This window comes from Dermacentor silvarum, chromosome 4 (genome assembly GCF_013339745.2).
Source record: "Dermacentor silvarum isolate Dsil-2018 chromosome 4, BIME_Dsil_1.4, whole genome shotgun sequence".
NCBI lineage: Eukaryota > Metazoa > Arthropoda > Arachnida > Ixodida > Ixodidae > Dermacentor > Dermacentor silvarum.
In genome coordinates this window covers 129,702,897-129,847,075 of record NC_051157.2, presented here as the reverse complement: position 1 = coordinate 129,847,075, position 144,179 = coordinate 129,702,897, and the positions used below count along the sequence as shown (strand labels likewise).

Below are 144,179 nucleotides of genomic sequence, written 5' to 3'. Positions count from 1 at the left end.
AGCTCTACCTATTCCTTTCAATGGAAACTGAGAAATCCCGACAGCGTTCCGTCGCTCTGATTTCGTGCATAATCGAGGTGCGGTGCCTGTAATGCCCTCGCTGGCATTCCTTATTGAGTGAGCTTTGTGACAGGTCTAGTACCTGCCAAGGTGGCTGCGCAGTAGCAGTTTTTTCGCGTGCTATGTTGCGCCAGACCCCACCTGCTCATTAGAACAACAAGTAAGGAGCTCAATCGCAACGCTAAACCTTCTTAAAGCTTCAATCTTTTGACTTTGGGTAAAACTGCCTATTCCTTTCTTATTTACGAATTATGGGGCACCACATTCGTGTTGGTTATATGCTTATCGCCAAAACTCGTTTTCTGAAAATGCCGTGAGGTCGAAGAAAAGAACAGAAAAAGAAAATTACGGCAGAGCTCATCTCACGATGACTGTCGATGCTAATGCGATTAGCATTTGAGTAACGTAGCGCCACGCCGTATTTCTTAAGTAAGTTGGCTCAGCATCTGTAATTGCCACTGTCAGGCTTCTGTGGAGAAATCCGGTATCCTACCATGTTGCTGTGGCACTCGTTTGTCATTGTAACGCTTGAGCCTGATGGCGTGACGACTGCTGTATGACGACGACGCAATAACAACTATGGAATGGCAAAAAAGTAATGACGTCGACGGAACGACAAAGACGGTATGACGACAACGGCACGATGACAGTGAGATGGCCATTCTTTTAAGTGATGACGTTCGCATAATGACGACGGCGTGACGGCACCGACATGAGGGCAATTGGATGACGACGAGTAGATGCCGACGATGGCATGACGACGACTCCATGACGAGAGGCGATTGACGAAGCTGGATAGGCAATGTTTCAACCACGACGACAACTTCACTACGAGCACGTACCTAGTGGCCCAAGCTATTGGACAACTTGGCCAACACTGGTTCGGCGGAGAAGGCAGGACGACGTCTGCATGAAGAGAGTCAGATGACACGGCTAGAAGGACGACGACGGAAGGACCATGACGGCATCACAACCATGAGCTCATACCTAGTGGCCCAAGCTGGTGGACAACTTGGGCCACTGCGTCGGCGTAAGAGGCTAGATTGATAGATGGGCTAAAGATGCCGGAAGTAGGTAAAGGATGCTAACCGCCTTAAAATATTGCCACTCCTTCTCGTCTCGAGAAAGTTACTAGGTGCCTGTTGACTCTGCAACAAGTGAAAAATAGTTTTTGCTAGCCCAAATTATCAGCTTGTCGGGAGGTACTGCCCGTTAAGCATAACTCCGAAATGTCCTTAACTTACAATAACAACTGAAATTTGTTCACGTATCGCAAATTTCAGGAAAACGCCAGTGGATTCTTTAGTCGCCTATTTTGTTGAGATGGCAACTATACCACAAAACTATATAGCTGACGCAGGTGCAAAATACTATAGGAAAGCCTTCATAGCACTAAAGTATTTGTGGCTTTCCAAAGAATGCCTACTAAGACTGACCTACGTGATTCGTCATTCCATGCAAGGTTCCAGCAGTACTCTGTAATCCAGAGGCAGTCAACTCTACCTTTGCTGCCGTTTTTCTGAAGATAGGGTTATATATCGGACGGGCCCCTAGATCGCGATGCGGGAAGGCAAAGGTAGGTCGAAGGCACAGAAAGGATACATTCGACTCTTTTTTTTTGTCTCTCGCGTGCGCATTGTCCAGAGATAATACAGAAAAGAAGACAGATAAACTAAAGCGAAGCAGGCGCCCTGCATCGTGTCAGCGCCGAGAGAGCGGGGACAAAGTAGGGCGAAAACATTGCTTCCTCGCTACGTGACGAGCAATCTCGCACTTGTTGGTCTCAAGGGATCAATGGAGACGACACGCTCGACGCTCGTTCCCTCCCGTAACCCACTTTCATCGCGCCACACTTCGTAACCCAGTGTTCCCAGGGCCGATGATTCGTTCCATTTAATGTTCGCTGCCATCCTGACCACCGTAGCTACACCCTTTGTTTTGTCGTGTTCCTCTTTGTAGCGCTATAACACTCGTTGTTTCGCGCGTTTTTGTTGCCTCCGTCAATATATAGTCACCCTGAACGACGCAGAGCTAAGGGGAGAACGTGTGATGAGTCGTGCTTTATGACTGCCGCGTTGCTTCGTGCGTGCTCTGTCTTTTATTTATTTTTATTTATTTTTTTGTTGGGGCAGTCGCGATTTTCCCCGCCAGAGTCTGCGCGCGACGACAAGCAATGGACGCTCCGTGACCCGTGCGATCGGCGCCGGGAGGCGAAGACGGAACGAGAGCATTAATTCTTTTTCCGGCCAGCAGAGTGTCGTTGTTTCCTCGTGTAACGTAGGATACTTTGTTTGTTTTCTTTTTGCAAGTGATGTAATGGACTGAAAACAAAGAAGAAAAAAATGGCTGCTAGCGTCTATTCGGGTGTGTAGAAAAAATAAACAGAAACGCGTAACCTAAGCTCCGGCGACTGGACCATGGCTTTTCCTCTTTCTGCCGATGCCTACATATCGCTACGGAATAGCAGGACGGGTAATTTAAGACCGCGTTGATACGCGTTTCATAACAGAGGAAAGGGTGATAATCTCCAATGAAACTCGGCATGGAATCAGACAAGCGTTCTGACGCAAGATAGGCTTTGTGAGCGCGAGCTATGGCTAATCAGAACAGTGACTGAAATGATCAGAACGGGAGCAATGACTAGCGGGTGCTTCTGACGAACAGGATAGCAGGCTATCTGTGTTAACGAATTAGAAAATCTGACAAAATAGTAGAGTTGGACAAAATTCACAGCAGTGGCCGACGTCGCAAAATGGCTGATAATCGCCAACGAATACGTTGATGTACAAAACGCAGCGCATAGCGCGAAGTCTCATATATATATATATATATATATATATATATATATATATACGCTTTTGCTTTTCTGACGCTAAGTCACTGCAGCGCTCTTCCTTTCGTCGGTCTTTCGTTTCATGTGATACTCAAACAGTTAAACTTATTGCGGTGTTGTCATATGCGAACATTCGACTGGTCAGACAGCCCAACGACAGATTAAAAATGATTCATGATATTACATTCTCGCGACTAGAGCATATGAGCTTGAAAGCTAGTACGCCAAGCGCGCCAAACGCGCCACTTTGTGGAGGCTAGTATTGCCTCCTTAATAACGACAAATGCTCTCTATATAAGGTATCTGTATTAGCATAAAGGAACCAAGTTATTTCTTTCCTGCGTGCATTTATTTCCTTCCTCCATACATGATTTCTTTTGAGTTCTTTGATTGGTGGGCGTTGCTCCAACCATGGCGCGGGCTCCTCCTCACAAGACCTTCGATACTTCTACCGCGTCACTCCCTACCTCCTCGGTGGAAGGACAAACTCCCTGTACAGTTTTTCTCCTCTTCTTGGCTTGCGCAAAATCCTTCTCACGTTTGGTGCTTCTAGGCGGCTGACAGAAAGGCTGGTGATGGTATTGTATAGTACTAACGCTTCAACGCTGTTGATTATAAGGCTTGGTGAACAGGCTATTGAACACTAGGTTATCAACATTATTCCAAAAGAATTCCGGAGAGCGTCTCAGAAAACCATGGCGCTGCTTAGGGCGGGTAAACACCATGAATGAAGCAGCAGCTGATCTCAAGGAAAAACCATTAGGTGATTATGCGGCTTTTGCAAAAGGAAGAAAAACCAACACCCTCAATACAGTGTCTGTCTCCTTGAAGGAACGGCATCCAAGGTAGCTAAGGTATAATGTTAGTTTCCTCTGCTGGTTCCTTTGACGCAGCCGAGACGGAAGCAAACAGTGCTATCGCAGCTGGCGAATGTTAGACGAGAACGGTAAGTGCATAGCTGCACACCATACACTAGAGCTCAACTAGTTGATGATCCACGTAACTAGCATTCTAAACGCGAGCAACACTCGACTGTAATTGACTCACGCTGCACGTTCCTACATGTCCGCGTAAGAATGGGCATGACTGCGGAAATGACTTCGTCGAATAGGACGGAAAACAAATAATGCTGGAGGAAGAGTAGGGTACGAGTCCGTGCATTTCGTTTCTCATGCTTTTCATGCACAAAGGAAAGAGGTTCGCATGAACACCTGAACATAATCAAGCTGTCGCCAAGAAAAATCGCTTTCCTCGTGGCGTTAAACTTTCATTCACAAAGAATTAAGCATTAGACTTCCCTTCGATATTCGCCGTTATCGAATGTTCCTCATTAACGAAGTCTTGGGGAGGTTCCCACGTACTTCCACCGTACAAACATGATATGACGTCTATAATGTAGTTATCGGCGCGCTATATAGTATATTGCGAAGTGGGAACGAGCACGACGAGACAGATACACGCTTCTACGCTTCACGCTGCCCATCTCTGCAACAAGACCCAATTACCGGTTAGCCCAACCTACCACGTATGCCAAGGATTATCAAGCAACAATAACCGTCTCATGGTACTAGCGTCAGCCACACTGTCTGCTTTCGCCATGATTTATAAGAAGGCTTTTGCCATCATGCACGCGTTCCTCATGGATCGGCTTGTCCTAATACTCGTGATTAGTCACCCGCTACTATTTTCGGCTGTCTCTTAGCTCGCTGCTTTCACGTTAATTGGTCCTCTTCTGTACTTTACCAGAAACCGGGCTTCCGTTCTCTTGTTTGACTATCTCGTTGGATATGACATGCACAATGCAGCTCCTTTTTTTTTTTACGTGACGCCACCGGGCTTGTAAACCAACACTGCGCTTTCACGCAACTGAAAGCCGGTTAGTGATTCGCTGTATAGCAAAGCTTTATCATGGGGATTAGAGCAAACGTAGCATGAAAAAAGATTCTTGAGGTGTAGCCACGTTGGCACATCGCTTGGTGCAGATGTCACTTCATGCTTGCATGTTAGAGGTAGACAGATATGAATATTTTCCACAGAATGTCCGTATAGTATAAGACAATCGCATAAAAAAGGGAATAGCAGTATGAAAGCTTTTCATGAGATTAATTTTGAGCTTTCCCGAATATTGTATGGTGCATCCAGGCGGCCATCAAGAAGCATGAAATAATGCTTGGGATAAAGCACCCAGTATTCAGCCGCGCCTACGCAGCTATTCGACGAATGAACCTGAACCGATTTCAAGGTCAGATTGTGGAAATGATTGACGACTGTGCCATCGAACGTTTGAGAAACCTGTTTTCATTGCGTTCGCCAATGGTACGGGAGATTGAACGCAGCTCTAATGCACCAACAACAGGAAGAAGAGCAAGAGAAGCCTGATACGCTGTGGGGAAAAACCCTGCCATTCACTTTCAGGTATAGAAGTCTTCCCAGACATAGAAAGGCGGGCAAGTCATTTGTCTTCCACAGACCCGCTCAGTGGTTATTGGCAGATGAGGCACAGAAATGGAGTGATAAGAAACCCGTCTTCGTTGCTCTAGAGGGCATTGGCGATATTACATTGCTCCGTTTCGTTGTTTGTTCGAACCCAGCTTTTGTGTGGGCAAAAAAGTACTGCAGTGTGGTCGAATGAAACCTGGCTGAGAGAAACGAAACAAGAATGCCACAATGGAGGCAGTTCCGTTGACGGATGGCATATTATGATGTCACTCATTATCTCCCCTAAAGAACTGCCCATCTTGCGTTGGACCGTTAAGCCGTTTCATCAGACCCCCTGTCTCAATCAAAATCGTTTTTATTTTCCAATATGGCGCAATTTTGCCCGGAAAGCGATGTGTTGATAGCAGTACCAAAGTATTAGGCAACTACACGAAGTAAGGTTTGTAGCTGTATACGTAAACTTGGACAAGTTGGTGGAAGCTCACTTTAAGAAAAACAGCAGCGGTAACTGGACGATGACGAAGATAAGATGATCGCTCTTTGTGATCTATCGCTTCTGCTGCGACCCTATTCTCCTCGTCCACGTCTAGTTACCACTGCTGCTTCTCAAATAAGAGCTGTAGTTTTATTCGCTGTTTAAATTGCAGTAAACATCCACTGGCTAAATAAATTAGGAAGCATGGTGTCACGCAAGCACAAGCAAACATGTACTGATCTAACTCCATGACCAGGAACACTCGCTGTCACAACACTGGCGTGATGAAGAGCGCTGGCAGTGGGGAGCGATCGCTTCCTGCTGCCTCTTGGGGCAACCATAGGCGCACAGGAAGAGAGCGCACTTGAAGCCATAAGCCATCCCGGCTCGCGCTTATCTTTGCGCCCGCCGCAAATCATCACCAAGATATTGTGCATGGCCGGGTATGCCGCTGAGGCACGCCAGCGGAGATCGTTGTTCAAAACGCGCGTTCAGTTTTGACTCACGCGATTGGCCTATAGGCCGCGCCAACGTCGTTAGCCGCAGGGCGCGGCTACGTTTTGGGTGACGTCAAAATGACGACGCGCTCCTGTCAATGATTTCCAAACCGAGAACGTAGTCTGCTAGGCGCAGAATGCGACGAGAGGTGTTCCGTTCGAGCGATCACGCGTTCGTATGAGACCGGCTTCGCATGGCACGTCTGGTGGATTGGTTTGGATCCAAATTCCGGCTACGGCTACGGAGTGGCACGATTGGATTCAATCCATAGTCTAATTCGTGAAAATGGCGCTTGCGATGAGAGCTTCGGTTGTTGCGTTGGCGTTGCTCGAGGAGGAAGTAGAGCGGTTGGAGGTGCGAAATCTGTTTGATTAGATTGCAGGAAGTGAATTCCGGCGTCGGTTTCGTTCCTCGAAACGAAAAGTGCGTTGAACAGCACCATTTGACGCGCCGAGACCCAGGGGCCCAGTCGGACATTGTGTTGCGACGACGTGTTGTTCTTGCCTCTTGAAAAGAGCTCCACTCTTCCCGTTCTTTTTTTTTCTCTCTTTTTTTTCACTTTTCCCGACAACACCTAGCGACCACGCAGAGAAACTAATAATAATAGAATGTAGTAGTTATACGTATTACTATTTGAGAACGTGTTTAAGCTCTAGAAGAAAACATACATTTTCCATATACAAATGTTATTGATTCGAAGGCGAGAAACATTCCGTTTTGCAGTATACTGCCAGCAAGCATACCACAAACGAGGCATCTCAACTTCCGCGGAGTTCACCGCTTGCCGATTGGCTGCTCTCTCCCTTTCGTTCTCACAATTTTTCCGAACCGCCCAAAGTGTGACGTTTCAGCGTACTGAATGCGTTCTGTTCCGAACAAAGATCTCCGATTGCGCCCCAGCCGCGTGGTCAGCTATGCACAGCCATGGTCGGACTAGAGTAGGAAGTTGAAAACTTGACTTGTTTGTGCACTGAAACTTTTGGAAGAGCGTTTTTAGGTGTGCGTGTGTGTGCTTATTTCGCCGGGAGAAGCCTGTTTCATAGGAAGTGTAAACAAATGGACAGGACGGTAACGGTAGGAGCAGAGCTAACGAGTCAGACCACTTTCCCGTCACTAACTCTCTAATCATTGGCTGGTAGAATCGTCCTTCCATCTATCCTTGGCATTATACTCCAGGTTGCCTCGAACCCAAGTGCCGAGCAAACGCGACGTGGACTACAGGCATCTGTACGATGGCAGGGTGCGCATGCGCATTGGCTGTCCTGGGCTTTCTTTAGTGGCCACAACTTTGTATACTACATCAGTCCTACGCAAAGGCTAAATATTTACGATTTCTTGTCAATCATATGTGCTGCGCAGTGACTCCAGTGCGAACTCCTGGCTTCTTCTGGCGTTAGTTTACTGGTAGCGTCTTACTCGTAGCATTGAATGTGGCACCCCAACTATAGATTATCTTCTTCCGCTGCGTTTGTGCGTGGGCTTCGGTGTGCTATTATTTTCATCCCATTCATTATTTTCATCGTGTAGAGAAAGCTTACAATATGAGAGCTAGCTAGTTGCGGGCGCTCACATTTAATCTGTTTTGCCGCTAAACGTCTTTAACATCGGTCAGAGGGGTTTGCTTGCTTAAAAGCGTATGTAACGCAAACTAGTTATCGCAATAGCGCTTATATATATGTAACCGCACTACTCACGTGTAATAATTAGGTATTGTTGAGCAGAGGACGAAGTCATTACTCGGCCATGCATATTTCGTGTGCACAGATGGCGCCGTTGTCACGTCAAGCATGACGAAAATGCAGCTAAATTTAGTCTCTCACTCAGAGATCCATAGCTCCGTAGTACACTTGTCGATCCGAGCGGGATGTGTCGCGTTTGAGAGAGCTTACACAGCCACAGTATATATAATCTGTCAAACTCAACCCTATGCTCATTGACAGTTATAATACCTACCAGTGCGCACGTTTCTGCAGATATTTCACACTTGCTCGGATATGTAACCCCACGTTCCACACGTAGGGCCAGGAAATTGCGTGAAGAGACTCAGGCAGTACGACAGAGCAAGACATCAAACCATTCACGCCTATCACATCACGCATAGGAAGCGAGAACGATTGCAAAATTAGACCATAGAACCCCCGCTAGCTATAACGTAAGTTAGGCATGTTTATTGCTTTCTAATGAATGCAACTTGTGTACTTCGTTAGATAATTTCTGTACCATAGGGCCCATGCACCTTGCGCTGCTCACACAAGACGTTTCACGTGTTATCCCACTGCGCTTGAATGTACTTGGCTTGAAGAATAGTCGGCTTCTGATTCAACAATAGCAAATTTCGATTTTCCAGTGTCTTGCATAATATTGACTACGTATCTTTCACAATCTGGAGTACCAGCGCCTAGGCGATGTACACGAATAAGGGTCACACTTTCATTCCTCTGGTTGTGTCGCTCTTTTCTCTGCGCTTTGTGCTACGTACACCAACCAGCACACCAAACTTTTCAATGTACAGTCATTAGTTTTCACTAAGTAGTCGTTTCCGAAATGCGGCATTACGCCGTCCGAGGTAGGCAGCGTTACAGAACATAATTATCCGGCAGTTGCTAGCCCCAGATAAAAGAAAATACACAGGCGCTCGTCAGCCACTGGACGTATGCGACGCTTTGCGCTTTCTATACTTTTACGAGCTTGCATATTGTTTACCCATGCACTTCGCAGCTCGTTTTATCACTATCAAAGCCGGGCGATATGCACAATGCCTGCCAAGCTGCTGCGATTGTCTAACTGACACCAGGCAGACTCGAAGCTCCTCTGGGAATCTAGGCCACGAGTGGCTTTATGATCGTCCGGGCTCACTCCTCAAAGCGCTGTTGGGCACTGAGGCTCCCAAGGCAGCTTCGTCTCCGTCAGTCGTAACAATGGCCAGTAACCGGGCTTCTGTGCATGATGCAGTGAACAAAGCCCGATCGAGCGGTGGCCGATAACGACGGGCCTGTCCCTGGACAACACTGCGACAATCGGTGCGCGAAGGCTTAGTCTGGCGACTGCGCCTTCGCACGGAGGGAAAGAGCAGGAAGGAAAAGAGGGGATGATAGTGTGACAGCAATGCCGGCAATGGTAAAAGCAACAGGTTGGGCGAAAGAAGCATTTGAAGAAAAGAAAGAAGGTATTCAAGTGTGTTATCAACCTAGTTGGGAGCAGTGAATGAAGGCTCCAAGAGAGAAGAAAACGCGGAAAGACGGAATTAAATCTGGACATTAGAGATATTTCTTCTGGCGGTTCCGCCGGAATTGTGACTATATTTGAAGATCAACGGTTTGAATAAACATGCCTAATGATAAAAATCTTATGAAATGTGCGTAAAATACTAAAGGAAGCATAAGTGGTTTCACAATTTCTATTAATTCATTTGGTGGTTTAGAAGACGTGCATGAACGGGTCATGATATTTAAGTGTAATTAGTTTTTGAAAGAAAAAAAATACATATGAAAAAGCAGAGAAGTGTGATTTTAGATACCAAAAATCCAAAAAGACAGAAAGTAACGCGCAGGAAGTGCCAGCTTTCCACCTTCGCGCAATAAACATGATATGACATTTAGTGTATCTGGACATCAAACGATCATTGCAGTCCCTACGTGCTCAGTAGTGAGCTGCAATGCAAAAACGTGTGGCAAAGCACTCGTGCGCTGTAGCTCATACTGAGCGCGATCGTACGCGACGGAATCGTTGTTGGCTACGAACGCATTATAGCAGACTACGTGCCCATTGTGTTTGGTGTTGTAAGTGCGAAACCGAGATCATCAGTCGGATTTATGAGAAACAGGCGGCGGAGGGAGGAGAAGCGGTGGCAAGAAAGTAAGAAATGCGCAATAGTTTCTCACTTGTTGCAAAAGGAGCAGACGTTAGTTATTGAAAAACCAGATCTATGAAGGTAAGGATGTAGGCGGCGAACGCGACGACGGAAGCTTGATTGCGTTGCCTCGCATTGTTGTGCAAGGTCGCGGAAAACATTTCAGTGCCTATGAACACGACGGAATCTGTTGGCTACGAACGCATTACAGCAGAATGCTCGAACCATACCGTGGGGTCACAATTTCGCATCAAGCGATGACCTCCGAGACCAAGGGCTGACTTCTCACTGTCGGAAACAATACTGAAACACCCCTTGTCCTGACAGTTGACATAGTTTTGTTCGGGTTCCGCAAAAATTTAGTTGTAAGAAATCATCGGAGGAAATTAGGAATGATTCATTTCAATTTAGAAGTAAAAGGTACGTAAATATAGCTCCTGTTTTTGAAGAAAAATCAGGAAGAACATATAAAAATGGACCATTCAGTGACTACGGTGTGAGCGAATCAACAGATTCATTTTCAAAAGATTTCACTCTCTCCAGGGACCCAGACAAAGCGGACTTAAGAAAGACTGTCCGGGACAAGTGTCGAAAATGTAGTTAGCAGGTGCGACCACTTATTAGAAAGTAAGTGTGCACAGACGGAAAGCGCACGTGTAACAATTATTGGGGCATATTGAATTTTCTGGTGACCAGGATAATTGCCGAAAATTGCATGAGAAATCATCGTGTGTGACGCCCACGACACACAGGGTGCTCGCGGCCAGATTCATGGACAAAAGCTGTACTTGCTTAGTGACGGTACAGGGCGCCCAGTGTATTCTAGAACGGTTTTACTACTATGGTTGTATATTGCGAGCTAAACCCTACCTCCCTCGTGCAATATTCTGCTACCGCTGCTTTCAACGTGGACACATACAGGCATTTTGCCCACAGCGTACTATTGACCCAGAAAAGCTCACACCCGAAGGCCAACCAGGATATCGATGTGCCTTATGTCAATCTGATGAGCACGATATGACAAGCACAAATTTCCCGACTAAACAGAAGGCCACAGCACGGATACGAAAGGCTATACCAAAAACGAGTATAGTAACAGCTCATAATCATTATGAGGTTCTTGTAGAAGAGCCAGAGATGCTTATGGCAGAAGAAGCAGAAGCCCCAGAAACACAACTGTATTCTTATGCTCTTAAACATGGCAAGCAGTCGCAAACAAAACGCAGAAATTAGCGGAACCTCTGTATCAGTCTGTTGATGACCATGATGACATTGACGCTCGGATAGACGCACTGGTCAGAGAGATTGAGCGACTACGCAAGCATAAAGAATTGGTATTTCTGCAGGGTCCAAAACAGGACCAACACGTAACGCATCAACCAGTGCGAATGCCACTGATACGCCTGGATCCCGTCCGGCACAACAGGTCAATCAAGCTGCTTGGATGGCAGTTTTAGATCAACTTGCTCAACTAACGTTGCTCATTCAGGATTGCCAGCATCATTGCTAATTCTCTGCAGCAGCTGCCACAGGATGGAATTCTGCAGTGGAATTGTCGGGGCCTAAGCGCCAAGTTAGGAGAAATAAAAACCAAGCTTAAATAAAATATGCTACATGTATGGGCATTGCTTATTCAAGAGCATAATAAGCTATGCTCCCTGTCCAATTTTAATGGGTATCATAACCCATCTATTAGAGATAGACGTGCTACTACAATGGCTTCATCTCCGGGGAAGGCTGCAGCGTATGTACCATCGCATATTGCTCACACAGTGATTGATCTGGAGCCATGGTGTAGTGGTAATCAAGAAGTTGTCGGGATCCTGACACGACCAGTGAATGCTCTTGTCATTCTAGTGTCTTTCTACGCCAGACCACAGCGCACACGTTTGAACTTGGGGCGGATAGCCCATATACGGTCTAGGTACCCGGGAATTCCTATTCTCGTGGGTGGAGACTTCAATGCTCCGCATATAGAATGGGGATACAAGTACAACTCCCGAACAGGATGTCAAGCTAAAAACATCATGAGCGATGCCACTTTTACACTGTCGAACCATCACGCTGTGTCTACCTGTGCTGTGCCCGCAGTATCCAGAACACACGCGCCACACCTCCCGTGGTGGTTGGGTCCTGGAATGCCGCAGTGGCGACTGGAACCACATACATGAGGCAGTGATCGTATTCCAATAATGTTTGGTTTGCACAGAACGCGCATGCAGAAAATTCGACGATGAGTAACAGTCATGTATTGGGATATGTTTCGGGAATCATCAATTGATAAAGTACCCTCCGAGCCTTCGGAAATTCTTCCCGCTTTGCAAGAACTGCTCCGTAGTAACGCCACTGCAACTGACCACAGTTGACGAGGAACAGCCTCAACCGGGCCTCGTTCTTTTGCAACTTTGGCCAAAGCAACGTCAGGCAAAAGGGCATGCGTCGAGGAATCCCGATGTACCAGGTAGCCGTGCACGTGCCAACCAAATAGCAGCAGAGCCGCGTCGGCACGAAAAGCAACTTTCTCGACGACGATGGTATGAATGATGCGAGAATCTTGGATCGGGCGTTGGAAACAGAGCACTTTTCCGTAAGTTTCGGTCAATGAAACGCACTCATAAGCAACCTGACCCTGCAGCGAGCGTTAAGTTAGCGATGCAGAGTTCGCCACATGAATTTGCACAACACGCTGCTAGAGCGTTTTTCCCGAAGTACGATCTCGCATCACCTATAAACTGCCTCGAAATTGATGAGTCTGACACAAATGCGAAATCCGAAATATCCCGCCCTTTTAGCATGGTCGAACTAATAGCGGCGATTGAAACTTCGAAGAAACGAACGACACCTGGTCCCGATGGTATTCCTTATGAGGTTTTCAAGAACATGGAAGGAGCAGCTCTCGACGCACTTCTTCAGGCTATTAATAAAGTATGGGAGACTGGGAACGTTCCACCTGATTGGAAGCATTCAATTGTCCCGATTCCGAAATCAGGAAAGTCTCCAAATAACCGTTGGAAGCTTAACAGTCTTTACGCCCAATTTCACTAACTTCAACTATTTGCAAGCTCGCTGAAAATATGCTGGCCACAGGTGTTTCCTGGTGGTTTGAACGTCATGATAAATATCATCCTGCTCAAATTGCATTCCGTTCTTACTTGGGAACTGAAGACGGGCTTTCTATCTTATCAGACGATGTTTTACAGATTTCACCACACAGTCACGCTGTGCGCACGGTAGTAGCAACAGACATAACGAAAGCTTATGACGATATAGACCATGAAATCATTATTACCAACCTCACCGAAGTGGGACTTCCACCGGTGGTCATAAGTTTTAGCTACTCATTTCTTCAGAATCGCACATTTGCGATTAGAGTAGATGGCAGGCAAGGAGGATGCTTCACATCGAACAGAGGAGTCCCACAAGATTCGGTTTTGGTTCCTCTTCTCTTCAACGTTGCTCTAATACCTCTAGCCTGGCAACTACACCGGATTCCAGACGTTGTGTTTTTAATTTATGCGGATGACGTCACTTTGTGCTCCGTGCATGAAGATGTATCTAGACAAACTTAACAGCTTCAAGAAGCCCTTGATGTTCTGCACAACTACGCTCGGAAAGCAGGGTTAGACATTTCCACCCAAAAATTAAGTTATGTTGTGGTGGCCAACAAGAAAGGATGGACAAGGATCACGCAGCACCCCTTTACATTTAGACTCGGCGCAGTGACAATCCCTGAGGCTTCTGAGGTCCGCATACTGGGTCTCGATATTCACCACATCTGCCACATCTAAGCTGCCTACAATCAAATAACTAGCTATCTTCACTGATTCTTTAGCGGCTATTCAGGAACGCAAGAAAGTTGACAAGGCGATGGAAATCTGCGAGACAATATACACTATGAATAGTGAAACAGCTACTTGCATCAAGGCACACTGGATTGCCTACACTGCCCTCCTAATCCAGATCTTCCGTCTATTCCCCTCCGACCTCAACCTCTTAACTCACTCCGAGCCAGTAAATTTTTTTCCGGCAGGACACACGCGCTCTTATCCCAACGTGTGTCTCCTGCCTCCCCCTTCACCTCACTAGGGCGGAGGAAGTCCTGCTTAGGAGGCTTCAATCCGTGGTGGCCCTTACACCGGCTGTGAGCTCAAGGTGGAAGTAGTCGCATTTGCCACTGGGTGCTACGTGTCCATACTGCTCCGTCCCTGTGATGGAAGCAGATTAATACCACCTAATATGGACATCTACTGGTTTACAATCGGAACGCTTGCGTCTCTTACTGCAAGCCGGCCTCCGCTACAGTGTCACAACCAGCTATGACCGCTTGATACATGATAACAGATTCCATAAAACATTGCTTCAATTCATACACAACACAGACCTCACAGCACACATATAACACACATATACACATCAAGAATTATGCCTTATCGGTAAGCATTTATCGCAAAAACAAAAACAAAAAGCTCCGCCCGTCTCTAAAGTTTGAAATTCGTCCGATCAAATAATTAAGTGAGAAGAAAATTCACCGAGGTGTTCTTGAAGGTGACCTTGAAGTATACGTGCTGGAATAAGTTTTGTGTGTTATAGAAAAAGGACATCGACAATCAATTAGGCCTTCAACGATTTCGCCCTTGGAGAAATGAGGCACGGCAGACAACCTTTAAATTTCGGTAACAGACCCTGAACTGAGATAAACTGACGCTGTCGATAACCCCACCAAAATGATCTGAAAAGTGAATCGGGAGAAGAGACGAAAATGGGTGGCGAGCGGAAGAGAGGTGCATCGTAAAGCTTTAGAAATTGCTTAAATCTCGAATCAAGCGGAATAATTATAAATATTCTTGATTTTCTACTTTGTCCTCATTTAAATACGCTCACCCACTACGGGGGAATGGGCAAGAAGGGTTACAGGGTTCTTGATGAAGTGGGGGCATTGGGGGGGGGGGGGTGGAGGGAGGGGTCGTAAAATAACATTTTAATTTCAGTAGGCATTTGAAAAGAAAGGAAATAATAACATAATATTGCAATTATACATTGTCACTAGTGAAATGACGCAGTGCCATGTAAGGAATTTGGGAGAAATCTTTCTTTTACCCCTGTACATTTGAAGGGCTTTGGCGGCTGTGAATCTTGCGAGCTACCTCTGCAAGAAACTAGGCGGTGCAATCCCACCAACCCTTCATTCTGGGCGTATCCTGTATTTTGGGCATACGCCATTTTTGAGGCTGATCATGATCGTTGTCATGTACGCCTTTTTTGTGCCATCAAGGCTGTTTTCACGAGAGCGGCACCAAAGAACAGAGGACTTGCACAATGACGTCTACGTTCTTCCGTTAAGTGACCAAGTGCAAAAATCTCATTCGAAAACGAAGTATATACCGGCTATTGCTATCAGTGATATTTGACCGCTTCTCGGCCAGATGAGTTGGGCTGAGTCACTTCCCTTTCACGAGATAGCGTTAACACAGCCCACAAGGTGCACTCCTAACTAATAACCAGTCACTTATGCTTTCTCAGAATTAAAAAAAAAACAAGCGCGTTGGCACAGATCAGCGATGACTCGCTCCATTTCTTGGAAAATGACGAGATGTTCAGATGTGCACCCTTATTTAGAAAGTATTTTCCCCGCTCATGCGCCCAATATTTCTGCAAATGACCCATTGCACGCCGAGATACTTTCATCTTGTGAAACACAATTTTAATGTTCTCGTAGAATATTGTTGTTCTCGTAGAAGATGTGTCTGTCTAGAATATTGCTTTTTCCGACATCTGAAATACCTGCGCAGACGCCATCGCTATCAGACTGTGTGGAGCACAAAACGTTGCAGTAATTGCCTAGCACTGTTGTTACGCAGCAGTGGCTAGCGCACACGGCTTCCAATTGCACAATGCTGCATTGACATGGGTGCGAATCCCTTTGGTGGCGGCTGCATACCGTATTGTTTTAATGCCAATCATTCTTCTCTGAATGCCGCCATTTGTTTGGCAGGCCGGCGATGTATCTCGCAGGTTTGGTGGGCCGATTCCGGTGATATAATGGCGTCTAAAATGATGTGCCGCTGTGGCGATTGGGTTTGTGTCCGTGGCTTTTAGCTAGCTTTCCTTGTTATATCTTTCCGCTATAAACATGCTCTCTTACTTATTATATGAATAAACACAACAGTATATAACCTCGCGTAAACCTTTGCTACACAGCATTTCCTATATCCCACAACCGCTCTCTGCAAATCATGAATATTTCGAATTGCATAAGTGATAACTACCAGTTCAGCCAGCCGATGTTTTCTTCGCCCTGTGGCGGGTTCACCACAGGGCGATGGTGAACGATAGACCGACGCCGTAAGCGAATCCGGTTTCAAGTAGTTAAATGATGTTGCACTAAAAGGGGAAAAAAAGTGGAAGGCGCACAACAACGCATCAGATTACACGCAGAGTACGAGCCCTATACGGAACTAATGAGTGCGTAGTCTCTTCTGTATATTATTATTATTTGAAAACATATATGCAGTCGACAGGAAAGGGAAAGCGAGGAGCAGGCGGGCAACTGCCACCGGAAGGCTACTCTTCAAAAAGGAGGACACAGAAACATAGAAATGGAAGATAGCAAGAAGGGAAGGAAAGAGGAAAGAAAGAGCAGGATGACAAATATCGAAGAATAAAGCACAACCACTGGAGTACAAACGTTCGTCGAGTGCCTTACGCTGCAGCCAAGGAGATGATAGTCTCTCACTAGCGACGTGCGCTGCGCAATGAAAGAGGACACTCCACTATCAGGTGTTGAAGCGTCTCGCAGCACCCGCAAGACGGACAGGATGGAGTCTCATCTGTATATAAAGCAGTCTTTGTATAGGAGTCTCGTCTGTCTGTTTACTCTGTGCAACACCGTACAGTCAACACAGTAAGAAGTAAATGATGAATTCATTCAAATTTTTTCCAGCGCTCATATTCCCCTCTTTGGTTGTGGTCATGACTTTTCCGGGATGTCGTTTCGGTGCGTCGGGTGGTTATATCGTATATACACTCTTGGTGTGGTGATTTATAGACAGACGAGTGTGTGGTTTCTTGAGGGTTAGAGTATCGGTGTGCTGAGATTACGAAACCGGGTTCGAAACTAATCGCCGGGCCAACTTGGGTCACTTTTACACCAACCTGTGTTATACTAGGCATGTGCCAGTGCTTATGTGCGGCTCTTCAATGAACCTATTTCACCATTTATTGGATCACTCGGTATCTGAAAAGAGATATGCCCCACACTTCAATGAACCTCATAAATATCAATTTGGGTTACTGGTTAGGTCCCACAATGTATGTGCTGCAACTGGGGCTGCAATAGACCAGCTGCATACGCGCCTTATACGTGAGGCGTTTAGGAGGTTGGCATACGGTGTTTCGATATGCATGCTTCAATGCTAATCGCATTAACATCGATATTTGTCGTGAGATGGGTTCTGCCGGATCTTTATTTGTGACGCACTTTTTGCTGGTCACCAGAGGACGTAACATGCGAAGTAATCGGCGTCGGGTATTTCAGGAAACACCAAAACTTGCCGCTGCAATACAAATAACACGGTACGACGACACTGCAGGGTACATTATTGCACATGAGGCAGTTAAGTCCGCAGTTTTTCTTTTGTTCCGCTAAAATCTCTCGAGAATGGAAGTGTGCATCAAATTTTCGTTCACGTTACATTTAGGATAAGCCACGCGTGTTCTTTCATTTCACAGCTGCGTCACGTATTTGCTCTGGTATACCATGGGACGACCGGTAACATGTACGAAGCAAAAAAAAGAAAAAAAGAAAAACGTAATGAATGTGAAGGAGGATGTGCGGGTGCTGGCACCGCTTAACCAAGCAGCACCAAATCAACGGTGATAGGGACAGCGGAAGCGAGCACGCGTAATAGCTTGGCGTTAGACAGGAATCTCGCGATCCAATAAGTACGAAACGCCATCCGTGCAAATTACTCGCGTCTGTCTTTTTCGTAGCTTATACGTAGCCTGCCTGCGAGCTCTGGTGTATTATTCGTGCGAGTAATTTACGAATCATTCAGTGCGTTAGTCGCGCACCAAGAAAGGGTGACTCGTGATAAGAGGTCATTTTCTTAGCTCAAGTTCATGACGAGTTCACGAAGCGAACCGGTTCGCTATCACCTAACGACGGCGGCTGTGCTGACACGCCGTCATGGAAATTAGGGTGAGAAGCATTTCTGTGAAAATGTGCGTACCTTTATTAGTGGTTCCTAAATATCAAATGATTAGGCCGAGCATACCAATTCCCTACTCAGGGCTCTATGATGTTGTTCAGCTTAATTGTTTCTCGTTACCTTTTTAACCCAAGCGCAAATTGTGAACTGCCGAGCTTTCTTTGCGGGCTTTCTCTTTCTTTGCTTTCTTGTAGCAGTATAAAAGAGAGCCCTTACTTTCTGCACGTTTAATACTACCCATTTCCGAAAAAAAGCTAGTATTCGTATATATTCGTATATTGAATTTTGCTAGTATTTCTATACAAATACTAGCAAAACACACATTGAAAGGTGCTTGCACAGTATCCGACCTTAGCAGTGAACAGTCAGCCAAACCTTCCTCGTTGCGAAACGTTTTCCAGGTATGCAGACACCACATAAGATATTAACAAATAACCGATTCTTTCGCAAAGTATGCTTGACCTAATGACAACAAAGACTTTCCCTTGAATGAAAACAAGCTTTCTACTCTTTAGACGTGCATGCCTCACAAGAAAGACAGCCCTCAGGTTCCATGAGGAAATTGGGTGTTGTCATGTAAAGCCGAGCTGTCGAGATAGCGTGAACCAATTTTATAACTTACACGCGTTATGTAGCAAAGAAAAAATAGGGTTGCTGTATACAAAGTACTGACGTGCTTACATATTAAGAGAAAAAAAATGAGTACCTGAACGTGGGCAGTTTATTCTCGCTTAGAATACACCGTCTATGCTTCTCTAAAACACCATATATAAAATATTTCGCAGCGGAAAGGTGCACTGGCGTTTGAGGCATTTTAAGCTAAAAAAAAAGACAATGCTTCAGGACAGGAGCAATGCTTTTATTTTTCTCAAGTGTCCCCTTTTCTCTCTTACCGCCGCATACGTCTCAAATGGTTATTTTTCGCGAAGGCCTTAATAAAGGTGTCCTGTTTAGTGCCACTTAGAATGTTTCTCAGTATTTCTTAATAAGATAAAGAAATTATAGGAGTTATGATCACCATTTTGTGGTGATGGCTACTCCTCTTAACTTGGTTTTAAACTTAGGGAGAGACAGATAAATCTTTAACGAAAGCTGGAGATGCAGATGACCTGGCATGCTACTCCAGGGGTTGTATTTAAGATGTGATGTGCACAATGATCTCACAAATACACAAGCGGCACACAAACAGACAAATAAACGAACGATCTATAGGCATGGACATATTGAAACTAATCTTAAAGTTTGACTAAGGCCCGTAGTTAACAAAAATGCTAGTAGGGCTATCATTGCACTCACTGTGCAGGCAGTGTTTGTCACGGGTCAAGAATGTCCCGCAGTGTTTAGGCTACATAACGCAGTCTTCAGAGTGTGTCTGTCTGATGAATATCGACTGCGCTCGCATAAGAATCTGCTGCAAGACTTGAGGAATATTGCACACTGAACACATTGGCGAGTCTAGCAAATGGAGTTTGCATTTAAAGTAATCGGTGCATGTCCAGTTCAGCCTGATGCGATAAAGGCATGCTTGCAATGGTCTTGTCTACTCTGCCTTCGCGGTATGTTTCAACTCGCAAGACTGGCCGTTCTTTTAAAGGGGTCCGTAATGTGGGTTCGCATTGTGCCACACAGAATGCTTCGAACGCCACGCGACGGTATACACCAAAGTCACGGTGTATTTCCTCGGAAATGGTATTACAACTGAGCCCGTCTAATTGCCATTGCCGCTCCGACAAGGTGGTCATGATGAAAATTGCTTTGTATTCCACAGTGAACAGCCAAAACTGACACTCCATGGCTTTGATGCTCTTGGAACGCTTTCATATCAAGGCATCTGATGCCATTATAAAGCTGGCCCTGCGAGCACTGCGATTTTCTTTAAAGAAGTTGTAGCGAAGCTCGTGAATAAGTGAAGACGACCCATTATTGAGCTCTTTAGTCCTGAATATAAACAAAACGTGAGCGAGTTCGCTGACAATCTGTTGTCCAACAGCAAGCATTGAAGTTAATCGAGTATGAAAACAGAAGTAGGCGTAACAACCTCCTAGTATTTGGAATCAGTGAAAGTGCTGATGAAACAGAAATTAAACTCAGAGAACAGGTCCTGGACGGTATTTTTGACAATACTTTGGGGGTCCCCGTCAGGACAGTTGAGAGAATTCACCGTATTGGAAAAGCGAATCCGGATAGGTCAAGACCAATTATTATGAAGTTCCTTGATTCCAGGGAAAAGGACAGTGTACTAAAGAACTGTTTTAAACTGAAGGGCACTAATGTTCGTGTCAGCCAAGACTATGCTAAAGAAACAGCGGAAATACGAAGAAAGCTATGGGAAAGTGCAGCATCGGATCGGTCAAAAGGCACGAAAGTCAAGCTTATCTACGATAAACTTAAAATAAAAGACAAAATGTACACTTGGGACCTCACGCAAGATAAGCGCACACTATGTGGACACGAAGAAAGTAGATCCGGTAAAGAAAAACAGAAAAAAGTTGATACGGCTAGCCGCCCGCCTAACTTGGACGATTCAGGAAGTTCGATGGTGACGCCCAGCTCGTAACCTACGTCATAGCTATGTTTTCTTGTTTTAAACGCACGCAGCATCGTTAACAAAATAACTGATCTGGAATTTCTACTGCTTTCACAGAGCCCTCATATGGTTTTGATAACAGAAACCTGGCTGCACTGTGGTATACAAAATGACGTAATTATTCCCCCTGGTTACCAAATGTTTAGGAAGGACCGCGATTCACGTGGCGGAGGAGTGTGTATCATAATAAAAAATTCTGTCCATGCGACCCTAATTGATAGTGACATCCCTGAAACAGTTTGGTGCAGGATTTCTTTTCAAGGTGTTGTTTATCTCGTCGGTGCAATATATCGGCCACCTGCGACTTCCCTGGACATGCTAAACCAACTGAGCGCATTCTTGTGCGACAATGTACATAGGAACACACGGTTAATTATGGCCGGAGACTTCAATTTACCACACATTAACTGGCAGGACCTAGCTTGCAGCGGCGTTGAAGCATCCAGCGCTGATAAACTACTAGATTTAATGTTTTCTTTTAATCTGAATCAAATCGTTCAACAGGATACAAGAATAACTTCTAGGTCGCGGTCATTGTTGGACCTAGTGTTCCTATCCAATAATATAGAAAATCGTTTGTTGACAATTGAGGACGGTATTTCTGATCACAAAATGATTGTAGTGAATGTGACCGCTAGCAATGTGCCCCATAAGAAATACTCTACTGTAATTACGATAAAAAACTACAAACGTGCAGATGACAATTCAATTTTAGATTTTTTGGAATTTTCGTTCGGCCAATTTGAGCACCACGCAAAGGAAAAATTTGTAGATGAGCTATGGCATGAATTTAAGGATGTAGTAAAACATTGTGTGGACCGATTTGTGCCAACTCAAAAAAAGAAGTCTAAACAGCGCCGTCCTTGGATTACCCGCGGTATTATTCACATGAAAAGAAAGCTAAAACGACTGCGTAAAAGAAAAAGGGTTCGGACGAAATAGCGAGACTTCGTGCAGAATTAAGACGTACTCTGACACAATCCAAAAAGCAGTTCTTTGAAAAAACACTGACAGGGTTCCTAAAAAGTTCTCCACAAAAATTCTGGAGATATCTCAGCAGTAGGAAAGATAAAATTGAAGAAATCGTAAAAGGCACTGGAACGTTAACAAAGACTGCCGACATTGCTGAGCATTTCAATTACTTCTTTCAGTCTGTGTTTACTAACAACACAAACGCGAATACAGGCGAGCATTTACAGTATATTATACATTATCCAATGGAAAATCTTGTAATCAAACAAGAGGGAGTATTCGAATTGCTGCTGAATTTAGATGCAAAAAAATCTAGTGGACCCGACGGGGTTTCTGCTGATTTTCTGAAACGCTATGCCGAGTGGATGTCCTACTACCTAACGATAATTTTCGAGAAATCATTACATACGCATTCATTACCCAAGGACTGGCGCAGGGCCGTAGTTATACCAGTGTACAAAGGCGGTGATCGCACGCTTGTAAATAATTACCGTCCCATTTCACTCACATGTATCAGTTGTAAACTTCTGGAGCACATCATCGCAAAACACATCTTAAAATTTCTAGAAGAGAATGGATTACTTTACTCATACCAGCATGGCTTCCGTACTGGACTATCCACCATTACACAATTAATCGAAGTGGTTCATGATCTCGCTGCAGCCTTAGACGAGAAGCACCAGATTGACGTCATTTGTATAGATTTTGCAAAAGCCTTTGATAAAGTGCCGCATGATAAGCTGATCTTTAAACTGAGAGAAATAGGTATCGATGAAAGGCTAGTGCTTTGGATAAAAGAATACTTAAATGATCGCAAACAGACCGTAAGTTTAGATGGCAGTTTGTCGAGTCCACTCCAAGTGCTATCAGGTGTTCCTCAGGGATCGGTGTTGGGTCCACTGTTATTTCTTATATATATCAACGATATCCCATGTGTTGTTGAACAACCGGTGAAACTGAAGCTTTTTGCAGATGACTGCCTAATTTATTCTACCGTAACCAATGTTCAGGATCAACTCAGAATTAGTCGTTGTTTAGAAAATTTCAGTCAATGGTGTAATTTATGGGGAATGAAAATAAACTACTCTAAATCAACATACACACATATGACTAGAAAAGTAAACGTCCTACCTTTTAACTATTACATCGATGGTAATTTGTTAGTTCGTGCTAACCAGTTTAATTATTTGGGTGTTACAGTCACGCATAATCTGACATGGCATACGCACATAGAAAATGTGTGCTCGAAAGCGAACCAGAAACTAGGTTTCTTAAGGCAAAAACTACATCAAGCTTCGCGAGATGTAAAGCTGATAGCTTACAAAACTTTTGTTAGGCCGTTACTTGAATATGCCTCAGTCATCTGGAGCCCTCATCAAAACGCATTGACTACAAGGCTAGAAAAAGTTCAACGTCGTGCTGCGCGCTTCATATGCGCAAAGTACCGCAGATTAGATTCTGTCACACAGATGTTGCAGTCATGTGAATTGGAAACACTAGAAACACGAAGGAAAAGGAATCGGCTCAAAGTGTTTTTCAGGATACTACATGGTCATTTGAAAATTAACGAAGATGAGTACGTGCAACTCCCAGGGAAACGAAGCAGTCGTGTCAATCACCAATATGTTTTGAGACCATACTTTGCTCACAGTGATGTGTTCCGCTATTCTTTTTTCCCCGCCGTGATTGAACTTTGGAATGCGTTACCAAGCTTTGTGGCAAATGCCAGTGATGTTTGTGAATTTGAAAAATCGTTGAACGCGTATTTCTCTGATTTCGCTTCTACTTGATGTACCTGTATATATGATTTGTCTGTATTTAAAACCCTCCCTGTAAGAACCCTCAACAGAGGGTTGACAGTATGATTAAAATAAAATAAATAAAAAGTCCGGTGGCTAAGTGCGGCAGGGATGGTAACGCATTTTGACGGAATCCAAATAGGCAGGTGATGCAGTTATGGCAGAATCATCTGTACATATAAGAGGGCGAGTACTATAGCAGTTGTGATTATGCTGTCGAGTGAAACATTTCAGCGGTGGTCTAGGAGCATTTATTTAACGCTTGAATCGAGGCATAACGTAACGATCGACCAGTAGGGGCGTTTCTATGGTGGTTCCGTCGGCACAGAACAGCTCTGATAGAAAAGTGGGAGCATGCAGCGTACTTCAGGAGCTTAGCTTCAAGCTAGTGAGTAACCTTCCACTTTGGCAACAAAGAGCATGCGAGCACTAAGAGGCTTGCAGGACAATGGAAACCGTAAGGCGCCCACCTCCTGCGAGGGCTTCTATGGTCGTGCGGTTTTTCGGCAAGCCTAGACGCACCATCACTGCTTTCGTTGGAGTGCTCGTGACGGCTTTTACGTTAGACTCGGAAAAACTCTGTATAGTACAGGCAGACTACATTTCAGACGCCCTTCACTGAATGTCATATACATGCGTACAAAAAAATCCAATTAGCATCCATTGGCCTTGCTTGAGAGCACACGAAAGATGCTCGCTTATGAGCCTATACCGTCCTTTAGTTTTCTACCTTATAGGATCCAAATAAAAGCCTGTTGACGCCTGTCAATTGGCCAAGGCTGAGTAGGAAAACGTGCATCCTCTAACGTATAACGGGAGGATACACTCTTATTAAAGTTTTCATCACGTTTCACAGTCACCTAATCAGGCAAAATGTGTGACCGAGGTGATAGCTTGTGAAGAAGAGGTGCTTTGGTTGTGAAGTTACCGATAAATTGTCGGAAGTTGTACGCTTGTCCAGGAATGGTATGAAGATCTTTTAGAGTGGTTTCGTGGGGAAATTGAAGCACAGCAGTAACTTTGTCCGGATCCGACTGAATGCCATTTTTGCTGACGACGTGACCAAATACTTTGATGCTTTGGCTGGCAAATCCGCACTTCTGAGCATTCAACTGGCGGCCAACCTTAGAAAGACACGTGAAAACCTCGTTTACACGCATAGGTGTTGAGAAAAACTGGTCGAAAGAATAACCATGTCACCCAGGTAACAGAGGGAGGTATTCCTCTTTAGGTCACGCAGCAATGTATCTCTCTTTTGTGCAAATGTTGCCGACGAATTGCAGAGCCCGAAGGATTGAATTAAAACTCGAAAAAAAAAACCCACCAGTAGCCAGCAAACGCACTCTTTACATTATAAGGTTCATGCATATGAATTTGCCAATATCCTGAGCACAAGTTGAAGCTGAACAACACTCGATATCTTGTAACGCAACAGAGCGTCGTCTATGGGAGTCTATAGTGTATACACCCTTACGAGTTGTCATGTTCAGCCCACAACAATGAACGCGGACGCGCATGCAACCATCGCTTTCTTTGTGAACGACGGCACAAGACCAAGGGACTGATGAAGTACGTATTATGTTGCACTTCACCTCGTTTAAAAGAACAGTTCATTTCACTTAAGATTTCCTTCGCTTTATTGTCGATTCATTTCACATGATTTTAAGTCAGTGAGGCGGAACGAGTGCCATATCAGGGAAGCAAGCCTACCCGCTTCACAAACTGGAACAACGTCATTGTTCTTCACTATCCTACTGGCCACTCGCGCGTCTTGCTAAATATAACGACATTTCCTGTTTATTGTGAAGTCCAAGACTAGGTTAACAAATGACCATAGCAGAAAAGCCATCACATCCCCCCCCCCCCTTCGGTCAGCATCTTCAAGTTCCCTCTCCTTGACAAGGCTCGTTCCCTATACATTCCCTGCAGTGTGTTTTATGTCCGACACGTGGCTCCAGATAGGTGTTTTCCAAGCACGTGTCAACTCCATGTCATTAACCTGTCAGGGTGGCAGTCGTCAGCACATGACGACGACGATGAGGAGGAGCACGCAACGCGACAGTTTCCCGTAGCGTGCTCTGTCGTGAGCGAGGGAGACAGTGGGCCACCGTAATAGTCGCGAGTAGGTGTCCAGATGAGATTCATAATTAGCTATTGTGGTGACACTCTTAGGTGCCGTGCTTCAGTCACATTGATGGCTGTGGTAGCTGTGGGGGCTTATCTTACATTGGCGGCTGTATGTTCTCAGGGTGTATAATCAATAGTTCTCTCATAATACTGCTCGTTACCACGTTTTCTTTTAAATATCCTGCTCTGTTGGTAAAAAAAAAGGGGGTGCTGCTTTGTTCCTTTTTTTTTACAACGAAGGTACAAAGCGATGAAAGGTAGAAATGTATAAAAAATGGTTTCTGCTCTTCGCCGCTTTTGTTCTCCGCGCTGGCGAGACCGGCAAGCCTTGCGCGTGTGCCGGGCTGGCGTGCCGCCGTTTACGCCACACGAAGGGGTTCTCACGACTTTCGGCCAGGTTTCGGTTTCCGTTCAGCACTTTTTTGCTTCTTCAAAATTATTTTTGGATATATGGACAAATTATGCGATCAGATGCGTGACAGGATGGTATCAGGAACATAAAATTGCCATTACCTTGACATGCTCGAAGAATTCGGAAGGGGGGGGGGGGGGTTCTCTTTTAAGGTGCATTCGCACCAGCGAGTGGCGGAGGTCGTGCGATTCAGTTGCTCGCCGATTGTAATTTGTGTCGTAGAGTAACCGTTTCAGTGTAGATGTGCAGTTTTTTCCGCTCCACTACGGGAGCCGAAATACTACTGAACCATTCAGTGATGTCCGTTGGAATACAGGGATGCTTATTTTATGGGGCAATGGTGGTGCCATCATATGTGCACATCACATCCGCTTCCTTTTCTCTCTTCTTTCTGCACATGGCAGGGACCGTACAACTGCAGCTTATGCCGCCGTGGCACCTACTAAATCACTTGTAACGGGCTCGCCATCCAAGTATAGACAAAGGTCGCGCATAATTCAAGTGAAAAGCAGCGATAGGCAATCTTCTCCGTTATACATAGAAGAATGATACTCACGTGCGGCCTGTCGGTCGAGATCGTAGAAACAGTGTTGTCGTTGTTTTTGTTGCCTGAAAAAATGGCTCGTACCTATGAGGGGGATTGGCCACTTTCGCCTTTTTGAGCTGCGTGAAATACCTCTCTTCATTGTTTTCTCTTTTACGCTACTTAATCACGAGGACCCAAGCTTTGCCGTTGCGAAAACAAAATCCAACGACCCCAATCTAAAGACATTTAATTGATCGTGACGACCGGTCTGTCGCGCTGATCGGGGTGAATAGCGGTTGCCGCAAGTCCGGGCCTTCAGACGGCCCGTGCCTGCCACCTAGGAAACTTAAGGCCAGCAGTCCAGCCGTCCACCGGACCTTCGCATGGATACATATGATCACTTGTATCGGTCGCTCCTGCGTTTCGCCGAGAAAAAAGGTCCGTAAAGTTTCAAATGAATTGTGCTGCAGGGAATACGTGCACCATAATAAAAAAGGGTAGCCCCTTCGTTGCTGGTTGTGGTGGGTCATGGTGAGTCTTATGACTAGAGGCTGGATAATTAGGCACTGTGTATTTGGGTTTAGGCGCCTAAAACATGCAGTTTTAGCCCCATTTTAGGCACCATAGGGGCAAAAATAGCACGTGCAGGACGTTCAAATGCAGTGATGCTTATTTTACGTGGCACCGTATATAGGGGCAAAAATAGACACTATAAGTTGCTCAAAAACCGTGACTTGTTTCCTGTATTGAATGTTCATTGCTAATTTTCACGGTAAGAAATCTGAAGTAGCTTTCACCTGAGATGTAGCAGCCTTTTTGTACAAGCCATCAATTCCCAGGGCTTTGTTGGGCACACGAGAGGCTACCTTTTTGTCAACCCGCATACTGCAACCAACATAATCAATGCATCGATTTTGACACAATGAGCAGGTAGCGTACATCTATCAGCTGAACTTGCTTGCTTACAATCTCATCAAATGCAGCCAGCACGAAAACACAATATATGCAAGGAAAGCCGCTAAACTAGGCATGTGCGATGTTTTGACAGCGAATTGAATACGAATTAAATAGTGCCACAAGCGAATCGAATCGAATGAAATATCGAATAGTTTTCTCGAGTAATGAACAGCCGTTATCGCAATTATTATAAAACGATGTTCAAATCCTAGTATTTTTCAAGTTAGCAAGTTTCTACCATTATATAGTACGTTATGGAGCACTGTTTAATAAAGGCACAAAACGGAGCAGTAGGAACAAGTAGTCTGATTGCATGCGCAGGACCCTTCAGAAATTGCGAATGGTCGCTGTATAGCCGGTAATGTATGGCTACCTAAGTGACGTAGCCTGCTCCAGTGCGCAAGTTCTCATGTTTTATGTCTACATTTTGTCGGTGGAGGTGAAAATTTCCCATACTATTGCGCTAATTTTATGTTCTATTGGGTGCAGTTGACGTTTTCAAGTATTCACAAAGTATTAAAAAAATTCGCATTTACTAATAGAGAGTATTCGAATCGTAACCGAATAGAGTAGGACAATATTCAATTCGTTGTTGAAAAGTTTCGAATATTCGCAAACCCTACGCTAAACGGTTAATGAGAGAAGATAAAATGCTTGTGGAATGAATGGAAGTCAAGAAACCTTCAAGAAAAAAAAAGATCCCTCAATACTGTATTCTTGCAAATATTTTTAAAGCCTATCAGAGTAACACACGAGTATTATTTCTAGGTTTTGAAGTTGAAGTTTGCGCATATTCTTCCTCACAATAGCGTGCATATAGAATGAAAAGTAGCGCTCAACATCGACAGAAGGGAAAGGACCATTCTTTTATTTCCGTTTTTTTGAAGACATCAAGCTCACCATCATTTTTTTTAGTTTTTTCCTGTGAGAGCATTCAAACTAAGAAAAAATCTATGCGTCTTGTTTAACACAGATATCAATTTTACACGATCTTTTTTTGACAGCAACTCGAATGGTTATTTCACTTGGTCCCTGGTGCGGTAGCTGTGTTACTACTCGTGAGCTGTTCTTAAGAACTGTTCCGTGAGTGATTTGTCTACATTGCTATGAATTTATTCATCCCAAAGGTTTTTTTTTATCGCACGTTGGAGCACAGCAGTGTGTATCTCCTTACATATACACTTTCTTTAAATAAAATAAGCGAGGCAAACGGCACAGCTTACTGCTTCAAATGAAGCGCAGTAGGCTCTTTTTTTCTGTACAGGTATGAAAGAGCGCTGGCGCTGAAAAACGGTATCGTATAACTACCGTTCATAGTGCCTCCAGCAAACTTCGCACGCTTTCGCGTAAAATGCGCACATTACGCTCTACTGCAATTACACTTTCCATGCTACAGGCAACAGCACACGTTTCTCAAAATGCTGGGCATATTCCTCCCAAATCCCTGCCTGCAGTGTAACTTGGAATTGCGTGTTCACTGCCGAAGGAACAGACTTTTTCGCAACCCACTTTCAATCAGTGTTGTCAATGAAAGGGGCATTGTACGTTTGTCCGAAGCCACTGTTGGCGGACTTACATGTCAGGCGCCAACCCGTGGACGAGATCTACCTTCACTTTGAACGCGTAAAGGGTGAATCTTTCTCATGTTTGACAACTATGAGTTCTATATATAAGTATTCTAACGTAATGAAGTATCCAATCACACAGCTACGCTCAAATGCAGTAAGCCGATGCTATTATGCGGAATCCACCGCGTGACTCACTTTTCCTGAATAGTCATGTGACCAAAGTGTCGTCTAATGGCGCCCGAAACGGTTGTCAAATAATTTGTGGCTGAATACGAATTGAAAAAGGAGGCTCTACGAAGGAGCTTAACGTGAAAGACAATGTTTGCATCTACGCGACTGTAGCATGATGCTACACAGGAAACCTTCTCCGGACTAGGACAAATTTTGATTCGTTAGCCAAGCTTTCTTTCCTGAGAAACCTTTGCAGCTTGATAGTACTGTCCTGTGGATGCATTTTTTTTTCATTTTATGAATCTTGCTCCACTTTGGCGGATTCCGCGGAACTGATTTGCGAAGAAGGTGCAGCTTCAGCTTTGAGCCTGCGGTTGAGGTTTGGACGAAATAATTATCTTAATGTTGACGTTGGTATACTCGACCCAGTACTCGTCACTAAGCGTGCATATTGTCACGTAGTAGTGACGGTAAAGAAAACAGTCGTAAAACTGTGTATGGCAAAACTGGTTGTTTATTGGGCGAACTTGTGCCCACAAAAGCGAGCTACACTCAAAGCACAACGATAGCGGCGAACACAGTCGGCGATCGTCGAAAATCTGATCAGTGGCGAAACGCGTCCAGATTAATCCCTGATGCCCGCGTGTCTTCCAGAAAGTTCTAGACAATTCGCGTCGGTCATACAATCAGATACCTTAAGCGTCGGTGAAAACAGGCAACGGAAAGAAGCATCGATAACGTTCTAGAAACTTCCAATACAGGCGCGTCCTGCGCCGAGCGATAACGTTTAACATTTGTTAGCCGGTGGATAGCGGCCACCAGTGTAAGATAAACATGTATACGTGTCAATATATACATATATATATATATATATCAGAAGTCGAAGAAAACGATGTCTTGATTTAATCAGTAGATGCGGCAAAATCAAGATCCAGTATCACCCTGTCCATCCCTCATTACCGCATCTGCACCGAGAAAGTGTAATGGGGACCACTGCAGCAGTCACTATCTGGTACACGTCTAACTTGAAAAAAAAAAATATATATATATATATATATATATAAGTCAAGGAAATTAGTGAAGGAAAACGAGGCCAACCTTGGAGCAGTTGCGGGCGCAAGAAGTTGAATTCTCGATAGAGCTCGTGAAAAAGTGCGAGGTTTCGTCTTCTTTGAAACAAGAAGACGAAAATAACATAGAGACTGCACGATACCTTAACTAATCTGATGTTTGAGAGCGCAATCGAACTTGGAGGTAAGGCACCAAGATAACACATAGGCAAGCTTTCTCATGTAACAAATGACCTAGTTAAAAAGAAAGAAACAAACATGAAAATTTTAAGCTCCAGAGATCAGACAGAATTGGCTAAACTATAAAAGCTGATACAGAAGAAGACAGTAAATGATATTCGAAATTATAACATCGGAAAGGTTGAGGAAGTACTAAAAATTGCGGCAGCATGAAATCACTAAGTAGGAAGCGAGGCATAAAAAAGAAGGATATGTATACAGTGAAAAGATAAGCAGGGCAAAATCATCAGTAATTGGAAGGATATAGTAAAAGTACCAAATAAACTCTATACAGAACTTTACAGCTGCTTTACGGCTGGTCTGGGCACAGTGCCCAGAGCAGCCACGTTACCGTCATCGTACAAAGTGACGAACAGGAAATGAAAGTTTCGTGTGCAATTAGCGAGAAGGCTACAACGGCTTCGCAAGAGACGTGCAGGGGAAAATAATCAGCGAAAGGTGGGATAACAATCCATGTGATCGAAGATTGAGGAGATATTTCGCTTGAAAAGCTGTAGCCCTTTATTCGCAGTGCCTCAAGAGCGCAAGGGTACCAGAAGTTGTGATCGTACCAACCCCTGCTAATCCTTAAGAAGAATGACGCTAAAGTACAGAAGAGTTATATGTTCTTCAGCTTGCTTTCGATATCGTGCAATATAGTCACAAAGGGGATTTATAATAGAATCAGGGCAACATTTCCCTTCCGTCTAACCAGAAAACAAGCTGACTTCAGGAACGTGTGTTCAACAATGAATCACAACCGTGTCATCAATCAGGTAACTGAAAAATCTGCGGATTCCAACGAACCTCTCAGTACTGCTTTCATAGATCACAAAACTTGTTTCGATTCAGCACAGGTACGAGAATACATGGAAGAGTTGCGCCGTCAATGAGTACAGGAAGCATACGTGAATGTCATGACTCTTAACACGTATCTATAAATACACCACAGCTACTCAAATTTTTTGCAGGAAATGCGCAAAAATAGAAATCAAGAAAGGGAACAGGCAAAAAGATATGATCTCTCTAATGCTCTTCGCGGCTCGTTTAAAACAATTCAAGTTGTTAAACTGGAAAAGACTATTTGTGGAGATGAACAGGGAGGCATGTCAGCAACCTGCGGTTTTCAGGTGACATTCTGTTCAGCAGAAATGGAGATTGTGCCCTTGCTATTGTTTGGCGACTTTTGTACATCGTTTACAAAGTCATAGGTGGCACACCGGTACTTGGTACTAAGCTGGCGTTATTGTCTTTTCTACCGACTTTGCGTCTCAGATACCCTCTCGAGCAGGCTCCTGCTTGCCTGTACATCGGGAGATCGCAGTGAAGTTTAAAATAAAATGCAAATTTCACATGATCTGCTAACCGATGCATGCGAAACTTCCTTTATGTAGGTACTTCTGCTAATTTTTAATGAGTGGATGGTATGTGGTATTACAATATTCTAGATGCCATGCTGTTTTGTAGATTACATGTTGATTTCGTGCATGTCATGAAATCGCTTGTATTAATGCAATACAAGGTAAGGATTTTATTCAACTTTATTCCTTAGACGAAGTGAACGGTTGTTACTGCTTCATTTTCGAGGATTTCGATACCTTAAATGATTCCCATCACACTTTCAATATCGAGATGTTGTTGGTCTCGCGATGCAGGTATAATAGCAAATCGAGGTGTATATACTCAGAAGTAGGACACGTAACACTGGACGTTTAACACGTCTACATCAGCTGAAAGTGTATGATCAGTTGCGAAATCTACTTTCCCGTCTAGATGTGAATAAATGTCCTTTGGGGTCACATTGCAGGAGCCACTCTCGTAGTGCAGTGCAAGTGCCCCCTCACCTCTCCCCCCTCCCCTTCTTGCCTCGTGCCGAAGCACTCCGACGAAAGTGTGGCAGGTCTATGGGATGCACTCCGCTGCGTTTACTGAGCGAGACACCTATATCCAACCTAGAGACAGATTCAAAGAAACTAGGTCCATTTGCTATACCTGAACGACTGTACTGAGATAGCATTGTCAGGATCTGCCCACACGCGATCTGAATGCACTGTATAAGAGAATGGCGTACGTTAGAAACGACATGGAGCGCTCGCGATGGCGCACGTCGTCAATCAATATCAAAACCAGTCAAATTAAGTCACCACCTTTGATTATAGTATCTTCGAGACCTACTCAGTTTAATTATGCGCAGTCTCCGATATCGGCCCAGTTTACTCTGTGATAGAAGGATGCCAAGACCGGGGGAACAGGTAAACAACGCTGCTCTTTAAAATGTCTCTCAGAAGCCTGCAAAAATAATGAATCTAGGTCGCATAGTTTCTAAGGACAGCGCTCTCTCTCTCCCTGCAGAACTGCATGCCTCCTGAGTGTTCCTAGAATGAACCACCGTAAAACAGCTCCACAGCTTCGTCGGCCTCACTTCCTATTTCCGGTGCTCCATCCGCAATTTAGAGTTCATCATAGCCTCCTTGACCCAGCTCCTCACCGGCAGCCATGACCTGTATGCGATGACGCGTTTAGAGAACAATGCCGCCTCCTCACTTCCATATCGTCTTACTTCGATTTATCTGCCCCAACTGAAATACACTGGGTCGTAAGTGGTGTAGGAATAGGGCTATTCTTGCGTCTAAAGGAGATCTAAAGGAGAATCGTAGTATTCCGTCACACAAAAATATGGACTGGCTGTGTTTAAGCAACACGAAGGCTTCGCAGTTGGTGCCTTCAGTTTCGCTACCTTTTCGACCGCCGGTACTTCCGGGGAAGCCCGAAGTGCTACCTGAGCAAGACTCTTGGTAAAAAAAGCGACAATTTATTGCTGTCTTTATCACACCTCGCCGCCGTACTGGACAGCATTCGAGAATTGGACAGCTGTGCCATCGCCCCCCCCCCCCCCCCCCCAAGCATCTCACCCAGCCGCGGTGGGGTGATGGCTGCCGTGGTCTCTTCAGTAACTGCTTAACATTTAGCGCTGTCGTCCCCTACTGCAAAAGGAGTCGCTGTTTTCATCACTGCTATATTCATCTTGCGGCATGGGGACTTAGCATCACTGATCAACCGTGTTTGTTTCTTGATGGCTTGATCACTAAATTGCCGAAGGTGTATTTCAGACCGCGCGAACAGCGTATTAGCACTCAAAGCAACAGGGTGACTAAACGTTCTGATAAACTTAATTACTTGTTTAGCGCAAAAACAACGGACACGTGAAAGACGACAGGACAAGGCGCTGCTCTCAACTGACCAGTTGGTCAGTTGAGAGTAGTGCCTTGTCCTGTCGTCTTTCACGTGTCCGTTGTTTTTGTTGGTCAGTTGAGAGTAGCGCCGTGTCCTGTCGTCTTTCACGTGTCCGTTGTTTTTGCGCTAAACAAGTAATTATGGATTCGCACCAACTATCCCGCCAACGCATTGTGCTGAACTATCGTTCTCATAAACCCCCCGTCGCAATTCGACAATGCATGCGTTTTATCCATCATTTTACTAGGGCACAATTTACCCTTTGTCACTTAGTTATGCGCAAACACTTCTACACAAACAGCCATTCAATTCGCACCTTTCTTGCTTCTTCAGGCACCTGAACGTTCTTGCACTATATATGGGCACAGCTGTAAAAAAAAAAAAAATAATACTCGCAACCAATATAGTAAAATTATAGCAATTCGTAAAACCCGTGTATCGGTGTGTAGCTTACAACGTTACCCCGTAAGCCATAACGAATGTTTGAAGTACATATAGGCCAAAGGAAGAAAGCATTTCAGACAGAACAACGCGCGATCACTACGATGAGCGATGTGTTTAAGAAGACGCGGACCACGTGCGCGCCCGTGCACGTGGAGCAACACTTGTTGACATAGGGATTCAATGGTCGGGACGGTGCGCTTGCACAAAGATTTGCATGTATACTTGATTGCTGTAATCATCTTCACGCTTTGTATGTGTGTATTCCTTTTGTGTTCGTCCAGTTCACCGCGTTGTGAATCGTGCAATAATGTTATTATTTGCTGTCCCGTGCTTAAGTGACTTTGCTGCCGGCACGGCGAGCATCTGTCCGAGTCCACCCAATGTGACAAGCATCATGTCGAGTGATTGTTTTCACAGGGAAACCTGGCAATGACATGTGCAGTGCTCTAGCCGGAATCTGGAGGCGGCTGGTTGGCGTTGGACGGATTAAAAATTAACCCTGACGAAATTTGTGATAGACCAAAAAGCTGAGTTATTCAAAAATGTAAATATAGAACAGCGTCCGTACAAGATTTTTCTTTTAAAATACAGGTTGACGCTTCGCAAAAAGCTTGAAATAAATAGACGTTTTATAGGAAATAAAACACGGTCATTGCCACACGCCAGAACTGACGCATGAACGAGAAAGTTGAGAACCTTGCTTCGACCTGACCTCCCAGAGTAAAGGTGGTTCCCGTGTCTGCCCGCGGCAAGCTGAAAGATCTATGAGGCGACGTGCTCGAATTTCTGTCATTTCTGCTAACAACCAAGTGCACGCGTCGTCAGCCTAGGTGATATGTGCGGCCAGAAAAGTTCTATTTAAAGGCTGCTAATAAAATGTCATACAGGTGTTGTGTAGTCACGGATTACAAGAAACATTCGTGAACATATTAGCGAGCATCTTTAGAGATACTACATCAACCTTAATTCTTCACAGGAAAAGCGAAAAATCAACCGAAATGAAAATCGGTGACATAGTGAGGCAAGCAGACACAATCTGTCTACTGCGTGCCAGAAGTACTCAATGGAAGGATTAGGAGTCAGAAAAAAATGTGAATATATCTCGGCAACCTGCGTCAACCAGCATGTAGAATCTCTGAAAAAAAAAACGCTTATCGAGGTCAAATACGTACAGGCGACTATGATCATGAAACGGACATGCAGAAGAATAAAAATGGGTTGGTACACAGCAGGCGTTACCAAATCGTCACCGGCCGTTTACCGTTATCCTTGAAAAGAAAAGTGAACAATCATTCCTTCTGCCGCTACTAGCATATCAGATAGAGACTTGGTGGATGAAAAGAAGCTCAGATTACCAGGTGAGGGGAGACGTAAACATGATCGGCTTGACAGGTGACGCCACCTGTCGACGCAGATCTTAACCAGACACACACAGAGATATTACTACAGTTACCCCGTGCATTCTACTTTACTGCAGATGTAAAGTTTTCGCAGCTAATCCTGTTATGATTCGCTGCGGCCAATAATTTACAGCAGCAAATATATATATATATGTATATATATATATATATATATATATAGTACACTTGGTCATGCAATAATAGCTTTGTGTTTGTCGGACTGAGCTCTGTGCCACCTCCGTCTACCCGCCTAAACGCCCAGTCCGCCTGCGTATACCGGAATATCTGACGAGCTCAAGCTCTCCATTGGAAATATTTAGGGTGTCCCGGACGCTGGTAGCGACATCTGGTGACGCTTCGAGTAACCGAAATGGATTTAAACATGTTTTCGCGTTCCGTCAGGGTTACTCCCGAAAAAGATATTTAAAGAGGCTACGTATTCATGATTACGCCAGTGCTGGTATATTGCACCTGCAGCGAAGTGTAATATATTTCGTTACAGGAATAATTCTGTGTTGATTTTGTTGAGCTCTGCGCCACTATGTAGGTGGCGCAACAAACCCAACTGCACACGTTTACGCCTCCGCTAACCCGATAATCCACAAACGCCAATGGGTATACCGGAATGCAGAACACGCTAAATATGTTTTCCTTTGGGCGAACGCCGGCGCCGGAAGCGTCCAACGCGCGCCGTCGAACATAGGGCAATCCGCACGCAGAGTTGCTCTTACTGTCATGTCTTGCCATCCGATTCGTTTACTTGTAAGGGCGGTGAACTTGAAGAACGAGATGAACTAATTAATAGAAAATCATGATTACCGCCTTAAGCGCGCACCGTATGGCGACGACTATCGTTTTCTTTTGGTAAGTTTGGCCTCATCGTGGATTGGTGCTACTATATTTTCATGTAGTGTCCGGAATACAGCAGAAATAACATGACGATGTGCGGCGTACGACGCGGCCGACACACGGCTACGTTCACGACCTTTTGCGCTTCACTGTAGCGCAAGACATCGAAGACAATGTGCGCTGTGCTCGCCATGAACTTAAGAATGCCTTCATGGCTAAAAGGAAGGCTCTAAACGGTCCCAACGATAAGCGGTACATCTGTGAAAATATGACGTCTCGGTCTAGGAAACTGCTTACATTCGCCAAAGAATGGGCGAAGGGATCAGGCTACCAGTTCGTATGGCACACATGTAGCAAGATTCTCGCGCGTAGACCACCAGGTGAAACCGCTGCAATGAATAAATGTGAAGATGACTTAAAGCTCTACATTTGTAGACGTGCTCTTCGTTTGGTTGCTTTCGAAAATTCCTTTTCCTCATGGACAGTTTGCAATACATACCAAAAGAAAAATGGTTCACTCCTCGAGGCCTCGGTGAAAAACGACTGAGCTGTGTACATATGAATGGCCAGTCGCTGAATAATAAAATTCCGGAATTAGAATGATGCTTTGCTGATATAAACAGAAACTGCGACGTTGTTATGTTTAATGAAACATGGTGTAATGAAGATACTGAGGTATTTAAATTGTCTAACTAAAACACATTTTACTTGAACAGGACATGAAGACGTGGCGGAGGTGTCTCGTTATTGATAGATGACTCTATGAAAACTGATTTGTTAACTCATTGCTGTTGTATTACCAATGACTACGAAATGCTTTGTGTTGAAAGCAAGTGTTTGCTTCTTGCCACGTGTTGTTGTCCCCCTGATGGAGACTATTGCATGTTTTTGACTTTTCTTGAGAATTTAAAACAATTTTTGCAAGTGAGAATAGGCAGAGAGTTAATATTGGTGGTGATTTTAACACTGACATGAAAGGTGCTACACGCAAAACAATAGATTTTGAAAGACTACTTACATCTTATGGGTACGCGAATGTTATAAACTCAGAAACAAGATTAACCTCCACATCAGCAACACTGCTCGACCTCTTGATCACAAACTATGACTCGACCAATGTTTCAAGTGCTGTTCTAAGCTGCTGCATAGGCGACCTTATGCCAATATGTATGTCTGTTAAAACTCCCGAAGGCACCAACAAAATGAAGAAAACGTGTATAACCTTGCAAAGCATCACTGAAAACTCTCTGGAAGCATTTCAGATCGAAATACGAGAAACCTGTTGGGATAAAGTTTTTCTAGAAAACACGGCAGAAAAGGCTTACGATATCTTCATTAGTAACTTTGTTGCAGTATACAGGAAACACTTTGTCACGAAAGAGCGAAAAATCAGTACAAAGATTACAGTACAAAGAAACTCAAGAGCTTTTAAGGAAAATTAGAAAAAGAGATAAGTTGTATGCGAAGTTTTTAAACTCGGGAACCTTTGCATCTTTAATTGTTCACGACCTTTAGAAATAAGTTAACAAAAGAATTAAGAACGGCAAGAGACGCGTAATATATTCGGGAGCTTGAATCTTGCACAGGACAAACTAATAAACTGTGGAACAAGATAAACGCTCTTACGGGAAGGAATCAGAAGGGAGAGTCACCACAAGAAATTTCATTAAACGGACGCCTAGTGAAAGACCAGGAACTTGCTGATGTATTTAACCAATACTTCGTAGCCAAGAATCTTGATCCGAATTCTCGGCCCACTAGTATCATAACACCTAGAAACAAAAATTCCGTTTTTCTCGCACCAACTGACTCTGCTGAGGTGTGTTCCGTTTATTTGAACCTTAAAAATTCACGTAGCTCTGACATAGACGACCTGCAGATACGGCCCACTAAATATGTCATTTATGAAATCGCCGCTATTTTGGTGTACATTTACAACTTTTGTATTTCTTGTGGTACTTTTCCTGACAGAATGAAAACTTCCAGAGTAACCCCCATATTTAAAAAAAAGGTGACAAACAAAACGTAAAAAAACTATCGCCCAATATCGATCCCCCCAATTTTCTCAAAGGACTTAGAGAAAATTATCCAAAATCGGTTGTCATCATTTTGTTGCAGATACCACCTTATAAGTGAATCTCAGTATGGATTTCAGAAGCACAAATCCATAGAACTGACACTCTTAGATCAGGAGTACATATTAACAAACATTGAAAACAGGTTAATAACAATCGGTATATTTGCTGATTACACGAAGTCTTTTGACCACATCGATCACAATATTCTCCTCAGTAAGCTATAATTGTATGGAGTAAGGGGCACACCACTCGCATTATTATCCTCCTATCTCAATAACAGGTATCAATTTGTCTCAATAAATGAATTCAAATCGCTACCCAAACAAATAATTTCAGGTGTACCACAAGGAAGTATTCTGGGGCCGCTACTTTTCAACATATATGTCCATGATCTAATATCGATTTACAAACAAGCAAAATTTGTAATGTATGCCGATGACACAAGTATTTTATTATCGTCTCATAACTACACAGAAATACTGAGAATGGCAAATGAACTTCTTGATAGGCTTTCTATTTGGTCAAACAAGAATTTTATATAGGTTAACTGCAATAAGACCAAAGCAGTAATTTTTCGAGCGCCAGGTAAAGACATCCCGCAGCATCACAATTTAATGTATGAGTCTATGAATATTGAGTTTGTGAACACAATTAAAATTCTTGGTCTAACCTTCTCCAACACCTCACAATGAGACGACCACAAATACTGAGTCCTCAAGAAGCTCAGCAGCACAGTTGGTATGCTAAGTCGCAATAGACACACTTTCCCCACTTCTGTTAAAATACTGCTTTATAATGCTTTGTTTGCCTCGCATATTAATTACGGTCATTTAGTATGGGGTACTACCACACAAACAAATCTTAGCAATATACTTGTCATGCATAAAAGGGCGCTACGTATTATTGTCAATGTATCTTACACTGAACACACCGCACCACTCTTCGATAGGTACCACATAAAAAAATTCATGACTTGTACACATATAGACTCCTACGGGAGTAATACTTCAGTATAAAGAAACATAACGTTATAACGCTTGTGGAAATTGTCAACCTGCATCACAATGTACCTGCCTACACCACCCGCCACACTGAAATATGGAATGTTGTAAGACATAGGATAAATTATAGCAAACAGATGCCTGAAAATAATTTACCGAGGTTAATAAATTATCCTAAAGAAATAGATATTGATATTGAACCCTCCAGAACTTAAGGCTTTTCTACACTCTCATACATAGGTATTACTATATGAAATGTAACATAATCTCCCCTCAATATTTTTTCAATAAGTCTTCGATAACGCTTATCTCTTAAAACTGACTTGTAAACCTTGCATTGCCATGTTTACGAGCTTCTATTGATCATTTAGTGCTTAGTAATCACTGCTCTGCCAAGTGTATAGGATGCAGCACAAGTCAAGCCTCAAGAAGGCTTTTTGCCGTTCATCCTCAACATTGCATTTGTCTTGTAATGTTGGAATAAATATTTTGATTTGATTTGAACATTTTGAATCGTGCCGCTGCTTCTTCTCTTTGCCCACGCAGTTTGTCGTTAAATTTCGCTTCATGTGCTCCTGGCTTTCTTTATTCGTCCTCTTTCGTGCTTTTTCAGTTCCAACAAAGAATGTTTTAGCGAGCATGCAAAGCGTCATTCAATATGGCACTCGGCCTTTGGGCAGGCGCATGCGCCCTATAAAGGGAGGTGAACAATTTTTTGACAAAGGAAGTTGAATACTCTTTATTGCGCATAAACTGTCAGTCATAAAACGCATATTTGCTACGGCGAAACTGGTGAGCAACTGAATAAAATATCTGTACTGTATGGAACGATTTTCAAAAAGTTAAGCGTTTCAAGAAATACGAATGCTGTTCCGGAAATGACGGAAGCATAAACAAAGTAGGTTACAAGTGACCAGAACAAAACGCGCACATGCGCCTACAATGCTAAACGGCTCTAGTAGGCATTCTCTGCCCATTATTTTCTTTTTAGCCGAAAGCGTTTTCAACAACACGTCTACTCGATTTTCTCTTGGCGAACAGTTCTCGCAATTTTGGTGGCAACGTTTTCCCATGAAGTATAATACAATGTACGGCTTTATATGTGTAAGACCCTGTGAAGTGTGTATGGGTGGCAATGTCTTATTGCGACATAAACCAATTCAGTTCACTCGCTGCTAATGTAATGGCGTTGTAGTGTATAACGTACGTGTGGTCATTGTACTTAGAGAACAAAAACACGCCGAAGGAGTCAAGTGCACCTATATTTCGTGGCTGCTCAGTATTTGTCGTTTGTGTCCAAGGGTTCCTTTTAGAAGCTGAGCAGGCGCTACAGTGTCAGCTAGGCTGAGAAAAACACAACTGCTTTGTTAGCGAAGCTATGCCAGGCCTAGATGATCATTCTAAGTACAGTTTTTAATACCTATTCTGTAGATACGCCATGGCGATTTCTAGAATTTTGATGCACTGTGTTCCTGACGTTGGTTTCAATGCAAACACTGAAAATGAAAGACAATAAATGCGTTCTCTGACATCGAAATGCTTTCCGCAAAAGTTGCCGAAAGTCGACAGTGGCAAAACTCATTGGAATCCGGCAGTATTTCACTCACTGGTGTTTAAGAGCTGGCAGAAACCTGTCGCGGGTCTCCAAGCATTGATAAGAAACTATCATGAAAACGAGCCGTTTTTTCGGATAAATCCACCGAAAAAAAAACGATTTCCGAAGGCGACGGATGCCTCTTTCCCCCACGTCCCAGCGCCTCATCGGTCGCGCCGCCAGCACCACCGCTCTTCGCCTGTGCCTGATGTCTCTTCGAGATGGTTGCGGTGGGAGCGCATTGCAGAGTCATTCCATGGCTTGCAGCAACAGTTTTTTTTTTTTGGAGACGTCGTTGTGTTGGCCTCGAAACTGCCCACCTGATTTTATGCCAAAAAGCAGTCATTGCAAAGGAACGCGACGTCACCTATCGCTGGCGGCACGGCCAAAATAAGCTCCAGAGGATTGATGGGCGTGTGTCGCCGGCATTGTCGTAACCTCGAGGCGATGTCAAAGTGAATAGGTTATTGTCAAACAAGTTATTCCGGCTGCCGCCCCCTAGTATTCAATTCTTGCGGGCGGCAATGTTGTAGCGGCAGCAGTGCATGCACACTAACTACTGATCCCTCAAAAGGCGCTCTTGCCAGTTAGTGCGGCGTTCGTAGCGTGCGTGTGCGTGTAGAATCGTAATGAGGTGGTGTCTGGGATGTAGACGATTTCATCATTGTTCATTTTGTTGCTTGCTACATCGCTTGCATTAAATAAAGGTGCACAAGTTCACCCGCGTCAACTTCCAAGATATTCGGCGAGTTTCTAGAAACTCGCCACTTTTTCTTATGGGGCAGTGACTTAAACAATCAGACTCTAACTTTAGAGCCTGGCGGGCCTTGCGCGAAAAGATTGGCACGATCATAATTTATGAATGTCGTGTACTAGCTAGCGGTATAATTCGTTTGGAGCTGGTATTGAAAGGTACATATTTGGTAAGGAATGCTTACCATGCTAAAAGAAATGCACTAAGATAGACGGCAGTAACTTCAGCACTTCGAAACATAGGTTGCTCCCTACCAACATTTTTCTAGGACTATAAGTAAGTTATCTTTAACGAATCACTTTCATTATAGGCCAGCAATGTTCTATGTACGCCATATTACAAAAACTCTAACTATGTGTTCCTCATTAGCATTTCCATAGAATGCAGTGACAGTAGAATGTTTCCTTGTTTTCGGAATGCTTCTGCGTACACCTCACGAATAAACGAGGACACAAAAAAATATTGTACCCACAGAGCTCGGGAGAGCTAGGTCTAGAACTGCGTTTGCAACAAACAGAAAAGGAAATGTTCTCACTCTGAAAGCATTCTTAGAAGCATGCCTCATGCAATCGCGGTGTTAGACATACTATTAGGAAATGTGGCCGACCACTGGCAAACAGCTTTAACGAGCGAAAGCCTTTGTCCGCCAAATATTGTCAAATTAAATTCGTATTTAGTATAGGTGAATTCACGGATCAAATCGACTAAAAATATTCGAGAATAGCAACCTCCAAATAATGCATAGTATATCGAAAATTTAATTTTAAAATGCAGTGAAATAAAGAGCTTGCGTAGAGTTCGTCTTCCTAAAAATTAGGCTTACTGACACTACTTTATATAAATTTTTAGCGGCATATTTAAATAGATATAATTCCGTTTGCAAATGAATGCCCGGTCGTCTATGGAGCTTCTTAATGATAAAACTGCCTTTTTCTATCCGGTGCAGCATGACAATGACAGTAATAACAAACAAACAGGTACCAGCACGTCGAAAGACGCGCTAAGAATGCTGAGTTCTTTCAAGGAGGCCAGTTGTCGTACAATGAGAGCAGTGGTTGTTCAAGAAGAACAGCATCGCAAACTGATTTAAAGGGACCGAAACATGGTGCAAATGGTCAAATAATAAATTTCTTTGCCCTGAATAGACTAAAACATTGACATATAGGCTGCCTAACAGTGAAGCATTCATAATGATTGATTGAGAATTATCATTCATAATGAAACGGTGCTCCAGAGCAGCAACCGCAGCTCCACTGCAACAGTATAATCGGGACAATTGTCACTTCCGTCGCTCTCTGTCCTTTTAGACCGCGATAGGTGTCGTTATGCACTACGTATTTGAATGACAAAAAAAAAACCAACGAAAATTTCACAATTTGCAATTGTGAGTTCTCAAATCGATTATGCAATCGCATAGCAAAGGCTTTTATATTCCTATTCGAAATTTCGAATTTTCGCACAACTAGCATTTAGCTGTTACAGCCACAACATACAAAACGCCGTCGGGGTCCACAGAGATTTGTGTTGAAGTTTCGTCCTTATATAACACGTTGTGTGTTGGGGTCAGTGTACAAATGTAATAATAGCTGTTTAGGGAGCTGTCATTGGTGAAGTGATCGCGACCTTGAGCCAACATGGACAAATTAAATGCCATTTTGAGACATTCAGTGCAAGCCATAAATGTAAAGAAAATTTCTTGGCTGGTTCACTAGCTGTAGTTTTGCAAGGCAGTGCCAGGTCGTACGTGTTCTTTAGATTTCTTGTGGTTTATGAAAAATAATTACCCAACTACGTTTCGCCCAGTGGTTTCACATTCGGCGCACTATATCATATTATGGCGGGAAACTCTAGTCGCAAATATTTGTGCATTAGCCAAACTCTTTATTCGGGGTGAGGAAGTGCTGGTTAAGGTCTCTGTTTTCTACGGAACTACCCAATCAAACAACAAGCTCCATTTAGATATCCTCACTGTAACAAATATACTCCTTCAAGCGCACCATTCCTTTAATAAAGCAAACATATTTCTGTAGAAGTATTCGGCTATTCCCTTACAATGACAATCACCATCTATGGTTCATGCACTTCATGCACAATTTTTCTTATTCGAATGCGTGGCTCAGGAGTCCGAAGTGTTCTATTACGTTACTGTGCGATATGCAGTATAGGAGTGGCAGGGAACAGCAGGGGGTTTAAGTGCGACTTTCTCATATTTCACGGATATAGAGAGCAACCCTTTCTCTCTCTCACGGTGGTATTACGACCAGCAATCCAGAATAAAAGGGCTCAATGTGTCAATTTTTTGAGTAAGTGTGTTGTGTATTTTAGTGCTCCTTACATTCGCTTTTCTCTATTTTTTATGCGCTTGAAGGAAATTAGGTGTACTGGAAAGCTTAAATGGGCGTCGTCACATACGCTCATACGTAGTAATGAGCCGATAGGCCGGCGATATTGAATTCCGACTTCTAGACCTCGTTCCCGGCTGTGTCAGTAACCAAACTGCTATTGTCAAGTTTAACTGCGTGCTAAGGCGTTCATATTGACCTATAAGTACTACGAATACAACTGATTATATTGGACATTATTGTGTTCTCTTGTCTAATGCAGGTTTCATCTGAACATCAACGGGACCATGAACTACGACAGCGTGAGGCCAGGAGATGGAAGACCATTGAGAATGTGTCAAATGCCTTCGAGCTACCTCTAAACACAGAGCATCTTTCTATTTTGGCCAAAACGCCGTAGTGCAGATGGACATCATTCGCACATTACGCTCTGGGCCCAGGTGCGCGAGTAGCCGCGTGTGAACGCAATGAAATTTAATCACGTACGCAGTTATCTCCAGACGATACAGCTATCGAATTTGCGAAGCATTTGCGTCAGCGATACTCTACAAATCAGATAGTAGAATGCGCTGTTAAATAAATAACGGGAGCGCGAAGAAAAAAATAAAACTGCATTTTAGCAAGCACGAGAAAGAACGAAGTTTTGAATTTACTCTTTGCAAAGAAAATCATAATGGGAAATCAGGGATTTTCATGTAAAATATGGCAGGCATAGAGCTGTTCAGGCACTGTATGGTTTATGCATAGTTACCGCAAGCGGTATTTTTAGTAATTCCGCGAACTGAAAGTCACGAATCAAGCAGAGTATAGAAGACTTAAGTGCGACGGTTGAAGGAAAGTGGTTTTTATAGTCGTCAACCTTTGTGAGGATTGCGCAGCGTGGTGTTTCTGTGCACGTTCATTCCCGGAAACTGTCTCGCCGAAGGAAGTAGGCGATAAAGAGCAGACATGTACGGACTGATCTTCGAGAACTTGAGCCAGTACGTGACTTCGGTCTACGGGGCCGAACGCTGGGAGGAGATCCGGCGCCGGTCAAGGATCGATCTGGCGACGTTCAGTACGCACGAGGTGTACCCGGACAACTTTGTCCACAAGCTCGTCAGCAAGGCGTGCAAGGTGAGTGACCTCTGACTATAACTGCGCTGCCCTCTATGACAATAGTTTCCGGTGAAGGGGCTTCATTATACCGTCAGTAGTGGTCTGAGGGTGACACCTTATATACAACTGGTAAATTGTACCCCCGGGAACAAATGTTTACAGACATCGGCATCATCAAAACCTAAACGTTTCTTGTAGCACAAACGCGCCACGTGAAATTGTTTCAGTGCATCAGGGGAACACACCCACGTGGGCTGTGTCACTTGATGCACCTCTGCACGCCGAGACCACGAAGAAAAAAAAAACATTTTTCGTCGCACTTGCGGTTTTTAAGTTTTTGCTCGCGACTGTACGTGTGCGCTAAATCATGCCAGCCCATTATACTTTCAAAACTCGGCAGGCAGAATGATTGAGGAAAGTAGGCAGGAGGGGGCCCTATATACGGTCAATTGTGCTTGACCGTAGCGCCCCCTAATTTTTATTCGTGTCATGTCGGGGTTCAATGCTAACCATAGGTCGGTGGGACGATTGGCATAGGGGGCCAATGCTACAACACCGAATGAGGCAGTGCAGGGCGACATTGGTTAACCTTTTTTTAGAGGTCAAAGAAACACCCCCAAAAGTTTGTTTTGAAAAAGGACTGAGGAACATGGATGAAAAGAAATGGGCGCTCAAGTGCACAAATAGCTGTACCTCAAAAGCGGCACACAGAATGGAGGAAGAGGCCAAGAAAGTGGGGAACTAAGTACAGGGTAGTTGAAAGTGTAAATAGAAAACCAGGATATTTCGTCGCAGTTTTTGTTCAATAATGATTCTTTTGCGTCAGAATAGCAGCTCTCGAGCTGGTATTTTGTAATGGTGCTAGGGTGTGCTCGGGTTGCTGCCAGGATACTCTGAGTACCCACATTGCACTTCCATCGCGCTAGGTGAGCGGATTTATAGAAACACAATTCGCAGTGCCACTATTATGTTCTATATATACATATAGTATATGAACGAGAAAAGAAGGGGGACCGAGGAGCTCGATCTTGTTTATCATGACCATACAAAATCAGTAGACACCGAAGTCAAGGAAAGCATCGGGGAAATTAGTTGTGGTCTAAACTGAAATGTAGAATATAATAATGAAAACAGAAATGAAAGTGGACGAAAAGATAACTTGTCACCGGAGGGAGCCATACCCACAACCTCCACATTATGTGTGCGTGGCACTACCAATCGTATACTACGGCGACGGCTATCAATCCGTCCACTAACTTGGGTTTTTATGTTCACTATATCTAGCACTGGGAGTGCTAGTCAGCACCACTCAGAGCCAAGGTTGGCGGATGTGGAACATAATTTTTTGCACGATGGCGTCACGTAACACGCGAACTTAGGAGGTCAGGTACGGGGCTAAAAAAAACATCGTATGATACCTAACGACATCACGGCTGCGAGATTCGAGACCCTAGCTATGAATGAACGAGAGAAGAAGGGAAACCGAGGGTCTCGATTTGGTTAATCATGCCAACAATGAAGCCAAGCAAAGCACCAGGGAAATTATCTGCGGTTTAAATTGAAATGTAGAAAATAAGAAAGAAAAAATTGGCCGCCATCCCGCCCTGCGATCGTGAATTCCCAGCGAAGCTGTCTCAAACACCACACATGGTCGAGCATTGTATTCACGCTGTTTTTCTGGTGTCTTCAATTTCCGTGCTCTAACCATGGCAGTCTCAGAATGAACCGAATGAGTTGCTAGATGGGTCACCCATTATATATAAAAGCGTGGTGACGTCACTATATATATATATATATATATATATATATATATGCTGTATGCCTCATTGCAAATAAATCTATGCCGTTTGCCGTCAAATGTTAACCTGGCGTTTTGTGTTTATGCCACAAACTTTTCCGCCCAACGAGAGGTATAATAAATTGTAAATGTACTGCAAATTGGGTGAGTTTGTAGCTATTCATCTTGAAACTGCAGCGCACACAAAAGAAACGAGGACACAATACAACGGTAACACACAGGCGTGTTACCTTTGCCTTGTGTCCTCGTTTCTTGTGTGTGCGCTGCAGTTTCAAGAAGAGAGGTACAACGAAATGAAAGTGGCGCTAGCTGACACTATACCAGGGCTATATCTAGTAAACATAAATAACCAAGTTAGTAGACGGATTGATAGCCGTCGTTGCAGCACAATTGATAGTGCAATGCACGCGTAATGTGGAGGTTGCAGGTTCGGCTACCGGGGGCGACAAGTTATCTTTAGCTCACTTTCATTTCCGTTTTCTTGATTATTTTCGACATTTCAGTGTCAAACGCAGCTGATTTCGCCGTTGCTCTCCTTCGTTTCATTGTCTGCTGGCTTGTTGTGGTCAACACACACACACCCACCTACCCACCCACCACACACACACACACACACACACACACACACACACACACACACACACACACACACACACACACACACACACACACACACACACGCATATATATATATATATATATATACAGGGTGTTTCCGCGAACAATTTCAAAATGTATTTAAGGTTGCCTGGAGCAGATAGCCCAATTCTAGTTAATGAGGTTGTCTACTCGAAAAGGCGGACATTACTTGCACCAAAAGGTGAAATTCATAATCGAATAATTAACACAAATGTATTAATTAGGTTTTTAACTCATTACCTGATGCCCCATATTGCAATTTACAAATTGTAGCCGTGGAGTTCGCAAGCCGGATCCACTTGGAACGAATTCTCGGGATGACACCAGTTTCGCGATATTAATTTCCGAACTTTGCGGAGAAATGCATTGGCGTTCCAGTTAATTTTGTGCTTCAATGCTTAAAGCGCCGTTTTGCTAAGAACCTGACAGGCAGACTTTATTTCCACAAGAAATCGAAACACTTGTTCAAATAATTACCAAAATTTACTAATGAACTTCTCAACTAATTACTTTACTGCGCATATTGCAATTTATGAATTCTAGCCGGTGAGCTTGCAAGGCGTATTCACTGCAAATGAATTTCCAGAATGACACTAGCTTGGAATTGTGCGTTATCAAAGTCGCCGTAAAAATGTATTGTTCCACTTACTTCTTTAACAATAGCCTGTTTTATGCATAGAGGCACAATAGTATCTGGAATGCCCATGTATTTCGTCCTCCACTTTTGTAATTATTATATCGACTGGTGTCATGCAGATCAATTTGAAGTGGACGCATCTTGCAAACTCACCAGCTACAATTCGTAAATTGCTGTATGCAACAGTTGTACACAAACGACTCTCACGATATCTGACGAACCCTTATTAGAGATTCCGTTGCAGCTGCGTCCTTTAACCTTACGCAGACACTCGCAGAGAGTAATTATTAGTGCGTGATCGCTCCTTGCCGAGTTAGAACATGAACAGCACGGTCGGCGGCATCAGCATCGGATGTTCCTCGAGCCCAGACCCACAGCAGATGCAAGCGTTGTCGACAGCTGTAGACCACCATGACGAAATTGCTGATACGTGCTCGCCGTTGCGCCATACAGCCCCCACAGGGGGGTCCAGGCCGCACGCGTTCAAGCATCGAAACAACGTGACCGCACTTGACCGCGAGTGGCGGCATCCAGTGGACCATGGCGGCATTGGGGCAACGAATTGCCGAGCCAGGCACACGCAATCTTTCGCTTTCAGCGCTTGCTCGCACGCGTCAGCGTTTCTCCCGCTCGACGCTTAAAAAGATTGATCGTTGCTTCGGCACGGGGGCATCGACGAACCTAGTGGGTTGCATGCAGCAAACGCCGTTTCCGGACGTCGCCGCCCCCGTGTTCGTGGCATAGACCTCCACTGGCATTCGGGGGTGATGTTATTTCCTCTCTGTTGCGGCAGGCATCGAGCTCTCGATGGTAGAGGGTGGGAACGGTCAGTCACTGGCACGATCCTTCAGGGCATGCATGGGAGAATGCATGGCGAACTGTTTCTGTTCGGGGTCAGGCAGGTCGTTGCGCATGCCCCGTTGGTGGCATTGCACGTGCTGCTTGGTGGCATTGCACGTGCTGCTGATGGTGAAGACGAGGCATCGAGCACGTAGGATCTGGTTATTTCGTGTGTTTTATATTGACTGACAAAATTTATATTGGCTAATTTATAAATTACTTTAAGATTTATACGACTAGTGGCATTCTTGTGCAATAATTCATGTTTGGCAGTAAGCCTCTAAAATCTATGCAAGAATGTGTTTTTCTAGGCTAATAAATCACAGGGGACCCTGATTGTGAAAATAATATTTGCAGACGAATGTAAAAACTTGTTTCGCGCATGCGGCAGGCATTACGAGTTTATGATATATAGGAAACTTACCACTGTTCTTGAAAAAATGAAGGGTACAGTCCCTCCATTCTACCGATGCTAACATATGGGGCGCGAACTTGGAGGCTAAGAAAGAAACTTGCAAAAGGTTAAGGACCATAGAATGGGCGATGCAGATAACTATATCAGACGTATCGTTTAGAGACAGGAAGACAGAGGTGTGGATTACAGAGCAAAGGAAGATAGCCAATATTCCAATTGGCATTAAATTAAGAAATCCACATGGGCCGGCCATGCAATTTGCGGAGAAGATAACCGGTGGTCTATTATAATTACAGCTAGAGTATGTACCAAGGGATCGAAAGCGCAGTAGAGGACGGCAGAGAAATAGGCGGCGTGATAAAACGAGGAAATTCGCAGGCATAAGATAGAATCAGCTGGTGCAAGACAGCGGTAATTGAAGATCGTCGGTAGATGCCTTCGTCCTACAATGCACATAAATGGACTGATTATGATGCCGTACATTTGTGGTACATGTTGTTTTTAATGAAGGGCACAAATTGAGGTAAGATGGGCAGTTTGTTGGTAACGAAACAAAGGCAGCTGTTTTCAGCGATTCCTTCTGCTCTGAATTCAATTACTGCTACAGCAGCATTGTCGCACAGTAAAGACCTTCATTTGACATTTACATCCCTCTTTTTTCCGCAAGTAATTGCTCTTTCTCACTACAAGGGAACGGGCGGTCCCGCCAACAAAAATAGCCATGCCAGCACTTACAGGGTTCTTGGTTGAGGTCGGGAATGAATGTGGTCTTGAAATAATCTATATTTGAGGTGTAAATTCGGGAAAAGCAAGTACTCATTATAATAGCTGAATGGTAATTATAAATTGTATGATATTAGAAAAAGAAAGTGTTGCTTACGTAACTAAGTTGGGAACTTGTCTTCTTTGTGATGTGCGAAGCTTTCTTTGTGTACAGAACAGTAATGCATTTTGTGGAAGTTCAAATGCATGGACAGACATTAGCTCTATGCGGCTTCCCATGTAAAATTAGATTAGATTTACATACAGCGAACGTGTCTGCTTTATGTACCTTATTTACCATTTATTTACTACTTTTTTTAAATCACCTTTATGGAACTTCAGGTTTGCAGCTCCTTGGCCAAACAATTATGATAATTATTTCGTTGAAGGTGGTTCAACATTTAGCTTTTTTCTATTATTGGTTGCGATTGTCGTGGCATATCACGCTTATTTTGTTTGTTTTTGTGTGTTACCACGGTGAGTTTAACCTGGTAGTTAGTCTAGCAAGTTTCGATAAGTTTTTTCCACCATTTTTTTGTCATTCAGTAGGACAACGTACAAGCATCAGCGGCCCGACGTGTTGGAATTGTTACAGTTGAGATTACCTTTATATACGAAGTCTCCTTGCGTCAGTTTTGAAATTCCGTTTTATGTAAATCAGTGTTTCAGCTGCAGACGATGAGGCAGTTGCTATGTTGAGGGGTTCCCGCGTTTCAGGTTCTATGAGCCCGAGAGCAAAACTTCATCTACAACTAATGTCGCCACTGTAATGACACAGTGCCACCAACGAGATTTGAGTGAGTCTTTTTTTTTTGCCTCTAGATTTTGTAGTGCCGTTATATCGGGAACTTGGCAGCTGTGAATCCTGTGCGCTAGTACGTAACAAATTATATTAGTCTATATGTGGCGTAATCATTGCGATGTCGTTGGTAGTGATGCCATCAATTCTGGGGCCATCATCTATTTTGAATGAGAGCTATGTTTGTGGGCTGATCACCATCATTGTCATGTTTGCGTCTTGTGTGTCACCGATGCCGTTTTCACAAGCATTAAAAATAAAGGCACGCAATAACAGCGCCATCTTGTCAAGAACATCTGTGTGATGCACATACTGCGATCGCCGTCTGCTACAGCATTGCTTATTCTAGCCTCCGCAATGCATTCGCAGGCCCCACCACTTTCATTGTCTGTGCAGAATTCAAAGCCTTACACTTGTCCAGTGCTGCTGTTACGCCACAGCGCAGCGCTTAGCGCGCCCGATCGAGTCCCAAAATCACATGGTTGCAATTACATGGCTTAAAATCCCAGTGGGGGTGGTGGTGGGAACAAAAGTATTAGTCTTCTTTGACCGATGGTGATGGTGAACTTGGGGATGACAAGGCGACCTCACGAGGAAAAAATGGCGTTGCTGACTACAAAGACCGTAGTCAGCGCGACGGAGTGGACGGAAGGACGGACGCACATGGAAATCCAGTTTCATGCACTTAGATGCTGTCGGAGTGAAAAAAAAAATCGAAGTAGCAACGACTTGATTGCATTCCCCGCCACTCAGAAGCGGCAGATCGCCTTTTACGCTGCATCAAAACCATGGTTTAAAGCTAAGGGTCAATGGCCGGTGCTCGTTCATGTGAAATCCACGGCGCAATCATTGGGTCTAGCTCTTGCTCTTTCGTGCTGCCAGGTGACCATTGTGGACGCGAAGTGTGGTACGCTGTGTGGCACTTTCACGACGAAATTGATGGGCCACGTTTTTTGTTTGCGTAGTTATGGGTCTAGACGACGGAGCCTTTCAGCGATATTATCGTAATCTTGCATCAGTGGGTCGTCACAGTATTTATGGAGTCTTATTTCCAGCTGAAGAAAGGAAAATACAATCAAGCAAAAAAAAAAAAAAACAACAGACAAATGAGCGCTCAAATACTGACTCGATATTATGCCAGGATATAGGCCATGAGTGGTTTACCAGGTTGTGAAAAGCAGAATGAGGAGCTCTATAAGTGGTTTTATGGCAAGGGCTTTTATCACCAGACGAAATTTTTATTATGCTCTTCCTCGAGAGCATGCACGTGCCTACGATGGGGGCTTGGCAGAAGAATGAAGGCACCCCTTCAAAACTATGATAGTGATGCTGCGATACTTTCAAGCGACCTAAAGAAACTTTAAAATAGGTGTTTGATATAGAAGCAAGCTTTATATGTATGCCTGAAATGTCTGTTGTATTTATTCTACGAATAGGGTATTTTTTATCTAAGCAGTTTGAGCTTGAAGTTTTTTATTGGGGGCATTCGCCGCAGGGCATATGTAGTAAATCAATAAACAAAAAAATAGAGGTATCAAGTAAAGGCTTCTAGTCCTGCATGATGCAGGTGCTGGTGGATGAGGTAACACATTTGTTTTCAGTTATCCAGTGGGCGTAGTACTCTGGAACATGACTTGTTGCGTTACTAATGTTCACTCATATGCGAGCTAGCACTGCAGCAGTAAAAGCGCCTATTCACTTATCATGTACACTCTATATTGCTCAAAGTCGCTCGTATTTTTACGCAATATACAGGGTGCTCAAAATCAAGCTTTACGGAATGTTTAGAAATTGTCTGTGATCGCTAGCATAAGTGTTATCATTGAGCTGGATCATTCAATGAGGCGTACATTAAGTAGGTCGAGAAATTGAAACAAATATTCAACTAATTAGTAAGATTAACGGATGAATTTCTTATTTTACTACTTTACGACACATATTGCAAGCCGAACCCTTACACTAAACACGAGGGAACAGCGGAAACACAAGCCACGCAGCTGAGTGCCAGTCCCCCGTTGAATGACCAGTTTGTGCGTGCTTCGTGAAAAATGCGACTTGGAGTGTTATACATTATCAGCTGACTGCCGCCGGCGCGTTTCATTAGCAGATAATCGGCCAAATCGCCAACACAAAAGTGCGCAACCCTGTACATTTCGATGCGCGTAGCCAACTGCCTATCCACACTGACGCGGTGAGGGTGCTGCCACCTGTGGCTAAATATCGCGGTCAATTCCATAACTGATAACGAAGGCCAATAAGCACAATATTCTTACAAGGCACTGGAGCACAAAAAGTTGACAGTCACTTTAGCATACGCTAAAGAGGATCAAGGCGAAAGCCTGCGCGCTCACAAGACATTCATTAAACTACTTTGACATTCTCATTCGGATGCGTTGTTACTTCCTATTACTTGTTCATTCTTTACTTGTTATCTTTTTGGGTCGCCTAGACACCGCGACTTGTTCTGCGTGGTTAATGGCACGTGAGAACGGTCGTGGCTTACGTTTTCTTTTTCGTTCGTCTACTTTTTGTAGTTCATGCAGAATGAGAGCGACACCGATAGGCGCATTAGACAAACACACAGCTCCAACTTTCGACAACAGATTTATTTCCAGTTCTCGCAGGCGTACTTGTGCTCTGGAAAGCGTCATAATGCACAAGTACATTACTCGGCAAATATGAACAGAACCGGGAGAACCACACGCAGACACTTTTGCGGCCACACTGATTATTTAGAAGAGTGCCCGCTCAACGCGAACAGAGCCAATCGAGCTCTTACAAGCGCGTGCGTCACCAAATGTGGCTATCTTCGCAGCTTCTATTCTCATTTCGAACTTGCTTCTGCTCATGATAACAGTTTCTTTGATGTGCCTGAGACGTCACCTGAGACGTCACTTGAATTTTGGTGCCATAACGCCAGACGGTCGTCGATTTTTCTAACCATGAGTCATCTAAGGCGTTCGCCTTAATAAGAGGCCCGGCTATGCTGCGTATACGGAGAAGGGTCCTTGATTTCTCGAGAGGGCTACGTAGACGATTCGCCGGTGGCAAGCCGCAACACAATCGGGACCGGGCAGACTGAAAATTGTCCAAACAATTGTACTTCCATATATATCTGGTGAGATGGGGGCCCCAGGCATGGACCGCGCACTTCAGTATGCACACGCCGCGATCTGTATTTGTTCAACAGTCGTGATAAGCTCCGCACAATGCGATCTTCACTGCTCCACAAAGGGGAAAGCACCCGAATTGTCCGACAAACGTAAGAACAGTCTTTCTAGACAATGCGAAGTGACACTGTGTAGTTTCCGTTCAATTGCCTGAGAAATTTACCTACCCTTGCCTGTAGTGGGATCTACCAGTCTGATTTATTCTACTGAAAAGCGGCGAATAAATGAACGCAGTTCTTGTTACGGGCTTCGCAAGCGACGTTTTCATTCGAGTAGGGAGAAGAACAGAAAGTCCGGTGGTTCTTCCCGTCACTGGAAGCAGCTTCCCGTAGAAATTGGTGCTTGTAGATATAATAGGAATCTCCAAGGCGATGTAGCGAATATAGCAAAAGCACAGGAGCTATATTGTAGTTTACTCTAATAATTGTACCTGTATATACCGGGTGTTCCAGCGAACACCTTGAAAAATTTTTGAAGGTTTCCTGTGGCAGACAGCATGATTCTCGTTCGCGAGATGGTCTACTCGAAGAGGCGGACAGTACTTGCAAAACAAAGTTGAAATGCATAATCTACTAATTAACAAGAATTCACTAATTAGGTTGTCAACTAATTACATGATGCCTGATATTAAAATTTACAAATTGTAGCCGTGGTGTTCGCAAGGCGTATCCACTTGGAACGAATTCTCGGGATGACACCAATTTCGAAATATTTATTCCCGAACTTTGCGGAGAAACGCATTACCGTTCTAGTTACTTTTGTGCTTCAGTGCATAAAACGACGTTTTCTTAAGCCGTTATCTCTGAGTAAATGTTCTCGAAACTTGCTTAGTTTAGTCCTTGGATCTTTTAGAATACAATGAAGTTCATGTACACTGGTCAGAAATTACCTACGCCCCAGCAGACGCCGGTAAAATCCATTACATCACTGCGAGAGGGTGCAGTCACTTCCAGGCGGCGTCTCCGCACGTCTTTCGGTAAAGAGTCCTTCCTTTCTTATGGTGCCTCCTTTCGCGGTAAGTGAGTATTACTGAAGGTAAATAATTACCAGAGTTCAAATTATTTTGTCCTTAGTCTCCCTTTAACCTACAAGCTTGTGTAAAAGTAATCTGGCTTTTAAACTTGACAGATGACGTTTCTTCTCGCAACCCTTTTCTTCCTTTCCTGCCCACTTCGTCTTCCCCAGGGTAGCAAACTAGGGCCAACCTGGCTAACCTGCCTGCCTTTTTTCTTTATCTCTCCCTCTCTTTAATGTGGGCCAAGATGGCACCACAAGCGAACGGAATAAATTAACGTGGCTGGCACGCTTTTCGCCTGTGCCCCGCAGGTGCTGAAGATCAGCGAACGGGACTTCCTCGAAGGCATGGGCGTCTACTTCGTCTCGTTCCTGGCCCAGTACGGCTACGACCGCGTCCTGTCCGTGCTCGGTCGCCACATGCGCGACTTCCTCAACGGACTAGGACAATTTGCACGAGTACCTCAAGTTCAGCTATCCACGCATGAAGGCGCCCTCGTTCTTCTGCGAGGACGAGTCCTCCACGGGACTGACGCTGCACTACCGGAGCACGCGGCGAGGGTACCTCTGGTACACCATCGGTGAGTGCTGCGGTGGCGAAGCGGGTTTCGTATTCCAAAGTGCTTCGTACGAAGAACGTCATGGTTCACATCCTATCAGTAAAGGTGCTCAACTGATGACAAAGGGTGCTCCGGAAATAAAACGTTTTCGAATTTATCTCGAAAGCATCGTTAGGCAAAAAGACGTCGCGTTGGGCTAGTTTGGGAATATAAGAATAGATATTCGAGCAAGTTGGTAGAGAGTCACGATACATAAACACGGACGTACAAGCGCAGATGCACACAAGAGCGAAAAGGACACCTCTAACACGGTTGATTGTCGGCGTTTTGTTGTTCTTTTCATTCCACTCGTGTCTGTGTTTGCAGGCTTGCCTTCTAGTACCGGGAATAGTTCGTGATCTTCAGAGCTTAACATGTTGAGGTGCACAAAAGCCGAATGAAGACTGTTACATTGTGCTTTACTGCATTCGATGGGTATTGCGTCGCGATTCAACCATTTTGAGAGGACCAATCTTGCACAAGTGCAATGACGTGGAGGTTTACATTTTCCCAAAGAATCTCTTTACCGTAATGCGCGACAGAGGAGAGTGCAACTGCAGCGCATTTTGGGACAGAAAGATATCCGGGACACTGTAGCTAGTTTCATATTTCTAAAGTTTATTCCATTTCAAAAGTAATTAAGACATATCTTTATTTATAAGTGAGTGGTTATCACGCATTTACTGGCCTGAGAATTCTCTGGTAGTACGGTTATAAAAAAACATTTCCCTTGTGCAGTCTTCATATTCTTCTGGCTTCCCATTTGAAGCACATGGCATAGTATTGTATAGTTTTCCTGCGTCCATATATTAAGTTCTCACGACAGTATGTTTGAACAGTTTCACACGTCATGACTTTATGCTTGTCATGTTCGAATAAACACTCAGGAGACAAATCAACCATTGCTTTGGCTTGTAATTTGCGTACAACTAAATACGTTTTAAAAGAAAACAAAAGGAAAGTTGCAAATTGTGCATCTATGTTACGTGCTCCTGCATTGCCTTTCCCCCTACGGATACAAGAAGCCATTTATTTCAAATGTCACTTTTGAAAGCAAAGGAGCATTTTTATGCGCTGGAGAGGCAAGGTTTGAGATTCTTCCCAATCTTACGCTCGTTAGTTGTTGTCAGTTTCTCGAAGCGCAAGGCACTGAGGGGGAACTTCGAACGTGGCAGATGTCCCCAAAAAAGATGGTGGACTGAACTGATGAACTGTGGTCGAACAAGGGATGGCTAAGGCCAGCCCTTTAGCAATGTCTGAGCATTGTCCCTCGGAGCATTGTCCGGAAACTCGTGCTTCATAAATCTTCGAAACGACATTGCTAAAGTTGTGAGGCCACGAAATGACCACGCCAGCGACGTTAGATAAAAAAATAGTGGTAACTGCTCATGGGAAAGCATCGGCTAAAGCCCGTGCTTCATCATTAAAAAAAGCGCGTTAAATACTTTAGCTCTATTAAAGTCACCGTAAACAACCGCATTTTGAAATCAAGGAGCTGAATTCACAATGTTTTTCACCCCTAAGAACTTCTTGCTATTGGCCGCCTGCCCTGACTCGTTCATCATGAAGAGTGGCTTGGCCTTTTCTCAACAACAGTAGTACCGTAAAACTTTTTTTTCTATGTGTGCGGGGAATTTTCATAACAATGATAGGACATTGCACTTGCAAACGTTGCAATGGTTCCTTAATAAATATTGGCTACCGAGACATACATCTGCCATTTAAGGATATTGTTTAAGCGTGATTAACGGATGTATGCGTGAAGTCTGATGTAAAAATTGTAAAGTATTCAAATGATCAGCACGCTTGTCATAGGCATACTTGTCATAGGCATACGTGTCTGTGTCTACAGGGGCACTTGTCATACAGTTCTCTGTATGTTCTAATTCTTTCACTCTCCTTGTTTTTTGCCATTTACCTGCCCTAAAATGTCACCGTACCAACTAGCTTGGATACAGACCCTAGTAGTCATAGGAGTGTGGCCTTTTGCTGTAAACATCTTTTGGTTACATCAGTAATGGTGCTGTTCTTCATACAAAAGTGTGCAGTTTCTGTGGTTCAAGAAATATGTATTCCACGAAGAACGTGTATGCACTGAACAATTTTGGTAATATTTCCGCCATGGTCCTTAGCTCCATAAACTTCCACCATGCGCTGGTGCAGCGTGCCTCTGCGTCACCTAGTCACTTTGCGTGTGAATTATGGCGTGCTTAAAATGTGTCCAATGAAAAACAAAACTTTAACAATTGCTCCAGACTCGATTGAAATAAGCTGAAGATGAGAGAACAATCCTTAGTGCACTTTTTAGTGCGTCATGTCAATACAAAATACTTAAATTTGTTCTTGTGAACAGTTTGCCATGGCCGATATTTCATAAAAATATTTCAGTCACCGAGTGCGCCAGTTAGTTATTGGCTGCAGGCATCATGAGGAACGAAGAACTATTTCTTTGCTTTTGCGGACTGAACAGAGAGCGTTGAATACCCCGTCATGTATTGTAGCGTCTCTAGTAAAGTGATTGCGGGCACTCTGCAATAGTGTGCGGTCTGAAGTGAACTTTAGTCACATTGGACAAGCAGGAGGTTAAATTTACCCTCAGCGCAATAACCATCAGTTTTTCTTGGTATTAGTAGACAAACATGGCAAATGCAAGTTGCGCATCTAAATTTGTACTCCGTCATTGAAGGGGTTAGGCTACGCTGCGCTTATTAACATCGCGTGATTCTGTGAAGGACAAAGGGGACAAACAGTTGTCGCTTAGGATGTGAACGGCGTCGAGCTCTTGATGTTTTTTGTGGGAGCGAGTGACTTTTTTAACGTAAAAAAATGTTGGTGCGTAAAGATAGGAGAAACCAACGAGAGAAAAAAAAGGTGTTCTTGTACCGTACAATGTGGTTTGCATTTTTCTTCCACCAAACCAGGCCAGATCAAGGAAGTGGGCCGTCACTTCTACAATACCGAAGTTCAAGTGGATGTCCTGAAGGAGGAGTCCATTTTCAACACACTACACGTCATCATGAGGCTCAGCTTTGACAATATGGCTTACCAACCACCGTCATTAAAGCTGGTAAGATGGCCTGGGCAGGCAGGGACTTAAGAATGAGTGCCATAAATAATCATTAAACATAGTCATTTTTAAAAGTTAGAGCTAGACGTCTATGAAAATGCGCAGATAACTACAATTCAAAGCTATCTTATGAATCTCTTTAAGAAATATCAAGGCGACGTTTCATACTATTTGTATGTTGAAAACCCAAAAGCTGCTGCTTTGAAATTTGCAAAGGTAAAGCAACCTGTTAGGCCTACTTCACTATATTTCGAAATTGGAAGTTTCAGGTCATTTATTCATAATGTTTCTTGAGCAAGAACACAAAATAAACGTGCTGAATTTTGTAAAGCTTAACTACGCTGCGTAAATATAGTGTGCAAAACATCCGTTCCACTGCATGGGTGAAGTTGAGAAGCTTCACGCAAACAGGTTTAGTAGAACAAGCTGACATGACGGGTGTGTCCACCGTTTTCATTCTTGCACATTGTTCTCACGCGGGAGATTTTCCCAGAGTGCACATTCGTAGGAACATTGGAGATAAGTATGAAATAAACCCCCTCCTCTCTAAACGAGCAACAGAAGAAGCTTGATTTTCAGGACACGCTTGTTAGGAAGCTTCTTTTCAGAGGCCATATTCGTAACCTATTCAAACTGCGCCGACTAATCCTTAATGAGTCCACTGACCTCATTCATTTTTCTACTTCAAAGAATGAATCTAGATAGAAATCTTCCGGTATCTTCTGTGGTAGCTAAACGGAAAAGTGTACAAGGAACAACAAAGCCCAGTTTAGGGCACATGCACAGCCGAAAATTGCTTTATTATAAAGTATTTTATTAAAGGGGCGCCCAACCGTCCCTTTGGCTTGGAGAAGTAACATAGCCCGCGGGTAGCATACGCTGCTGTGACCATATGAGCCAAGTTTTGCTGTGGTAAGCGGTGCATGAAGTTCGTAAGCGGAGCTCGCAGTCACATTTCCCTCAAACGCTCTCGTTTCAACAGAAGCCATGATCCTCACTCTTCCCTGCGTGCTTTATTTCGTAATAAAGCGCATTCCCATACGCGGCTGCTATGGGTGACTGCGGTCGGTTACACCCCGGCCGCCGCGGGGTGCCGCCACGGGTCCACTGGTTCAGCGCACTGCGGCTCGCTGAGGAAAACCGCGTTTGGCTTGGGTTTAGCGCGTCGTACGCACCAAAATCGCAAGTAATGGCGTCTGCGTTAACATCCAAAATATAATTTGAACTGCGCGCCACGGTGGCATTTCGAAGGCGGAGCGTTGTAGCCCCGCCACACTCCGCCGTAGCCTTCGCAGTGCAAGGCATTGAAGAAGGAACGGGAGCACAGCGGAGGCCGTGTTTGAGTGCCAGTAACTTCGCTTCTGCCGAACGCACTGAAGTACTTTTTGCCACAAAGTATTTCTGAAACAGCGTATTTTCACTTCAAATGTCTTTCTACACTTAGATAAAATGTGGTTCAGGGCCCCTTTAAGTATCTCTGAACAAAATGTAGGTTGTTTTACTGAGTGGTCAGTTGGTGTTTTTGCTTTAGAGCTCGACGAATCCCATATTGAATTACTGGTCAATAAAGCTTGTCAACAGAATCCTTCGGAGTTCGGTGCTGGTTGCTACACGCCGATTAAAATAAGTCTTTTTACAGTTGTAGATATGTACAAGCACGCTAACTGTTGTCTCAATTTGCCGCGTTCAGCCTGCAGGTGTATTGCCACTATTATATGAAGAAATGATGAATACTCTAATATAGTCAGCTTGTATTTATGAAATATTCACTGCGGTGGACCAGTGACTATCTCGTCGCGTTACAGAGCGCTAGTTCACGGGTTCGAATCCCGAACACGGTGGACGCATTCCGATGAAAGCGGTATGCAGAAAAATTCGTAAACCACGCTTTGGTTGCACAGTAAAGAGCACCAGGTGTATCTTGGTGTTCCTGAGCCCTCCTCTAATCCTGAGCCCTCCTCTATACAGCTTCGTTTAAAATCCAGCGTGCAGTCAAATACAAGAATACTTTTTATTGCGGTTGAAATGAAAGAGAAGCTTCTGCAGAGAAGCTTCTGCAGCACACAAAAGCTGTGTGCTATTCTCACGCAGCTTCCTCTGAAGTTGTGATTGAAAACTCTCTTTAGTTAGCCTACTTTTCAATAGTCTGCGCTCTAATGCGCATCTTTCCTTCTTACTACTCTAGCTAATGTGTTGAATGCCAGCGTATCTGAGAAGCACTCCAAGCCTCGTTTGCTCGGTGATTCCAGCGTCGTCGTGTTCCTCAAATTCCTGCTTGAGTCGCGCAAAGTAATTTAGCCTCCGGCATTGCACTCGCCACAACCAACGTCGTGCTGTTAGCGCCGTTTTACGATCGCCGTGGTCACCACCTCTTGTTCCTGCTTAGTCGAGCTCCTTTTCTTCTTTGATCGGCTAAGTGCACTCATCCGGAGGGCCGAAAAAAGAAACTACCAATAAAGTACGGCGTCGAGTGCAAAGGAGTTGGCACAACGGACTAAGCAAGAATCAGCCATTTTAGTTTACGACGCGGCGTGGAAGAGTCGTTAAGGCATGGTAACCATCACGGCGTCGTTGCAGTTTTACGGCGCGGTTAGGCCATGAGATGGCACGCGCTTGGCCGGTAGCGACGAATGGTCGAGAGGCTGGTATAGAAAGCAAGCGCGCATCGGGCACGTGGAAGTTGGGGAAGTATCGCCTCGCGACCGGTGCTGATGTAGAAAGACGGACGACAGTGATGGCATGTACATTAATTATTAAAGAGCTGGAGTACGTGACCACAGTGACCTTAGGCCCGCTCGAGCTATTGGGTGGAGGAGCAGTTTTTCTGTGCACGGTACTTGTTAGCTTGCAGACAGCGATCTTTAGTGAGGCCTGCATTTGTAGCAAATAAAAAATGAGAAAGCTACGGCACGACTGTTCGTCACAAAATGCCGGATTTAAATCACAGAAATGCAGAAATGATGCTGTCAAGCAACCCTTTACTGTTGCGTAATAATTTATGTGCAGTTACCAAAGAATGGATAAATTTTGGGGGACGTTAACGAATTATGTGACTACTGGTACCACTTGGCGGTGAGACCACCGTACTAGCGCTGGTTTGATCATAAATGCAGCGCTGAAACATTTTTCGCCTAATTTAGGTCACCAACTGCCGACCGAATCTATGGAGAGTGGCTCACATTAAAAATTACAAAGCAAAGCACTCATGCGAACCGAAGTGTCAGGAATTTTCAGCTAAAGAGAACATATTTTTTTACAATTACTCGGAGCAAATAAGTGAAATATTTTCATAGGGACGTAGGTTATGGAAGTATGCGTTGGTGTGAGCTTAACTTTGTCAGTACCGACAAAAATCAATATGAAAACGAGCGTGTACAACGCCTCCATGATACTCAAAGTATTGCAGCCACATAGAAGTCATTTGCATTGCAGGCCTGGTGTCTTCGGGGGTTTCAGCGTGCTTATGAAACGCGTTGAACGCCGACTTCGATCTGATCACACACGGGCAGATACAACACCGTTCTATGCACAATATTTTCTTGGGCAACATGTCAGATAACATTTTATTGGCGCCCGATGGGTGCTGCTGAATATACAGGCCAATTTACTGGTGAAGGGAAAGTCGGACAGCTTCCAAGGAAATAATTTGGCAGATAGTCTAAGTATTCGTAACGAAAGGCATCCGTACGAAAAACGCTTTAAAGGTTTCCAAATGCAAGCTCTAGCTAACGCCTGAACCTTGCCGATGGTTGCTCAAGTCTGCAGAAGATTTTGTGAATTGCGTTAGAAATGTGGCAAAGACTCACCGACGGCTACCTCGCAACCTGGCCTCCCTGCTGAAGTGCATCGAAATGTTTCTCTTTCTTGTTCTGTATTCAGCATTCATGCACAGTTCTCGCATATATTTACACGGTGTGCTAACATGAAGCAGTAGATTTGCGTTTAAAGCCGATAAATATACTTCTTCGAGCACTGCAATAACAACAAAAAATTTCAAGAGCTGGATCGTTCGACGTGAGGTTGGTGCTGGCGTACGGATTTGCAGGAATCTCTTTTCGAACACTGATTAGGAGCGCACTTTCATGCTGACGAGGAGCGTGAGGCCTACTCATTTTCTAAGTGAAAGTGAAAGTGAAAGTTTATTTTCTTTTCATTGAAGTGATTATACTTCGGTACGTCCGGTCGTATAGGGCAGCCGCCATCGTATGAAAATCGGAAACGTGAATGCGCCCTAAACAGTTGATGATCGCCACGTGCACGTGGCACATGGGGCATGTGCAGACGTAGCAAGTCAAGGAAGCCAATTCTTGCACGAGAGAGTGACATGGTGGGACAGTACATGTCAGATATCTCTGGAAGGGATCCTAAACGCGACGCTGCAAATCGGAGTTCCGTAGAATGTACATACATGCCATTCATATCTGACGTTGGTACAAAGGGCAACGTCATAACTATTCAATTCGAAAACATATATGCAAATACCAGAGAGTAAAACAAGAAAATGACGGTCATTTGGAAGCTTCGACTTGCCACAGCGTCGGTATAGTGGTATAGGATCATCTTTTAAGTGGTCGGGAGTGAGGGGGAGGGGGGGGAGGGGTGTTGCAGCTGTGGGAAGCGGACTTGGATACAGCCCCCTTTGAAAGATACAGCTTAAATTCAATGCCTACCTGGAAACTTTCCGTACCTGGCGTTGCATTTTGCAATAACGAGTTGTAGGAAAACCATTTGTTTGAAGACATATGCATTATTTGTGAAGTGTACGCATTTTTTTTACTACGTTGCATGTTTGAATGTGTCTTGAAAAAGAAGAAGCACTCCGCGGAGTTATCTTTTCGCTTTCGTTAATACTTGCATGGCCATTGGATTTTGTTGATTCTTCAAGGAGCTCATAAATTTTGTTTGCAAGAAGTGATGCTTATTTTGCCTTCTTTCTTTTTGCATGACCGCGCTTCTTTCTCTCAGTTGGAAAACAATATAGACGTATCGGCGAGGGTCCTGGACTCCTTAATAAGAAGTCATCGAGTGGGCACTCAGGTAGGCACTTGCTTCAGTGATCATGAAGCAAGAACTCCTAGCTTTCTCGCTCGGCCTGATTCTACTTTAAACTAGCATAAGAATGGTTAAAATACGTTTTATTCCTGATATTTTTGGGACTAAATACTCGCTTTGATCAACGTATCTCGAAGCTTTTTTTAAAGCTACTTTACCCGTTTGCAAAAAAGTGCGATCACAATGACCCGACGTTCTGCAATATTCACCCTTTCTGCCGCCCTTCATTTAAAAGCTGTACCACGTAAAAAGCCCTTTAACACCAGTGACGTCCACTGATGGCTTAGCGCAGTTTATAACAGTAACATTTGCTAAGGGTAAGTAAACATGAGGTAGCGCTCTCAATCCCCAATTTGTCCCAGAAGCTGCCGTTGGGAAATTTTGACCCTACGCTCAATCCAGTACACTTTTCATTTTCCCCACGAAAAGCAACTACCAATTTCAACACGCATTTATCTGTGATGTAAAGATCCATTTCCCGATGACCCTAGTGCGAAGCACGTACTGGTGTTACGTGGACCAGGCAAAAGGGGATGCACGTGTTTACACGGGTGGAAAGCCAATTCAGGTGAATAAGTTGGCGTAGCATATTGTGCGCTCATTTGCTGCCCATCTGCCAGCGCCACATTGGAGAATCTCACGTGGCAAAGTTGACCGCACATAACTAATTGCTGGGAGTGCAGAAGAAATTTCCTTTTGCGCAATGCCATTCTTTTAAACTGACGCGGCTGTTTTCACATCAGCGAGGAGGTGAGCTCTGATGAAAAATAAAAACATAATCAACTAAGAGTCATTCGGATAAAACTGTGAGTGTAAGAATTAACGATAACAAGCGCACGTCTCTATGTATTACACGTGGTGCCGCTGATACACGTTATCTTGCACGTGAATCGCCGCTCCAGGTTCACGTTGACCAACTTGGCCTGAAAATGCCTAGATGGTCCTCGCCTAGTTTAAGCCCCTCTGTTTAGTGTGGCGTGGAAGTGTAGAGTCGCCTAGCGTGCAATCAGCGAATGATGGCTCTTGTTTAGAAGACATTGGTCTTCCTCCGTTTTCTTTTTTGGCATCTGATTAGCTTGACGTAGGACATTCAAGATGCATAAGATATGCTGACACAAATTGGCACAAAAACAAATTGCGTATTCGACTGGATGTTACAGACTTCTCTGAAAGTGTTTTTAAGATTGTGCAAGATAGCTATAAAAGTTCATTAGGAGAAAGCGTAAGTTAAATAGCTGTAAGGTGGCCTCATTATTGTCGTTGGAGCTCAGTCGAATATGCTATAACTTGCGGTTGCCAGTAAAACGCCATCTTATCGCCCATCTTGGGGGCACATATGATGCATTGGAGCCTTCAGATGGGAGACTTCGCAAGCCAGTGTTACCCGAAATGCTATAAAAAGTAAAAGGCTAACTACTATGACCTTCAGAGTTTCGCAGTTGCAGTGTTCTGTCTTGAAAGTGGGCATAAGATTCTTATGGTAAAAGAATGAATGATGAAAAATAGGATGTTGCAGCATCAGGACACCTTAAAAAATGTCGCAGTTTCACCCGAAAGGCGAAGCATCAATTGCGATAGCAAATTAGTAGAGAGCTATACGGAGTAAGGATAGTAGTTTTATCAGCATAAACAGGAACTTAAAATGTAAACTATTAAAGCGAAACATTGTTACATGAATGAAACACTTACCAATTTCATTAAAACCTCTCCGGGAAAATTTTGTAGGTATATTTCAGGGCCCAACTCCGGCATTGAATTTCTGACGAGTGAAAATAAGTCTATCATGAACAGCTCTGAAATGGCTTGCCTCTTCAATGAATATTTTTAATCAGTTTTCACGTGGGATGATGATTCTACACCTCAAAGACTGCATTCAATTAAGCACTGTATATCTGAAGGAACTACTAGACAAGATGGCATTTCGAACCTGCTCCTTAAACTAGATGAGAAAAAATGCCCTGGCCCGGATCAAATTTCCAACGCTTTTTTAACGAGATACGCCAAGTGGTGCTCATGTTTTCTTTCGGATAACTATAATAAATCTCAAGAATCTGGCGACGTTCCAAGAGACTGGATGCGGGCTAAGGTAGTACCGATTCACAAACAGGGTTCCAAACATGATGTCACTAATTACGGACCAATCTCTCTGACAAGTACAGGTTGCAAAACGCTAGAACATATCTTAACTACCCACCTAACTAAATTTGTGGAAGAAAACGGCATTTTCGGTAAAAACCAGCATGGTTTTTGCCGAGGGCTCTCCACAGTCACTATTCTCACGGAGGTTACACATGAAATCGGTCAATCTATTGATGGAAGGGGTCAAATAGATATTATCTTTACCGATTTCCTCAAAGCATTCGACAGACTATGCCACAGAAAGCTGCTTAAGAAGCTGTATTGTTTCTTAGGTAATACTCAGCTATTAAAATGGATTGAGGCATATTTGTCAGAAAGGCAACAATTTGTTTCATTACATTCTGTTTGCAGTACCAATAAATCAGTTCGATCGGGTATGCCGCAAGGATATGTTATAGGCCCTTTACTTTTTTTCATTTATATTAGCGATATGGGAGCAGGTTTTTCGCCACAAATAGCCACAAAGCATAATGCATAGGACACCATTGTGTATGCTAAAATATGCACTCCTAATGATCAACAGGAGCTTAGTAACCATTTACGTGTCTCAAAGAGTCAGTTGCCGTTGGGGAACAAATGCGGCCCGCAATTGGTCGCGCGGGCACACGTGCCCTTAGCGGAGGAAGGGCGCGTACAAAAAGTGGGGCTAAAGAGGCATCGAAAACTTCGCTTTAGAACGAGAGATATGGATTCAACTTCGTTAGTAACTGCCCGTAATGTAATGAAGAAGAAGAGCGCAGAGGACAAGGCCAGTCAAATCGTCTATTCGATGCCTGCAGTGCAACCACTGAGCCAGCTCGATCACCAGTGCTTGGCACGGGTGTGAGCCACCCTGGCTTCCAGCTGATGCTGTATGCTCTGCATCGCCTGTTTTCTCGCTTACGCTTCACTCTAACTGCTGAATTGTTCCATACACCCCATTTAAAATCGAGAATGGGAAGGGTATCGATCGCCGTACCTCAGCAATATCATAATCAGAGAGTCCACTTGAGTGATAAGTTAAGCCATTTGGATAAACGTGATTTTTATTTGTAACCAAAATACTTAGTCTATGGTAGGCTCGTGAGAATATTCAATATTTGCTAATATTTTATCGATTATTATGCCATTCCATATTCGCTTCGAAGTTGCAGTTTTCTAAGCATGCGAAACAAGCAGTTACGCGTATTTTCTGAGTATAAACCATTCCCGAATGGGCAGCCCAATTTTACTCATAAATTTTAAAAATTTGCATGAGTGGTTGCAGAACAGAACGTGCAAAGCTAGCGTGTCGACGGGAAGCATCAAGCTGAATTTGCGCTACAAACCATAAACTGCCAGCGTCGCGCAGTCAAGGTCACACTTTTCACAGCATCGCGGTGAAAGTTAGGTAGAATAAAGGACAACGGTGTACGGGAGGCTGTAGACAAATGTTCTGTGCAGTTAGAGTAGAAGGAAATGTTTACCTTGCATTTGGCATGACAATACGCCGATAACGGCACTTAAAATTAACTGATTCCAGAGATGTACCTGATTCCCCCCTTATTTTGGAAGTAAGGCACCCTCTTTTCTTAGGTTGGTAAAGATCTGGCTATTATGCAAAACCCACAAGTATTCGAACAATTCCATTCGAAATCATTAGACAGTTACTATTCGTTTCGATTTCGCTACCCCACAAAAAATTGATATTCGCGCAAGCCTAGTCTGTGCTCATGCCCCGTGTATCAGACATATGCGTTGATAGCCCTAAGAAATTTCCTTCCGGACAGAACTTAATTTATTCGCTTAGAATTCTAGATTTTTACGAAGTGTAAATAAACAATGTGTTTGCTTTTATGGACCAGAACAATGTAACAATTGTCTGTTCATGCGCGTGCCTGTCCTGAAATGTTTTATTGCGATAGAAATTATATGGACACTTCAAGCGGATTTCTGCCGTCGGCGTCGCCATCGTCGTCGCCGTCGCCGTGAGGTTTCGTATAAAGTCCAAGGGTGATAAAATCGTCGTCGCGCGCCGTACGTGCGAGTGAAAGCGCGCGTGGGACGCGCGCTATCACGGAGAGCGAACTCGCGGCGGAGAGCAAACGCGACTTCCGTCGCGCGAAAGGCCTTGGGAGTATGGGAGCGAGGGAGTGGGGACGACGCTGTGCTGCGGCACGAAATGCGTATCTTGAAACCAGGCGCAAAGGGAACTAGGGACTCTGTCTCGCACGCGAAATAAGGAAAGCGGAAACGCAGCGCGGGAGGAAGGAGGGGGGGGGGGCAGCTTCTACTCTGCCAACAACCGCGCTTGTATACTTTGCCCGGCTGCAGCGGTCGCCCGCACCGTATCTTGAAAGCGATGTCCACACAGCTCTGACCTTCGTATGCACTGTGCATTCGCCGCTCAGTTTCCGTTGCAGCGATAGACCGCACGAACCTTCGCTCGCTGCGGCGGCTGCGCTTGCTGCCAGCGTTTTGACAGTGGTTGTCTGCGGTTGTCGAGTGTGATCTATTCACCGTTGCTTAGTGCGCGCTGACTGCTTGTCAATTCAATTAGTAAGCGAATGTGTCCAAGTTTATGCAGCCGATAAAACTAAACTATCCCTACTGCGAATAGCTCTCTATTAATTTGCTATCGCAATTGATGCTTCGCCTTTCGGGCGAAACTGCGACATTTCTCATTGCACATGCATGAACCTTTATCAAGGCGAGTGAATAAAATACGTGTCTTCTGGTCAGATTTCATGGCGATAGCGATAATATGAAACTCCAGGCTTATGCTATGTAAGGCGCCGATTTTTCATAACATGCGTAAGCCGAAGCGCGACAAGCGTATGCGGCTAGTTCAGACTGCGAACTTAATGGTACCAACGTGCGCAATTCACGCATAAATCGTGGGTGAGAGTGTTAAAGGGTCGGCAACTCTTAGGACTGTGATATTACTGCCGTTACGACACAGCCATTGACCGATATGCTTTCGGTTTTCAACAATCGGTGACGAGACTTCCGGCCTTCCGTCTGCAGGCAGCTTCGGGCTCGGGAAGTGCAATTCCGCCATTCCGTGCTCACGATTTGTTGGCTGTGTTGTTTGCCCCCAAGTTCATGTAAATTTGTGCAGTGCACCTTGAGGGTGAGGGGGGGGGTATAGACTGTTTTGATTACGTCTGGTCTATTGTCTGTGCGTTTGTGTGCAATGTAATATTGTGCAAAATGGATTCACTGGCAAGCGACGACTTGTTAATTGAAGGGCGTCAGCGACCCGTGCTTTTTCACCAGCGTCTGAAAACGTACAGGGACAAACAACGTCAGCAATACACTCGGCCGAGGAAATCCATGACCGCAGATGCGTGCTGCGAACCTCGATGAGTGGTCTCACTAGGTTCCCAAGGAAGTCGAACTGCTGCGGCGACATGCGTATGAAGTCATGAAACTTCGCAGCGCCACCAACTCGGAGCTTGACGAAAAGGTTGTCAAAGTCGCCTTCCACGGCCCTGTCGAGAAATACTTGCCGCACCCAAACCCTTCTGCATGGCCTTCGTCGTCTTCGGGCGATTGAGTACATGAGTTTTGAGCGTGAATTTCTTCGATTTAGGCCAGCGCTCGCATGTTGACGGGAGTCATATTGGACCGCTGGTGACGTCAACTCTGCAGCTCCCAATTTGATTGGCCTGTCATAAAAGCCGTTTTTACGCAGCAGTAAATGTCAACAAAGGTGTCCGCTTAACTGCTAGTAACGTTTTTTACAGCCGTACGTTCGATACGCCGAAAGAGCTCTTACGCGCGTTACGAACGTAGTCTGAACAAGCATTACTTTCGCCGTCGGTATCGCTGCGACGTTCCATTCACGTTTTTTATATGCTCTAGCGCGTGTATCAGATAACGTTAAAGAAGTTGTTCCGCGAAAAAAAGGTTTATAAAACACGGCGCAAAAACAAGCGTAAGACCAACGTTATTTCGTTGTCAGACCTCTAACTACCGAATACCGTAGGTCTTATATTTCTATCTTGCACCATGTTTTCTTAAATATTCATTTTCGTTGCTCAGTTTGGGGGGGGGGGGGTGAGGGGGGGCTAAAGTTAGCTAGACACCCTAATATGTTGAATAATGCCGTATATGTAACATCAATGACATATTATTCAACCTCTAATGTTGCTAAAACCAGGTGTTATTTTATTCATTGAATTTTTCTCAAGATGTTTGAAAATTGCAGCAAGGATACAAAATTCACGAAATACTTAGGTCAGAGTGCATGCCTCTGATTTAAATTCTTTGGTTACTATTAAAATGAAGACTCAGTTTCGCCCTAAAGGCGATGCATCGATCGCGATAGCAAATTAGTAGACAGCTATACGAAGTAAGGATAGTAGTTTTATCACCCGTATAAACGTGCGAACATTAGCCTAGTAACTAAAGTAACAAGCATGGTGTCAGCGCGAACAGGAAAATATCAACACATCACATTCCCTGCACCGCGGACACTCGCTGTGACACTCGCAGCGAGCAAAGAGACCTTCGTGCTGTCCATCGCTTTAACGTAAACTCAGCGGTGAGAGCGCACCTACACTGCCTAGACCCTGCCCCCAGCTCAGATAGGGTTCAAGATATAGCGCGCGCCAGCGCCCGCAGCCGCGCAATACGCAGTTGCTGCCGCAGTAGAACGTCGCCTATCCTCCCTCTCCGGCCCCCGATGGCTTGCGCGCGTCGGAAGACGGCGCGCTTCCTCCCCACTTTCCTCCCTCGCGGGCGCGAGAATCAGCCGCGATTGTTGGCTCCCCTAGCACGCTTTCACTCGCACGTATAGCAAGCAGTGCGCGGCGACGGTGTTATCGTCCTCGGACTTTATGCGGAACATCACAGCAACGGCGACGGCAAAAATGCGCCGGGTGCGTCAATATAATTGGTATCGCAATAAAATTCCCCACAATGTTAGCGCTCACAATCTGAAATCGATGCGATTTCACTGGCCCTGCTCTTTTCCAGCAGCGCAGTGATACGCAGTCGCACCTGTGCGATGCCATTACAGGCCCCACACGGCGTTTTTCGAGACTATCAGGGTGCCAGACATTTTATCACACCCACGTATAATTTAGAACACCTTCCGAGGAGTTCAAGCGCAACTGTAGTCCTTGTTAGCCTGTCGCTGTCGGTGCTTAGCCTGGCGGGTGAAGCTACCAATTTTATTTGTATTGTTGATGCGCACTACATTCTTTTTGTGCACTGACAATATATATATATATATGTATATATACATTATGACAGAAATCATTTCGCCGGGTCAGCGTAAACTCCAAATTGACATTTACTATATATATATATATCCCAGCAATACCAGCCATACATATATGTATATATATATATATATATATATATATATATATATATATATATATATATATTGTGCAAAGCCTACAGGTTTGTCTTTTGAAGGGGTATCCGAGTTGTATGGGAAAATGGGCCGCTTCAATGCTTAACTGGGCTTTGGAGTGGGAGGCTCAGATTCTCGTTCCTCAGGAGTTATTAAACAACAAGATACGTTAGACATAAATTATTATCCATATGTTTCTAGAATCTGGATATTTAGCCAGCGTTTGTTGTTTCGTTGCACATTTTCGTGGACAATCGAACCGGTGACTGGCGCACTACTTGTAGGAGTAGTACGGACGCCTAAGCGTATATGCCGACTCCTTTTGCGTGCCCTGTCCTGTGTAGAGCATTGTCGTGCGATAACCTAGTTTCCGTGAAACGGAAGTCTGCTGGAGACATCAAGAAAAAACGCTTGTGCGATAAAAATTTCACAAGAAGACACAAAATTGTTCTCAGTGGGTGTCAAGTTGTGCCACATTGACCTTTGTGTTTTACCTTCCGCTTACTAGCCGAACTCTTTTGGGGAAATTTTTCTGGTGCTGTGTCACTCGAGCTTGACGCATAACAATGGCTAGAATATATTTCTGTGGTGGAAGCCGGAATCTTACTTGCATTCTTGCAAGTAAGCTTCGAGGTAATTGCGTATGAATAATTAATGAAGCTGGCGTGGGAACGCTTAGCCTATCCGAGATTTAAAAAGGTTTGTTGTGAATAGTAGATCGCTGATGTCCCCGTTTCTGCCAGAGATCGCTACTTATTTCTTCCCATTCTGTCAGCTTACATACTCCCTACGTCTTGCGGGCACAAAGCAGGCCAACAACGCGTGACCTGTTTCGTTTCTAACTCGCCTTCTCTATTGTGGAGGCCTTATATACTGAAGGTTTCCTCCTGTGTGAACATTTCCTGTTCGTTCATCTTTTACTGCGTCCTGCATCCGAATAATTTCGTCTCATTGAGCGTGATCTGAATACTTCGCCATACTGCTACTACCGTCTGGAGAGGCCGATTCTGCAGCGTCCTCGGCTTGGCGTCCAAGTGTGTCCAACATCCCAGCAATGCCACCGGCGAAGCGATTCAAAGAGGGCCTTTGGCCAACTGTTCCCTTATGTACTCAAGTACGCGCTCCTTTTCAGATCCTGTAATGCCGTTTCTCTGCAATCAGGTCACGTATAGGTCCTCGCCGCTGTGAAGCGGTCTATATATATGAACGAGGCTGAGATGGGAACAAAGCGCATGCTATGCGACACTGTTTGGAATCGGTATGCTATGTTGAGCAGGTTGTTTTCAGTAGGCTATAGCTAAGTGCGGCAGATACTATGGTTCTCACTTCCTTACTAGACATGCGCTTATGGAAAAGCGCTGGCTGGAGTGCTTGGAAGCGTGTCTAGTTTTTCTGAATACAGCACAGAAAAGTATAGAGGGATATAATTAGATTTCGGAAGCTCCAGTTTGGCGTTGAGGATATGGGTGCCCACGTTACAAAAACAATGCTACAGACAGGCGGCACCAAAAATAGGAGATTTGTGCATTTAGAGTAAACTTAATTGACGCATTGGGAATGAAAAAAAAAACAATAACTGAAGTCAAATCACCGTGTTAAAAAAACTGCGGTACCGTAGCTCTAAAATTTATTTGTAACTTTCACTTGTAATAATTAAAGCCGTTCATTTAGATTTTTTAACATTTATTGCGAAGTTGCATTTCGTAATACCTTATGATATTCTGCACGAGCAATTATTGCATCCCCAGCTTCATCCCCTCCGTACAATCTTCCTGATGTGAACGTAGCATTCTATGTATCTGGTCAAAACTAAACTGTCTTTCGTAGCACCAAGAAAGCTACCAAAGAAAGTGTCGTATAAATATTTTCTGCAGATATCACGTAAGGAGCACCAGAGTTTGTAAGCGAGGGCCAAAGTGAAGTAGTAAATGGCAGAACCAACCATTTGTCCCCTGTATAAGGCGCCTGCGAAATTACAAATTATGGCGGCATGTAGATTGGAAAATGTGTGCAAAATGGCCATTAATCCTAGGCAAGAAGGATATCACGATAATTTTTGTATAAACATTTAAAAAGACGAGATACGTTAGAAAACTGTTCCACGATGGGTGATTGCTGAAAAAAAAATGTTTTCTACATGAAGGCAGTCATGTGAGATGGGGTTTCAGCTAAGACATAGTCAACAATGACGCCAGCACGATCCATCAGAAAAATGTTATGAGGATCCAAGGATGTCTTTTTAGACACTTGAGACTGTTGCTGCATTGCGATTCATCAGCAAAGACGTAACGAGGCAAATGTCTAAAATTTGACGCTCTTAGCAATACAGGCCAGTCACACAGATTTGAACAAGGCCTTAGATAGAATTTCCAGTGATGCAAGCTTAGGCTGCAGAAGGCAACGATTCGAAATTAATAGATCATGAAGATGTCTGCACGTAGCAAAATATTTGGGTTTACTAACAGGATATATCAAGTACCTCGAATGTACAAACGGCCATCATTAACGCCGTTTTCGTCTGCAGAGCTCACGAAAATATATTGATGTTCATTTAAAAAAGTGGTGCGCTCAGATAATGTGAGCCAGCTTTTCAAATGTGAGCATTAAACAATAAATTCGCTCACTGTGTACACGTTTACAACAGCGTACATTGCGCAAACGAGATGAATGTCTGGGTTGGGTTGGGTTGTTGGCCAAGGGGCTGTTCGAACATTTGTCATTTACACTCAACGCCTTCGTAAAAGCCTAATTCTTTCATTTTTCTTTATTAAAATAAAACCCAACATTTATTACTCCCCATATTTGTTCGATCACTTTAGCATCACGCAGCTAACATGAAATGCATACACAAATAAATAATTTATACAGGGTGTCCCAGCCATCACGCAGCACGATTTAAAAGATAAGGAACGGCGTTACGCGAAGCCAACCTAGTGCATATTGTTTCCGGTACAGTGGAGTAGCCGCCAGTAAGTTTTTAGTTAATGAGATTTAATTAAGTCATTGTAATTAATTATCTAACTTGAGAAGTACTGTCCTAATTATCAAAGTATCAATGAGAAAGTTGTAGAGAAACATCAAAAACTCCCGATACAGCTTTCTGTTGCTCAATACCTGCTACATAAATGTGTTTTTCCGAGTGTGAAATAAGCCCGCGAATACACACAGAATTGCCGCACGACTGGCCGCTCGAGGCACTCTGCGTGTATTCGCGGGCTTCTTTCATGTTCGGAAAAACACTTTTATGTAGCACGTATTGAGCAACGGAAAACTGTATCGGGAGTTTTTCATGTTGCTCTACAACTTTCTCATTGACAATTTGATAATTAGGACAGTACTTCTTGAGTTAGATAATTAATTACAATCATTTATTAAGTCTCAGTAACGAAATAAATACTGGCGGCTACTCCATTGTACTGGAAACAATACTCACTAAGTTTGCTTCGCGTAGCGCCATTCCTCTTTCTTTTAAATCGTGCGGCGTGATAGCTGGGACACCCTGTATATCATGTGCACCATGCTGTCCGACATGAAGGCTAGGTGAGGGGGTATGTTAAGAAAGCGCGCAATAAATACCAGATAATATAACACCGTAAAACTAATAAACGCAAAAAAAAACATGTGCACGGAAGGCGAGACGTCATCTGTGATCCTATAAGGTCGCCAATGCGACCACGTGTATTGAACTATTTTTATGTTTATCACCGTGACGAGGACCTTGTGGAACAATAGCGCACATTGTCTATAGATGAAACATTATGAGCCTATTGCTTTAAAGTGAAATTACATGCGAATGATAACCCTTTCATATTACGAAGAAAGCGGTTAAATAACTGATGGGGTTCTTACAGCGGATACCTGTTCCCCAGTGCCGCGTTTCGTAATTCTGCGCTACCTGAAATCAGCCACGACCCTTTATGCTTATTTATTTATTTTTCACGTGCGTAACCGAGTGTTGCTGTCGAGCAGGATGAAGAGGACATGGTGAGCAGAACTCTGCTACCGGTGAAGGCATTCGTGTTCCTCGAAATCTTCCCTTTCTGCGTCGTGTTCAACGAGAGCCTGACCATCACCAACATCGGCAACAGCCTGCAGGCCGTAATGCCCGCCGTGGTCGGAAAGCGCATTCCCGAAGTATTCGACCTCACCAAGCCGATGGTGGAATGTTCCTGGAAGTCGGTGAGTTCTGTGCACAGATTAGCATGAGAACACAACTATGACGAAAGACTACTAATGCTTGTCACAGGTCATGTGCTTACTCTTCTGTACGCATGATTTGTACAGATTTGCAAATTTGATATATATGAAGTTCCTATTGAGCTTGTGGTGTTTATGTAGTGAGTCTATTTCTCTCTAAGCCACAGGCGAAGCTTTCAATTATTTCTATGTTTGTTTTCTGCGTTGTTGGCTCGTTTAGTGCTTGTTCTTTGCGTGTATGTGCTTAGCTACGCTTTTGGTATAGCGAGTTCGTCAGAAGACCAATTTCCCATACTGTCGCAGTTAAGTAAGAGCAACAACCATGCGGAATAGAGAACGGTTATAGGGACCATGTACCCAGCATTTTATGTAGGGTGAGCGTCCTGGCTGGTGGCCTGCATTACAAAAATTACGTGTATATTGACGCGGTTTACGCATCTCGGTCTAATTTCAAACCTTTGGGCTTCGTTCTCGCCAAGGTCTTCAACTTCGAAAGTTGTGAAAGTCACGCGGGGAAAAAATTATGTAACACAGTCGTAGCAAAATGTGCCATTTGGTAGCTTTTTTGCATGAACTGCAACATTGTAGCAAGCTCAAGAACAAAGATGAGGTAGCCGTAAGAATAGAAAAATTCAATAGATCCCCGAAAATAGAGCCATTTCTATCTTTTGATACGGTTCCTCTTTCTGGAGCTAGCTCCTCTGCTTAAGCTTTTGAACTGGTGGTAGCGAAGATGTATTTCTTTAGAATAATATTACCTGCAGGCCTATGAAGAGATGGAGGCAAAATATCATTCGTCCTATATTACGAACTCTAAATTGACTTCGTTCATGTAATCGAGTAATAAGGATTATAAACAGGGATAAGGTGCCTCAGAAAGGCTGGCCAACGTTTCGATAGGAGGACCTATCTTTGTCAAAGGCGGCCTCGTCATTCTCGGCGGGTTAGCTTTGAAGGGTTAGTGGAATGACGTCACGTCGATGTCGGCTGTGGCTGGCTGTAAAGCCAGCCACAGCCCTTTACAGCCAGCCACAGCCGACATCAACGTGACGTCAATTCACTAACCCTTTAAAACTAACCGGCCGAGGATGACGAGGCCGCCTTTGACGAAGATAGGTCCTCCTATCGAAACGTTGGCCAGCCTTTCTGACGCACCTTATCCCTGTTTATAATTCTTATTCCTCGTGTGCTACTCCATTAGTCAGCCATCTTTTTGATTTTCGTTCATGTAATAGAGGAGCGCGAAAGACAGCCAAGTTCGAGTGGTTTCTATAGCAAATGGTCCCAGGGAAATTGACAGGTGACTTTAATATCACCATCAGCACGAACGCCCTAAACCATTCTGTGGCCCAAGGGATTCACTCAGAATTCAGATTCATTCAGAATTTTCCGACAAAGTGAAATTCGTGGACGCAAGAAACACGGAGTGAGGTAACCGAGCGGCTCATCCTTTGTTTGCTGTGATTCGGAGTTTAAGAAGCGCTGTACCGCGCCATCACCGCGGCACGGCAGAATGAAGCGATGGTGGAAAGCTAATGTCCAAGTACAAACTTCAATCAGTCCAAATGATCATTGCTTATACTAATCGCAGCGGTGTTATGCAAAAACTGCAATCCTTCGGCACCGCTGTTGGCTCCGCCGGTTAGCGCCCTTTCTTGCTTTATGTATGGATAATGGGGTGAAAACAATTTCCTGATGTGAACTTTAAAAACCAGTTATCCTAAGTCCGAAACAGCGCTAATGAAAAAGTACGCCTTTGGAACTCTTGTTCATCTTCACTTTCGTCACTGAATTGTCCAGCAAACAAACGTCGTGACGGTCATGAACCCGACCCCGATCTATGACATCAGAGGGATCTTGGCGCTCTCCCCACAAACGCTGACGCGTGCAGATCCACGTAGATGCTTTTCCCCAGAGGTTCCGTTGGTCACGCAACGCAGAAATAAACACGGCCTTGCAACGACAAATACACACAACAATCATGTCGAATAAGGTCGATGGTTGGTACACAGCGCTCCTTCGCAAAAGAAAAATGCGAGCCGTTTACTGGCTGTTCCGGATAAGAAAAGGAGTGGAAAGCTTAGCACGACGGCCAAGGCCAAAGAACCGAAAGCGGCAATGGCTAATGGTAGTGCGTACATGTAGGGTTTCTACATCCCAATAGAGACGGATATGAAGTCCGTCTGTTTAAGGTTCCGTGCAGTGAGAGTTTATCAGGGAGAAACACGCTAGTCGGGGTTTATAACGGTTGGTAGAGCTTGACGTTCAGAAACGGTTACTCGACCGTCTTGCGTTGTAAATTCAGGTAGTTATATGAATATCTCACTCTTATTGTGGCAAAGCAACAACAAGAACAAAAACATGGCCCGGTACTGCATTCGATTACGCGTAGCTGTTCGAGAACCACCTCGTTGTCGCTGCAGCGATGGACAGTAACCATGACGTTGTTTTGCGTTCTTTGATATTGTGTGGAGTGTTTTGAGTGGCCCTCGGGCTATTTACGCTTCTTTTTTTTACCTGGTGCAGAGTGCTGGAAAAAACATTTCGGTATAGGAGCGAGAGGGGAATTTTGCTAACAGCATACACATTATATGGCTCTGACTCTTGCCAGAGCGTTTGGAAACTGCGTCGTGCGAGCGACAAAGAACAGACCCATCGATGTCTGTAATGGCTATCTTCCATGAAGTTCCCAGTGTGTGGCTTCGTGAACTCCTGAGGTCCAAAGTACTCGCTGCGGCGGGTCCATACCTACTCTGGAAATATCGGAATATTTTATATACAGGACCAAGGATTGAGCAAACAAATTTTCATTGAAAAATTGGTTACCAAACCTACCCATAAGCATACGCACAAAACGTGTCCTACACGCGCACGGTGGCATAATCAAAGCTTCAGAATGAATAAGCATAAAAATAATGAGCCGTAACAGTAATAAAAAAAACGTTCTAAGCTGACGTCAAACTCTCGAGCAGTAGGCTGGGTATGCGCAATGCGCACTGCGTGTGTTGGTCTGATAAGGGAGATTTCGACCGCTGCATGTGGAACAGCTTCGGTAGGCGTTTGACGGTGCGTGTGCGTTTTGAGCGCAGATGACTCATCAACACGACTATAATGTAATCGAGACGACTTGATTTTCAACATCGCACAAAAAGACATCACAGTGAGTTCCACAGAAGGGTATATTCGCTTCTCTGAACACACCCAGGCGCTTGAAAATGACGGGGCTGCCCTTTCGAGAGAAAGTACAATAAACTAGTTTTTGAACTTGATGCGGCTAGAGACTGGCAGAGGATGTCACCTTGTTTTCACCGACACGAGAATGGTTGCACAGTGTTTGTCAGTAGAATCTATATAATGACTCACCGTAGCACGTGAAAATGCAAGGTAACATTAGCGGCAGTTTCTGTTCGAACAACTAAAAAGAAAGCTACTCATTCTTCAAAATATTTTGAGCGTTTTAGCCACTGAAGAACTTTGAAGCAATGGCTGAAGCACTAGAGAAGCATCCTCGTGTGGGTTTCGTTCTGCATATTATGCTCGCGGCTATGCATAATTTCGCTCACGCTGATCACCTGGTTGTTGTAAAATTATTATTTTATTTTCATGCAGGTGAGAACAGCATCTATATAATTCTGTCGAGAGAGCCTGTATGTTTTCTGCGGCAATGGTTGCAACGTTCCATCAGATGTTGTTATCAAACGGAGGTCAATGTTGGTTCAGCTGGTCTTTTGGGATGAGGGGTTTGTTTGGCACCCTCACTATGTTAAGACTATTACGAGGAGGGTGTGGATGCAGAGATAAGTGGATAAGTGGATATATATGATTATGGCATCATGCAATCCATGTCTAACATCCTACAAAAGCTGAAACTGGAACCGCGGCATGCTCGGCGACCCATGCCAAGATATTTTTTTATTCTATCTGCTCTACTTCAGTAGGACCAGTATGTCATGTGACTTATACGTCTTTACCGTCAAAAAGGTCATGGCTAAACGACACTAAAGTTGCGTGCCCATATATTTTTAAAGAAAAAGCTACTACAAAAGTCCACAATAAAGTTTCTGCACATGAAGATACACTGTTGTTACATAATATACAGGGTGTCGCCACTACCACGCACCAACATTGAAAAATCTGCATATACCATGTAGCCGGACAGAACCAAGGCAATGTTGTTTGCTGTCGCTTGGAGGTACTCAGATAATTTTTAACAGCGACGCTGTCTAAAGTCGAGCTTGATCCCTACCGAGCGATGGTGTTCGCAGTTTTGAGCGCAGTGGAAGCGTGTGAAATGAGAAAACGAGGTGCAGAGAGAGAAAGAAAGAGATACAGACAGATAGCGAGCGAAATAAAACAAACTTTTTTGGCGAGCCGGGATTCGAACCCGACTATCCACGGCCCTAAGGCGAGCGTCATAATCACTAGGCTATACACCCACCTTTTCTTTCTTTATTGCCCGGAATTATACACCCACGATTGCAGAACATGCATTTATGGGAACCATATGATTGCGTTATACCGACGATTGTAACACAACTTGCTATGGGCGAGAGAAAGAGAAAATGAGAGTGAGAGAAATACACAGAGAAATAGAATGAGAGAGAAAGACAAACAGCTAGGGCGAAAGTGAGAGAAAGAAAGAGAGAGAGAGAGGCGGGATGTGAACCCGGGTACTCACGGTCCGAAGGCGAGCGTCATACCCGCTACGCTATATACCCACGCTTGCAGAGATACGCTGTTTCATCAGATTTCACAGGCGTCGAATTGACCTAATTTTTAACATTCCGCCTAATTACATAATTAGTTTTCATTAAGTTATCAACTTCTCAAACATTATGATAGCATGAGAAGTGTCAATGAGAAAATTGTAGAGCAACACGAAAAACTCTCAATACAGCGTTCTGTTTCTCAATACGTGCTACACAGAACTGTTTTTCCGAGCGTGGAAGAAGCCCGTCAATGCACTCAAAGTTCCTCGAGCGGCCAGTCGCGCGGCAATCTAGTATCCCACCACCATATCATCCCCAAACTAAGGGTGGCCCATTCTGTCCAACTTGTATCGTTCTAGACCCTCGTGCTGTATTTCGCGTTAATAATACGACGTGCATCATTCCGTATAGTAAAGCGCACGAACACGTCTTCTTTTCGTCAATTTCCTTCGTGCTGCGTTAGCGTTCGCAATGACGAAACGACTAACCAAAGCTTGCAACTTGATACGCACCAAGCACCAACTAGCCGAATCTTTCCAGTGGTCCCCAACAAATACCCACTGGTGGAGGTCCTGTCCAGTGTAAACAAAAAAGACGAGCTTGCCTGACGACAGAACGGATAATCCGTGCAGCGCAGCCAGGCCGAGAAGCCTGGTAAAGCGCCCTTACACGATGTCGCGCCCACTAACGTGGGTTGGAAGACCTTGGCCTTGCAATTGTCGCGACGCCTGCGATGTGGTACGACTTCGGCGTTAAGGCTAAAGGCCAGCGAGCTCGGTCCGTTGGCATTTAATCAACGGAACAGGCGGTAACTTGGTGCCCGTTCGTTCGTTCGTTCGTTGGTTCGTTTTTTTTTATTTTTGTTTTTCTGCGTGCGCGGTGACGATGCATTAATGCTGATAGCCGCGGCGGCTTCGACTCGAATCGCGAGGCCCCTGACAGCCGAGCATTTAGCCGTCACAGATGGTAAGAGCGGATTCTCGGTGTTTGTATGTTGAAGGAGATGAGGACGGACGAGTGTCGAGGCCTGAACCCCTTTCATTACGCCACGTCGTAGGAATCGGGGAAATCTAAAATAGATGAGGTCGCTTTGTGTGTTTCTCATTCCTCTTTGGGCGCGCATGTATAAGAAAAAGGAATACTTTCGTTTCGAAGAGATGGTGATGACCTAATTTACTGAACAATAGGTAAGTAAAAAGTGTATATATAGGGGCAGTGACTCTCCTTTCAGTTTTAGTTTCATTTTTTTCTCTAGCTGTTTTCATGTGTGACGGAAATTCTCAGTACAAAAAGAACGCCCGCAGACACGAGAATGAACTTCAGGGAAGTCCTATCGCGGCATCCATGAATCTTGACCAGACCACTAACGTGTCCTTGTAGAAGCACTAGTGGTGAAAGCAGAAAAAAAGTGGCACTGAAGCTGGAGTTAGTCGTCATTTTGTGGCGCAGCCGGGAAGCAGCTCATCACACACGGCTGAAATGAGGTCGGTTAAGCTGCCGTAATTTAACTCCGGCTACGGTCGATCGTAATGTCGGTCACGTGCCTTGTCGTCGGACGCTAAAAAGGAAATTGATTGCGCATGCGGACACGGTTGCAATCTCTAGGAAAGTGAAACTGACTCGACGCGACCAGTTAATGATAGTGGTCGTGGCGCTGACACTACCGCCATTATTTTTTGTATTATTCCAGCTCCGTTTCAGCGAAGTCATTTTAAACTGCTGCCGAAAACGTATCCTTGAAACTCGGATGAACGAAAATGCTACACGTGGTGGAAATCAGCTGTAAACGAAGTTAAAAAAGAACGAAAAAAAAGCACCTCTGCATTTTAAGTGTTCAGCCGCTCGTCCTCATCATTATATATGTGTTACGGTGTATTCGGCAAGCCTTTTTCATAACTGCATGGTGTAATCTCAGTAGAAACGCTTTAAAAAGCGTGATTGTTTGCTTGAATGTACGTCTCCTGAGAAACATTGTATACAGCTGTCGTTCTAGCCACCAGCGCTGGTTATTACAAGAATCTGTGAAGAATCATGGGGCGCACTCTGGGTGCTGTCCTTGATGCGAAACATAGAAAGCTGGTGGCTCCCACCGGCTGCCAACTTCGCGAGTCATCACCATCAGCTAAACTACCCAGAATGAAGCAGCGTTTCGTCAAAGTTACGTGGTCCGGGGTCACAAGCGGTGCTGTGATCTTAAGGTTAAATGGCGGCTGCCTCAATCTGGTGCAGCTTTGTCGACTAGGAAAGTGTATGGGGTGGGGAAGGGGGGGGGGCAGGAGGCAGAGAGGGGGCGGAGCAGCGAGATCTGATTGGGCGAATGGTACTGTCTTCAACACTTTGCCTGTAAGGGCGAAGGAAAAAAAAAGGTACTCTAGGTACTCTGTGGAAAAAGCGCTCAGCATGCAGGTTGAAATATTGCATGGCTGAAAATGATGCACGCGTTCAAGCCTCGTGGTCAAAATTTAGTACTTCAAAGCAGCTAGGTGACATGTATAGTTTTTTTAATGCAGTTGCGTATACCAAGCGGGAACGTGTTCATTTTTAAAATAACATTAGTAGTCATTGTTATTATTATCATTTATATTATTTACACATACTGCCGTCTCAATGTTAGACATCGCAGGAGTAGATACAAAAATGTTTATTGTCCTTTGATTTTACCATAAACATCACACATGCTAGGAAAAAACTTAGATCAAACAGTTTCAATGGTTCGCCACCGCACGAAATACAATCAAGAAAAAGAGAACACTTATGGCAAGCAAACAGCGCTACCAATGCAACGACTACAATGTAGTTAATTCCTAATACGAATAAGCACTCTGGGCGTATACCGACTCATGATCGAACCGCATTACTGCGAAACGTTACCGTTTCGTGTAGGCTCGCGATGCTCGTGCATCAATCTCTGTCAAGCTAAGCCATCGAACACCACTCGCTGTTTTTCTTTTTCTAACTTGTGGCGTCTTCGCCAATGGCAACATAAGAAGGCTGTTGGCATTGCTCTGTCATTTACCACAGCCTGTTTGTCTCGTTTATTTTGAACACATTGCGACAACACTACTGCGCTACTTGTGTAGTTGACTCGGTGCACCAACCAATGATTATTCCTTTTTGCGCGTATAGCGCACAAATGGAGGGCGGAAACGCGCGAAGTGTCAGACACAAGCGAAACGTCCATTTGATACTTCACGTGTGGAAGCAAAGATTTCTGTGTGTCATCTATGTTTCAACATGGCATTGGTTCTACGTTTCTGTTAAGCATCAAATGCTTTCAGCTCCCTTTGTCGGCGATCTTCAAGTGACCTTGAGCCAAAAGCCAGAGCCGTTATCCGGGAATTCAAACGAGAACACCCGCACACTCAAACAAAAGCATCCTGGCATCGTTACGAGAACAAAACGAGATCATCCGGGTAACCAGTCAAAAGTTAAGAAATGCGGTCTCTGGCCCTGAAACCTTTGTACAAGACCGCATTACATACGCTAGCTACTGCCCAAACAAGTTACAGAAAATATTGCTTCCGATTTCTTCTCAATCTTTGCTTCCAGCATCACTCAAGCTGTAACTTCTAGTACGCTGAAGTTTTATTTGTCATTTCCGATAGCGACGTTGATAGGGCAGATACAGGGCACGATACACTTGATTGTTATCTTTTGGTGCTGAGACAGGGTTGCCTGTGCTCTTTTCAACGCCAGTGGTCAGTGAGTAGCCAAAGACGTTGAGCGCGCTGCACTGTTAGAACAAGAAACGCGGTTGAAGGAGGCGGCTCCACAGGCACCAAAAAACGCTATATGGTAACCATTTCATTTTTACATCTACTCTCGATTACGGGAGAGCCAGCAATTTTTTCCTTCGTAGTTTGTACGCAAAAATCCATCAGTGCGGATTGCCAAGTCACTGAAATCAATTCTATACTGATACTTTCTTAATTACTATCTTTATTACACTGCTCCGAGCCAACTAGACAAGCAGCGTGTTTTAGAAGCAACCAGATAGCAATACTGGTTATTTAAGAATAAACAGCCAATCTTAACATGATGAAGTGTCCGAGTGTCCGACTAGATTTAAGGCCAGTGGCCGAAACGCCTTCTCATTGTCGTGGGATAAGCGTCCGAAGATACTCAGTGCTCCATAAACTGATCGACATACTCAGGGCATAAACTGGCCACGTCGAGAGCTTGCGCGGGAATAGTAGCTGGGAACTCAGGAGTAAGAGCTCATACCACAGATGATTACTAAACTAACTAACGCCTGGCTGTTAGACATGTGCCGAGGTTGTTGACTTTATCGTGTGTTTCGGTCTCTCTTGCTTCCGAGACAAAAATGACATGACTTCGCAGTGAAGCTGCTACTGGCGTATGTATACATGCGGTGGAGGGTGAATGTCGACATATTTTCTTTGAGAGAACGATTCAAGCTAATGCAATCAAAATTAGAAGAGACCAACTGTTCTTCAAGTGTGTGTTTTGGGCAAAGTGTGTAATGAGTGTGTGTTTTGGGCAAAGTGCGTAGAGTTTTTTTCTTGTCACAGTGCTCGTGCACTGTGACTTATTAGCAAATTTCCGTAAATTGTGTTTCGGAGCCCACATCCGCGGCGGCTCCATAACTGCCCATAACTGCTTGCCGTATCGAGGCGACACTTGGTACGTGTAAAATGAGCCTTCTTACATGTATTTCATGGGTATTTCATTGTATACGCTATGGTGGGCGTCACCTAATAGTCTGAAACTTCTGCACTATGTAGCTCTCGATGGTAGTCTGTGTTGCACTTTCCGAAATTCTTATCTTATGGAAACTAAACTTCCTCGAAATGTCGTCTATGTAGAAGAAATATACAAGCTGTGGATGCATCCCGCATCTTAAAACGGCGTTCAAGCAGAGAAGTAATGTTTACTACTTTTGCTGTGAAAAAGGGCTCACCATTGCTGCTTTACACATTGAACACGAATGCGGAGGATGTTCTGCTGTTACATAATGACACGGTGAAACATTTTCTCTCCTCCGGGAGTGTTATATGTGAACGTTAGCTGGGCCGGCAGTTGCACGCGTACACCACTGGAAGCGCCTGCGCATAATCTGTGCCTCGTCACGGAGCCGGTAAATAGGTGCATGTGGATTGCCAAATGTTTCACAATAGTCTAAAATGGATATTTTCCGAGAAAACTAGGCGAGGTTTTCACGACACCGGGGAGTCCGGCTTGCTCAATTCAGTAAAGTGGTCCCAGTTTTAGCACATTGTTACTGAATGGGCACACCAGATGCCACGGCATGTTTGTCTGCACATTACTAGCACTTTGGTATTGATTCTGCAATTGTTAAGAAACCAGATGGCTCTTTAATTTTCTGACAGTGAGTTGCAGCTTTCAAATCCAGCAAATGAAAACAAATTCTTCTGACATTTCTTGCAGCAGCCATGATGTCCGGTATCCATATGACTGTGCTCAAAATATAATGTCGACCACTTGAACAATTTGCAGATCATGGGCCATACAAATAACGTGTTCGAGCTCACTTCCCTTGAGGCGGTACGAGCCCGGTGCAACCTGGAAAACAACCCGGACAACGTGTCTCAATGTGATTTCAGCGAGAACGGAGACTTCAGTAAGTGCCTGCTTCCAACGGTAGTAATTTGGGCTTGTTAATCAGGCATACTCGCCAATTGAGTAACGCTACCCACGGCATAACGGGGCATAGAGCGTGTCGTTGTTGCGTCTGCTCTTGTGCTTTTAGCGATACTCATGTATCCCTTAATTCCTACTCCCATTCTGGGGCGGCTACCTAAACGCTAAATATAGGCCCCCTTTAGGTTGAGTATTTCGCAGGTACATCTCACAGCTGTTTGGAGTTACCAGATTGTACGAAAGGAAAAAAAAAACTTACACAAAACGGGAGGTTCACGGTCAGGCAGTTAGCTATGGCTGGCAATCCTGAAACCGTATGAAGCATGTTTTGCATGTGTCTGCTAGATGTATGCAACACGACTTCGCAGAAAAGAAAGGTGGTAGGCTCAAACAGGACGTTCAGAAGGTTCACTCACTTTGTCTGATTAGCAATGCGTTGTTAGCGGAGCAGTATTTCAGTGTCGTTGAATGCAGCAGAGGCCCGCGGGAAAGAGCGTGACGCGACGAAGAGCGCAAAGCTTCACGACACTCCACCTGCCGACACAGCGGTGGCATACTGGTTGGTAACCTTGAGCAACTGATGGTATCCGCCCAATGCACCACACACACACTCATATATATATATATATATATATATTATCGCACAACTTCTTTCCTTATTTCCATGTACTATAGCGGTTTCCAGGATTGCATAACTTTGGAAGGATTGCTCTTCCATTATAGCAAAGGCTGCTTCGTAATACGTAGTTTGGAGTAGACGCCAATGAGAATTAGGTTTTAGCGCCTGCTTCGCTAAGATATCAGAACTAATGGGCCTTGTAAACTGTGATCGAAAATGAGGACTGAGAGGGCTCGACAAAGCTCCCTAAATTGAGACTCCAAAAGTTGCGAAAAAATGTATTTACTCTTTGTAAACATGTTTTCGTAAGCAACAAAAGTAGCTGCCAAAGTGCTTTGGCTTATCGTTTAAAACCCTACAATTTCGTGATGTGTCATTGTGATACAAAAATGTAATGTGCAAAAGAGAAGCGGAGCTTAGAGCATTGTTTATTAAAAAAGAACGCGTTGTTTGGACATGGAAATGTATCATTTCAACTCGGATATCCATTCAGTGCTGACGATCTGCGACGAATTTGAGAGCTTTTTGGCCGTCAACCCTGGCATTAGTTTTCGTATTACGTTTGCGTTTTGCAGATTACGAGGACGCACTGCTGCACCTAAAGGGACAGATGATGTACATGGACGAATGGAAAAGCATGGTGTACCTAGCAACACCAGTGTGAGTTGCGCATTAAACGCGGTGTTTGTTCAAAATTCGACTGTCGGATGTCGTGTTTACATACGCGGGAAAATTCTGCATCGTGAAAGAAAAAAAAAGTTTGAACTTTTGCCAGACATTAGCAGCGCATGTGCTGTGGTATCTTGTTTTCTTTGAATACTTTTTTGCATGTGCTCGGTTTGTATCATGATGGGCTAATAAAGTAAAACATTGATAATCTTCTCATCGCGAATGTAAATTTGTTAAAAGCGAAGCATTGAACTAACATAGAGTATGACAGGCGCTTCTTCCATGAATGTGCAGGTTTCCTAGGATTACATGCGAATAGTATCAATGCCTAATTCTAAAAAGGCAACGTGATCTTTGAATATGGAAAGAACAATATTCACAAGCGGAACAGTCACACCAAGCCGTTGCCTCGCCCCCCCCCCCCCTCCCTCCCAGGATTCATACCAGCAGGCCATCGACACGAGACCCTGAATCACACGAAATTTGAATTTTGAAAGAAAAAGAATGTTGCCATATACAGGCGATTGTGCCTGCTATATTTAGAGCTGTTCACGGGGAAATGTATCAAATAGCTTGATTATGAAAGTGGCAGGAAAGGTTCGACGGCCTTTTTTCTTTTGAATCTCTAAATAAAAAAAATGAAACGACCTCCGAACACAAAAGAAACGAGAATATAATTTAATGTTAATTGGCACAAGAGGGGGCTTGAGATGTACAAATGACACAAGAAATTGCTTGCGGGTTTGGGACGGGATCGGCAGTGTAGGACAGATATAGTTTTTGCAGCCGTAAAATTGAGGCTGGCACGGTGGCACTTTGCCGTGTAGAGCAGTCTCTGGCTTGATTAGCACGTGAGCCCTACCTGCCTTTCCGTGACACGGGTAGCGGTACCTAAGGGGAGTCATTGCAGGCCAGGTAACACGTTCTCGAAGGAATAAGATCTGCAGCGTGGCATAGTCTAACATAGCATTCCAAAATATAATTAAAATGTGTCGCTTTTGGCTCATTATACGTCTTTTCTGTGTGGTCAATCATGCAAGGCATAATGTAGAGATCACAGCTCGATAGGCTGTACTCGCGCGAGTTGCCTTAGCCTCGATAGCAAGCTGTTCCGCAATCGACACCAGACAGGGTTCTGTACGTCGTCGATGCGGCCCTATAAAAAATAAGCGAGAAGAGGACTACGAGATCCAATGTTCAATATGTTATGCGAAAATAAGGACTGATGCGCGCACATGTTTGTTTGAGATCACGAAAATAAGTATGAAAATAAAACGTGTTGCATCGCATTACAATTACCAGAGGTTGAGCGCATCCTCAGGGTTCTCTGGTCGCACGGCGACCACTTCAGCCCGCTTCCATTGTTTGCAGGCTATTTGAGTGCGTGTATATGTGATGGATACGACAGAAATCAAAGGCAATCTTGGACACAGTGAGCCCCAGTTCTCACGAAATTGATGCTGTTTTGTTGTCAAGAAGAGCGTGCAAGCGCTATCAATCTTCAATATCTGAGTTTGCATCTTGGCTTTATTGCTGATTGTGTAAATTTGAAGCCGATGAGTACATAGAAAGCCACTTGTAGTTCATGGAAGCGCAAAACAAAACAAACATTTAAAAGCCATTTGTACACAATCCGTGCCTTAAATGTTATTTGCATCGGTCACACGTAGTTGATGCGTTGAAAGTCTATGTGAACAGTATTCAGATGATCGTCGTCACAACTTAAATGTTGCAGGTTAAAAAATCAACTGAAATGTCACTTGCACTTCAGACATCTGATAATATTTGCAGCAGAAGTAAGACGACGTCTGACGACTATATAAAAGTATGTGATGTCCTTGCATGCTCCCTGAAATGATGTCGAGTCTAGAGGCCGAGTCTCAGGATTTTCTCGCTAGATTTAGTGCATTTCTTGTTTGTTTAGAGAAAGATTTTGCAATTTAGCGACTGGCGACTTTTTTTTAGCGACGCTACAGAGCACTTGGCGCAATTTGAATGACATCGTGGTTAGGAAAGTTGCTTCAAAAATAGCCTTCTAGAACTCACTTTAGTATTCAAAAGCAACTGAAAGGGAAAAAAATGTCATCCAACTCGAACGTAGCACGAAGCGACGAAGGAAACCCATACGGGTTTCTCAGAAAGACAGCTTCGCAGTTGAGGAAAAATTGATCCAGATCCGGGGTGCGAACTCGGGACCAGCGCCCTTCCGGGGTGGTCGCTCTACCATCTGTGCTAACCAGGAGGCTAGCAGATTGCAGGGCGAGGGCGAATTAATCGACAGCTATAAGCACAAGGACACAGAATATCGCAAATAAATTCTGCAGAATCCCGCAAGGTGAAGGAAGTGTCATGAATAGGAAAAATTGTCATCCACCCGAATGTACCGCTCGAATGTCGCTGCTCATCACAGAAACATAGAACGTGCAAGAGAAGCGCCCAGTTTAGATGATGTATTGACAACCAACTTTACTGCCCACGACGCTATGTATAAAAGTGCCGACATCGATACAACTGGAATGAACGAAAACGAGATTTCAAGATACGAAGAAAGATGAAGTGGAAGAAAGAAAGGCGATTGCTTTGGAACATAACTACATCGACGGCGCATTGAAACATGATCAGCTCTTTCCTCAATGCAAAAGTATTCATAGCATTCGCATGCTCATTGGTGTGTTCTTTTTTACTATTACTTTACCAATTTAACAAAAACACACAGTAGATTCTAGCACAATGGGCTGATAGGTGACTACCTATGCCTTAGATAATTAAAGCAGCATTTTTACAGTTAAGAAAAAATGTTTCGTCGGTGCCTTTACATACGAGTTTGTAACTTGCAGTATAGTGTAGAAAACGTTCGCATGGTTGAAGACGGAGAAAGAACAGCGCACCCAGAGAAAGTATTTTTCTAAACGAGTACTGTTACAACTTGACTGCATAATAGTTAGTATATGTAAAGATCTAGAATATTATTCATGACAAAGCCAAGAATATTTGTACTCCAGGGAAAAATATGAAAGCGCATCATGCGCTGCTGTGCAGAAAACTACGCAGCAACAGCCCGTAGTCCGCCCACCGGCAAGTAGTATAAGCCAAAACATTCCTCGGCGTATTCCGGCACATCTTGGCGTAGGCATATGTCAGCTGGTAAATTCCTACGGTTGGTTCCTTTCTTCCGCTGTTTACTATTTATAATGAATCTTGTTGAAGCATTCTCTATGTTCAAGAAACACACACAAGTGAATGTCGGTTCGCTGCTCAAGTCTCACAAGTCTTCATCTCCTCTAAAGAACGAACGTTTTGTATTCCGCAACATGTTATTCATGCACTTACAATGATTCATTGCAGGATGCGCGACCTGGAGACAATGGTCTTGACGGGACTCTACATCAACGACCTCAGTATGCATGACTTCAGCCGCGACATGGTGCTTGCCGGACAGCAGCAATCTGCTGAGCTCAAGCTCGCGCTAGACCAGGTAAACATGAACAGAATTTTGATCTTTGAACTAAAGAAGTTATAGAAGGTGAAATGAGATTCACCAGGAAGGATAGTCGGGCGAGTTGGTAAAGCTTCATGGTTGCAACAGCAGTAAAAGGAGTGATGAGATCGGGGACATTTAAATCAAGACGCCAGCTTTTGAAATAAATTTCACGGAAAGCCAACTGTAAGGGCCCGCAAATCCTACTGTACATGAGAAATTCACTTAGAAGATCTTTCACCTGAATGAAGTACGCAAGATTCAGAAAAATAAACAAGTAAGCGAGAATATTTTACAGGGTTGCGCTAGTTCTAAACTGCTGCCCATCCAAGCACGCACAAAAAATACTGGACAATGTAGCAAAACAAAGTTTCTTTAGAGTAAATATATTTGCGTTAGTTACAGATCTCTCAGTATGGGTGTACACAGATAATAATCGTAACTAGCCCTATAGTAGCAGCATAACTAGTAGTTAGGGCAGGTCCACACACTTTCATCTCAGGATAGGCTTAGTGCGCAGTGCAAGCATTTCGTGCGGACTTGTGTGCTGAAGTTTGCGAAAAGAAATGTCTTCTAGAAGAAGCGCCGAAACCATACGACGAGAAAAAGCATCTGGAGGGCTCTCGACACGGTAAAAAAAAATAAACTCTGATATGGATGTCCAGTGATTGGACGTAGCAAAATTGGCTGGCGGCGTTGTGCAGCTTTTTTTTCTACACTACCCCCAGCAGAACATGGCTCCTGCAGCGATCAAACTAGTGGTAAAGATGAAAAACCGCATCTCTACATACTCCTGACTAAAAATCTCCGTGACATTGGGTTAAAATATCCGATAGAGGCCTTCAATAATAGCACACTGGGTTGTCGTGCTCCTCAATGTAGTCAGTTGGTTCATTGAGTAAACATCTGTGAGCTTATGGTCTGTGTTAATTACAGAGACTTAGGTAGTGCGCTTCCCTCTTATGGTAAACCCTCAAACGCATGGTATATGCTCCTCGTTCCCCAAGTCTTCTCACTGTTTCTTCCTGGAGCTCCGCTTGGGTCGTCCCATCACCCCGCACCTCCACCACTTCTGAGGAACTTCCTTATTCTCGAAAATTCCACGCCACGACGACAAAGAAGTCGGGGCTCGTGGTGATCATCATATGTACAGATAAGGAAGATGAGATGCGAATATTGTGCTCACAATATATATGTGTGTATCCTGTGCCGGCACTGTGCAGGAAGTACGTGGCCTCAAAATAAAGGACCGCAAACATTGAGTCGTTGACTATCAATGATGGTTTACTAGCGCCCACTCAGAGTAGTTCCACATGTATGCACAAGGAAAAGGGGAAAAAACACGCGCGCGAACACCATGCCAATCAAAGCTTCACCGCTTTGTCCACATCTCGTACGGGGCTGTAGTTGGCACGCAACGCTGCTTTGTTACTGTTGTACACACGCACCCCCGTGTTTGTGAACTTTCGGGACGACAGCCATCGAAACAGCTAAAGTGCTGAAGGCTCTCCTCTGCCTTGCACGTTTTTGCTTTAAGCACGTTCCCAGGGTAGCAGACAGTTTATACAACTACGTAAGAACACGTAATAAAATATGTATTGCCAAACGCTTTCTTGCACGAAGTGAAGTGTTGTTCTGTCACGAAAACTGACAGTTTTTGTAGCTCTCGCTACAAAAACTGCCAGTTCTCACGCCCATCACCAATGTTTCGCTTTTATGTGGACCAAAAGCCTTGACTCTATTGCCTTGTTTGCAAATCAACACTTTTTTTTGAGTGAGCGAGAATGGAAAAGTTGAACTGAGAACTTGGAAACGTTATACAGGGGCGCTATAAAGTAAAATGATTCAAACTGTTTTGATTCCAAACTCCTAACGTCAAATTACGTAACCACCGACGCAAGCTTGGGGCGGTGACCCGCAGCGTTGTCTGAACAGCCCAATCATACAATCTCTTCGTTTATAGGAGGTCACCTTTGTTCAATTTCAAAACCAATAACATTGTTTAGACTCAGCGGTTTTTCTTACATAATTGGCTGACAAGAGGCGAGGAGCATGCTCTAGTGGAGAGTGTTTCGATGGCGCCGATCCAGCACAGTGAAAATAGCTAACCGCCTGAAGAGGGTGGTGCCGGCGTCTCCGATTAGTCCGCTTCGCTCACTTAGCTTGCGGTGGCTGATCGAAACTCGCGGCGGCGTGCAACGGAAGGATAAGAATGCCGCTAAAATGGATCCTCAGCAAGGAAGAGTTGCCAGAGCGATGTCGTATGCATACCGAAAGGGCTCGATAACGTTTTACTGCCACGCACAAACGTTTATCGTGCGCAAATAAATACATGCTCACCGGCAGGTGCGAGTAGCGAGGGCCTGAGCGATCGGCGGGCAGCCATCTTCTATTCCTTTCGGAAAGGCGTAGTCTGTGGCTATTGAGAAAAATTTTCAGTTTTGTTCGGCATATTAATGCATTTTTTTTTCGCGTACACGTCACTTGGACGTGGTGAGTTTTCGCGGTTTTGTGACGTCGCGTGACAGACAGGCGAAGTGGGCGTAGCCAGAAAACATTGGACCAATAGCAGAGGGTTACTGGTGAAAAGAAGTCGAATCAAGAATAATTATTTTTCGTTTGTGCGGTTTAATCATGCAGAATCAGTGCGTACATGTTATATCAGATGGGGAGCCATCGTGGTTTTCGTGACGTCGCGTGACAGACAGACGAAGTTGGGAGTGCCCTGAAAACATTTTTACCAATCGTGGAGGCTGATTGCAGAAATTGGAATCAAAACAGTTTGGAATCATTTTACCTTATAGCGCCCCAGGTAGGCTGGTCACAACATTCTGCCGCATTTCAAGGAGTGGCCTCAGGCTAACTACAGGGGCCGTATTCTGAAATGTTCGCCTAGGCGAAATCAGCATGCGCGCTGATCTGCTGGTTGAGCAAATTGAATGACGTCGGGCTCAACCACCCAATCAGCTCATCCAATTTTGCTAAAACAGCCAATCGGCGCACGCCTGAAAACGAAAAAAGAAACTTCGCCTAGGCGAACGTTTCAGAATACGGCCCCAGGCAGAAGACCAGAGATAGACTGCGCAAGATATTAATGCACACAATTGTATATTTTTGCAATGTTCCCCTATCTCGTGATGGTTGCCTGTATGCTCTAGCGTTTTACAGTAACGGCAGTTAGTGCGTTTTTACGACAGATAATATAGCCAGTGTCGTAATCACTGGTGTGTGTGATTTAACAGAACTTTCTTGATGATTCAAATTTTATGGACACTGGTCATCGGCTTCAATGAACCAACGTCAGTAGTAACATCGGATTGCTGATTGGCCTTGGTAATGTTTTCGCAGCGTTTATAAATGTTCAATTCTGGAGAGTTTCGTCGCTTTTACTCCTGGCATCTGGCTCTGCTTTGTTGGCAGCAGAACGTCGTGGCAAACGATGGCATACAGAGCTTGAAAAGAAAATGTTACCGTAACAGTGCTGGAGAAAACTTCCGAATGAAGTGACGCGTAATTTGCCGTGGATATTGACCAATCAATACCGCGTTATGTACACCTGTCGCTGCTTACAGGGCTGCCACTTTTCATGCTGGTGATCTCAAGTAGATTAAAACAACATGGTTTCTTATACGCATTAACGGCAGTTACGCCTTGTGGCAAATCATTCACTTGACTTGCCGATGGCGACTTGGACGACTGCGACAGAGAGAGCGACGACACAGTGTAGCACCTAGGTTGTTTAATCGACGAATTTTATACAACGCTGGCGCACATTAATGAAACTGGGATGCGAGCACACTCGATTGTTTATTGAGGACATCTGATTATCATCTGCCATGGACGGACCATTGTCTGGCTGGCTATCTGTTGGTGCCTCGTTTTGAAATAAAACAGAAGCCATGTGGTGGCAAATTAACGATGTTATCACACGTTATTCTTCGCGTTGTCGCTTTTCCGGCATCGTCCGTGGTTACTGGGCGCAAAGTTACTCGTCACAACGAATCATATAAGTCGAGAAACAAAAATATGTCGGCGTCTTTCTTTAACGCAAGAGGTCTGACACCTCGGCGACTTCATCAACTTATTTCCCCATGCACGCCAGTGCTTACGGCTGCAAAGGCTATTCTGTTGTGAGTGGCAAAAAAAACAGAAGTATAAAACAGCATTCACTTTCTAGATTAGCTGTAAATAGTCTACGAGTTACTAGTTAGCATTCCCATTTCTCTATTCGTATACTTTATGCAAAAACTTTAAAAAGTAATAAAAGTCCTCAATCTTTACAAGGTTATGTCACTTTGGCTTGATGATTTGCTGAATATTGCTCTTGAAATGTGAATTTGAGATCGAAAAGATGGCTTTCAGCCAAGTAAAATTCGTTCGACAACCGTGGCTGCAAATATTAACGTGATTTCACTCACCACTACAAACTAATTCAGCTTACAGCATGTTTTTATCATGACTCGTAGTGCAACATGAGCATTGCGTTTTCCACACTGGCATTTTCGGGACATTTCTCCCTGTACATAGCGTGGGTTTGTTTAACCTGTGCACGCCTACGATGCAGAGACATAGAGGTTGACCAAGAATTTTTTTCGTTTTCTCAGCGTAATCCATAAACACGCGAGGTACGTAAATCGATCGCGCAGTTGGACAAATGCGGTATGTCGAGCCCTCAAGTGTTTACAGTAGCCCATCGCAAGTGCATTCTTGCTCCACCCCAATATGCACTGCGCAGGAGCATCTAGATAACATTAACCAGCGCACCGCGGCAGGGCTTCGGCGTGCGGCTCGGAGTCCGCTCAAACCACATTTCCCGGGTCCCATACGTAGAAACGACGCGTGCTCTGTATGCAAGCGCCACAAACGGACTCTCATGAATGGTTGCGGAGCCCTCTTTCGTCAGCATCACGACGATCGACGCCGGACAAATTCGAATCATACGGCTTAACATACACAGGTCGTGCGTTACCGTTCGCTTCTATACACTGCACAAGACTGCCAAATATGCCAACAGGTTCAGACTCGTGTATGTAAATCATTTGCGTCCCCAAGTGTGGTGAAAGTAACTTTTTATTAGATTGCTTATGCTTTTGATCTGTGAGTAGCCAATGCAAACTCTTTCACGCTAGAACATGGAAATTTTCGCATAGCTACTTCATCAAATCGACTGGCCCAGTCTCATTGAGTTCAGTTATTTTGTTGCCAAGTTAGTTGGTTCTTTATGCTTAAGGAAAGATACAGCGCAATGCAAATACGTTATACTGTCTCCCAGGGTAACGCATGCATGGGTAACACAGAAACTTCTTTATTTAGTAGCGAGGAGAGCTATTTCTTGGAAGGCATGTTGTATGGACGCAACCATATTACGTCAATATTTGACTTGTTCATTTTTTTCTCTCGACTGTGAGCCTTTTCAGCTTCATTCCGCAGGTGTGGTAACCTGTCTAAATTGATGGCTACTGACATATATAGAAGTAATTGAAAGTTTGTGACAGTCCGTTTCTTCCCCTAAACTTCTGGGCTAGCAGGAGTGATATGCCTACGTGCCAAGTTGCAATTTTACTTGTGCAGAAACTTGTATGTTATTCGGCAAGAAATAAACATGTGCGCAGAAGGGACACCGCAAAAAAGAAGACTGTTGCCTGTCTTCTTCTTTGGGGTATACCTTCTGTGCACAAAACGCTTATTTATGTAGATCACGGCGTAGCCCAATGCCACGTCCGTTTGGAATTTGCTAGTTTGTAGTGTATTGGATATCAACATTTTTCGTCTTCCACGCAGGAGCTCCAGAAGAGCCGTCAGTTAGAGGAGTCTATGCGCAAGCTGGACATTGAGATGAAGCGGACCGACGAGCTACTCTACCAGATGATCCCCAAAACAGTAGCCGACCAGCTGCGAAGTGGAGAGACTTCTGTCAACACCTGCCAGGTGCGTAACGCTTTGACACTTCTTTCCAGGGCGTTTCTCCATTTCCCGAAGAAGAAGCTAAGCTGTTGCTCTTCATGTCTATGTAAGATAAAATGACTACCGCTCTTAATTTGGCATGTTCCGCCACTTCAAAAATTATTCCTAGAAGTGAGAATTCCTTGTAATCTATTTTATTCCATATTTTGAGACGTCACATATTATTGCGACGCTTGTTCCTGAAAGTACCAATACTCCGAGCAAGTCTATCATGTATCAGGTGTCAATGATTCCCAAACATGCGTGTACTGCATCCAGAAATTGTTGCTGTCATTCGAACTAAAATCTTCACCATTGAAGTAGTCAAGAGTCAAATCAAGCTAAAAGGTTGTGTTCCTATTTATTTTGTAATCTTTTGTGACCTGCTTCTGCTAAGTCCTGTTTCTCCAACTTCCCCTTCCCTCGGATTGTGGGCGAGTTCATTTATAACCATAACCATGATGCTTTGAAATAGATATTTCTGTCTTCCAGACATACTAACTTTGATTGCTGGTTGTCTCGAGACAAATTTGTTCATTTGCCGATCGCACATTCTACTTCTCGTTTTCAAACTCAGCATGTAAACCGTCTGTTACAGGATTACACTGTTCACTTCCAGAAGTAACACCCATGTAAGCAGTTCTTGCCGCGGAGCACACTGTATCTAGATGTTCCTCGCGTCTACCAAATTTGATATCCTAATCAGTGCAATAGCTGGCGAAAGAGTAGCGTGCAGTTTAGCCTGATGAGACTCGCAGGCTTCCCTATATCATTGATAACATGAGCGGAGAATTGCCACTGAAGCATATTTTCAGGAGAGTGAATTTCTGCTCCGCCATTTGCCAAGTCGCCTGTGTACCCGAACAAAAAAAAATGGTAAGCAAGTCACAAACTTGATAGCACCACTCTTTGAGTGAAGCACAATGCGCCATTTGGGTGTAACTCACTAGATGTCGTGGGGCACCTGCTTGTCTGGAGCAAAGAGTAATATCTAACTGTTGAGGAAAAGCTTGACGAAGGAGTGGCAACTGCAAGGACGCAGCAGTTAGAGATATCAGGACGATTTCATTGACTGTTTCCAATACAATTATAATCAATCTGTTCAGAATGAAGGTTATGTTCGGCTGCAAATGTTCAACATATAATGCCAAGTGGTCGTTTGCTGATGCCACGTACAGTGTTTGTCAACAATACACGGGCTACGTTGACTGTGACCACCAGGCTTACTATGGGCTATTTAAGTAGTTCTTGTGCAGTGCCATAAGTTTGAACGCCCTGGGAATTCCAATTAAATCTCGACCATCTGCAACACACAGCTGAACGCCATATATGGGGTGCCGCGTAGGCCGCATACTTTTGACAAAGGCTGCACGCATAGATTGTATGCAGAGTTTTTTGTATATTTCCGAGAAATAAGTGCTCATCAATAACATTTGGGGAGCGGGAAGGTGTGTGTATTTGCGGGCTCCTTAATTAGATGGCGCCACTCCAATGCGCAAGGCTATGAATCGTGTGATCGCGTCTATGCACATTACGTCGTCTGCGCGCCTTACTAGTGATACGTAATTATAACTTAAAGTTTACCAGTACTAGTACCGGGAATACAATATATGAGGGAACAAGGCTCGGTAAATGCAGGAAATCCTTTCCTTTCCACTTTGGTGTGCCACCAAACTGTATTTTACTGCTATTATTATTATCCTTTGTTCGACCATACGATCGCGGTATATAATAAACAGTCACTTTCACTCCCGTAGAGCGTTGAACAGAACATTCAAACATGTTCAAAACTCTAACGATGCATTGCTAAAATCTGTAAGCTATCAGAGTAACACATGTAGTCATTGCTTTGAAATGACCTTGAAGAACGGACCGAGGAACACAGGTGATGCTGAACAATTTAAAGGACGTCTTATTGTAAGATATTTCGACAGTTAGAACAATTTTTTATCTGTGATAGCCTACTGAACAAAATATTACGTGGTGCTGTTTGTTTCTTTATTGTTAGAGTTAGAAGTAATTCTCGCATTTTCACTCCACTGTGCTTAAACAGCTGCTTGATGATTAATTCTGTTCAATTCATGCAAGTGTGAAGTGGCCAAACTCCGGTAGCTGCATTACAGCCCTAATCAATACCAAGCATAAAATAACATGAAACTATAGTACTGTGACAATATTAAGTACGACAGAATTATGCAATAATAATAATTTGTGAGGCTCAACAGCGATCGCATAGTATCAAAACGATCAACTTCGGTCAATTCGTTGAGCTACATAAGGGGGCGGGTAGTCCTGAAAAAACTATTACTTCATTTGACAGTATTTATTCTCCCAAGTCCAAGGTGATGTAGCTGGTCACATTACCATTTACTTCGTCTCCGCTGACCCTGCTAGCAGGCTTGAGTTCCGTTGTGTCCACAGACGCGAATCACTCGTACATGTAGTTGCAACAACGACCTAGACTTACCTTGCGCATGGATCTCGGCGAAACCCTAACAGAAATACTACACAGAGCCGACTCTGCAATCGCCGTGGTTGTGTACACGATTTATTCTTAGAATTATTCTAAAGACAATGATCAGGCGGCCGTACACCTGCAAGCTGCCACCTCTCAATTAATTGAGTTGAAAGTTCAATATTCAGCGCTATCGCCAAGTTTGGCGGTCATTTCAGCAGCTGGCAACCATAAAATTGACATGCCATAGGCGCCCCGCCCCGGTTGCAGCTGCCGAAACCATTCATTGGGGCTACGTGGAGATTTTTCTCTGAATTTAGTGATACTAACGCTGTGGTCGGGAAGCGGTAGCCAGCGCGCCGCGATCCCCGGTCGACCGTTCTGTTTACACACTTAGGGCGAGCGCTTCGCCGACAGGCGTTCAACTGCCACGTCTGAAGTGGCTGCGCGCACCGGAAGAAGAGCGGCCCCGCGTGTGACGCACGGCAGCTTTTAAGCCTGCAAGCTCGCGTCCCTTCGCCGCTCCTCTTCCACGACGCCGCCAGGCTCTTGCAACCCCGCGTACGTGACCTTGGTCGGAGATTTCAATATCGCGGCCAAGTCCAGGGGAGTAATTTGCCTACGTGCCGCCCGACGCACCGGCGACTGAACGTGCTTCGTGCTCGGTGTTTTTTACCTTCGTTCCGCTGATATAAAGGAAGCACGCTCCTTTAGTCGGCTTAGCGGGCTCAGTGGTGGCAACAGTATTCCGGGCGATTTGCTGCTGGAAGACATATTCTGTACATTTTATGTATCTTTGTCTTGCCAACTCGCGGTGATTAACAATGGGATTTTCGAGGTACTCGGCATCATTTCAGTACCACTAAATTTGCAGCTATACCTTTCTAACGTGGGTTCTGTATAACACATGAATGATGCTACCGTTAGATCAGCGTCCAAAGACGCAGAGGGGATGTGAGGGATCCTGCAAAGAACGTCTGTGGATTCATATGTATCTTGCGAGGTTTTTTAGGTCCACCAAATTTGAGGTATGCGAGCACGATGACGATTTACTTATGCACACAAATCGCGGCCGCAGAGCAGATTGAGCTTGCCAACTTGTGTCAGCAGCTGTACCACAAAAATTTTGTAATACCTACGGAGTGTTCTGAGAATAATTCCTAAGTTTTTTAAGTCTTGATTTACGCCTAGAAAGGTGAAATCTAAAATAAATTGTGGCCAATAAATTCCCGAAACTGCTCAGTCAGTGGGTTACCAGAAACGCAGTAGCGGAGGACTACGGATACATTTTGAACCACCTGGACTTCCACAAGGTGCACCAAAAGCACGACACACGAGCCTTTTTCGCTTTCTGTCCCTCTCGAAATCCTCCGCGGCCGCCTTCCGGGGAATCGAACCCGAGACCACGTGCTCAGCAGTGCGACCCTATAGCAACTAGGTGACCGCGGCATGTTAAATCTAATATGAAACGAAAGCCAATATCAATCTAATGAGGCACACACGAAACATTATACAAGTCAAAAGAACATCGATGAAATGTAGCGAAAATTTTGCGTTATATAATAATAAAAGGTGAAGCTTTACCAAAGAGCCGTAGGTAGAAGGGATAGCGGTTAAAGCTGGATGTTTGCGCCGCATCACGAGCGATGCAGACTGAGCACAAAAAATTATCCGCCTCCATTCCACCGTGTGAAACTGATGTACAGCGAAACTGGTGCGGACGTTAGACAAAGTGCCACCACCCCAACTGACCTTAGACGACGTTACACGAGCACCACTACCACAAGCGACACACGTCAAGCGCGCACGCACGTGTGTGCAGCATAGATCCTCACTCTTCTAGGCCGTACGCCATGCGCAAGTGCCTTATTGAACGAAACAATGTTTAAAAGAAAATTGCGTGAGAAAATGCGTAAGGTACGACTTATACAGAAGCTGCAGACATGCCGGCTTCAAATTGTAATACGAATGTAGGAGAATGCATAATTATTTTACACAGAAACAAAAAGACAAGGTACTGGCATTTGACAACGACGATTAAGATATTTTGCTTCACAAAGCACGCTGCGTTAAATCACTTGTCCAGCTGCCGTTTTAAGTCCATTCGCCTGGTGCAAGTGCTTTGTTGAGCTAATGGAATTTCTCAAAGTAAACTGTGCCCCAAAGTTCGTAAAGTACGGCTTATACACAACCTACAGACACGTTAGCATCGGATTGTAATTCGAATATACGAGAGAACACAATTCTGTAACGCGTTAACTCAAACGCAAACTCCTTTCCCAGGTGCCCGACCAGATGGAGACAAACAGCTTCGCTGTAAAAGCACGTGGATTGTGCTGCGTCGTCGTCGTCTGTGCTTAACGCTCCGCGTCTGTTTCATTCGCACTGTACTTAACAGCTTTAGTTAGCGGCACCAGTGAGAATTGAAAAGAGGCCACTGGGGCCAGGCCTACTTTTGAGCAGAACACTAATAACCTTTGAGAGACGGTCCTAAGTACGCCCTTCGCTGTTAGTGGGGAGTGGGACCTTGCGTTAGGCCACATCGCAGAGTGTCGCTGTGTGCTCATGTATTTCGGAAGCAACACACAAAGTTGGAGCAGTACGGAACATTGAGAAACAGAATAACTTGTGTCTACTGAATTGTAGAAGACAATTACAGAAAGCTAAGCCAGGAAGCTGAAGATTCCTCAAAGAAAGGAATAGATAATTAGTAGAAGAACCTCACACGGAAATCCTCTATCGACTCTGCTGCCTAGTAATGGGAAAGAGAAAGAGAAAAAATTGTTTACAGAAAGGCAGAGATGTCGGCCTGCTGCTGTAACTTTCTCTGGCCTGCTACTCTACACTGGGGAAAAGGAACGGCGAGGAAAAGTGTTAATGAATGATGATGATGATGATGATGATGATAAGAGGAGGAAGTGTGTATATACAAGTTTACAACGTTGTGGCATCTCTAAAACCGTGGGTGCAGCCCAGTGGCTTGTAGAAAGACTATAGCGGCACTGGTTATATCAAGGCTGCGCTGTTTGCATTGGGTCAAGGACATAAAAGAAACTCGTCTGATAGGGGCCTCTTATCGACTTTTGCAATTGAAGAGACCAGTTTCTCTCGTTCTTGTGAGTACGTGGGAAAAACGCAAAATATATGATCAGGTGTTTGTTGTACCTGGCAGCATGTGTTTGGACGAGGAGGGGGGGGGGGGGGGGGCGAGCGTAAGTTTCTTGTCTGCTGTGCACCATGCCACGCGGAAGCTTTAGTGCTTTATGTTATGAATACTGGGGTTTTACGTGCCAAAACCGGAATCTGATTATGAGGCACACCTTAGTGGGGAACTCTGGATTAATTTTGATTACCTGCAGATATTTAACGTGCCCCCAATGCACGGGACTGTTGCGCTTCAACTCCGGCTCTTTCGTGTGTAACCATAATAGTGTACAGGCAAACTCAGCGCGTATGTAAGGAAGTTTGTTTGCTACATATAGGAATGACCGCTAATTATGTTTAGGTAAAGCAGTATTTCATGTATATGTTGATTGCCGTATATGTGGGATGGCGGATATAATCGAAGTCAGGATATATCCGTTGAACGACTAGTCAAAACTCAATTACCTTCACATCTGCACGATCTGTTCACAGACAATGCAGGAGAAGGAAAAAGCAGGCAGATCCCACGCCCTGTGCGAATCGATATTATGCGAAGCAGTGTGCGGGGAGCCTACCAAGTTAACAAAACAACCATGAGAGCACCAGGACGTAGGCAGCTGTTTCATGACCTACATGACACGCATGTCATGACATTCATGTCATGAGTGCTCAGTAGTCGCTTTAGTTACGTCTAAGAGAATTTAAGGCGAAAGCCTAAGTCATGGTCAGGACTATTACTTTGAACATCAACCTTTAGCCTTTTCCTTAACTTAGTACCACATGCAAAACCATTCCATTCGTTTTGAGTGTTAATCTTTTTCGCTAAGTCATTGTCATTTTGCAGAGTCATGATCATGACTATTCTACCACAATCCTTTAGTGTTTCCTCCATTTAGTGCCCATGTCTGAACCCATTACAGTGGTATTTGAGTGTTAATCTTTTTTCGCTGACTAATTGTCATTTTTGCTGAGTTATGCTGATGACTATGACTTCTACCGTCATCCTTTAGTGTTTCCTTCACTTAACCTAACCCACGTCCGAACCCCTTTCCGTGGTTCTTGAGTGTTAATCTTTTATCGCTGAGTCATTGTCATTTTTGCTGAGTTATTCTCATGACTATTACTTCTACCAGCATCCTTTAGTGTTTCCTTCGCTTAGTACCCACATCCGAACTCATTTCAGTGGTTCTCTAGTGTTAATTTTTTCGCTGGGTCATTGTCATGACCTAAATGACAAACATGTCATGACATTTATCTCATGACCTATCACTTATCATCGTCAAACACTCCTGTCATACTTAGTGCCGCAGCTAAACATCGCCTCCCCTCCCTCCCTCCTGTACCGCCACGGCCCTTCGCGCGACGGAATACTTCGCCTTTGATGTATATATATATATATATATATATATATATATATATATATGGTGATTGTTAAAGAGGAAAGAGATGCTGAATTCTGCAGCCCTTCAGTGAGCTCGGCGCAGAACGCGCGTTTGCTCTCCGCCGTGTGTTCGCTCCCCGTGAAAGCGCGCATCCCTCGTGCGTTTTCACTCGCACATACAGCATACGGCGCGCGGCGACGATTTCATCACCGCTCACGTCATACGGAACCTCACGGCGACGGCGACAGCGACGGCGATGGCAGAAATCCACTTTGAGTGTCCATATAATTGCTATTGTAATAAAAATGTTTTCAAAGATAAAACACTAGATGAACGCGCTATCAATGGCTGAGGCTCAAATGAGGAGCTTGTTTAAACAAATGAATTGTGGCGCGAGGAAAAGAAGAGGAAAACTAAGGGGAGACAGGAAAGGGCGCCGAACTTTCAACTAGATTTATTTCCAGCGCATCAGCCAAATATATAGATTTCCCCAAAAAATGCGCACAAGGACAAGGCGCTGCACGTGTCTCAAGCTTCCTCACTGCGCTATCTAAAACGAACATTCAATTTTGTAGAGGGAAACAGACGGTACGCTGATACAGCCATCACCCTTCCTCCTCATGTGATACGCCTCGATCGCTTCGCGCGCTAACACTTCTCTGCTTCTTCCTATCACGCGCGTGTCATCAAATCGTGAAGCACAGCCATGCGAGGCGCAATGGAACGGCATGTGTGAACCCACACCATTTTTAATTGATAAAATAATTAAACCTTAAGCGGTCCTTAATACAGCGGCCTGTTTGGCCTATATACGACTTGCCACAGCTCAACGGAATTTTGTATACGACGCCCACCATGCAACGCAGTACCGGCTTACTGGCGTGCTTCTTTCTGCACGAAAGCTTGGCCTTTTGAGAGGAAATGCGGGCGCAAAGCTTAGACAACTTGTCAGGGGCCGAGAAAACCACTGGAACGTGATGCCTGTTAGCACCTTTTTTTTCAAATTGTGGGCAATTTTGTGCATGTAAGACAAAACCAGTGGTCTCTTTTTCTGCATGACCTCAGGCTGTCTACTGCACCCTTTCTCTTTCTGGAGCAAAGATTCAGCCACACTGGTTATGACCACTGAAGGAAACCCGGCTGCAACCAACCTCGAAACCAGTAGCTGAAAACTGTCGTCCATTCTGTGCTCGCTGGACCTCTTTAAGGCACACCGTAGACACAGTGTCGCCACAGCTCTTTTCACTGTCTTTGAGTGCGCGGAATCATAAGGCAGAAGGTCCTTACGGGCGCGGGAGCTGTACTTCCAATACGTATGAGTAGTGTTTAGTAGCAGGTTAATGTCTAAAAACTGCAACCGATTGTCAAGGGGAAGCTTATGCGTAAACCTTAAGCCTTTTCCATGCTGTCTGAAAACAGATAATACGTGATTCACATCTCACAAACAGTCAACGGGTTAGATTTCTTTAGAAGTACAAGAAAATCATACACATCTAAATGCCCTAGGACATAAGTCTGAGTCAAGATTGCTAGCAAGTACTTGGTTAATACATGAGAGAAATACGTTACATAGGACAGGAGCTGCACACGACCCAATGCAAATACCCTCGCGCTGCACATATAGCACGTCAATAAAAGAAACAAAAGTGCTCCTTAGGTAAAATTCAAGCAGCGTATAAAAATTATCAATCGATAAATCACGAGAATTCATGAAGCCAGTGCTTCCATTATGCTCAATACAATTTCTGACGCAGGGAAGAAGTTCATTGGGAGGGACAGAGTAAAATAAGTCCTCAACATCGATGCTAAAAGCATAACTAAACACACTTTCGCTAGTCAAGAATTCGGTCACCACACCTGAATGTTTTGTGGCAAACGGGCCATCATAGTTGAGCTTATTTAGGTGCTTGAGCAAAAAGTGTAGCTGCCTGTAGCTGCCAAGTGCCCTTCTCAGTCACGATAGACCGGAATGGCCTCTCAGGCTTAGGTGTCTTTACAGTGAAGAATACTTTTAGGGTATTGCCTTTGCAATCGCTAATGCACTTTGCAAGTTTGCCCAAATTAAATTTCCTTCATAGAGGCCGGCACGGCTTTTTACCTTGGCAGGCTTTGATGTTGAAGGGACAAAGTTCTTCTCAATTGCACCGGCGGCCTTTTCCAAAAAAAAAAAGACACTGCGGTAACACAAGAAAGCCTCATTCCTTATCCAACTGCAGAGGAGCAGCTCGTTGTTCTTCAAGAAGGACACAGTTGTTTCAATCTAACTCGTCTGCCGGGCTTTGTATTTGTTCCTCAGGATTGAGTCCGCGCCCTCAAGAAGGCAACGCTCACGGTCCTGTTCTTCAGCCCTCAAGGAGACGCGGTGGTTTAGAGCCAGGAGTTCATGTGCAGGAACCTCAGGTTAAGATAAAACTTTGGTCCTTTCTTGAGAACAGAGCCCACATCCTCCGGAATGGCAGCATTCCCAAGAACATGCACATTTTCATACGTCCGACGCGGCATCGGCGAGCATTTGGGAAGCCGAACCAGAATGCAACGCCACCAGTACTCAGTTAATTCCGCTGCGTGTTGTTGGAAGCGCCTTAACTGTGAAGCAGCCGTCCACCCCGGGAAATGCGAAAAGCAGAAAGTATGTAGCAGATCCTGGAACAGACGTACGTGCCTCCAGAGTTCTGACTTCACAATCTTGCAGATACGTTTCACATGGCCAAACGAAGGCTGGACTAGGCCAAACAGCAGCAGGACTTCCTAGGGCATGAAGCCTTTCCTCAAGCAAAAGCCGATGAACCTTGCACGGCAAACCGAGGAGGCGATGAAGCTAACAAAGTGTAGTGCTTGGTTGAATGTAAGAGGAGACAGGAAAGGGCCCACTGCAGAAGAAATATGCTTAAGCAAGGTAGTGCGTTGGGAGAGTTGGTGCATATCTAAACAACTGAATTGTGGCGCGAAGAAAAGAAGAAGGAAAACCAAGGGGAGAAAGCATAGGGCTCCAAACTTTCAACTTCTTTTATTTCCAGCACATCACCCAAATATATATATTTCCAAAAAAATGCGCACAATGACAAGGTGCCGCACGTGTCACAAGCTACCTTACTGCCCCAAATATATATATTTGGGTGATGTGCTGGAAATAAAACTACTTGAAAGTTTGGCGCCCTATCCTGTCTCCCGTTGGTTTTCCTTCTTCTTTTCCTCACGCCAAAATTAATTTGTTTAACTATGCACCTACTCGCCCAACGCACAAGCTTGCTAGAGTTTGTTTAAACCGACGACAAAGAAGGGCAGGGGGGGGGGGGGCAGTGACGTAAAACATATAAAGGCTGACTTCCTGGGGGTTTGTTTCTTTTACTTTACCTGTAGTTTCCATGTTCTTGGTATCCGTTATAGCTGGCATATGTATAGAGCTCCTGCTTTGCCCAAGGGTCGCTGTGAAAATGGTGCTAAAGAGCGCCCTCTGGCCTGGGCTGGGTAGTACCAAGCTCGGGCGTCTGCTTCGGAAAGCACGTTTACAATATGGACCCGCCACTTTCGCTTGTGTTGTGCCACGGCCTGCAGCGAATATTGGGCGCCGAAGATTTTTTCAGGGATTGCACGCTACGTAAAGGCAAGAAATTATGCAACGCCAAGTACGTGTACGCCATTCAAGAAATAAGCAGCGAAGTTTCAACGCGGTGTCAACCGCATATGAAGCCAGTCGCGTAAAAAGTTCAACTTCAGGCAAGGTTTTCATGCGGCTACATTCAGACACACAAACATGAAAAAATACTTCCAATAAATGAATTCACAGCAGCGATAAGCAGACACCATGTGTACGAGCTGCTCGAGCGCACGACGGTACGCGCCGCGCTGGCAGCGGGCTTTCAGCATGCCGCGAAACGGCGGGCCTCTTGCAATCTTTGTTGACTGCATGCCACTAAACAAGTAGTCATGTCTGCGCTGTAGTAGCGACAATCTTTCCCTTTAGCAACTGATAATGAAGTGATGCAATGCAAATGAGCTCGCAGTAACGTACGTGCGAATCGCGCTGCACCGCGAGCTCGTGCGCTGCTCGCTTAGTGTAGCTTTTAATGACAGCGTTCGAACATCGATGTGCTGTAATGAATACTGCCTTGCTGCGCTGCCTCAACATGCTGCATTTAGCACATTTAACTCTCAAACCTGTGCTGCTCGTAGTGGGGTAGTGAAGTTATCCAGCTCGCCCGACGCTCCGCTGCGTGATGCCTTGAAGGAAAACGGTAGAATCAGATGTTGTGAATCAGGCCTTCTTGCTCGTGGCAGCCCACGACACAGCAGTAATGACAGTGACGCTTTTTCGAGGCTGAGCTAGGACTCTCGGTCGGATCAGCGTCGCCAATTCCTTCTGCTTCCAGCATTACGTCCCACGGCATACGGAGCGTGCATTTTCGTAAAACTAGGCTACGGCCAGCTCGCAGCGTGGTGTGTGACAAGCGATGAGCCTTTTCGCACTCACAACAGGGCAGAAAAGAATGCGAACCGACGCAAAACTGGGGCTAGAAACCTGCTTCGCCCCAGCCAGGGCTCACTACTATCCAACCTGGTCAACCTGGCTGGTACCTAGCCAACGTTTCTTGCCGCCACAAGGCGCCGCTACTATATGCCCAAACTCCAGCGCAAGAGGCCTATAGCTGGTATGTGTATTATGGCTGCCATGTGGCATGTGTGTGTCACTGCTATGTGCCGCATTGACTATAGTTCCAATAGTCCCTCACGTTGGACGGCGTCTTTGTTCCGGTATCATATGCATGACTGAGGTGACGCAAGCATGCAAACGCTTGCACTAACAAATGGTTCGGTGCTCGGGCGCTTAGGTAACTCGAACGGTACACCTCCGAGCATAAGGCGCACTATCAGGTCAAATGTGTGCATCGACAAGGCGTTAGCGCGTCTATCGTAGTTTTCGCTAAGCCACGTTGCACGTCATTTTCGTTAATACCGGTTAAAGGGCTTTTAGTGCAGAGTAACAGCTGGTGTTGAAGCCGTTTGCACTAAGGATTAAATTGTCTGAAACTCATCGCGCGAAGTACAGCACACGTAAGTCGAGAGACAAAGATCCTGAACTATCGGTGTGTGCAAAAAATAACGGAGCCCTCCGAAGATCCTAAACAATTTAAGCGATTCACTCTAATGTTGCTTTGTATGGCATCTTCCGAAAATTTGTTTAACCTGGTTCGGGCTACAATGCAGTCGCTGTGCCCGGAAACTGTGGCATAAATAACAAAGGTAATCATTGTAAGCATCGCTTGAACGATCCTTTAGCCAGACCTAGCATTGTCATTATCCGTGAGTATAGCGTTCGTGCGCACTCTCTCTATTAATGGGCCAATGTTATGCGGTAAGCACGTGCTGTCTCCATTGCGTAATGTTTGGGAGTGACGAAACAGTGCTTTTATGCCAGTGGAAGCTTCTTTAGGACTTTTTCCCTGGCTGTATTTCTGAGACCTAGACACATAAAACCACCATGCAGTTAGAATTCACGATGCCAAGGGTGAACGTCGTAGCTGCCTAGCAACGCCAGACGCCACACTGACTGAGGATCAAGTAACGCGGGTTACGGAATCTTTGACTTTTACATGTCGCAACGCTGCTGCCCGTTTACACGCTAACGGCCGCGCTAAGCGCATAAAGACAAAAGACCCCGACGCAAGCACGCGTAACAGCGGCTTTAGTTTAGCGTTTATCGAGGCGTTTTGTAATATTAGCGAACTGCACGCAATAGCAAGGCGCAGGATGGCCATGAAGCGCAAGCAGCGCCTTGAACACACGCCCGTAACGAGTGCGGCGGTTCTCAGATTCTCGTTAAGCTCTTCCAGACTTTTCGCTTGGAAGATGCGCACTTGACACCCGCCGCCCACGGCAGGGCCAATAATGTAGTGCGCTTCGCCGCCGACCATTCTCGTCGTTCGAGAGTAGGTTGACGAGGACGATGTTTGCCTTTCGGAGCCTAATTAACCGGCAGTGATTAATTCTGTGCGGCAGCATTATGCTTCCAAAGCAATTCAGACATGCGCTGGTTTGTTGATTTCATTAATACACACAGAGCTCCCAACTCTATTCGGCGACATTTCAAGCACAAACTTTAGTGAGTGGTACGGTCTGTCTTGTTTCAGGGATCCATTAATCTCGGTGGGATCTTCCTATACCTATGTACTTGGAAATCACGGTTTCAATTAAGGTTGGAGCTGCAACGGTGCCTTGTCTATTTCTCTAACCACTAGTGGAGCTCAGTTTCGAACTATTCATGCTAAAGGCTTTGATGGAGTCATCGACGGGCTTCCGTGGTGTGTTTCCTGAACATCAGGAGGTCTAGAAAAAGTGTCCTAAACGGCTTCGCGCACCCAAGAACTGTAACTCCTTTGTACGCTTTTTGCCTTCTTTTGTACGTCTCGCCGTTGGCTCCCCAAAACCGTGGGTATCCTATTTTAACACTTGCTAATAAAAATCCTTGTCCTGGAGATGATGAGCATCGGTCATTGGGCCCAATTAATGATGGTACGCGGTAAAAGTTAAACATTTCGCCAGATAGCTCAAAAACAGCAACTGTAAGTGGACGTCAGCTATGACGCCCGCTCCCCCATTAGCCTATATTAATTCCTGAAACTACCAATCAGCTCACGTCGTTCTACTTATTACAGATTTAGATGACGAAAGCTTTGTACCACTCGTATTTTCATTCAGAATGTTTTATTGTCTAGAATAGCGTCCAAAACCCTTTCCTTGCTTGTATGGTGAAAGAAATGTATAGAAAAAAAAATAATGCCCCTGGGCGAGAAGAGCGCAAGGACGGGCACAGTCTTTTACTTATTTTACTCTGGGCGAATAAGCGTGCTATATATAGAAGAAAGAAAACAGTAAACGAGATAGACCGTTACTTTGATGATATGTTTACAACCACTTGCATGGTAGTATTCTTTTTTGTTAACTAGTTCCCACATATATCCACAATACTTGGCTCTCGTTTTGTTTATTGTCCTGATGTGGTAGAAGATATATAATGACGATTTGCTGAATAAATAGCGTTTACAAAAACGTTACCTCTCTTCTCAGTATTGCCCGGAATTTCGTCGCTGTGTTAAACGTAAATACATCGATAAATGTGCATTGGCATACGGCCGGGGTACCATATACGAGAAATAATTTTTATAACGAAAACTATCTAGTGCCTTGATGATTCTGCCTCCAAATATAGAATACCAAAGAAGTTCCAATTATTAATGAACGTGGCTTGCTTCTAATGAATACCCGTAAACTTAATTTGAGGTAATGCGCATGAATATGCAATATGTGGTGAATAAGATAGCGGGATACGTTACATTTTATGAGAGATGCTTGGAGTGATTGGTCGAAAAATGCAAGCTTAACCGCCAATATTCTTCAGAAATTAGATGAGTGGCGCCACTAGAAGCACCTACAAGAAGAAATAATCCTAAAATTGTCGGGCGTAAGTCATGAACATCTATGACTTCGCAGCCTGTGCATATATATATATATATATATATATATATATATATATATTGTGAAGGAGATTGATTGAGCTTAGGAGCGACAGCCGGTTGTAGGATGAATCAAGCACAGCCCCCTGGCTGGAGCCTCTGCTGCGCACTTGATGCTGCCGATGCTGCTGACTCTGCGCCCACGTTCGTTATCTTCCCACGATGACCCCGTGGCAATATAGGAGCCACACTGGGGATTTAGTTTTCTGAAAGGACGGTAGAGTGATATTGCTTGAAGCACTGAACGTGAACGACTTCGCGGTTACGACGTCGCATGTCAGACGGCGGCGTCAGTGGCTCAACCAGGTAATTAACGGGTGATGTTCTCTCGAGAACGCGCTATGGGCCGTCGTACTTCGGAAGGAGTCTTGAAGCGAGCCCAGGCGTGCGGTGTGGCACTGACCGATGCTGCTGTTGCTGACTCTGCGCCCACGTTCGTTACGTTCTTTACAATATATATATATATATATACACGTGTCTTCGACATTGTCATACATGATATGCGAAATTCCGTCGGGCGGCTTCGTCACACGTCGAACCTTCCCTTACACAAATTGCCGCATTCCCGCCATCGGCAGCGTTAAAGCCAAAACGCGCGTTTCGAAAGATTGAATTATGCGGGCAGCGGAGCGCGGCCGAGGTGATGTCACTATAGTCGGCATGCTGACACCAGTATTTCTTACTGCATACTGAGGTCCGCCGTATTGCTTAGGTCACATGAGGTGGGCGGAGAAGCGCAATTGTAGCTTGTGCATATCGTCTATTTCTAGAATACCCCCACATTGCTCGCTTTTTTATTAGATTTCAAAGTGTTAGCGCCAAGGTACTGTTAACAAAGCGCCCCTGTGAGCGCCGCTTAAGGACATCTTCGTTGTACTACAATCATCGTGTCGAACCCCTTCAGTCAGGAATTATGATTGACCGTCGATACATTTGTGAAATTTACATAATTGTACGCCAACATACTGGAGACTCAATCGAAAGCAAGTCAGGGTTGTAGAGTGACTTTTTGTGACTTTTGTAGCTAGTCATCATAATTAGAGAGTAATTAAATACCTATTTGTATTACAGCCAGTCATGCTACGTTCCTTAATAAAAATGATACGCTCCTTCATAAAAAGAATTAAATTACCTGCTCGAATTGCACACACAAGTAATGGGCCGCTAGCTCCCCATTACTAGGAAGAAAAAAAATCTTTCGCAATTGCTACCGAAGCGTCCCGTCAAGTAAAGCTGTGCCTACACCGAAGCGGTCGTCTTTAGCTATACAGTTCACTCGGAAGTTAAATGGAGGTACTCCGATTGCTAAATTTAGTTTGAGCTTCGTTATCTATTCCTTGCCGCTACTCCACAAAAACGTAAAAAAATAGGTGGCGCACACGATTGTGTACGTAGCAACGAAAGAGTTTTTAAAGCCGCGGCTCATTCTGTGGTCTCCTTTGCAGTACTTCGACTCGGTGACCATTCTGTTCAGCGACGTGGTCTCGTTCACGGAGATCTGCAGCCGCATCACACCCATGGAGGTGGTCTCTATGCTCAACTCCATGTACTCCCTATTCGACGAGCTCACTGAAAAGCATGGTGTCTACAAGGTACGTCTCACAGCACCACTTTGTTTAGTGACTATAGTGCTTGATAGGAAGTGCTCCTGCATCAAAAGCCATTTTCTCTTATAGTAATGCCACGGTGCTTCATAGCACATTTGAAAAGTGTTTGTCGCCACGCGTGACAGTTTTGCGGAGCGAAAAGTGGGCGTATAGTTTTTCAATCATATGCTATAATGATATGCTTCACATATTTACTTCGACCCAGCCCGGTAGCTCAATGGTTGTGGCGTGGCGGTGAGAGCCCGACGAGGCGACTTACACTTCCGTCATTGGTGGCCGCATTCCGATGGGGGGGGGTCAGGCGCAAATGCTCGTGTGCCATGCATTTGGTGCACGTTAAGGAATCCCGCGTGGCACAAATTAGTCCGCAGTCATACGCTACGGCACCCTTCATATTCCACTGTGCAGTTTCGGGACGTTAAACCCCACAGTTGAACCATTCGTTGCTAGCCTAAGCTTCTGTAGTTCTCTAATGAATGAACATGTGAGCTCGAGGGTTCATTAGCACTCTAAGATGAATCCAATAAATGAATACCTTGACCTGCAACTTCTGTCTTCGTAGGGACGAGGAGAGTGGCTTACTGAGAAAGAAAGAACTTTCCTGAATGATGGCCTCGTTTTGTAATGTATAAACTGTAACTGTTTTACAAGGTTGGACGTGGCAAAAGACGCACGCTGTAATGGGAGACTAATTAATGTTCACCACTAGGCGTTTAAGGTACAGGTGTATTTATGTAAACAAAGTTTTTTTTTAGCATTTCGCCCCTATCGAAATGCGGTCGAACACATGACCTCAGACTTAGCAGCGCCACGCCACAGCCACAAAAGTACCACCACGGGTATCGAATAAAAGGTATCATCATTAAAAATCATCACAACTTCTTAGGCAGCTTTCAATAGTAACCTTAGAAGCTAATAAGAGATGCCAGGTTCATCTCATTCAAATTGTAGACATGTGATGTATAAATTCTGACGCAGCTCGAACTGATGAAGTCGTCATTGCTTCAACCGCACTTTTTTCCCATTTGGTTGCAGAGCTTGAAAGCTGTTTATAAATAGAAGTAATACATTTGTGTGACATTTTACAGATAGTGGAAGCTAAATAAAAGCATCAGTAGGAATGGTTTCCTGTGAGTAAAAATAACGCATTTATACCTATCTATGCTCTAAACTTTCTTAAGATTTGTATAGCACCCGCAAGTGCGCTTTCTGGTTTTTCATGTATTTTAATAGAGAAGTAGCGTATCCCGTATAGTTGCAAGGGCCTTTCTTATCTTGAACCTGTCGAGTGACCGTTCAACATGGGTTAATACCTTAAGCAATGTTCACTCTTAAAAAAAAGTTTACCTTTAGCTACATGCACCAAAAAAGTGCTCACGCTAATTTTATAAGTAACTGCGTGAAAGATAGTGTGCTGGTTGAGCAAAGCTTTCGCATATTTCTCATTGACCCAATAATGAATGAGGCATTAAGTTCTCAGCGGGCACCCGCCGTGGTTGCTCAGTGGCTATGGTGTTGGACTGCTGAGCACGAGGTCGCGGGATCGAAACCCGGCCATGGCGGCCGCATTTCGATGGGGGCGAAATGCGAAAACAGCCGTGTACTTAGATTTAGGTGCACGTTAAAGAACCCCAGGTGGTCCAAATTTCCGGAGTCCCCCCCCTACGGCGTGCGTCATAATCAGATCGTGGGTTTAGCACGTAAAAACCCATAATTTTCAGTTCTCAGCGGGATGCATCATAATAATTAATCATATGATAGTTCTGACAAAGCCGCTTACCGCCGGTGGGAGCCGAGCCCGGATCTTCAGCAATTCGCGTGCAATGCCCTGCCGAATCTCCTACGGCTTGGGCTCTTCTCCCATCCACGTTCTTCGGCATCTGAGTATATGTGCTACATCTGGCCCTGGTAGCGTTAACACGTGCCATTATGGCCATGGTGGTGGATACTTTGCTTAACTTCATTGTCGGTTGGCTTTATGTGGTAGTTGCCAAAATAATTTTTTCAGTGCTCAACAAAATTGTTGTTTTTGTTGATGAGCTAGGGTTTGTGTTGTTCTCCACCAGGTGGAAACCATCGGCGACGCGTACATGGTAGTGTCCGGTGCCCCTGAACCGGAGCCCCACCATTCGGAGAGGATTTGCGATATGGGGCTCGCCATGGTGAAGGTGATAGGCGACCTTAAGGATCCCTCTACAGGAAAAAGCCTCAAGATACGTGTTGGTACGTCCTAACGTCGTGAGGCGTTTGTCATTGGCCATTATACGAAGGAGGCAGCAGGATTGACGCCTGCTGGCACTTTGACATGAATTCTCATCATCACTGTCATCACTTATCTATCTTAAGCACTGATCACCAGCAGCCCTGTCCCAGGGATTTGCACTCGCCGCTTTCTTGCGGGAGCCGACTAGCATTATGCGTTGCATTGTTATATTAAAATTTTGAACGAGTCTCTAATGCGCACATAAGAACTAGCAGGTAAGCTTTATTTGTTGCTCCTTTTGATGCGGCAGAGGTTTGCAGCTTGAAGGCCGCCATGTTTTCCTCGCGCACACGTGTTTTCTGCGGGGCTGTAATAAGTGGAATAACGAATGTATTCAGTATCCTTATTGCTTAACGAAAATACCCATTGGGGGACACGTGACCAAATTACAACGATATTTTCAAAAAAGCAAATGTACTGCGGTTGTTATAAACCTTTCGGACACAGCGCACACAAAGTTACATCTCCAGATCCAAAGTACTAATGCGCCAAAACCAAGCAATACCAATGATGCTTCGAATACATCCTAAAACAATTCAACGTCGAAAGGCGCCCGAAAATTGACTTACAGACTCCATGCATGTCAGAGAAAAAGTTTCCAAAAATAGACGTATGCGTGTTTGCTCTGAGAAAACTACGTCAACATGTAGTGGATTTAACGATGTAGCGTTTTTAACAAGTGTAATTTATGAAGTGGCATTCAGTCTTTCAAACAAAACTGCGTGTGAAATTGTCCACATCGTACCGGCATTCTAAGGCATTTTCGTGAGTTCAGGCGTGGAGTCCGTATTTCTATACTCGACAAAACCCACAGAAACCTGGCGCCCATTGTTAACCGACCTCGCACTAATATACAGGATGCTTTCTGCAACTACGCAAAAATCAACGATAGCTACATTGTAAGCTAATTATATAAGCGCAGAGGCCGGGAACTATTGTGCAAGCTCCGGTAACGAATTTATTTAGGAAAACGTGACGGTCAATCCCGCAAGCTATAAAATTTCCATTTTGCGGTGTATGATGGAGATAGAAAAGTTCCAGAGCGTACTTAAAAATGTAGTTCAATATGCTAAGTCATCTATAGTGCAGTAGCTGTGTTTATTTTATTGAGTTTGAATAAATATCAAAATTCATTGTATAAGAATGACACGTTTTCGCGTTGCTGTATTGCGGTGCGGTCGAGTGCGTCTTCGAAGAACGCCGCACAAAAAAGCGACAGTTGTGTTTTAATGGGCTTTCCGCAAGGAATTTCACGCATGAAGTACAACTATGGAAGATTTCGGTTTACGCTAAACGCAACTGACGGACCTGTCTGGCTAACGATTGACGCTGCGACCGGCCGCTTTGTGATAAAGGCTGTTTCACATGTTGCGACTGCAGCGAAAAATTATTCTTGCAGGCCCACGCGTCGCAAAGTGATAATTAGAGGGCTCATTTTACGATTGTAACTTCAACAATGCGGCTGGTGCGACGGCCGGGGTTGCTTGCCTTCAGATTTTGTGGCTTACACCACATTATCATTCAAATTTAATGAAACAACATCGGCATTGTGATATTACTGATATTTTTTAAATAGCAGCAAGTAATACGCGTGTTTTGCCGGTTAAAAATGCTTTGAAGTTTAAATTTGTTTTGGAGTGCGCAACAGCGGTTCCTCAAGGTCAGTGCGAGGAGACATGGTGGACGTAAATAGATATTCGCAGCTGGTCGTTCAGTGCTCTTATTTTTTTTTGTTTCGTGTGCCTTCTACACCCCTGTCATTCCGCCTGAGGTTCAACAAATTACAAGAGCACTTAACAACAAGCCGATATATCTGTACTCATTGCATATGCACTATTTGGAAATCGGCTGCAGCGATCTGTTCGTGTCAGCGCAGACAGACACTCGCGCTACCCATGCTTAGTGTCAGCTTCTGAAGAAAGCATGCGTGTATGTTGGTTGTAATTGCGCATAAGCGGTTCCTGCTACTAGCAGTATTTTTGCACCAAACGTAGCAGTAAGCACGAACCCGAAAGCTCACATCTGCCCTTGAAGGAAGCCGCAAATTATCGGTGTGTAATTACTGAATGTGGAATAGATTTTATGTTGTCAGCTTCCATCTTAGTGCAAGCCTGGTTCGTCCTTCGCGGCGCGTGTGCTGTATTTATCTATAGAAGTCCGCTCTCAATATTCCGAAAGGCCTAAAAGCCGACACCTAAGTTTCTTTAGGAGCTGCAGTCACTTGTGTGCGTAGCATCGTACCATCTAACACACTTGCGCACCGTCTACTTCATCAGCCTGTTATCGCGGTGGTATGGTATACAGCGAATCAGTATCAAGAAGCTCAAATCGATATGCTGCAGTACGTATTACGGTAGCGGAGCTCCATGGCAAACATGAAATACGTTGTACACGTGTTTGTTTAATAGAAAAATCGAGCGCTAGAGTTTTGTACGCGTATTCGTGGTGGCAAGACTAAAGTAGGAAGTTATCGGAACTATCGGCCAATCTTGTTCACATGCGTGTGTTTCTACTTGCTTCATCGTATTATCTTAAAGTGGGGATGAATACCTTAGATAACCAAAAAACCTAGGCAACTGTAGATGGTATGATTCCTTCACTGCAAAGTAAAGCAAGCATCCCAATCTGTTAAGCTAGTCATGCACATAACCTGTATTACGCCCATGCTAGAGCGTGCTAGTAGGAGTCATTTAAAACTAGATTAATCGACCAAAATAGAAAAGTACAAGGAATGCTGAACTATATAATCTAATCTGGTATTCCCAGAAGGATTTATTTAACAAACGTTTATGCCTGCATGAATTTCCTGCATTAACCCAATGCTCAAAACAGGGAAGACTCATTTCATATCTTGCTGTTCAAAAGGGCTTGAATGTAAATAGCATACTACATATGGTTATGAGCATAAGTGTTAAGAATTGAAAATATCTCTAAGCGTTTATATGCGCTGTCTTCATGAACAACAATGTAATACACTGTTTACCTTTGCAAGTTTCAGAGGCGAAAGTTTTTGAGAAGACCACATTAAACGTTCAAGATATAGAAAAGTGTTCCTAAGTAGAAGTGCAGACTGAACAGATTTTTCTACAGTGGTTGAGTGGTCGGCTGCGGAGTGTGCCAGCGCCCGTAGCAGCTACCTCGCGGTAACTTCTAAGTTCCGCGTATGTTTCCCTGTAACCCATGGAGCCAGCAAGCGTCATGATGATGCATGACGTAATTGCAGTGTCAGCCTGTGCTTCTCTTTTGCAATATATGGCGACCAACTTGGCCGAAGTGCGATTCCGTCTATACACGTATTTAGCATTCGTGTGAATCTTGTTATGCCCACATGTTTGTAATGTCCTGATGGTTGCACTTGCATTGCTGTAAGCGTTTTCGGATGTATTGCGCCAGGGTCATTGATTCAACTTTGTTTTGAAGTGTAAAAAGTGCGGCCATCTAGTAATGGTCAAGATAGCCAAAAGCATTGGCAAAAAAATGTAATTGATGCAGATACTGTGAACTTGCTGGACTCTACATGACGTGAAGCTTTTATGCAACGGTCAAGTAAATTCTACAAAAGTAACTGCAAAGTGTACAATTGACCTTATTTCATCAGATGCAAGCCGGATTCCTCTGCAATGTTTGCTTATGCACCACACATGTCACAACGCTGATGTCGTCTAATGTATACAAGTTCGGCGAATTCAAGAGTAAGCTCGCTAAGACTTGGACCCAAGCGTGCGGCTGAGCTCGTGTGAGCCTGACTAGAGTATGAGTCGGAGCAAGCTCGGCTCAGTGTTCCTTTAAAGGGTTCGTGAAACGGTTCGGACTAATTTTGTAGGCGCGTAGGGTACAGCTACAGTAAAAAATTCGCGTCACAATTTAACTGAAGCGTCTCATATTAAGAGAGCTACGGACGATTATAAGTTACCCTCCTCCCTAGCCATGCATTTCCTCCTCAACTCGTTCGCCGAGTGATCGGGGCTAAGCAGCTCCTTTGCTGGCTCTACTTCATGTTGTTACGTGTTGTCGCCTATTTCCGGTTGTCTTGGAGCCAGCGCGCGAATGCTCTCCTACCTCTCCGCTAGCCGCCCGGACGTTGATCCCCAGCGAGAGCGATCAAGCAGCGTGTGTTGCGAGCGTTCTGTCGCAGCGCCGAGCGTGTTTAGTATTCCGGTAACCACAGGCGAGCTGGGTGCTTTGACGGATAGCCAGAGGCGTAAACTAAAGCCCCTCCATACCGCTGTGATGAAGGAGCTTCGTAGACGTTCGTGAGAGGCCTGATGATGATGATGATGATGATCTATTGGCATCCCCTTTGAAACGGGGCGGCGACAAATAGTCACCTAGCCTGCTTGATTTAATCAGGTATACTATACATGTTCTTTATCTTGCATTTTTGTATACCTATCATTATTTTTCTTTTTCAAAAATTTACCTTGTACCGCTGCCTATGATTTTAAGAGATCAGGTCGCATCCATCTTTTCCCTACTTTTTTTCCACCAGTACTCTAATCGTCTCTTGCTGATCTCTACGGCTGATCTGTTTATGTTTCCTTCCACTTTAAACCCAAGCGCTTCTGGGAGTTGCACGTTACCTACGGTTCTCGCTGGGTGGATCCCGTCGCATTCCATTAGGATGTGCTGAGTGGTCTCTGGATCTTTACTGCAGCATACACATGTCTCATCTAATTCCGAATATTTCTTCCGATATGTTTTCGTCCTTAGGCAACCGGCTCGAGCCTCAAATAGCAAGGCACTGCCCTTTGTGTTATCGTACAGATTTTCCCTTCTAATTTCTTTCTTCTCATTCTTGTAAATCTCCATTGTCCTTTTCGTTTCCATTCTTTGCATCCAATTCACGGTCTCTATTTCTCTCACTTTCTTTCTGATGACCCCTGGTTGTCTATTTACAGTTTCGATTATCCTGTACTTGGTTGCCAACTTCCTTGACCTCTTCCTCCATTCTGTGTCCACGCTTTTCATGTAGAGATACTTGTGCACTTTAGCCGCCCATTTATTTTCATCCATGTTCCTGAGCCTTTCTTCAAAACTAATTTTGCTTTGTGCTTCTCTGACTTCAAAAGAGGCCCAACCCATGTCTCCATGCACTGCCTCATTTGTCGTATTACCGTGTGCTCCCAAAGCCAACCGGCCTACTGATCTTTGGTTAACTTCCAAACCCGCCAATATATCCGATTTTAAGCATATAATGGCATTTGCGAATGTTAGCGCTGGCACCATTACTCCTTTCCAGATTCCACGCACCACCTCATACTTATTGTGGCCCCACAGTGCTCTGTGTTTCATTAATGCTGCGTGGTCGAGCCATCTGGTGGCGCACAGCTTAACCAGCCAAATACAGAGCTAATATTCATGTAATCAAGTGTAAAACATTTTAGACATGAAACATGTTCAAGATTACGCTCCTGCCAAATATTTGAGCCAGCAGCAAAGTAGAAAAACTTGGTTACTGCTATATTAGCTGTGTGTTTGATTAAGCTTTGTGCCGCCAGGTGGCTGCACCGTGCAAGCAGTTCAATTTTTCTCCTCCGTTCATTACGTAAAACGTGTTAAAGCGGCCAGTACACTTGCGCTGGCGTTTACCTGAATACCGCACACGCTAAACTCTATTGTGGCAAACCTTCGACGTGAAGCCACGGCCGCAAACGCGTAGATGCTGGCCCCGTTTGGATTGATTTGGATACCGAAAACCCGATGCGCTGCAGCCACTCCGCTCGTCTGCTGCCTTGCAGCGGGGCACGATATCGCAGCGGGGCACGATGTCGCAGCTTGACATCTCACCGATAACTACGTTTGCAGCCCACAACGCAACAAGGGCGGGCTATGGTACCCGTGAAAAGAAAGAACAGGGCCAACACTGACCGCGCTGCTCTCGTCAACACGGAGCACGTTGTAACACAAGCAGACGACACTTCCTGTGGGCCGGAAGTGCTTTTAGTGTAGTGATACATGTCCTTCTGCATTCTCTTTCTGTTGCTTTCTTTTTATAGAAACAAATTAACTAGCATCTAAACAATTACGAACAACATTTGTTCACCATAATCTTGGAAAAATTATCGATGACGCGCCCTGGGCAGCCAATCGGATAGCTGGCCCAGTGATGTGTTATGGGCAAATCGCGTCACTTGGGCACAAAACTCAGCCGATTGGCGTGCTGCGATCGGTAGCGATGTACCTTTTTAAAACATTATAATAAATTATACGCTTTACGTGGAGCGCTTAGATGAGTCAATTAATGATCAGGAGGACCTACTCAATGACTCAGTACGTTTGTACAAAATCGTCAATTCGCTTCAGGGTCCCTTTAAGAACACTTCGAGGATCGCACGGAAAGAAAAGAAAGCGAGAGAGTGCAGAGACGTTAAGCAGAAAAGTCTCCAGGTGGCTACCTCATGGCATGAATTATGGATATTTTAGATAGCGCGTTCCGTATGTTTGTTGCACACCGAATAGTATACTACCCATAAGAGCTGTTTACGTCTAAGACTAGAATACTGAAACAAGGAGAGCTAAACTAGAATGATCAGGATATTCTCTACAATGGCCGGGAGGCTATGTGGGCCTCGTGTTTTCGTCCAGCAGCGCTGCTTCCTTCGCCGCGAGTCAAGATTTAGTCTGTTTATCAGCGCTCCCCTGTTTTACAAGTGGGAGCCTTTGCAAGTGTGACGTATTCTGCTGCCTACGGTCAGGCCAACGTTGCAGGCAGCAGCACTTCGACGGTTTATTATGTATTCGTTGGCGATAGTCGCGATGACCTGGGAAATGTTATTTTGTGGCACGTCTACAAAAAGCGGGCAGAAATTCGTTGAATCTCGGAAAGTATTTCACAAGGACTAACTGTTGGGCTAATTGGTCTGTAATGTGGACTGCAAGACCAAGTGCGAATAAACTGCACAAATACACATCAAACAGACGAGGAGAAGCGCTTGTCCTCATATGTCGCATGTGTGCTTGTGTAATTTATTCGCGCTTAGTTTTCCAGTCAAGTTGGAAAGTGGTCTTGCTTATTATCAGAAATAAAGGAACCTTGTAGAAGGGCACTTTGCGGTTCACCCAGATGCAATTCGCTTCATTTGTGTGCCGCATATTGTAGGGTAATATTCCGGCCATTTCCTACTTGTAAAGAAATAGCTGCTGTGAGGGTTTCGGAAACTGAATCACTGAAGCGTTGCATAAAACGTGCAGATATGGGTACCAGGGGTGTCCGAATTTTCCTCTCTAAAATGTTCCACATGTTGATTAGCCATGTTGAACCCGATCAATCAACCACTCGACCAGTTGTTTATTAGGTGTGAACTCCTCTGCTGATTCGCATGCTGCAAAAGTACACGTACGCTAGCGTTGTTTTTCTTTCATGGCTTTTGCTACAACTAAAAGAATATTTTGCTCCTGAGCGTATATTATTCACACAAATATGCCTGGTGCTACTTTTGTACCTAAGTCGGCGTTTTACTTTCAATTCAATTTCATTTGAGTTTGAAGACTCTTAGTTGCGAATTCACTAAACTTCCACTTGAACCTTGTGAATGAAACTATAGTCTCAGCTGAATGGTCACGACTCAGCTTCTAAATAACTTTTGCAGGTGTCCATTCTGGCGCCGTGGTGGCCGGTGTTGTAGGCCTGAAAATGCCGCGGTACTGCCTGTTCGGCGATTCCGTCAATACGGCATCGCGAATGGAAAGCACTAGTGAGGTGAGTTTTTTATTGACTTGGCTCCCTCCATATTTTTTTTTTGTCGAGCCGAGTTGTAGACCATCTTCTGCTTGGCAGTCTCGTCTACTGTTGCACTTCAATTGACTTGTGTATTAGTTCAAGCGTGCTATTGGGTACTAGACAAAGTGTCTGAACTTCGCACAGAAAGCATTTCTGGTAGCTCGCACGTATTTCCCTTCCTACAAATTTTTAGAAACGTACGGCTTCGTCGAACGTACCTTAGCGAATCACACCAAACTAGTTCTTGCAGTGGTAAATGAATAGGCTATAATTAGCGAATCAGCTAATTTAGTGCAACATTAAAAATTAGTTTCAGTTATATGTGTTCGCAATCACGAATTTAAAACAAACCATGATGTCTCCCGGTCGAAAAATATTGATGACAAATTATACACTGCGCTAGAATGTAGCCGCTATCACTGAGCACTCGCCTTGAACTTGACAGCTCTCTCAAGCTGACACCCATGAGCGCGCTTAACATGAAGTAGAACGCTTTCTCATGCCAGAATGGGTATTAAACAATTTGTGTAACAAAAGAAAGCAGTGTGAAACTTTTTGGAGGCGCTTCATCTGTAGTAAAATGTGGCCCAAATTTTCGCATGCAACAACTGTCTTTGCACTTTCAGTGTCGCTTTTGACTATGGATATGTATGTTAACCATCATGATGCATATTGCATGCATATTATGATATACGTAAGAATTGTAAGATGCATATTTGAACTTGAATAGTGCTTAATAAGTTTTATCTCCACAGGCCTTGCGGGTGCACATCAGTCAGAAGACGAAGGAGCTACTGGATGAATCAAAGTGGCTGATTCAGGAACGCGGAACGGTGGACGTGAAGGTACGTCAAGGTGCCCTTCCGATATACCTATTAGTCTATGTAAATTCTTATTTAGATGAAAAGATTTCGTTAAGCTCCAACACATTTTCCACAGAAACATTTCAGACAGTAAGATGGCAGCGAAACGTGTCGGTCTTCATAAATATAAATTTCACACAACTAGAAAATCCCAAGAAGCTGTTGCACACTTTCAAATTACCACTTCGTGCCATGAACACTTCTTCATGCGCACTGGCAAATGCCTAAATAAGGCACTAGCCATGATTTTCAGACGTTCCATCACAGATTTGCAAATATTCCTGCATAAACTAAGATAAAAATGCGCGTCCTCCTAAAAAGCACGCTCTATGATTTTTTTTATGTTGACTACCGTAAATTGTATATTATGGGATAGTTGTAATGCTCTTAACATTTGTTTTACTGTAGTTGTTGTAATGTATTTTTCTGTGGTATAGCTGAGTACTTCGTGAATGCTGCGCTTCGTGTTAAATGAATCATTTGGTCTGTAATGAAATTTAATGTGGTACTATATTTTGTAGATTTTTTAAATGTAATTGAGATTGCGTGATTTGCTGTGCCGATGTGCGTTGTTTGATTGGCATGTGCAGTGTCTTTATGCTGTTTGTTGGTGAGTGATGTAGGGCTAGTCAACTTTTTTTTGAAACAGCTTTAAACAGAACTTCATCACGATACCTTGTACAAATTGTGTACATCCTGTGGGAAAATGATTGCAAACGTAAAAGTGAATCCACGTGGATACATGAAGCGCAGCATTGACTTTTGTAACCTATCTTTACACTCTGCAAAATAGCTACGGCTACGCGATCTCCACTAATTTAAGTGTGTTAAGCCACCACATGGGTAGAAATAATTCAGGACCATTTACTACAGTGTCAATTACAGCCGAACTCTTGTGCGGGAACGCTGAATGTCATAGTATTGTCAGCAGGTGATTTCCTAAATGCAAAAAAGAGAAGCTCCTGCTCTAGGAGTATTTTTTATTCCTATACATTATCTTGCTAATATATCAGCTGAATAATGTGCCTCGGGAACGGGAAATCACGCTGAATTTTTTCAATTTGTTCTGGCTTAGCAGCGAAGCCTTTATATGTTTAACGCTGTATGTGCAAAAAATGAGTTCTCTTACGTGCATGACCCAGACGTCTTTATTACTTTAAGCACGTGGACAAATTATCTTTAAAACAATTTGTGATCATTGAAAAAAATCATTATAGAATACGAGCGTTGTTTCAAACAAATCTGTCAGCAACACATCTAGTCTGATAACAGCGGGATTTAAAGGTGAGGCGAGGCCTTTATTTTAGCTTCAGATTTCAGTTTATTCCGAAATGTGTACAACATGCCCATTTTGTTTTATCTTGTCTTTGTGGATCTTATTTTCTTTCTTTTAGTAACCTACGAAAGTGTAACAAGCCAATTTACCCTAATACCTTTTCATATTATCGTTATTTGGGGTTTTTAACAGGGCAAAGGCTCGATGAAAACCTATTGGCTCCAGGGAAAGAAAGGCCAGGCCAACGTCAACCGGCGATACCCGGACGCTCCGACTGCCCTGTCCACCAAGCAGGAGTCGAAGCGCCGTAAGTCCTCTGTCGGGGCCCGCTCCGTGTATTCGCCCGTGACGTATGAGGAGATAGCCAAGCACTCGCCGTCCAGTACGCCTCCACCCCACGGAGGAGCGAACACGACGTTGACCAAGCCCACCGCGGGCGTGAGTCCCACTACACAAACGGGAGGGAACGCACCGGGCACTGCAGTCGTCAAGGACATCACGGGCCCCACGGAGATGCCCAATGGTTCTTCACCCAAGCGTCGGACAATGAGCGTCGCTCCCACGACCACGCCGGTGAACGCTTCGCCCCGGGAGACCAACGGACGGCCCACTCCTCGCAAAACTGCGTGGACCGAGCTTGAGCTGAAGGTTCCTACACAGCCCCTGTCTCCAGCGTCGGTAGTTACCGTGCCGCCGCCAGCCATGCTGACCGCCGTCGGACTGCAGCCGCCGTGCCAGCATTGCACACACTGTCACAACAACTACAATCAGCAGCAACGGAGGCTGACCGACGCTTCGTCGGCCGAATCTAGGGGTGACAAGCTGGGCTGCTGGGCATCGTCACCGCCTCATCGGGCTGGCGTCGGCGGCCATCTAGCTCCGAGCGCAAGTGCCGGTGCTGGTGCGGGTTGTTCTATATTGTGAGGAAGAACACTTGGAGTGCCAATGAGAACCAACCAGCAGATGTCCATAAACACAGAACTTACGGGCACCTGAACCGACTTGTTCAGTAGTGTTATTTATTGAATTTCAAAATGACGTTTGTCCGGGCGACATTTGGGAGTGTTTTCGGCGGGACGGACCTGAATATCAACGCTTGCATGTTATGAAACAGTGCACTTGCAGCCAGATGACCGCTACATGGTTGTCATTCATCGAAAGCAAGCGCTTGTTTCTACACTTGGAGAGACCTGTGAATCAGTCGTTAAGGTGTATGACAGATGGTTACTCAGAATCTGCAGAAAGCAGGTGACATCTTTCTGTAACCCACCTAGCCAAGAATCTCCGGTCACATGAACCTATCAGGTAACAAATATCTCGAAAGAACAACTACACTACGTAAGTGCCCGATACAACCGCACTACGTCAGTGAAAAAAGAAACATTCCGGTGTGCATCCTCAGGCGGTGCTTCTGGGCATCCGGAAGTCTATAGTTTTGCGAAGATTTTATTGAACCAGAAACGATGTATGTCGAAAGTCTATGAAAAAAATACAAAAATACGAAGGAACTGCTTCCAACTGTCCTAGTTTTCTTTTGACTGAATTCAGTTACGGCTGGATGGTCCTTAACTCTTAGTCAGTCGAAAGAGAACGATTACATCGAGTATAAACTGTAGTATAGCGATTCCTAAGTGAATCTGTCCACGGACAAGTTCTACCTAACTAAGCCACGATTCTTTCATCCATATTAACCGTGGGCCCTATGACGTGAAACTATTCCAATACGTTTACCCATGTTCTCACGTCACACTTACGTAACCACTGACGCAAGCATTGGACGCTGACTCGTAGCTTTGTTTCAGCCGCCCAATCAAATGCTCTCTTCGTTTATGGGAGGTCACCATTGTTTGCTTTCAAAGCAAATAGCATTGCCTTCCTTCACAGGCTTTTCTTACGTAATTGGCTGAGAAGAGGCGATAAACACACAGAAGTGCAGAAGAAATCAGTGGGGACACGCTAGCATAGTGAAAGTAGATGATCAGATCCGGGAGGTGGGGCCGGCGCCTGCGACTGACCTGCTTCCACTTGTTTAGCTTGCGGTGGCTAGTGCAAGGGTAGGGAAACATGCAAGGGAAGCTACAAAATTTCGCTAGAACGGATCCGCGGCAAAGAAGAGTTGGCAGTACGATGTCGTATACGTGCCGAACGGGCTTAAGAACGTGATACTGCCACGCAAGAAGTTTTATTACGCGCAAATAAATTTATTCTAGCTGGCAGCTCCGAGTAGCCAGTGTCAGAGTGATCGGCGGGCACCCATATTCTATTCCTGTTGAAACGGGGCAGTCTCCGTCTATTCCGAAGAATATTCAGTTTTGGTCGGAATAGTAATGCATCTTTATGCGTATACAGCACTTTGACATGGTGAGCATTCGTGGATTTGCGGCGTAATGTGACAGACAAGCGAAGTGGGCCCAGGCCAAAAGATTTTGACCAATCGCAGTGTTCTGACGGTGAAAAAGGCGCAGAATCGGAAATGATTATTTTTCCTTTTTTTCAGTCTAACTGTGCATAATCAGTTTGTATACGTTATATTTGATTGGGAGTTTTTGTCGTTGTCGTGACGTGGCGTGACAGACAAGCGAAGTGGGGATAGCCCGAAAAATGTTTGACCAGTAGTGGAGGGCTGATTACAGAAATGGTATAGAAACAGTTTGGAATAGCTTTACGTTATAGCACCCCTTCATTCGTCCCCAACTTGGTTTCACTATGACGAGACTGTGGTACCTGGGAATCCAGTTCCCGCGCTCTGTATATTTTAACTTCATGTCTACCCACTAGCCACGCACGAAAACAAGTTTAGTAAGTTAGCCTGATTGTACGCGCAGAAACCCAATGCTTCACCGGATGGTTTCGGTTGGAATTAGAGAGTATTAGCTTGTCCGGTAATCGGGTAAACGCGGGCGGTCCGGGCGTTGGGGCGTGTTGGCGGAACCGTAAACGTGAGCGTCCTGTATGGTGCTGTCACCTGGTGGCGCAGAGCTAAAACAGACAAAAACAGCTAATATTGCAGTAACCAAGTGTTTTCTATTTTGCTGCTGGTGTAAATTTTCGGCAGTGGCGTGATCGTGTTGCTACCAAAAATTTACACCAGAAGAGAAGTAGAATACACTTGGTTACTGCAATATTAGCTGTTTTTGTCTGTTTGAGCTGTGCGCCACCAGGTGGCAGCACCATACAGGCCGGTCACGTTTACGGTTCCCCAACGCCCGGACCGCCTGCGTTTACCCAATTACCGGACGAGCTAAACCTCTCTATTAAAACAGAAAATTTGTATGTGCACGAAATTTTACCCAACACAAGGTATGCTCTGTCTGTATCGTATTTTAAAACTCTTAATTTTGTAGAGTAGCCGTTTACTGACATGCCCATAAAGTGTCCACTCAGTGCAGTCCAGTACCTGCTGTCGGCTACTTTTTAATGAATGGCTACGTAATAAATTATGGTAAATATGATCGAAAGATAGATTCGCGTAAGAAATTGCTCCAGTTGAATACGAGTGCTATTTCAATTTAAATGGTACTTCCTAACTGCTTTTCGTGGCAATCTTGTAGTGTGAGCACTTGTTTTGGTAATGAAGCTGAAAGTTCCAGGCTGCTTGTTGTTGCTGGTAGAACGTTTGTATGATACGAAGGAAACTTGTTTGCAATGCCAAACATGGCCGGTCAAGTCAAATGACTTCTTCAAATTATGTTGTCAGGTGTGCTAGCATTTCAACAAATTTCTTTTGGAAGGAAGCCATATCTTAGAAGACAGCAATTATCAGAAATTCAATGATGTACATTGCGCGTGAGCAGCTCCTTGCAAGTTGTGCCCCTTCAACCCTGATTGTGTTGTTCTGCTTGTAGATTGCAGCTTTTTGACTCGAAACTTACGCGCAAAGGCACTAAATGTGTTGATAAGCACGAAGCGTGTTGCTAAATGATTGCGTCCTGACAGGATCCAACAAGCGCCATCACTACGGAACACGCGTTGCCGTCAAGCAGGTGTGCTTCGGAGATTATAAGCCAGTGTGATATGATGACATAAGGAAGGCCTTATCAATTATTAAGAGAAGATATTTTAGATCTAATGGAACTGGAAGAGCTTCCATGGGTGGGAACATGTCCTGAATGCGACAGTTCCTCGTGCAATCATTTTGGTGCCGGCAGGCGAATGCAAAGGTCTGTGATGCAATAGAGGCAGGTGATAAACGTAGAACCACGCGTGACGCGCCTACCTTAAACTACCGAACAAGGCAAGTAGGGTTTGCGCAAGACGACATTAAATTTGCAGCTATTCTTGGAGGCGTTTTAATGTGAGTGGCGCTAACGGCATTTCCATGAGGCTGCTCGATGGAGCAACTACCAGAAGAATGTGACGAGATGTATTTTCTTACGTATTTACTCTCGTGAAAGAAAGAAATCTGCATTGTTGTTTATAATGGGCTGGATGCTACTGTTATTAGGCCGTAGCACGTAAGTGTCCAGATAGAATTTGTTAACGTTGTATTAGAATTATAGTTTTAAATACTTGTGTGTCACTCGTCGCTGGCACGTGACAGCTGCACATCAGCCAAGAGATGTAGGTGAAGTATTTTATGCATTATAATATTTGTAGAATGCAGAATCGCAACCTACAATAACGGTACTGATTTATTGTTTTTCTTGCTTTTGAAAAACTGACTTAACGTACAAGTTGCCGCGTTTTGTCGCAGCCGGGCCGTGTGCCAAAAGCTTGCTTTAAATCTTCTCTTTTTTTACCTTATACCGCGTGAATTGAATTCAGAAATGTAAAAATTACCCGATTGATCTGACAGGCCATTTAAACAAAGCAGTGCTACATAAACAAGGTAATATCAAGAATACAATTTATTTGGTGGCGATTGCTACTGCTTTTTGCCCTAAAACATGCGCCTACAAAAATTACATTGTTAAATGACACATAAGCCTCTTTGTTTAGCGTAAATGTCTCGAAGTTTCTTATATATTTATGATTGTCACGCAATTACGCGCAAAAGAAAAACAAGTTCTACGTTCACCGTTTTGTATCTACATCATAGAATATGCAACGAGAGTTTTTTGTACTACGTGCATTTTTATTTTGTTAAATGAAGAGCTATATTAATTCATCAGTCAGTATAAATCGTCTTACCGAAAGCCATTATTTTTATTTTTATACCACATTGCATTTTCACTTACTTACTGTGATTGTATTGTGAAACATGACGGCATTTTACGTCACAGTGTTCTTTATAATAGTTCGTTACCTTCATACACGCTGTAGGAAGGGGGCTACTATATCCTTATCGGGTGTATGGCACAGACGCTAATGCCTCTCTGTGGCCTCTCATGTGTTGCTTCTGTAGCAGACATTGTCTTCATATTTAACCGCATTGTTGTTGTTGTTCGCAAAGGGCATTGTAAGAAGTGCTATCTTTCTTGCAAATAAAAAAATGAGCAAGCCAACTAGAGCAATACAGGAAATCTGTATCAGTTTATTTGTATTTTACTTACGTGGACGGAAGGGCCGAAGATGCCTGAAAGGGTTATTAATAACATTGTGAAAAGAAAGCTGCACCTTGTTACGGGATTTCAAACTGTCCTTCGGCTTCCCTGTCATTCACCGCCATGTGACATCCGAGCAATATCGACAAGCTCGAGTATATCAAGCGTGAAGATGCAAGTGGGACACATCGATCTCGTGGAGCCGCCGTTGCTTTTGACACATTTCATTCACAGTGTCTTGTTAATATCGTATTTTACGCCGTATAAGTCGCGGTTTTTTCCGGAGTTTTCGTTGGTGCGTCATATAGACGGTGCGGCTTATATATGTTTTCTTTTTTTTCGAAAAAAACTGTCCCCAAAATTGTATTAAATACCCTGGCCACGTGAGGTTGCCCTCCTCTGGCAGTTGTTACGGGATGTGTGCGCGCTATGGAGGTACCGGGTTCTTCTCGATCGAGTTGCCGAGCGCCGTGCGACAAGGACGGAGCCGCAACGCAAGCGCCGGCATGCGGACCGCGAGTGGACCGATTCCGAAGTCGTCGCATCTGCAGATCGCCTTCAAGATACGCGCGCGGCGCTGCGCAAACAACGCGGTTGCTACGAGAGTACAAGCCACCACCCATTTCTCCCGCGCTGCCTTCCCGCTTTCCTCCCTTGTGCGCGGTTCGGCTCACCATCGCACGCTTTCACTCGCACATACAGCATACGGCGCGCGGGGACGATGTTATCCCCTTGGACTTTATAGGGACTATCGCGGCGGCCACGACGCCATAAATGCGCCTGGAGTGTCCCTATCATTGCTATCGCAAGAGCAATAGGAATAGCACCCACACGTACGCTTGCACGTGAACCGTGTTCACGAAGTGAAACGTCACTGTAATTTATTTTAAATCGCTTACCGAATGAATAGGTGCGTCTTATACACCAGTGCGACTTATACATTTTTTTTTCGGAAAAGCTGCAGTTTTGAGAGGGGTGTGACTTATACGGACGTGCGAGTTATAGACTGGAAAATACGGTACAATAAATCCACAGAACTTTACACCAACCTTCAGCTGCCCTGGAAAACTGAATGACAGGGGCTTCCAAATGACACGGAAATGTATGCGGTGAAGGCGAATAGCAAATCGGACCAGTCAATAAATGTTGCTGTTGAGTGTATCTCCTTGCTCCCTCATGAAGCGTTAATGGGGTGTAACTCTTCCATTGAATGATAGGACTCGGTGCTCTATGCCTGAAACTGAAAGGGCAAGCGTTGATAGGATGCAAAAAGGACTTCCTAATTTTTTGTTCTATGTATTTTTGACATGTCTTCGAAGTAAGCGTGTTAATAATAAGGACACGGATGCAGAGTGAAAGAGCGAACTTTTTCGAACGCCGCGGGCTATCCTATACTTTTCAGGAAGTGTATTGCGGATGTGGTAAGTATGTTGTTCCAAATTTTGGACGTTTCACACCGTATCTCTCGGTTTGAGTGATATGACCCACTTCAAGGATTCTAATAAAACCCGTGAAACTCCACGAAAGCTTACAAAACGACGTGATTGTGCTACATAGCAGTCTCGTGTCTTAACTTTTCATTTACGCGCTGGCAGAATAAGACACACTAATTCCTGACACTGAGCATCAAAAGTGAGCAGTTATTGATCGAGATACCTGTAGAGTGTCCGCTTCTCGCCATATTTCACATGAGCACTTTTTGAGGTTGTTCTATCAGTGCACCACGTCATAACTTTCCGTTCACATTGCCTCGCAAGCAACAGATTACCCCTTGTGCTAGGAAAATACTAGAAAATTTTGAAGTTTCAAGCATTGAGTTGAGGGGTATGACGTATATATTGATCATGTTTAGTGATGATAGCCTAAGTACACTTAGAATGTTGATGCAAATCGCAACGATAAGGCATGCAGAAAGAACAAGCTTACTTCTGTAACTACGCAAGAATTAAATAAAAAATAAATCAGATTTCAGCAATTTCTGTGGCCATTCATTACGCAGTTTATGAAGCAATTCATTATTTGCGAGCGCCCCTAGCTTTTTTAATTGACACCGCCATATTCTGAAGAATAACTTCTGTAACGCACATAACATCGTCCTGGTCAGGTATATGAATGCGTGTTTTGGCCACCTAAATACATGCACACACGCAGTCATTATCGGGGTCTATGCAGGCGCAACACCGCAGGCGAGAATAGTTTGCGATAGGCAAGTAGTTAGCGCGTCCTGCTCCGAACTGCCCATCGCAGAGGGACGTGAGTTTCGATCCCAGCGGGCGCTGGTAGGCAAACTTATTAAGCATGAAATGCTGTTAGCTCCCGTTGTCGGCGACCATCAAGAGACCTTGAGTCAAAAGCCAGAGCCGTTATCCGGGCACTCAAGACAAGAATGGGGCGAGAACGAAACGAGATCATCCGGGCAAACACTCAAAACTTAAGAAAATGTGGTCGCTCGCCCCCAACCCCTTTTACAGGACCACATAACAATTGCTAGCTACTGCACAAACAAGTTGCAAGAAAATATTTCTTCCGATTTCTTCCTAATGTTTGTTAACAATATTACTCAATCTGTAACTTCTAGATCGCTGAAGTTTAATTTGTCATTTCCAATGGCGACGTTCTAAAGGGAGATAGGGCGCACCATACACTTGATTGCCATATTTTGGAACTGAGACAGACAGGGTTGCCTGTGTTCTTTTCAACGTCATTGATCCGTGAGTTCCGCGGCGCGGGTTTTGCACCACCTCCTTCTAGAAATAGCCCCATATTGCGGGACAAGGTAGGCAGCGTCCGGCGCACCACGCATGGTTGTTTGGTCGAGAGGACCCTTCCAAGGAGGTTCAGGCCTGCGTCGCGTCACCCATCTGCTTTGCCGGTAGCCATTTGATGCTTACAACTACTCTCGATTACGGGAGAGCCAGCTTTTTATTTTTTTATGTACAAGCGCTTTTCTGGCTACTGTTGTGCTTGGCCGAGCCTACTGGGGCTCCAGGTCTTGGGGAGGCCAATTGGGCAAAGCCTTTACATGAAGCTTTATTACTCACTTCTTTTGAGGTGTGTAAGGAGCAGCTGCACACCGACTGCCGCGGCACTTTCTGGGCGCAGCGACACACGAAACTCGAACTTTTATCCTTGAGATGCACAGAGCGCCTGTGCACTGCTAGCCCACAGTGCGTCCAGTGCCCGTTGGTCACGTGCGTTCTGGCACCTGCCGGACCACCGATCAGCGGATGCCGTGTAGAGGCACCTCATCATGATATACCAGCCGCCCCGCAGCCGGATCTGCATCGCAATAGCTCCTTTCCCGCGCAAGAAGCCTACAGGGTTAAGTTTCTTCTGAAGCACGCAGGCAAGTGTGCACATTACTGGCACTGTGATGCAGTTTATTTTGCTGTTTTTGTAGGCAAACGGCAAAGTTCAACCAATTATTTATCCACCGAATGTGCCTCAGGGGACGTATTCTCGGACGATCGCACTCGGTGATACCACTTTCAGTGCGCGCTTATTGGCTGGTTGAGCTAAACCGGATGCACTGATTAGCTGCATTGATGAACTCTGCGTTACGCGAAGGCGATAGTGTCGCAGAAAGCGAACGTCTGAGAGCACGTCCCCAGGAAGCCATTCGCTAAGTCGGTCGAGCGCGCTGTCTCCATCTGACGAAACGGGGGCTCGTTGGAGGCAATTTGTGAAAGGGAAGATGAAGCACAATTGCACAGTTGGTCTTCGCCAAAGCATAGCCAGGCATTTCGAAAGCAGCTTCTTCTATGTCACTACATTCGACTGATGTACAGATAGACACCCACCACAAACGCAACAAATAGAAGCCAAGCAAGGCCAAGCGAGCATTCATAGACGCCGAGCATTTTTGTTACACGTACCTATGACAAGAATGGCGACTAGAACAAACCCGCGGGGAACTTCGGCAAGAAGCTTATAAAACAAAAATCAGTACTGCTTCATCATTGTCGTTTACTGCGCGACAGAGAAAGACTTCTCAACCAAGCTGCATTGCCATGAATTGTCCCTTTTTGTGCTTTACCACGAATGCAAATGGTTGGAAAGTAAGGCTCTAATGAAGCAATCGGCCATTTTTGTTTGTCATTTGACGGGAAGTGTCGCGGAGAGAACGCCATGTTTCTCTTTGGCCGTATTGTATTTCGGCGCCACCCCAGGCTCGATTTTGTTTCGGTTTCCTGTCGCTGTTTTAAAACACTACGCGATAGAAAAACGACAATGCGCGTCTTGGGGCCCGGCGCCTATCAGCGTCTCGCACCAAAAGAATTCTCGCCGAGTGGCCACGTCAAAACTTTCCTACAAAATGTCCCGCCCGAAGAAAGTGCCGACCCAGGCTGAAATAGAGGAGCGCGAACGAAAGCTGACCTAAGCCGCACGCCCACACGTTGCACCCAAAGCGCCTGAAGCCCGTGCTGATCGCTAGAGCGGATGCGCAACGCGAACTTCGACCTACTACGAGAAGAGTTGCTCAAGTCTACGCCACGGCGGACACGGACTTCGACAAACACTTCTTGAGGGACCCATTTAGATTAATGTTGCCATACGTTTTTCGATGCGTGTCGCTTAAGAGAGAGAAAAAGTTCGCTAACTTCCCGCTAAATTTTGCTGCAAGTCGCTAGAGTTATCGGTAAATATTTTGAGTAAATTTTTTGTAACGTAAGCGTTCTTGGGATACTATGAAATACGATGGCATGGCGTGAATCATTTACCGAAGCTGCTCGTTTATCTAACGTTCGTGTGAATGAGGAATAAACAGTGAAACACTGTGGATTGGGCTTTTATTTTACTTTTATGCTTATATACCAACCAACGATTACACCTGAAACTTGGCATTTAGCGTCAGATTTGTGAGATAATAAATGCAGCACCAGTCAAAAGAGCACAAGCAATCTGATTGAACTGTGATTTCTCTGAAGGCAGCCATTGCTTCAGCTTGGTCACAGAAAGTACGCGTGATACAACCAATTTCGGCCGCTCACATGTGGCTTTTGACAAATGAAGTGTGTTTTGAAAGGCTATTTTCGAATCAATTTCCCTGACATTGACGTCGATAAAAAGAAAATGTCACTAAACGGTTTGGAAGTCGTTCACTACATAGGCAGCATACATAGCCAATTACTAAAGTTTCTAGCTAATTTTCGCATTTTCTCCATGAGACCACTTGACATTCATGTCTTATATACATTTCATTGTTCACAACGCTATCGTGCTGTAGTTACGAATAGCTTATAGGCGGTGCGCCAGAAATTTTGTCGGTATATATTGTTACAGCACTGATCTCTTCTGGTCAACAGCTCCATGCGGACGATCATGACAATGGATTGAAAGCCCCACCATCTCGACATCTTTCATTCTCTTTTACATTCGATCATCCTAGCCACAATGCTTCGTGCTGTGCCATAGCAGCTGATCTCGACATGGACGTACTTTTCAGCTCTGGTCAGGCAATCAAAGAGTCCGACACCCTGCCATAGGCCTTTACTGCCTCGTAATGAACGCCAATCCGCCTTTAGTCTGTCTGTGTATGCATGTATAATAGACATTACCATTTCGAATATACATAATGATGTCTGTAAAACTAGGTGCACTAATTTATGACCAAATTTACTAAACAGGGTACTTCTGCTTAGCACGAGGTCGCAGGTTTGGCTCTTGAACATGGCAGCTCCCATAATTAGATGCATCATAGGCAGATAGATGTGCTGTTTTCGGTGATGTGGGTGCTATGGTGGCCCCCATCTCTGGCTCTGCCGGTCTCTTGTACGTTGTCGTGAATTATGCAGCGAATCAAACTGCATGTGCGACACAAATGCTGTTGCACATTGTCCAATGTAAGCGACTGCGAGTGGCCATTCTGGAATGAACTGGGATACATAAATAAAGGCAGACGAACTTCACCAGTGAGTTCAGATTTCTACGACAGATGACTGACCTCACCTTTATCATTGTGATTTCAGTGTTGTTTGCCATTAAAATTTTATTCCTATGGTTTTAGGTGCCGCAACTACGATGAGACGCACAGTAGTGGTAGACTCGGGAATTACTTTAGCAACTTGGGTTTCTGTAACGTTCACCTAAATCAATGCACACTAGCATCTTGCACTTTGCTCCCGTCAAGTTTGCTTTGTTTTCTGCGCGCAAGTTCGCCCAGTAAACAGATTGTCAAAGTACAATTCGGCACTTTCTGTTTTTATTTTACCCTTGCTACAACGTGACACTATTATTCGGCGGCTGCCAATGGCAGGAAAGCCATCTCATGAGGGAGTATAGAACTAACTTGGGGTGTTGATGCCCGTCTCACAAAGGCGGCGCCACCTAACCAGTGTGCTGCATTGCATGAAAAAATAAAATCAATGCTACAGGCCGACAGGAAACTCTGCTAAATGTATAACGGTTGTATTATAATTTTTTGTCGAATAACAATATCAATGCCAATTAAATTTGCAAAAAGGATATGACGTCGCGAAACAGGAAAATGCGCATCACGCTTCAATAAAACCTGCGGCATATTGTGCGCATTCGTAAATATTTACGCCAAATGGTTAGGCTCGATTGAGAATGAACGCGACTACAGCACGGAAAACTGAGAAGGAACAATTAACAAGGACAGGCACTCACTTCCAGGTAAATATTTATGTTTAGTTTTAACGGTAGATATACAGAAATTTGTGAAGACACAAATTTCGCATAACAAGGTGGGATTTTGCCGGCGTGTCGAAACTTACAACGGCTCCATTCATATACCCTTGCAAGTCGATGGCTTGAACGCAAAGTTAACGTGGAATAACCGCAATTTGCCCATTGTATCTTGCCCTGCATTTGTGTGATCAGCACCACCGCAATGAGCACTCTCTGCTATCTGTAATGCAAGTGAATCTCCGTGCGCAAGACGAGCCGCATTCATGCACAAACTACTTTTAGTTATCTCTAAAAAAAGAAAGCACCGTGCAGACTGCAATAAAGTGCAGGCGCTGTATTTAGTGGGCATGCACTACTGTGCTGTGTCCGGCAAAGGAAGGTGTGCCATAAAGTTGTTGCAAGCAGGCGAGATGGACTGCCCGCAAGCATACCTAATTATCTCGAAGGAGAGATTGAATTCGGATTTAGGTGTCGTGTACATTAGTTGAGTGCCTCTGCCTTAGTTGTATCAACGGTGCCCTATATGCACAGTTATTAAAAGCACACGTTTTTCTTCTACAACGTTAAGTGTGCTTTTTGCGGAATGCCCACTTCATCTGAGCATGATGAACAAGGCAGTCTACCAAGGAATTCTAGCGCGTTTGCGGAATGCTGTGTGCAGTAGGAAGCCTGAATTGTGGGAAACCCAAACTTAATTGTTGCAACATGACAATGAGCTAGTTCAAGCGTCGCTCCTTGTCTGCGGCTATCTAGCAAAACATCACTCTCGTGCCCCATCCGCCGTACTTTCCAGACCTAGCCAAAGAAGCCTTTTTCCTGCTTCCTGAACTTAAAATCACGTTGAAAGGATGTCGTTTCCAACCCATAAAAGCAATTTCAAGACAATGCGACACGAGACTTACGCGCCATCCCACAAAAATCGTTCCAGGAGGCTTTCCAAAAATGGATGCGATGATAACAACAATGTATAGCCAGAAGAGGGGACTACTTTGAAGGGGACATGCATAGAATGTTGTACAATAAGCAATAAAGATGTTAGAGCAAAAGTTTGGTTTCTCCTCGAACACACCTTGTATGTATTTGAATTGAAGAACTCTTTTGGGAGCCAAGCAACATAAAAAATATTTTGTCTTGCAGAGCACACTCTGTATACATGCCGCAGTGGTTGGGTGAATGCAGAGAAATCCAAAGTGAAGTTTTTGATGTTTACATTGCTAACAAGAGAAAAAGAAGCATTTTTAAATATGTGTTTCATTTTAACGTAATTGCTCCGTCATCACAAACACATTAGATATCACTCATATATATTCAGAGTTATTTGTCCTGATGACTCCTCGGCCTCCAGGTGACCGTCGTACCTGGAAGGAAAAAGAGATGCCACTTAATGTTAGACGATTCCAAAAACTGATTCACCTTGGCCCTCTTAGGGCTATGTTTGTTCAATAGTTGTTCGAGGCCAATATAGTAGTGATCTTGCAAGAAACAGATCTCAATGTTAACCATAAACTTCTGAGACTGCGAGATAACGATCCGAGGTCTTTTATTTGACTGCCCTCATTTTGGTGTGCTAAAAAACCACACTTGACTGCGCTTAATTGTACCTTGTTGGGGGAGAGAACAATTGTTCAGACAGTGTTCAAAATACTTGCATTGCCCTGCTACTTGACATGTGGGTTGTTGCTGTAGTGCACGGCATTGCATTGATGTGCACACATGCTCTTCCTTTCTATTTTAAATCTCGGCTCTCCTGTTGCCTTTCATTCCCTTTATAGCCCTTCCTCAGCACAGTCACTTGTATTTATTCTGGTGAACCTGCCTGTCTTCCTATCTTTCTACCTCCTTTCTCCAAGAGCACGTGTCAGCATCATAAAACTAGGTGTAAACAGTGTAAACAAAGTAATCAAGCCATGACAATAGACACAAACACATAATTCTCTGGCAAGCAACTAAAGAGAGAAACATACACTCAGTTGCATTCTTCACGTCATGTACAAACACATTTCACATATCGACAGATATACATGTTTATCTTTCACCGGTGGCCGCTTTCCACCGGCTAACAAATGTTAAACGTTATCACTCAGCGCAGGACGCGCCTGTATCGGAAGTTTCTAGAACGTTATCGATGCTTCTTTCCGTTGCCTGTTTTCACCGACGCTTATGTTATCTGATTGTATGACCGACACGAATTGTCTAGAACTTTCTGAAAGACAAGCGGGCATCAGGGATTAATCTGGAACCTTCGATGACTCAGGTATAAAAGCCGACGCGTTTCGCCGCTGATCAGATTTCGACGATCGCCGACTGTGTTCGCCGCTTTCGTTGTGCTTCGAGCGTAGCTTGCTTTCGTGGGCACAGGTTCGCCCAATAAACAATAAATTTCGTCATACACAGTTTTACGACTGTTTACTTCAGCGTCACTACTACGTGACATCTGGTGGAGGTGCTTTCGTGTCCATGCAGCGGACGCCCCGAAAAGCCGTGATCCAAGCCCGAACCCCGAAGAGAGTACAAACGTTGTCCCGGAGCATCGAGCTAGCCTCAGGCTACAAAACCAGCCCCCGGAGTAGGGACTTCTTCCCGAGAAGACCAAGAGGACAAAAGTCACGACCTCGGCAGCAGCTACCATGACAGCCCTTGCGCCAACATCTGCAAGCGTGATGCAACAACCCAGGGAGCCGCCGATTTCCGCGGTTCGCCATGTGAAGACCCCGAAAACTGGCTGGAGGCATACGACCGGGTCGCTACGTTCAACAAGTGGGACTGCGACGACAAGCTGCGCCATGTTTACTTCTCGCTTGAAGACGGCGCCAGAACCTGGTTCGAGAATAGGGAGCGTGCACTAACAACCTGGGACCTCTTCCGAGCCGCATTTCCGGACACCTTCACGAGCGTCGTCCGTAAAGAAAAAGCTGCAGCCTTGCTGGACAACCGTGTACAGCTCCCGAATGAGAGCATCGGTATGTACACTGAAGAAATGACTCGATTATTCCGGCACGCCGACCCCGCTATGCCAGAAGATAAGAAAGTTCACTTGCTCATGCGGGGAGTTAAGCAGGAGCTATTCGCCGGACTGGTGCGGAATCCACCAACGATAGTCTAAGACTTTCTCTCGGAGGCTACGACGATCGAGAAAGCACTGGACATGGGCAACCGGCAATACTATCGCCGTTCGACGCCACAGTACGCCGAAGTCCAAGGACTCTCCGACGACCTATGAGACGCCATCAGGGCGATAGTACGCGAAGAGCTGCAGAAGTTGCTACAGTCGTCGCAGCCTCAAGTTGCTTCCATCGCCGATATCGTGCGGGAGGAAATCCAGCAATCGCTAGGACTTCCCGAATCGCCGCAACCCCAGCCGGAAGCGATGACTAACGCCGCCGTCGCCCGTCGTCAAAGCCCCCCTCCGCGTTTGCGCCAGGGCCCCGTAACGCCGCAGTTCCGTCGTCCACCGCCGCCAGCACGCCCGCCCGTCGCCTAGCGTAGCTACCCAAGAAAGACGGACATTGGGCGCGCCCTCGACCACCGCCCGCTCTGCTATCACTGCGGAGAAGCAGGTCATGTCTACCGCCGGATGCCCATACCGCGAGATGGGCCTACGAGGGTTCGCCGTCAACGCGTCACGTCCACAGCTTGGCCAGCGGCCACGTGACGTCGCCGACATCGCCGAACGCAGTGGAGACCCCGACGTCCTTCCCGTTCGCTATCGCCAGGACGCTACCTGTCGCCGCAGCACCGACCATACACTGGCAAAGCCCGGGGCCGGTCCGTGAGCCCCTATCCGGGAAACTATAGGCAGCAACCCGATGGAGGTGCGGTTGCTGTGCGACACAATGCCGAAGATCCTCCGCCAATGACGAAAAAGATTTGCGAATCATCACGACGAGGTATCAGCACGCCGCCTGGAAAGAGGCTTGAAAACAACACTTCGCCGCCGCAAGACCGGCCGACGCGACGTAGCAGCTGCGATCCGACGCAGCCGTGATCCCACGCCACGACTTAACCGTAACGCTAGACGACGTTCTACCGACTTAGACGTGCTAATCGATGGTCAAAGCGTCACCGCTCTCGTCGACACTGGAGCCGACTATTCCGTTTTCAGTGGCCAGTTCGCCGCCAAGTTGAAGAAGGTGAAAACGGCCTGGCAAGGACCCGATATCCGGACAGCGGGAGGTCACCTAATATCGCCGGCTGGAATCTGCACAGCGCATATCACGGTAAACAACCGCACTTACCCAGCGAGCTTCGTAATCCTGCAGCACTGCTCCAGGGATGTCATCCTAGGCATGGACTTTCTAAATGAACACAGTGCAGTCATCGATTTAAGGTCCAAGTCGATAACGCTTTCAACGCACAACGCGATATCACCGGCTACAAGCATAAGTTACCATGCCTTGAATGTGAAGAACATGTCACCGTTCCGCCTCGCTCCAGCGTAATGATTTCCGTCGGTACCGAAGTGCCTGCAGACATGGAGGGCGTCATCGAGGGCGATCATCACTTACTGCTCGAGCGTGAAATTTGCGTCGCTAGAGGCATAGCTGAGCTACGTGCAGGGAAAGCAAGGGTGATGTTCACGAACTTCAGCCCCGAATACAAGCACAATAACAAACGGCACCACGGTCGCCTACATCGACGAAATAGTACAAGCCAGCATTGCTTTCGCCTTCACGGATTCCAGTGCACCTGTAACGACGATTATATGACCTGAACCAACTTTCGACGTCAATGAGAACCTTCCCAGGCATAAGAAAGAACAACTAAACGCTCTGCTCCTGCAATACAAGGACTGCTTCTCGTCGTCGTCAAAAGTTCGACAAACCCCTGTCGCCAAGCACCGCATCATAACCGACGAAAATGTCCGCCCACTCCGTCAGAGCCCGTACCGAGTTCTGGCGCGCGAACGCGAGGCCATAAGGCAACAAGTGGACGAAATGCAACGCGACGACATCATCCAGCCGTCCAAGAGTCCGTGGACGTCCCCCGTGGTGTTAGTGAAGAAGAAGGATGGAACCCTACGTTTCGGCGTCGATTATCGTCGCCTCAACAAGATCACGAAGAAGGACGTATACCCCCCCCCCCCCCCCCCCCCACGGATTGACGACGCCTTGGATCGACTCTACAACGCAAAGTATTTTTCATCGATGGGTCTCAAAACCGGCTACTGGCAAATCGAAGTCGACGAGAGGGACCGGGAGAAGACTGCCTTTATACCACCAGACGGACTGTTCGAGTTAAAGGTCATGCCGTTTGGTCTTTGCTCGGCCCCTGCGAATTTCCAACGCGTCATGGATGCAGTACTGGCAGGCTTGAAGTGACAGACTTGCCTCGTCTATTTGGACGACGTCGTTGTGTTTGCCTCAAGCTTAGAAGAACACTTGCGGCGCCTTGCAACAGTTCTTCAAGCAATCAAAACCTCCGGACTCACGTTAAAGCCAGAAAAGTGCCGCTTCGCATATGAGGAGCTCTTGTTTTTGGGCCATGTCATGAACAAGTCTGGAGTGCGCCCCGACCCTCAGAAAACTGCGGCCATATCCACCTTTCCTTCGCCCGCTGACAAGAAGGCAGTGCGTAGATTTCTTGGACTGTGCGCCTATTACAGGCGCTTCGTCAAGAATTTTTCACGGATCGCTGAGCCACTGACGTATCTCACGAAGGCCGACGTCGAGTTCAAGTGGGAAACGCCGCAAGTCCACGCATTTGAAGAACTGAAGCGACACCTGCAATCGCCGCCAATACTTGCGCATTTCGATGAAAACGCCGATACCGCAGTCCACACCGACGCAAGCAGCGTAGGACTCGGCGCCGTTCTTGTGCAGAGGACTGACGGACTAGAAAGGGTTGAAAGTTACGCTAGCCGGTCGCTATCGAAGGCGGAAGCAAATTATTGCACAACAGAAAAGGAGTGCCTCGTCATCATCTGGGCTACATCGAAGTTTCGCCCCTACCTCTATGGCAGGCCCTTTAAAGTTGCGAGCGACCACCACGCCTTGTGTTGGCTAGCTAACTTGAAGGATCCTTCAGGTCGCCTCGCATGATGGAGGCTGAGACTTCAAGCATTCGACATCACCGTCGTTTACAAGTCCGGGCGAAAGCACTCTGACGCCGACTGCTTGTCTCGCGCCCCCGTCGAACTGCCGCCACAGGACGACCAGGATGACGACACTTTCTTGGCACCCATCAGTGCCGACGAATTCGCCGAACAACAGCGAGCCGACCCGGAACTAAGCAGCCTTGTAGACTACCTGGAAGGCAAGACCGTCATTGTGCCGAAGGTGTTCAGGCGAGGATTGGCGTCGTTTTTCTTGCAAAACGACATTTTTCTAAAGAAGAACTTCTCGCCTCTCCGAACCTCGCGGTACCCTCAGCATTGTGTCCAGAGGTTCTGCAAGCTCTCCATGACGACCCAACGGCTGGACACCTCGGTTTTTCCCGCACGCTCGCGAGGATACAAGAAAAATACTACTGGCCTCGCCTCTCTGCCGACGTCGCCCATTACGTAAGGACATGCCGAGACTGTCAGCGACGCAAAACACCGCCGACAAGGCCAGCCGGTCTTCTACAGCCGATTGAGCCACCTCGCCGACCGTTCCAGCAGATCGGGATGGACTTACTGGGGCCTTTTCCGACGTCGACGTCCGGGAATAAATGGATCGTCGTACCTACGGACTACCTCACCCGCTACGCCGAAACAAAAGCCTTGCCCAAAGGCAGTGCCGCCGAGGTAGCCCGATTCTTCGTTGAGAACATCCTCCTGCGTCATGGC

At 44.8% G+C, this 144,179-nt stretch overlaps 1 protein-coding gene across 1 annotated transcript; it reads left to right on the top strand.

The window, feature by feature from the left end:
* The first annotated feature begins 45,280 nt into the window (after positions 1 to 45,280).
* LOC119448896 (soluble guanylate cyclase 88E-like) lies at positions 45,281 to 126,728 on the top strand. The gene is given in 16 exon segments (XM_049666816.1): positions 45,281 to 45,582; positions 55,951 to 56,082; positions 56,084 to 56,219; positions 59,159 to 59,304; positions 64,270 to 64,341; positions 75,791 to 76,000; positions 86,206 to 86,329; positions 87,544 to 87,628; positions 90,983 to 91,112; positions 96,897 to 97,043; positions 112,996 to 113,142; positions 115,224 to 115,380; positions 123,010 to 123,119; positions 123,896 to 123,985; positions 125,472 to 125,717; positions 125,772 to 126,728. Coding segments are annotated over 16 exon segments (2,532 nt in total). The 5' UTR covers positions 45,281 to 45,414; the 3' UTR covers positions 126,204 to 126,728.
* Positions 126,729 to 144,179: the final 17,451 nt, after the last annotated feature.